Below are 144,179 nucleotides of genomic sequence, written 5' to 3'. Positions count from 1 at the left end.
ATGTGAGGAAAATCTGGAAGTGTGCATTTCATACTCGATGAGGTAACATGCTGAAATGTCTGCGCACTTCTTTAGAACGTCTATGAAGAACATGATGGAATATGATGAACTCATTTCATGTCTGACACGGGGTCAAACTGTGTTAAACACACAGAAAAACGACAGTTTATTTCTAAACTGACGTATTGCATGAAGTGCCCACACGAGTGTACGGTGGGCTAATGGTGAATGACAGCTTTTGACCACTGAAAAATGAAAATGTGTGTGTGTGTGTGTGTGCAACAAAATCTCCATCACAGGGCGGCAGAACACCTCATGTCAGTGTCACTCATTTCTGCAGTTTATTTTTACTCACAGAGATGACATCAGTGAAGCATCAGGTAATTGCACTGTAATTAATTTATAGTCCAAGTGGTTCCTTAAAAAGTGTGTTGTGAAAAGTACAATGTGAAGTGTTGTGATGGCTGTCGTCGTGCAGCAGGCGTACGCGACAGCTCCAAATGATGTGAGCCCCAAGCAGCTGCTGGGAAATGCAAGCAAAGAGTGAGACAGAGTTGTGTATGTCACGGCTTGATGGATAATGTTGGTATTCATTTCTCTTCTAACCTGGACTTTCTCTGGTCTTTTTAAAAAATGCAATAATTTAGACTACCTAAAAAACCACGTAGGTGTCAAACTGGACTTTTAAGGACAAATAGCTGCATTTACTGTACGCCTTTTTTTTCTCCCCCCACAGTTTTATTTGAGCTAATTTAATTTCTTTCTCAAGGGTGGGAAAACTAGCTGCCTCTTCAAACTTTCAGAGTATGTAATTTGGTGTAAAACAGTAGCACTTTAGGCGTTCCCCACCAGTGAAATTAAATGGGACCCTGCGGGGTTGTGTTGTAGGGTATTAAGTAATGTTTATTGATGTTTATTCTCCGAGGGAGCTGCGTGAAAAAAAAAATCACTCTTCAGCTTTGATTAATTTCCCCCCTTGCTCCACGTAAACGATGAAGCTGAAGCAAAATCGCTCTTTAGCCATGACTAAGAGAGACTACAAGTGGAGCATCTCTCTTTAAAAACCCCTCATGCTGTTTTATGTAAAAAATGGACTGTGAAAAATGATGGCTGGAAGCCTGCAGCACGATTCATCACCTATGAATTTGAGCAGCTGGTATGTCTTCTTTTTTAACTGCTCGTGGATGGAGATCACATTTAACAAGACGGCGGCTTCAGTCAGAGCAAACTCAATCTTGTGTTTGTCATTAAAATGGAGAGCAAACATCAAACAAACAAAAAAGTTTGGATCAAAACATAATAATTTAAAGTAGTTTTACATTTCCTGATTTGGTAACTAATGGTGGCACATAATACTATTTTCAGAAACTAGATTCAGATTATGTGACGTAGGCCTGTATGAGCTACTTATCAAATGTCAGTGTATTATTTTCGCCAAGCCACCAGTTTGGGGAAACAGCAATGAACTGCTGTCGAGGGGTCTGAAAAAAAAGGCATTTTAGACACTTAAAGTCTATGTAAAGCAACAATAAATATGTGTTCTGAGTTTGTCACACCGCAGAAAATGAGATGATACTGTTTGTGAGCCAGTCTATTTGTGGCCAATGACTCTCATCACTTGCACTGTTAATGCTTAATTCTATTGTGCTCTAGCTAAGTTAGTGTAGTGTAGTGTGCAGTGTAATGGTCTAAACCCACAATTCAGTACTACATAGGTAGAGCATGCACCCCAAGTACGGAGGCTGTGAGTCCTCTGCAGGGGCCGCGGGTTCGATTCCCACCCATGGCCCTTTGCTGCGTGTCATTCCCCCACTCTCTCTCCCATATATGGCTCTCTCCAAACCAACCAAACTCCACAGGGGAAAGAGAGAGCAATATTTAGCTTATGTGACAATGTGTCCCATCAAAAAAGGCTGCCGGACAGCAAAGTTAAGTGGTGAAAATATATTCAAATAATTTCAAACTATCCCTTTAATTTTGTTTTACATTTCTTGATTTGGTTACTTATGGTAGCACATGAACTATTAAGTATCTAGTTAATCAAACCCATGGATAAGACAGAAGTGCAAGTGAATGCATATCATTTTTATTCTTTTATGGAATAACAAAACTGCTTTTATTCACTTCCTTCAGGTGTCTCAGGGATATCTGAAGTGGAGCTTCTGTTTGTTTCTTCTTTGAATCACCTCTTCCTAAGTGTTCCTGTGTGTTTCTGCTTGGCTGGCTGCAGGACTGACACCTCTCCCCAGATCCGAGCATGTTCAGTCGCCGTCCTGCTTGCCCCCTGTGCCAGCCTGTCATCTTGCCTAACCCATCACTCTCTCACAGCACAACAAGTCCCCACCTGTCACACACGCACACACACACACACACACACACACACACACACACACACACACACAGAGAGAGACAGAGAGAGAGAGAGAAAGTAACTTCTCCACTTCACTCAATGATAAAATAAAATGAAAGGCATAAAGAAAACAATGACAGTGTTGCTATGACAACTTCAGGCTGAAACCACACATTTTCATCTTTTTTCCGGCTCTTTAACACAAATCTGTGTTCTGATAAACCTTTGAACTCGCTCATAATATAAAAAGAATGCACAGATACAAGTTGAGAGCCTCTTGGTCGACAAATATACTGCTAACCTTGATGAAAATATATACCCACCACTCTATATTGCTCCTTGTTTGCTATTTGCGGTAAAAGGTCTTATTTGATGTAAGCTATAAGCGATGAGAGGCAGTGCTTTACAGTGAATTTAGAGCTGCTAAGAGGCGCTGTTAGGCATGATGCGGAGCACAGTTAAAGCCTCTGAGCTGTTCTAAAATCACCGTGAAGCACTGCTTTGAGTGGCTTATTGCTTTTATAAAATGACATTATTCTAATGTTATTCTTCAGTCAGATAGTCCATGACAGGGTTAGCCTGATTCATTAGTATGGCTTTATTGGACCTCTTATTAAAAACCAGGTCTGTGCCTTTTCAGTGGTGTGCACCTCCAATAAGACTGATGTAATGCAGATTCATGACACATTTATTATAACTTAATTCTGCTCAAGAGTAATTATTCTATTATTATTATTATTATTATCACTATTATTATTATTGCAGCATTGTAACAATATCTAAATAATGGGGTGACAGTTTTGATTGATAATTTTTAGTAAATCAAGACTAAAATACTTTTACAATCCGAACTGTGGACTGTGATGTGTTACTATTAAACCAAACAATCAATTTTTAAACAGTTTCTATTAAGATTAATACTGTTAACATTGTACTTTATCTGTGTCTCATTGTTTAATGATGCTCTGCATGGCTAATGTGAGAAAAATGTGGTTTATAATGGTAATGCTCATTTGTGTTCTGCTTCTTTATATTGCTCTGCTTGGCTTCGTGTGCTAAATTGCATGATTTGTGCAATGAACACAAATGTAGATTTTACTGTCATCAGAATGTTATTGTTCTGTGTCTAAGACTGGGTTGCACAAACAAATATTACTTTAATCTAAGATTAGTTCTAATCAGTATTTTTAAAAAAAAAGAGGCATAAAAAGAGTAAACCCAGATATAAAAATAAGCACAGCTCTGTTGCACAACAAAAAATAATCTTGGTTTAGTAAATCCAAGTGTATTTATTCAATTAAATGTGGAGGTGCTTGCTTACCCAAATTACAAAGTTTGCTAGCCACCTAAAAAGTTAGTTAACCAAGTTAGCCCACTCATGATAGCTCAGCAGAGAAGCTCTAACCTCTTCTTTGAGAAAAAAAAAACATGCTGGACAAATTAATTGAGCAAAACTGACAAATAATAGAAAATATGATATGAAAATAGACAAGCTGCCTTGCAGTTGTTCAATCAATCGTGGCCATTTTGATAGTTCCTGAAACTTTAAAAGTTAATACTGGATCACATTTTAAATTGGAGTTAAAAGTTTTGGTACAACAGAAATAAATTGAATCTAGGTTTGGAGTAAAAACTAAACTAAGGTTTAAAAAGAGGTTCTTTATTTTAAGCTAGTTTAATCAGGTTTCAAAATTGCTCCCAGCCTAAATCTAGGTTTGTATTTCTTCACCTGTCACAAGATTGGTTTTAGAATGTCCCTGCTTGAAGACTGCAGCAAAAAAGTACTGACACATTTACTGGTGATTAATGTGTGTTGTCCTTTAAAGGTAGAATCAGTAAGATTTGTTCTAAACGCAGCAGAAATATAGTTGATAGTTGAATTTCATTTCCTGGATGTGAAATACTGACATTCGGGGTGCTAAAGCGTCCCGACAGCAAAATAATGAGAAAATACAGGCAGAGGGTAGGATCTTTACAGATATAACCACCACTAAATACTTGTATTGGGTCATAAGTGATGATCAAAAGGGCTTATGTTCATATGAATCTATACATTTTTTAAGGAAAATGTTGCATATTGTGCCTTTAAAATAAAGAAAAGAAAGACAATGAAAGAAAAAAAAAATCCATATATGTTCTGCCATGAGGCTGCAGCAGATGTTGCCTCCCAAGTCTCAAACACACCCACCCGTACAAACACACACAAACCGGAAGGCCTTACAATAAGAGACAGCTGTGGTTGTGAGAGGCCAAATCTGCTAATGACCCCCTGTCATATTCATTAGGGAGCCTCATCAGTGTCTGCATGACTGCAGTGATTGTCAGGCAGTTTACCGCCTGTCGCCATAACATCTGAAAGCTGCTTACACCTGCGCTGCTGGCTACAGGTGTTTAAAATGCTGGGGTGTATTATTTTCCCTCATCTTGTCTTTACATTCAAACAGGATGGGACTATTCTTCCTCTCTTCAGTGTCTTGTTTTTTTATACACTCAAGTGGACTTGGACAACTTTCACTTCAAAACGGTCGAACTTTAACCAATTCTGTGAAAAAAGTAGAAATGAGATTTTGACAGGGTTTTTTGTTTGTTTGTTTGTTTTGTTTTTCAAATTAACTTCATCCTACTATTCAGGTAGCAAAATAACAGCCTTATATTAATTGGCTACCAATATTATTACTGAAATTGTTCAGGGGCTGTATTACAGAAACTTCCTAACCTGCAGATCTTAAGATCTGAAGTGTTTGGTAACCATGGTAATTAGGGTTGAGATGGCGCAAAGAAAATTCTCCAACTCCAATCTACTCCTCTATGTCCGTTAAAAAGTTTCTTTCTTTTTGTTTTTGTATTTTTGCTGTCCTTCGGTGATATTTCCTTTCCTTTATGTTTCCTTTCTTCTTTAATGTTACCTGTCAAATGTCGGTGGCTTGTTGGTTTGTGGTTTGCACGCTGCCCTTCAGTCTGCTGCCCTTACATGGATTCACTGGGACTATTTCTATAGGCTAATTGTAAACTTCCTGACGAGCGCATCCAACTTAAGATTAAATGCTTTCTTTAAGAATAAATGGAGGAGAAAAATAAAAAAAAACACATTCATGCATGAAGCTCATTGTTCCTATCCTAACCGGAGATATGAATTGTCCTAACATCTTAAATAAACTCCCACCTATAGAATAACCGTCAAGGTGTCTTCACTTTCATTTTCCCACCTTAAGTAGTCATTAACTAGCTAGCTAACAGTAGTGCTCACTAACAGTGGCTAACAGTAGTGTTTTTTTTTTAAATAATAGTGTTCAATAAATAGTAAATTTCTCAAAAGAATCATTGCATTTCCCTATAGATGTTCTCTCAGATCTCTAGCTGTCTTGAAGTTGAGTTCACATCATTTTTTTCTTTTTGCTCAATTTTTTGTCTCAATGTATGTTTCAGTCATAAAAGAGAAGAAAGATTAAAAAGAAGTTGATAAGCGATGTTGGACTGACTATGTAGGATTTCCAAACCTGAGATAAAATAGGATTCCTAAAGTTAGTTAGGATTTGCCTCTATTACCAAACTGGGAAAATCCTATCTTAGACTTAAGATAGGATAGGAAGTTTCTGTAATTCGGCCCCAGAAGCCTAAAAACATTGTTTAACACATTATCACCCCACACCACATGCAATTTGGTGCTAGAGCATAGTAAAAATGCAGCACTAACAAAGCTGACAAAAAGTCTGTCCTTCCATAACCCACATCAGTTTGGTAAGTAACCTGTACTACATTACACAAAGAAACAAAGAATAAAAACAGTAGCCGAGTAACTAAAATACCAGTCAGACACCAAACAAACACAAAACCCGCAGCAAGTCAAACTGCACCACATCACACTAAAAGAGAATTTCAGTTCCAAACTTTATTCATTTTGTACAGGAAGAGAAAAGTGCTGCTTGATGCATTATTTCTAGCAGGAGAGAGTTGCATCAGTCCTCTCAGTTCTGACTGAAGTCAATAAGCGCCATGTTGCCTCATACTGTCCCTTCCCCCTTACCCTCAGCACACTGCATTGTGGGATATCCTGTTGGTTTATCTTCCTCTGCTGCTTGTCTGGTGGCTGTCTGAGCCTTGTCCATGTGATGTTCTGCTCTTTCTCTCTCTGCCCTAAAAGAATGACGGGGCTTTGAAAGGCCTGGCTGTCACGATCCTTCAATAGCAGCCGGCTAATTGCTGACCCTAACAGGCCCAATTAGCACTTACAAGCTTGGCGCAGGGGCCCATGGGAGCCGTCTGCGCAGACATGGGGATGAGACGTGGCCACCGCTACAGCGTCTCCAGCACAAAGAGCAGCCACACGGCCGCTCTTCTCTTCTATCTTCTTCTCTTGGCTTTATTACCCCTGCTGCCTCTCTCTCCATCTTTCTCCATCTCTTTCCATCTTTCACCCATCCTTTAGTCTCTGCCTGCCCAGCCGGGCTCTTTGCTGAGGCCCTCAGAGCCCTCCTCAGAGAGATCTCTTGAAGTGCAGGGAATCAGAAGCAGAGGAGCGCTCTGGGAAAGCTGGCTGAGCGAGAAAAAGGGAGCTCCAGCGTTGAAGCTGGTATCACGACAGCAACAAGCGTGTAATCATCCCTCTTTTAAAGTGGCTTCTCAAAGAGCATGAGGGCTAATGTGCACAACTTAGACTGATATTTTCGATAAAGCCCCACATTTAGTAACTGGCAAATATATCAGGCTGGCTGTTCCCTTTTGAGTGTGAAATGTGATAAAGACATACATCTCCCCACTGATAAGGAAAATGCGGGGAGGAGCTGGAGTGGTTGGCACACAAAAGAGGTCTGTCAAGACATTGGGAGTTTGGTGATTTTACAAGCCATAATTCCTGCTAAAAAAGAAAAAAAGGAAAAAAAAAACTGCAGAGAGGAAGATGATTAACGTGGGCCGGACTGCTCGTCCCTCATCTATTCTGTTATCTTCATTATTTGGAAGGCATTAAAAGAGGCCAGGGATGGCAGCTTGGGGAGAGGGGCTCAGGAGGTGGGGGAAGTTCTATGTGCTGGGATACTAATTACAGTGTCCACTAATAGCGCCTCAAGTAAACCAGGCCAATGCATCTTGCTTGATGAGAACATGCATCAACCAGCTTAATTGAGAGTAAAATGAGGCAGGCGTGCCACAGGACCTATTAATCAACATTGATGAATGAAAGTGTAATTAGATGTGGAAATACAAAAAAAGAGGAAAGGAAAAGCAATCGGTTAACTTAAAGTTAAGGCTACAGTTGTTAACTAACACGTTGCAATATTGTGCACATTAGGCTTTATCTTTCAGACGCTCTGGCTGCCCAACTTTTTTTTTTCATTGTGGAAAATGTATAGGTAAGGGAGTGTTTGCTGAGGCATCATTTTGATTACGTAGATATTGTACTTCCCGCGCATTAATAGTGAGTATTGCTGCACCTGCAATACAGACTGCACCTGCTGCAGAATACACACTACAGCATAATTAGTTTATTCAAAGCACCTCCATCAACTACAGTACTTGATGCATTCATCCCTGCTCTCCTCCAGGCCAGTGGTTCTCAACTTAGGGGTCGGGACCCCAACGGGGTCGTGAGCTAACTTCTGGGGGTCACAATTTTTGAGGGTTGCCAGGTGGTTGTGGAGAACAAAATGAAACAATTGCAACCAGCACAAAATGAGAGCCAGGAAACAGCTCTGACTGATGTCAGGCCCTTGAAGACATTCAATATAGGAGACAAGCCCTCATATATGTAAACTGCAGCTGGCCTCAAGAAATGTAACACCCATCTCACTAATGGTTAGGGCTGTGACTATAACCACATTACCACAATACCACAGTCATATGATGCCAACTATGGGGCTGAGCTCATTATTGTCATCACCGCAAATTTTATTTTGAAGGGTCAATCTCATGTTGAGCTCAGCACATCAATCTATCAATACACTGAAGAATGAGCAATGTTACACACAAGTCAGGAACACAGCCTATGATTGGTCGAAAAACTCAACCCATGGCATCATGGGATTGCTGCAAGACAGCTAACAACATGCCAATAACAACTGTTTTCAAGATGGAAAAATGGATAAATAACTACAAAAGACGTCAGGCGTTTGTTTATCATTATGGATTTATTTTATCACATTTCCAAAAAAGAGAAGTTGCAGTTAAAGGCATTTCAAGGAATTACAAAGCTTCTGAAAGGGATACAATCCCAGTGAAGTTACAATGCTAGCAATAGGATTTGGCTTAGCATTAGCCTCACCTGCTCAGCTTACTTCGAGGCTAACCTTGTCACTTTTCCAGAGCACGATTTTTCTTGGTCCTGAGAAGCTAATGCACTGTCACCTTCACTGTACGTTTACTGCCAGATTGACAACTCACTGTTAAGTTTGAGCTTCTGCTCCGCTATAAGCAGCACTGGCAGTCTGCCACTAGCTCTCCCTCACTTGCATGCTGCACACACCTACATACTGCCTTTCTTATGACAGTATGCTTCAATAATAATTAAACATACTCATTTGGGCAGTTGCAGTAAACCACCATCGTGTGAAAATATGTTGCTTTGTCAATGCGGTGAGAAAAAATCCTTCACTTAAAACTATAAACAGCACAAACATGACAGTTACCAAAACAAATAACCAGACACTAACACTAACACAAAGTAACATTTTCATTTTAGTGTATAAAATGAAAAACTTAACAGACTACTCAGTCAGCATGAGAGATGAGGGCCGTATTTTAGACTGGGGAATGGTTTTTGCATTACATCGTCTGAACCAGTGAAATAATTTGCATCAAAATAGATGTTACTGAGTGTTTTGGAGGGGGAGGGGGTCTCAAACATCAACCTGATTTTTCTGGAGGGACACGACTCAAAAATGTTGAGAACCACCGCTTTAGGCCACGATGATCAGTGCTAATATGGTCCACTCCCTGTTTCACTACCACTGCTACTTCCAGGACTGGATTAAGCAGGTGTGACACCAGACTTTGGCGAACTATCCATATAAATAACGCTTGTCTGTGGCAGTGCACTCGAGGCTAACAACCATCATCGTTTTTAACGTGATCATGTCAACACTTTCAAGGGTTACTTAATGTCATGAGACTTGGGATCTGCGCATGATGTAGCGTGACATATTCAGCCTTAATCTGTGTTTATTGTTCATCATATTTATCTTGTGTTGCAGCATTTTCGCTCCCTGACATTGACATTCATTGCCGGTCCTGCGCAGCCCCATGAGCTATGTGAATAAACACAGCAAACACAACACCCTTGAAACGCCATAATCCCTTTTGTTTTGGTGGAGGCTCTTTTCGCTGTGTATGCAAGTGGGAAAGCCTCTCTGTCTCTCTCTCTGCACACACACACACACACACACACACACACACGTGCATACACATGGAGACATACAAACAAACTCGCAGGCACGAATGCACACACACACACTTTCCTCTCTCTGCTCACTTTCCCTTTCAAAAGCTCTTATCTATTTATAGACTTTGATATGTAAACCTATGAAATCTTACCTCAGGCGAGACAATCAGGCCTGTTCTTCTTCAATCCGCTGGAATCAAAAGACAGAAAGGGGAACAAAAAAACAGATGAGAAAAGCGAAACACAAAAGAGACACAATGTAAGAAGAGAGAGGCAGAGGCCTGCTTATACTATGGGGTTGATAATTACAGCCAAAGACAAGGCAGATTAGGACGACATTTTCACCAAATGTTTCCTGAAGAGGAGACTGACAGAGGGAACGATGTGTTTTATTTTTGAACCAAATGCTCACATTGCCTCCCATCGCTTTGCATTAAAAGAGCAGGGCGGCGCTGCTCTGCTGGTGGAGGAGGAAAGGAGGCCGGCGATCTGTCATGGGACGGTGCACCCGATATGCGAGACGCGCCATAATGAAGTGGACATTCGGGGGAAATAAACGTGGCAGATTTACCAAATTTGGTGAGCGGCAAGTCTAACGCAGCATAGCAGCGCGGGGCATAAGAGGTCAGCTCCATTTTCTCCTGCTCCCACTGACATCATCTAAAATGGCCTGGCTGAAATTAGCCTAACCCCCGGAATGACATATCTCTCCGCATAAGCCATGTGGACGCGACGAGCGGCTGAACGTGAAATCCAAATCAACACATTGTTTTTGCAATGTCAGAAGCAGCCAGGGAATGACCATCACTCTCTGGCTCGGGGATATTTGTTGTCAAAACGGTAGCTCTGCAAACTGTTTGAAATAATCTAATCCAGCGAATCTTGACTCGTTAGGGTCATTATGCAGGCTTGACCTCGTTCTGTAGGGATGGATCTCGGCACAGCGAAGGGGAAGCGCAGGCGGACAGGGGGCTGTCTGCAGGAACACGTGGAACTTCCTCCGTCAATAAGTGTGACGCATGTTGGCTTCAGAGACGGGTGGCTGCCTGGTGGAAGAAGCACGACACCCGTTGACTTTCGAGCCCACAGCGCCCGCGGCACCAAACAAGACAACACAAATACAGTCAATTTGAGCAAAGGGAAAACACACACTGTAGAGCTTAAGAGCACTGAACTATTGTTCTGTGGGAAGAGGGGCCCTGGCTAAGAGCACAGGAAATGTCTTGTTGACCAATTATAGATAATTTAGTTGATTTGTTAATCAACAATATATATAATTAATTTATTAACATATAGATACTGCATGTAGTGTTGTGTATTTATTGATCTGCACCTCTGCTTGCATTGACCTGATGTTCCATGAAAACGTTTGGAATACTCTTAGACGTTGCATTTTTACGAGGCCTTCAAACAAAAATTAGTGTTCAGGAAATTACATTGGTGAAAAGTAACTAAGTACACTCAAGTACTACACCTACATCATTATCAGTGAATTATAATTCTGACCATTTTTTCTTTTTCTTTATTTCTCCTACAGATTTCCATCTAATTGACCTTTGTATATTTATTACATGAATAAAAAGTAATTAAACAAACAGATTTGCCGTTTAGGCTATTTAATTTTATTGACTGCTTCAAAATACAGCGCTAGTTAACTACAGCATTGTCCATAATTTACAGACACTATTAACATATTTCAGTATTGTATGTAAAATATAGCTTTCTGTAATTTCACTGCTACATTTTGTTGGTTGTCATCAGCTCTGACGAGACTTCTTTCTTTTCCGTTATGATTTTAATGTACGCTGTAGCAGAAGCCAGCTGGAATCAAACAGGTTACCACAAGGCAAAGTATTATGAGGGTTCAGTATAAAGTATTACTGTAGTTTAAATTTTTTTTTTTGCATGTATGAAAAGGCCCAAAATGAAAACTATAAGCAGACTACTTCATAACTATAAACATATTATTTAAACCGCTTCTTTATATCCATATAACAGTGTAACCGTGACGACTATAAGCAGTTTTCACTCCACTTATACTTTACTATAGTGTTTCCATTTTATGCTACTTTATACTTTTACTTGTCTACATATATTTCACAGCAGTTTCTTCAGTTCATGCGATCAGTGCATAAAATATCTTGTATTTCATTGATTTAACTACCTACCATATAAAGCAGTTAATATTAGCTCCACTTTGACCAACTGTAACATCAAAGTGCTGCATAAATATTAATGCAAAAATAAAAATCAAGTACTAAAATGGTATCAGATTAAGATGAGATATTCTGTGTTCAGTTTTTAAATTTAATGTAAATGTTTCTAATGCTTCTCTACTTTCATTTTAGTGAATTTTACTTTAGTATGTTTATAGTGTGTTATTGCTATTTTTTTCTCTGTCAGGCACAAACCTTGTTTCTCCGTAATTTGTAATTTTATATTTATTATACCAATGAAAAACTGGCTACGAACTTTGACTAAGCACTATTCACCATACTTTAAAACACGAGGGATTTTTCATCTTCTGAAAAGTAATGGTTTTAAACACGCAAGGTTTCTGCCTGGCAGCTACGTTTTATTTAAGTAAATTATCTAAATAACATAAACACTAAATCTGGATTTGTATGTAAAGTATTACTAGCAGATAATAAAATCATGACTATATGTAATACATTGATTTTGTCTTAAAATTATCCTAAAATTACATTCAAATTGTACAGTAATATGTCATCTGTTCTGATAGCTCATAATACCTGAGAAGATATTCATGTATAACTAATAAAGATGTTACACTATCAAACCTCAAGGTATGAAAATAATGCAACAAAATTGCACAGTGCAATTTTTATTGAGATATTACAGAACAGCGAAAAAGGATAGATTGAAAATGTTGTTTATTAAATAGTAAATCTGATGTGTACAGCTTTTTATGTTCAGACAAAATTTGATTTTCCTTTTAACCTAAAATACTTTTGCTTTACTTCTTAAATAAAATAAACTGAAAGTAGCCAGCTATGACCTTTGGGCATGAATTAGTGATGAATGTTTTAATTACTTATGCTCAACTGCAGAACAAATACAATGCAACAGTCAGTAGCAGTCCTTTTATAAAATACAGTAAAAATAATAAATTTGAATGTAATATCATCACTATTGAGATGTTTTTTTATTGTGATATTGAATATATTGTTATATGCCTCATAACCAAGCATTGTTTTTTTATATATTTTTTTTACATTGACATAATAACTTAATTTTGATGGACATTATTTATGACATATAGCAACATTTACTCCATTATATGCCAGCCATATAACATGTAAATAAACTTTAATCTTCAAATGAAGATGTGAATCAGATTTAGGTAGGCCTCCCTTCTGCTACATCTCCGCCCCAGACTGCTGATAAACTGTTGATTTCCCCGTCATCTCCATCACTGTACCCTTATGTGGCCAATGGAAGAGGCAATCCTCTTTGCTGTCTCCTTGTGTCTCAGAAATAATAAATACACTTTTTTTTAATGGCTGACTTTATGTTGCTTTTGCAGCAGAGCTGTCGCTTGGGTAGTAACACTAAAGATGCAATCACGGCGGTCGGCGGGTGGAAGATGGACGAGTGAGCGGGACAGGTGGACAGGTGAGATAAGGAGGTTTTGTGAGAGGCAGTCAGGCCAGGATTTGTGTGGCTGTCCGCTGCCGGACGCTTAATAGCTGATGGCAAGCTGTGATTGTGATGAACATTTTAAATCTCCGGTCCAGTTTACCTTGACCTTTTTCCTTCTTCTCTTCTGTTGGATCATGTTGCTGGTTCCTCATCTGTTGTGGAATATTAGTGCCTGTGTTTCACTGTGCACGTCACTTGGCTCTTAACTGTGTGATTTATGTAATAGTAGGGCTATTTTTACAGAAATAAAAGTATGACTTATTTTACAATCTGGCCTGTTCCTTTTAGAGGAATTCTTGCAATACTGGAGAATTTTAGCTTTTAGCTGCAGGTTCGGTCTTTCAGAATTACAGAAGAAACACATTTTTCACCTGCCTGTAATGGTATGCAGATAATTTTGGTTAAATTTATCCAAGGTTTAAGATATCTGTCTCTTAGGTCTCTCAACAGAAGAGAGATAAATGGAATCTGGTTGTGGTGTCAAAAGCATTGACGCCACATGTAAAAACAGCCAAATCTCTCACAGGAAGCCTGTAATGCATCACTATTTCTCTGGATCAAACTTTGTTGGCGTGTGTAAAACAAAGCTTTTTCTACTCAACACCCCACGTCACAGATAATCTTTGTGGTGGCCAGTGTTTCTGTTATTGAGTAATAACAGTTTTCTATCAGGAACATCTATTAAGGTCCAAGACATTCAATCTCTCTAGTCATAAAGTGAAAAGAGATGCCATCATGCTCTGCAGTTATGGAAGTTTGAATTTCCCAGGGGCATTTGAAATCCTCATCAGGGATTTCAGTGTCTATTAGGAGTGGGCCAAACTCGTCAAAATCCTCTACAGCACTAAGTCACTCAGCACTAACTATGTCACTGATTTTGTGAATTTCATTTTTGGAGTTGCTTGATGGAAAGAAGGCTTTACTTGTTACTTAGTTGATGTAAAAAAAAAAATACATAACCTGGCCCACAAAATTATTTTGTTTTGTTTAAATATTCATTTAAACTACCCCTGAAATAAAAACGCAATTTGGAGTTTAACACAAAAAAGCACAGTCATTTTCATTTTATTTCCATTCCCCAGCTAGCTAAAAAAAAAAAAAAAAGGTAGAGAAACTACTGTTTCTTCTTAAGTGTGGTGAAAATTATGTTTGTAAAGGAAATTTAAAAAGAAGATTTCCAGAAATATTGCACTTTCTTATAGTTCTTGGACATTGAAATGTCCCTCCTTTGAGATGACAATACTATCAGTGGCCCCACACCAATTTGAGTTTGAGACTCCTGCGCTAACTTAATTGCTGCTAACTGTCTTCAGTTAGTTAGCTCAGCTCAGAGCGCTGGACATCATTGGGTTTGTTATGTCTTGTGGTGTTGCACTTGCTTTAATCATTTAACCAGTATGAAGATGTAAAAACTATCCAGTAAAAATTGGAAAATATCAAAAGAATCATTTTTTATGTAGCAGTAATGTGACTTTCTGATTTCCTAAACTATCAGTTATTTTACGACCATTCAGATTTCTCATGGGACCCATTTAAGGGTCTGGATAATCCACAGAACATGGATTCAATAGTTTGCATAAGGGCTATTTATTGAGAAGAAATCGGTGTCAATGAGTCAGCTATAATCTGTAAACAGCAATAAAATAAATCAGATTTATTACTGTCAATTTATGAATCAATCAATTCACATCCAGCACATGAAAGTTTTTACATTTCCCCTGATAAATGCCTGCTGTCAGTCTTCTCGGAAAACTTCATTGTGCACAGGGGTTCTTCTGTTTTACATTTATGAAAGTATCAACTGTGGTTTGTAATAGAGGAAGATGGAACAGAAACAGAGGAGGAACTGGGTAGAAAGCAGCTACAGCAGCTGTAGCTGATCAGATAATGGAAAGAACTCCACCTACAAAAACACAAACTTCATCCACAGAAAATCCCAGAAAGAAGACATCACAGTGTTGGGCAGGGGCCACGCCGTTTGACTGAAATGATTGCTTTGAAGTGCAGCATAATATATCTTTTTAAATGATGATGGAGACAAACAACTAAAAAACAACACCAATCTTACACAATGGTAAAATGTTTATCCTAATGTGAAACAACTGCCACAAGTGGTGCAAATAAGTGGTTTAAAGCCAATCTAAAATGCATAACAGGTCTGTACATTTCCACTCCATACCACTCAGTCTCTCGCTGTTTAGCCTCTCGGAGAGTGATCGATGCTCTCTGGCCCACTCTGTGATGAAAGAGTCATCCTTTTGTTTTCTATTGCTGGCGGATTTGAGCGAAGTTTGATGGATGTGGGTGGACTTGTCACACGTGGGTGTTATCTCTTTGTTGTGTGAAATGGAGACAAAAGAAGAGGAGTGGATGAGAAGACTGTGATTTTTATCTCTGAAGTGCAAAAATGTTTCTCGGCGCAACACGGGAGGGAGTGGGAGAGAGATTAGAGCTGTTGAGGAACAAAAATAGATTGATCAGATAGCACGATAAGAATAACGGAGGGCTTTGTTTGTTAATTCTCATTGTGTTTTTTTCTCTATGTTGTGTTTAACATTTCCCTGATCCTCCCCTTTTGTTTTACCTTACATCCTGCTATTTCATGAGCGGTAAATATGGAAACGTCTGTATTTACACCTTGTAGTAATTAGGCTCCTTGCCTCCATAGATTAAAAAATAACCTAATTAGGAATATTATTGTTTTGCTTGGCTCCACACCTGTGCTGCAGTCTGCGTGTGTGACTGAGTGGTTAGTGTGCGTGCGTGTGTGTCCTGGCCTCCAGGGTGGTAGTCCGCCTGCCTGGTGTGCGCTCTCGGCTCCAGGGCCTCTGTGAGTCACTAAGGGGAGTCAGACGCGGCCTCCCAGGCTGCCAGCACCGGGCAAGGGAACACGCCCTGCATTTACCTGCACTCAATCCCCACAGAGAGGTCAGGCCTCTGTTCCTGCACAAACTCCTCCCTCATGTGGACGAAAACACCTGCGATCCATTTACTTCTGAGAACCAATGTTCTTAAAGAGGCCCCATGGGAGCTCAAAAACATATGTGCGGGGGAAACTGTTTGTTTGTGTTTGTGTATATTTATAATAAAAGAGCTGGGACATATGTGTGCGTGTACTTGGGTGAAGATCCTGGGTGGGACAGAGGGGATATATCCACCCAAAGCTTTAATAAGTAAGAAGTTGTTCCCTTCAATTAATTATTTTGAATTAAATGATGTAATTGAAAATATATATTCAACAGAAACCAACTTTTGAAAAACTTCACACACAAAGGCTACACTTTTTGAAGATTTTCTTTGTGTACCCTCAGTCTATCCTGCTCAGTGGTCTGACTCGCATACATCTCTCAGGTGAAAACAAGTGCTGTAGTGCTGGGCCAGGCAATGCATGTTGTGCAAAAACAAGCACTGTAGTGCTGGGCCAGTCAGTACATGTAGTGTATCTTCATCACAGGTTAATTAATCGTGTTATTGAGAAAATGACATGTGCTGATTGTGCCTGTAAATCAAAATGAATCAGAAAAGAGTCTGAGTGATGCTGTAACTAAAGGTTTTAATGTGAGAAATGTAGCCTTACCATAAAGCACCTACTTTTAGAATGGCGTTTGGTTTAAGAGTCTGCCCACTTGAGCAGTGGGTATTTAAAAATGAAAAATTAACATAAATTGAGCTGACCTATCTTCTAATAATGAATCTTGTCAACAGCATAAAGTAACATAGGAAGTGGAGCAAAAACCACCCTATTTTCTACTTGTCTCTGCTCATAGTAAAAGGTCACATAATAAGCTCAGACTGCAATCAAAATAGAGAGCGTGGTTATACTTTCTTATGCCACCCACAGATATGTCTGAGGCTGATTTCTGATTTCACCACTGACCCCCCCTACATGCCCCCTAAACGCACCGTTGCATGCACACGCATATTGTGTGAAGACATGACTGTGCATTTCAGCAGGAGAGAAAGCAAGCATTGACGAATCGCTGCAGACAGCTCAAATTACTTTTATGACTTTACTCTATCATCCTGAATTTGCCAGCTCCAGTCTTCTTTTTTCCCCTAACCATGTAACCTTTTACTCAAATCTGACAGATGTGCAAGTAATGATGCCTTCTACCAGCGAGGCCTCGTAGTCTTACAGACCCGCGTCTCTCCAAAGGCGCCAACACTACCTGAGGGCTCTGATAGAGATGATTTCAATTCTTCTCAGCCGTTTAATGATGGATGAACCTGCAGCTGCAGGAACATTTGACAAGCCGCTGTCAGCTGTGACAACCGGGACTGAGTGAATGAAGGAAGGAAGGTAGGAAGGAGCAGATACACACATTGCCATGTGCAGACAGACCGCAGATGATGGCAGATGGAGTGAAGGGGGGATTGTAAAAAAGATCGCCGCTCAATCTGCGGCATTGACAATATGGTGTCAGCCCCTCGCTGGGGAGACGTGACAGGCTGGCAGGTGGGCTGTTGCTGTCTGTGTCACTGACTGGGAGATCAGGGCCGACATGCAGAGATTCCCACAACCCCAGACTCCGGGTTCTGAAGCTTATGATTGCAGCAGAGGCCACAGTGACACATGAACTCACAGTGGCACACACACACGCTCGTGCACATACACACTCGGCGGGTGTAAAGTTACATCGCCTATCGCTAATTACCGCCACAGAGCCAGCATTCGGAGCCGGGGCTCCAAATTACACGGCTCAACCACAACAAGGGCGATGTGCCCAGGAGTCATTTGTCAGACTAATTATTTGTCTTGGGCTTGTAATTGCAGTGAGAACAGGTACTCAGGTAATTGTGTGGTAAGCTGCAATGTTAAGTGATGCTTTCCCTCCATTTTCAGGCGAGATGAAAGGAGTAAAGACTGCAGTGCTGAAATACGTTGCTCAATCCGGCCTCCCAGTCAGACATTGAGTCTAAAAATATGTGCCACAGATGAGTCCCAGCTTTTTGAGAGGAGAAGAGCACCTTGATGTTAGGATCATCAGCATGGGTAATGGTTCTTTCCATTAGACTGGCTACTTCCTGAATATATGTAAATAATCAAGTCCCTAGTGTATGCTGCATAATAAGTTCATTAATCACAATCCACAGTCAATGGAGGTAGAATACCAGAGGTGGCAAAAGTATACACGTTCTTTACTCAAGTAGAAGTAAAGAGATTCGTGTAAAAAACAGAAAATTAAGAGTACTGATTCGCCTTCTTTACTCAAGCAAAAGTGAAAAAGTACAGGCTCTGGAATGTACTCTAAGTATAAAAATAAAAAGTAACCCTCTGAAGGACATTCCTACCAGCTGTTTCTGTGCAAACCTAACTGACCATCACGTTTTCTCCACAGTCGTTTCTCTCTTTCTCTGTCTCTTCTTGTCATGTCTTATGTATCTTGTTACATTTTTTACATTGTTTTCTTCTTGCTATGACTTTTTCATCATTCCGGTCTTTACATTGTTTTTGTCTTGTTACAAATTGTTAAGGTTTTAACATTACGTAATTTTGTCTTTTTATAACATTTTTGTCATTTTATGTATTAGGTCATTTTTTCTTTGTTATGTGGCAGTGGGCAATGGTGCAAAGTAAAAATATCTAATAATTCCCCTGAAAGCCATTCAAACTATAATAACATGCCTGTTTTGAAAAAGTAAGGTCCAGAAATTACAGATATTTGTGCTAAAATGTACAATGTGAGGTAAAAAGTCAGAAAAATAAATACTGAAGTACAGTAACTTATGTAAGGTTAAAAAAGTATTTACACTTAGTTACTTGCCATCTCTCTGGAATACTATGGATGAAAAAAGTAGAATAGTTCAAATCAGTCGAAGTCTCATATCTGTGAGCAATAGCTGTGGTAATTCAAAGGAGCACATTTCCACTTTGTGCAGTATAATGCAGCTGCATACAAATATAAACACACAGGCCACTGTCATTTGCAATGATGTTTGGCTCACTAGCACTGTCACCTATCATCATAATTATGACTGCGCTCTCTGTTATTCTTATTTTTAAATGTGTATCCCATGATTCCTCACAGGGGTTACGCAGGGCCGACTGGACATGATGTCAGGTTGAATATTATAATGAGCAAAAAATAAATAACTCATCGAGAAGTATAAACAGAGGAATTTTTGTATTTGCCCTGAATCCAATAGCGGCCCTCCCGCTGTCTGTGAGACTTGTCTGATCTGGACAATGGTCACCCGAGTCCTCTGTGTCTCCTCCTGACGAGCAAATCAGTCTCACCAAGCGATCGTCTCCGGCCATCTTGCAGTGCTGCTCCCGTGCACAATATCGCCCAGGGGCCTCCTCGTTCTTTTGTGTCAGGGAACACGCAAGCTCTTGAAAAGGATCCATAACTATCAGCGACAGCCGGGGCCAAGCGTGGCCAGGCCCACTGCGGAAAAGGCCACTTCTACATGAAGAGGTAGAGACATAACGGAGTCCTCTACCTTCCCTTACCTTGCTTTAATGCGGTGCGTGGCCTGGTCATGTCTTTTTCATGTTCGCCAGGGCAAGAAATGTCGGCTCTATCATTAATATCAACAGGCACGCTGACAGTCCCCTCCTGATAAACAAAATGTTCCCTCTCATGAACAGAATGTGTTTGGGTGTCCGTCAGTATTCAGACACCACCTTTAGCTTCCACTCCAGGATTAAGTGTTTTGCAGCTCAACACAGTCACCGTCTGTGTAATGTGCATGATCAGTGTGTCTGTGGAGGATGAGAATAAGGAGTAGGCGTGTGTTTTTTTTCTCTTTCTTCCTCCTTTTTCTCCCTTCTCCTTCTCTCTTTCTTTCTCTCCACACGGAGGAGACACCACGGTGCCATCTGCTTTGCATTTGTTTAACAAAGATTTATTGTGCAGCAAGACACTAATCCAAAACACACACACACACACTCGCACAGACACACACACACATCTCGCCTTCTTTCTCGTCACAGGCCGCGAAAGAAAAAAAAAAAGTGAGGGATGTGGGATTGGAAACGCTTGGCGCTCTCTTTGTCAACTCTCACTCTGACGAGAGGAGAGAGAGCCGGCTGGCACACAGAGGTAGGAATGCCAATTATGGCCTCCTCTGCCTCCATGTGGCACACACCAACACGCCGATTTGGAGCTACAATTATAAACTTGTCATACACGTGTTTATGGTGAGGTGGAAGCATAAAAGTGCACGACTTTGAGCAAAAAGAATATAAAAGATGCAATCAAAGCAGGGAGAAATTGCTCATCTGTAGCTCCTGCAATGACAGAATTCATTTGTAATGTGGCGCAGGAGGTGTTACACACTTCAGCATCAAACGTGTTGCAGTAGGCACGGATTATCTTCTCCTCATAAAGGGAAAACAGGTCAAAGTGGCTCTCAGGAACAGCTCTTATCATGTCAGCTTGGGAGGCAGGGCGATGTAGCTTGGCGTGTTACTCCTCTCCGTCCTGTCCAGGTGAACCCTCGCATCCGCTGACTCCTCCTGCCCTCTTTGTCACCCGCATGCCAGGTAGAGAAGCAGGGTTCCAGGGGTTAGAGGCTGTGCGCCCCTTCGACTGGAAAAGGCCACCGCTGAGGGTTGGTAGGGCCCCTCAGAGACGACAGAGAGGTTAGAGGGCCCCCAGGATGAGGCAGTGTAGAGCCTGTCGAGCCTCTTCCGAAACACTCGTCGGCATATTACCCCGCTCCAAGAAAGGGCCGGGGGTCCCCATCTGCCAACTGGTACTACCAGGGTGTTCTTCATTTAGGGGCTAAACACCAAGAGGCACAGCCATACACACAATGTGAGCATGTGTTCTTATGTATATGCACTTGTACAACCAAACAAACACACACACACACACACACACAGGCTCAGTCAGGATGTATCCCAGAACCCCTATCCAGTGCCAGTGTTCAGTGCTGAGCCCTCCAACCTCGGGGTGAAGCCCCTGCCAGTTCACCTGCCAGGGCTGGACAAGCAGAGCACTTAGCGCCCCAGAAAGGCCACCCTCGCCCCCACCCATCCACACCCACTGTGTTACTCAGGGTCAAGGAGGCTTCACCCACGCTCCCGCTCCCTCTCTGCCAAGCATCGCCCGGTGCAGAAGGCTCGACAGCCCACGTTCTTTAAGCTGTAACTGCTACATTTGTAAGAGGTTACTTCATCTCATCTACAGTGGCATGTTAAAGGGCACTTCTTTCACAGTGGATTTTATGTTATACATCAGCACAATAGTTGCATTAACGTCTTTATTATAGTCCTGTCACTCATTTTTTTAACGCAGATTTTCATCACAGCAACATGGTAATTTCATAAAAATTTCAGAGGATGAAGTCTTTGCACAAGGACAACAAAACCACTGAACAAACTGTCAAACGCTTTATGTTTTGGCTACTATGTCTGTGTGTGTGTGTGTGTGTGTGTGTGTTTTACATTACAAAAAAGGGAGGAATACAGTAATCAAATGATTCCATTTGTGTGGTTTTCCGAGCCAGAATTCATTACTTTAACGCTGGTATTTATTGCCTTGAGAAAGAATGCCTCCACTTCTCCCTCTGCGCTAAATTAGCCTGTTGTTGCTGTGCGCTGCATGCTGTGCAGCATTGCATGGCTGAGAAGAAGAAGGCCTGCGACTGAAAAGAAGAGACATGAATGAGGAAGAGGACTGAGATGAAAAGCAAGATATCCACCCTGGGAATGCAAGCAAACAAGAGGATGTGGCCAGTTTTTCTCATGACCCCTTTATTTAAAAAAGAAAAAAAAAAAAGTAAAGAAACACTTTTTTCCCTCTCTTCTCTGTAATAGCTGCAGCTTTGTACATTTCATCCTCCATCAAAACTGCAATCAATCACTCTGAGCGAGCAGGATGGTTCCGTAAGGAATTTGACCTTGTTAATTGGTGCTGTGTATTACAAGACAGTTAACACAAAACTAAGACTGACAAGTCTTGTTGTAATACACTTTGCATGTAATGCAAATGTAGCCTGTATGTTGTGCTAAATAATGAATAATACATGTAAATTTCTATTATATGTTCTCATGTGGTATTTGTGCACTTTGTAAGGGAATGTTGAGTTTTGGCACAGAGTTTGGATTTGTTTTATTTTAAAAAATAACTGTTGTCGTCTTGCTGTATTCCATGTTTTTTCTTAGGAAGTTAACCTCACACTTTTCCTTCTCTCTACTTTCTTTTGGTGATTTTTACAAATTAATGTTAAGTTACTTCAATCAAGTGTAAAATGAATGTCTTGATATTTTTATGCATATTTGCATTTGAGATACTGATAGCGTTCTCATGTCTGTGATAAATAGGAAGTTACATTCTAATAATAATAATAAAATCCAATGTGTATTTATAACATTTTACATTGAGTTTGCAATGCATACGCATTCATATGGACTATAGTGACCATGTTGGCTAGCATGGAGAATACGGTAAGTTTGGTACAGCTACAGAGAGCATTTTTGCAAGAGAGACCTTGTTAATCTTTTGTTTTTTCTGCTGTAGCGGGGATGTTTTGCTGGTGCTTTGCAATAAACGGTTTACAGAGAGTTGTGGAAAATATCTGTGTCCACTATACCAAACAAAATATTTGTAAATCCACTCCAGAAGCAAAATACCATTAGTATTAAAAACCCAAAAAGGCGAGTTTGGTTACATTCTAGACATAGTATCAGATGTGCAAAGCAGAACTGCATTGATAAATGCCAAAATGAGTAAATGCATAAAAAATAAAGCTCAGTTGTTAGAAAAAATGCAAACCTTTCATCTTTTACTTGGGCAAGTCAGCTGGGTCAGTCAGTATTTGTGTACTCGTAGGCTTTGGTGTGGGATGTGGCGGGATCTGCAGACTGAGAAGGGCAGATTGAGGATGGTGATTGCCGTTGGGAAGAAACTGTTGTTGTGGCAGGTGGTGCTGCACTGATGCACCAGAACTGTCTTCCAGAGGATAAGATGTCAAATAGGTGCTTGTCTGGCTGGAAAGGGCCAGCAGCCATCTTTTCTTTGCCCTTTTCTTTGCTCTGCCATGCTACAGGTCTTTGATGGAGGGCGGGCAGCAGCACACTAACCTTTCAACTCCTCAAATGACATCCTGCAGTGTTGAGAAAAGGCAGAGGCATTATAGTTGATGTAGTAAGGCCTTGCTCAGCAGTGACATGTTGACATGTTAGCCCAAGTGAACGTAGGAAGAACATCCTGTGTTGAGTCTTGTTAATTACATTGGAGATGTTTGCATCCTATTTAATGGTGTTGCAGATGGTGGTCCCCTAGGAACTTGAATGACTCCACTGTGTTCACAGTAGCACCATTTGGGCCTGTGGGTTCTTGTGGATGTCAATCCTCACCTCCACCATCTGGACAGTATTAAGCTAAAGATTGCTGATTGCACAACAAGATGGTATTCTGGCCCCCTCCGTGTGTGTTTAGGCCCACTAATGTGAAATCATTATCAAACTTCAGGAGCTTGAACGAGAAGATGAAGGGAATGGCATGGAGCACTTTTGTGCAAGATTAACCTTGACTTAAACAATGTCTTTTTGTTGTTGTTCAAATGAAATTTAGGAATGTGAGGTCCATCTTTTCCATGGATGGCTCACCAGTTGAGCAATTAGCAAGTGACCCTTCCAGATCCCTTCCCCTGTGTTGCTCTGTCCTCCAATTACAGTTGAGCAAGCTTGGTATTTTCCTGTACTTAGATATGTTATGTACTAGGCTTGTCTATGTTGAAAAGAAAAACAAATTTTGAAGACATGTAAAGTGACATATTTATATCTTAAGTTAGCTAATGTTAGCTTGCATTAGCAAACTTGCTAGCTAATGATTGATGTAGATTAACAGCTAGCCAGCTAGTTGGCTAGCATTTGGCCAACATTAGCTGCTAGTTAGCTAGTGTTATTTAGTTTTTTCTTTTAGCTAACTTAAGATGTGACTATATTGTATGTAATCTTAACAAGTCCCCCAACAAGATCTTTCAAACATCTTCAAAAATTTTCAACATAGAAGACTCCATCACATAGCATATATAGGCTGACAGTAAATTGGAAAGGAGAAAGTTGACCAAGGTTTCAAAAGGGATGACCAGGTCTGAAACCCAGGTGCCGGCACAAATCTCTGTGTATCTGGGTGTGACACTTGACTAGCTGTTCTTTGCTGCCAACATTGCTGCACCACATGTTTTTGTAGATTCATGAGCCTCAGCGTCCGAAGGGTACGTCTGTTCCTGGACCAGAAGGCAGCGTAGGTTTGGGTCCATGCTCTCATCACTTTGCCTAGATAACTGCAACTTGCTCCTGGTTGGTGTGCCTGCCTGTACCATTGACCACATTGTGCCATTGTCTTTAATATACCAAAGTTGTCCCACACTCCTCAGCACCCTACAATAGCTAACAGTGGCTGCTCAAATCTGATTTAAGACAGTAGTAGTTTCCTGTAGTTCGGTAAATGACTCAGACCCATCCTACATCCAGGACATGGTCAGGCCATATAACCCAGCCAGTCCCATACACACTGCTACTGCTAAATGGCTTGCTACTCCTTCACTATAAAGATTTAGTTGAGCTACCACTCAACAAAATCAAGACTGTTGTCTGTCCTGACTGCACGATGGTGGAATGGGCACATCCTCCATCTGACACAGTTCAGAATGCACATTGGCCCATGAAGACTAAATAATTTAATGAGCAGGTAACATTATACAAATATCTTGGTCTGTGAGTAGATGCTGAGGAGCTTGTGGAAAAACATGTGTCAAACTTTCTGTAACAGTAAGTCAGTTTACAATCTTTCCTGTCCTGGACGGTGACGATATTATTTATATGCATGCTTCACCAGGCTCCCAAATTCAAAACAGAGTTTGGTTTAAAAAAATGTTTAAATGCTTCACTGGACAGAATAAACTGCAGCGAGAATTAAAGTCAGGACTTCGCAGCTCATAGTCAGCTTCCTAACCCAAAGGTCACGAGGGTGTCCTTTCATGTCCTTCATCCTTTCATTACATATTTTGCAGTTTTTAATGTTTGACTAAATGTTTGATTAAATTGCTTTTGTTTTTATGGTCCTGTGTGAACAAGACGTCTATCTTCAAGACTGTCACTCTCATTTAAAGAAAGTGATGTGCTCTCGTTGGGCCTCCCTATATAAATTATACAACTTACATCAACCAGGAGAAGTTCCTCACTGAGATTAAAAATCTCTTTTACAGGACCGTCCTGACTGGAAGCATACAGAACACACAACGTAGAACCTAAATTCTCAAACTATGGTATGTGTAACACTGGTGGTACGTGAGCTGCCTCTAGTGGAACGCAAGGAGATATTTTTTTTCAATAAATACTAGCAATAATACAATCTAAATACCACAAAATTTCAAATGTAAATGCTTAAAAATAAGTTTTATCTTTCTTCTCTTTTGTTTGTATAAATGCAATCAAAACACAACAGGAACTATTACAAAGTTGCTACTGAAGAAGCACCAGTGAAGTGTCCACAGCACCTGCTAGCTTACGGCACAACAAAGTAAGGTGGTGCTTTGAGAGGTCAGTAATTCTAAAATCTGATAAACATTGCCACAGAGGTAACAAATACATTAGACCACCAAGTAATATTCAAGTTTTCACTGGTGACAGGTGGAAAGGTCAAACTTCTTCTTGGAGTTAGCAAATATTTTGTTTACTTTTTTCAACATTTAGGACCAGTCTGAAATCATTGGGTCTGTGCTGAATAGTGTTAATAGTCAGGTTGAATAAATAAATCTGGTTGCAGCTCACCTGTTTGCAGCAAATGGTATTAAAAGCAGGAAGTTTCCTGTTCCCATTGATTTTGATCTAGCTTTGCCGTAGGAGTCAGTAAATCCACAGGATTGTTGTTTTATTGTCATGAAATATTATTATTTTTACAGGTTTTCTTGTGTACAACTAAATGAAACACCAATTAAAAAGTAATCCACACTGACAAAACAGTGGCATAAAGTCAAAGATATTAAGACAAATTCAGATAGAAGGTGCTATTCTCTTTGGTCCACTGTCACAATAGACCTGCTACTTAACTGCTTTGAATTTGCCTGCGAAAACATTATCCCTCTGTTTTTCTTTTACATGCGGTTTTTCTAACACAATCCGAGCCCCAGGGACAACTGAAATTGCACCAACCTCATTTACATGACACGTATTGGTAAATCCTGAACAAAACGGAACAAAAAAAAATGGCCTGTTTTATTCTTTCAGAAAGTAATCCCTCTCCCGTCTGTGTGGTAACTCCGTTTTGAACACTTAGAGGACATATTGCATTTTGGGGTGAATCAAAATGGTGTTAACTCTCCTCTTTTTACCATATCAGGATATGTGGAAACTGCACGCTAACGTTAGCTTGGTGTTAGACACAAGGGAACTCTCATTACATCGCTCTCCTCATCCATCTCACCTGAAACAATCTTTCATAAACACACACACATCATATACAGTGCATGCACACACAAACACTCCTCACACACCTAATTAAAACAACAGCAATATGGTATAGAGGAGAGAACGGGTCCAAAGGGAGACGGCCTGCAAAACATGCAGTTTCATCCGTGTTGTTGTTTATCATATTCACATCCATTGTTCCCCCAGTTGTTGTCTGTACCCACCAGTTCTCCATCTTCAGCTCGAGATTAACTTTCCAATCCGTTCTGTCTCTCCCTTTGGCTCTCCCCTCTGCTAATTTACCCTCCAACCCGCTGCTTTTGCCATGTACAATTACAAAGGGGAGTGCTAGTTAATGCGCACTAATAATGTTCAAGCTGAGAAGGTTTGTCAGTAATAATTACTTCCTGCAGAATGAGTTATAGTAGTCACAAGATGTGTATAAATACCCACCGTTGCTCTGCCTAATTTTCAATTTCCAATGCAATGTGATTGTCTCCTGGTGCTAAGTAAATCATTTTGTTTTGTGTGTGAAATTTGCCACAGGTGACAATGAGGAGAGAGGAAAAACAAAAACGTCAACGCAGAGATGTGTCATCTTACATTCATGCTGAAAATATTCACTCTGCACTTGTAATGATTTTTATTTCATTACGGTTTTTGGAGTTCGACAACAATTACTGAATCGTTGAGTCTCATCACAGGTACACAAGAAAAAATACCCTTAAAAACCAGGGAACGGAGGGGGGGGAGTAACGGCGCGTCCCTTCAAAGTGGATCAAATTCCAATCTTAGATTGCCTCCTTGGATAATGTGGAAATATTAGAGAAGCCTTGATCTAAAATGGAGCATGGAAATGAAGTGGCAGAGGGAGCCCTGAGGACAGGCAGCAGACACAGCGCTGGGCCAGCCATACATACCTCTGGGAGGCTGCAAGCACAGCCTGCCTCTCCTATGTAAATGTCCCATTCCACACATTAGTCATACTGCCTTCACCGTGCACTAAAGTGTGCCTCGCCCATCAAACCCTGCCTGCCTCCATGAAGATCCCTCGAATGTTCCACAGATAAACCCCAGAGGCCCTTCCTACCCCTCTACCACCCCCACCTTCAGGACCACAGAGCGGCTGATTGGTTAGATACCCCAGGTAAATGGTTGAAACTCTAATGGGACACTTGAATGCTGATGTCAGGAATTTTCTGATGTGGGCAAATTGATAATATACCTTCAGATAAAAATCCTTGTCTTTTGGTTTTCATTTAAATTTACTTCATTTGTTTTCATTATAAATTTCATCATGAAAAGTGACAAATTAATGATAGAATTATTGAAAAATGGGGGATCAGCATTTACCCATGAGTTGCTGTCTATTGATCAGTTCCTCCGGGAAGTTGCAATATTGCGATCGGTCTCTGTGGATTCTGCACAACCTTCATTCACCAGTCACTGCACAAGGTGCACTTCTTTTTTTTTTTTTTTACAAATAAACCGGATTTTGTTAGAATTTTTGTAATCCTGAGCCTTTTTGGTAAGGTTTCTTGGAACACAGAGTTTTATTCTCCCAACAACAAGTTGTCTTTTATTTTTAATGAATACTACTACTATATACTACTATACTACTACTATATACTACTATACTATACTAGTATTTTCATTAGCTGCCACAATAAAATACACACTCAATCACAGTGCCCCAAAGATCCCTCAAATGTTCCACAGATAAACTCTAGAGGCCTTTAATCCCTCTCTACCACCGTTAACTTCAGGAGTGGCTGATTAGATACCCCTGGTAACTGCTGGAAACTCTAATGGGACACCTGAATGCTATTGTCAGGAATTTTCTGATGTGGGCAAATTAATAATATCTGTGAATAAAATACCTCAATATAAAGATCCTTGATCAGAGAATAAGGAAACATGCTAAACTGAAATACTGATTCCCCGACAACAATGTTCTCCGGCATGTTCTCCTTTGAAATTTCCATCCTGGGCCAGAAAAACTATTTTTGTTTGCCTGTTTCATGTTTATTAGAGTTAAAATTGATGCTGAATGTTCACTGAATGATCAACTGTCTGTTTATGAGTTGTAAGAAATTGTGTGTGTGTGCATTTTGTTTTCAGGATAATGGGCTTAGTTTTACATTGACAGACAGCTGACAATTATAAACAGCTGCTCAGCTTATAGTGTGGGACTCGTCTTTGCTTGACATTATCAAAGTGTAATGTTGCACTCGTCTTGCACTCCTGCAGTGCTCCTGCAACCTGCCTGAGCTTCCTTGAGTCTGGGGAAGGGGACAAAGTGGGAAACAACTCACTTCAACCATAAATCATATATTAAATCAGGAGCCTATTTAATATGCTGTCTATGGCTGAAACTCACCATTTTGACTGCAATACTCATTTTGAATGCTAGGGTCTTACAAATTTTTCATTATAGATAGAATGGCAGATTGGAAAATCGGGAATCAACATTTATCTTCACACATTAATCCTTGAGTCAGTCTATAGATTACCATAACTGTTGACTTTCTCATGAATATTGCTTTGTTTCTGGTTGTAATGCACTGCCAGTCATCATGCCTTAAATTACAAGTTATGAACCAAGTGGGCCAGGAACAACCCACCAGTCCCATTACCCTCCTGAAGCCTTATGAGCTCCACCTTATGGCTCTCAGCCCTGCCCTATCCCACACCATCAGTCCCCCCGTCTCCCTGCTCTGTTTCTATTGTTGAGTGGTGAAGTCTGGGCCAAACTGGCTAATTTATTCCACGATTAATTGGTCTCGAGCTGTATGGCTGATTAAAACCTGTAATCGCTTACAGGGGGAAAGAAGGAGACGGGGGGTTGGGGTACCGCTGCTAACCAAATGACTCTATTAGACATCTCACTGTCCAGCCAGATTTATAATCTCTGAGATGATGCTTTTAATCTTTATTGTTTTATCTGCTGATAAACTGTGAATTTTGTAATGTTGTTGGCTGTTCAGTATTTACGCAGTTTAACCAATAGTGCCATTGGGTATTATTTTTGTATCTTCTTGTATTATTGTATTTTGTGTACTTTGTGGGGAATAAATAATCCAAATTACTCTGAAAATAAAATAGAAAAGAATAAAAAGGGCTGCACCCAACTCAGTTATAATAAATAAATAATTGAGTTTCATAATTATTTTCAGTTGAATCTGATTTGGCTGTTCAACATGAATATTCAACTAATGTTGCCACTAATGCCACGTAAAAAAGGCAAGTTAGCCCTCTGAACTAATGTATGCTAACTACAGTAATGGCCAATCCCAAATGTGCAACAACATAAAGAGAAAAACTATATTGTATTATGTTGCTGTAAGCAGCAAATTCACCACTTCTCATCAGAAAGGGGAGGATAACATCTTGAAGCCTAGCAGGCAAGGCCTCTCTTCCTCCAGCCAGCTGCAGTGCCTCTGGCTCAAAACTACTATATGTCCATGGTATCCACAGCTATGCGTGTACCAATCTGTTTGGGAGTATAATCCAGGCTTCACCCAGACTCACCCTGGGTCCTGACAAGGTCCACAACTGCTGTTCCCAAACATCATCACCGAATGGACACTGCACTGTGTTTCAAGCTTGTTGTGCATATCCATGGAAAAAAAGACTATTACCAACAGAGGTAACAGTTATTATCCAATCAGAGGCAGAGTTTCCAGTAATCCAGTAACCAATAATGTGTCAATCAATCAGGGCCTGTGTTGTGTCACACTCACAAAATTTCCCACCATCCAGCAGCTGAGTGGTTCAATTTCACTCTTAAGGATTATTTTTGGGGGAAACAGAATAAATTGAACTGTCTGGGCAATGAGTGTGTACATTAATTAACTTTTTTTATAGTTGTATATTGCAATCATAATGTGTGGTTGTCCCAAAATCCCAAGGCACACCTGAATTTACCTCACGCCAGTGTGCCTTGGCATAGCATTTGGAAACCACTGATGTGGTGGAATGATTTTACCCCAGAGAGCAGCACAAAAGCGAGGAGCGCTCACTCTGCAGCTACTTCTGGGGACCAAAATTTGCACAGTGTCTGACAAAAAAAAAAAAAAAAATGACTGATCAACATGAAGAATCTCAGTGATCACCCAGCGCTGCACTGCAGAGTGCTTTAGCGTCTTCATCCCACAACTTTTTGTTTTGGTTCAGTATCATTGCATTCATCAACTCTAATTCAAGTCACAGCTATAAACCCATCATGCACAAACAGCTGGTGAACATTGTGCAGCATTTAGTAGCTAAAGCGTCAGGTGATTCCTTCAGGATTTGGAGAAAAATAGAGTGAATATTGGACTTGAATTCACCAGTCTGCCAGAAATACCAACTCTAAGGGTCCAGTGTGTTGAGTTTAGTGGCAACTAGCAGTGAGTTTGCAGATTGTGACCAACTAAACACTCCCCTCTCACTCTCCCCCTTCAAGAGTGCAGGAGAGCTTACAGTGGCTGAGCTGTAGAATCATGGTGGACTCTATAGAAGAGGACAAACTCCCTCTGTAAATATAGAGGGCACTAAGGTAGGAAAAACAAGAAAAAACACAACAATTCTTATTTTCAAGTGATTATACACTAATGAAAATATTCTGAATGTTACATTCTATTTCTACCATATTCTTTTAATAAATTCCATACACTGAGCTTTAAAATAATCCTGATGTTGTTCCACATGTGCTGGATGTAGGTAACACTTTCCTAACATGCATATTACCTCCTTGATAATAAGTCAGTGTTGTGTTTACAAATTATTTATGCTGCCCCCAAGTGGCCAAAAATCTGTTAATGCAGCTTTAAGTTAGGAAATTATCAATTTATTTCTATATCTATGTTTTCATGTCTGCGTATACTGAAAGTGAAAGTGTCCAGTAATGATTTAGGATAATACAATTACAATTTGAATGAGATGGTTACTATTATTAAGTAACTCTAGGACCATAAGTAACTTAACCTGAGATGTCAGTCTGGGCCAGTTCACCCTCTGACCACAGCTTGATTTGAGTCTTTCTGTGCTGGGAGAAAGAAGAAAAGTCAAGAGTCAGATATCACAGAGATTAATATGTTAGCAGCATGATAGTGGTATTTTTTTAAATCATTATTAACATGGACACTTTAATCATGCTTTGCTGATAAATACAGCAGGTATTCAAACTTCAGACTGCTCAACAGGATGTGATTGGTCCAGCTCTCTCGGGGTCACTGACAGCAGTTTGCCTTTCTTAGAACTCGGCCAGGTTGCTGGTTGTGTTGAGCAGACAGAGGTAAGGTGATTCAGCCTGATTGCTATTCTAATCAGGCTCTATATATGCTGGACTCTTGGCTCCAAACCTCCCGACCAAGTTAATGTCATTAAATAAATAATGAAAGATATGTATTATCTATCACTCCATCTAACATGGGATCATCTATGTATTATGCATTACCTTCTCTAATTTATTCATTAAGACAAAACGAAAGTCTTGTTAGCCTCATTCCTAAGACATGAGCCCAAGCCATGCTATACTCCACACTGATACACCCCTATTTATACACAGCCACACAGGACTACAAGGCTGTTTGCAGCCTGAGCGACAAGTCCACGGGTGATTAATTGAAATATGCAACCAAAAAAAAGCAATAATTCATTTATTTGGTAATGTTCTTTTCATTTAAAGCATGATTGCATTTTTTTTGCAGTCAGAAAGACAAGAATGAAGAATAACCTGCCTGCAAAAGCTACTTTAACATTAACTTTAAATTGGTTTGAAGAGGGCAGTATTGAATTTGAGTATAAAAGAGATTCTGTTTCTATTAGGCGTATTCAATTTAACTTTGCACAATTTAACTTTGTATTTTCTGTCTTTCCTTTTTTGAAAAAAAATTAGTTAATTAGTTCGTGAGTTATCTATTTATTGTTTATTTTTAAAAATGCCCAAAGCATATAAAACCTATAATGTCAAACACTCATAATTATTATTATTATTATTATTATTGGTCTCAAATTGTGTTTTTTACACTTTTTAAGAAGCAGGATTTAGCTCCACCTTTTTCACCTGAAAGGAAGGCCCCAACTAAGACAGTGGTCCGCTGACAGTGAGAGGCATCCCACCTGGAGGGTGTAGTTCTCTCTCTCTTACTCTCACAGGTCAGGTGAACAAAGGAAAAGTAGCAACCAGTTTCTGCTCTTTTTCCAGTTTCCTCACATTCTCATCCCAACTTGTTACATACCGATTTGTCACTGGCCCTTGTCATCTGATACCCTGTAGCTGCTGCATTCTTTAGTTTTGGGATAAAACCATGTTAAAGGTCGTCATAACTATGTTACGTTACGTTGCTGAAGCAACTAACAACACTAAAGTCACATGACACGTCATCCTTTACTGAAGCAGCTTGTGACATAAAAGTCATGTGACAAAAGTAATCTTATGTGTCTTGCAACTTTTAATGTTTTGGTTTCATGTGGGACACCAACCCCAGTGTCCTGAGTGAAAGTCCTGTGTTAACAGCCTGAGGTGTCTTATGCAGCCACAGGTGGTACCATCCGTGTCTGTACGAGTCGCTGGGGGAGGCGACAACTCATCGCTACCTGCTGAGTTGAGAGTGAGACCAGGCTGTCCCTCATGAGAGCCACTCCCTCCTAGCAAAGCAAGGGAAAGCAGCATTGAGGTCAGCTGGACATCTGGTTACAGCTGGTTAATCGTCAGCTGCCGAGCTGTATGCTCAGTACCTAACAAGCTACTAGCTAATGCTTGGCAATAATGCCACCCAGGCCTCGCAGGGGGCAGGGTGGCGTTATCTTTGAAGCGTGCCACAGATTGGAGTCAAATCAGATTTTATTTGTATAACGTTAGCCCAGAATCACAAAACACAATTTGCTGCAGGGTGCTTTACTGGTTCATGTCAGCTCACTGCCTCCCCGGAGAGCTTGACACATGACTTTAAGCTTCCACTGTAGTGATATGTAATATGTTTCAGCCAGAACTTACTACAGAATTAACTTATTTGTCAATAAATATGTGGCAAACAGTGTGGTTAATCAACATTGTCAGAAAATTATGGAATAAAATATTGGTGCTTTAAAGGAAATCTTTTAATTACAGGACTTCTGTAGGTCTGGTAGACATTGCAGCATTACTTTAGTAAAAGATCTGAGTACTTTATCTACCACTGTTGGATTGCTGATGATGGTATACTATACACTGCCAGAAGAAGAAGAAGGTGCTTGTGCTATTGAGCGAGTGTGCACATGTGTTTCTATACTTTAAGTAGGAGGCAACGTATGTATGTATATAAATATTTTTTTTACATGGGCTGTATTTGTGTGAGAGCCTCCATACCCGACACCCCCACACTCTCTGTTCCCACACTCCTGCTCCACAGTGTGCAAATGTCAATAAAATCCATAGCAGGTTAATCTCCCACCGATGGAAACATGAACACTTTATCCAAAGCTGCATATGTTTCACACCCGGGGTCGATTTACTGTATGTCAGGGGCGATATTAGCATTCATATTAGCCACTCTGCCCATGTATGATATTCGTCATTGCCAGCCCTTTAGCACAGCAACACAGTTCAGGGGATGCTTATCTCATGAGCCATAAATTAGGGGATGAATTCCCTCCGAAACATCGAAGGCGAAGGATGGAGGATGGAGTCATTGTGCTTGTGTGGTGTTTTGACACCGTAATGACACATGTTTTACAATCACCCCCTTCCCCTTTTCATTCGGAGGAGTGGACCTGTCCACTCCTGCTGGAGAGAAATGGGCCTCTCGGACATTACCACCTCCTCCCAGGGGACACATAAATGAGCGAGTGGCAGTAGGGGGAGACTATAGGAGGAAGAAGAAGACGGTAGAACTGGAGTGTGTCCAAACACTGTTTCAGAGGAGGGAACGTAACTAAATACAAATACTCTGTTACTGTACCTTAGTGCATTTTTAAGGTATCTATACTGTACCTGATTCTTTATGTTTCTGAGAACTTTTAACTTTTACTCCTTACATTTTAACACAAACATGTACTTTCTACTTCTTACATTTTCAAAAGAGGCTTGTTACTTTAGTTTCAATGCATTTAAGGGGAATTATTGATTATTTTCATTTGCATCATTGTGTGCTGCCTTCCCAACATCAAGACTAATTTAAGCCAAAATGGGACTGGACAATAAAAAGACAATTTCTTGGTGAGTCCTGTAGTGTATATCCCGCAAAACAGATAACAACTAACAAGACAAAGATGATGTAACTAGATGAAAAACAAAGTAAAAGGTATAACAAGACAAAAAACAACATAAAACCCATAACAACACAAAAAATACATAACTGGACAAGAAACAACGTAAAAGATCTAAAAGGGCAAGAAAGATGTAATGACTAAAAACAACGTAAAACACAAGACAAAAAAGACGTAACAAAATGAGGAACAGAAAAGATGTAACAAAACAAAGAAGACATAACAACATCGAAAACAAGATAAAAGATGTAAAAAGACAAGAAAGACATAACAAGACCATAAGACATAAGACAAAAAAGTTGTAACAAGGCAAAAACCAATGTAAAATATGTAACATGACAGAGCAGACAAAACAACATGAAAAACAACACAAAGAATCAACAAGATGAAAAACTAACGAGACGAGAAAGACGTAACAGCACTAAAAACTACATAAAAGACATAAGATGAAAGCAATGTATCAAGATGAAACAGAGAAAGACTCAACCACTAATAAACAGACAAGTTTATTTATTGTAGCACAGAGACTGTTGGTAGAAATATACTTTGAGTACATTTCAGACCCTGTACTTTTTCACTTTTACTTGAGTACTTCTACTTTTACCAAAGTTCTGTTTACACGAGTACCTGTACTTCTACTTGAGTGCAGAATGTGTGTACTTTAGCCACCTCTGCCAAACACTTGAGGATGAAGGGTGTGTATGTCTGAGTGTGTGTGTGTGTGTCTGTGTGTGTTTGGGTGGGGGGAGTTGATGGGGTGATGCAGAAAAGGAAAAAGAGAGAAAGAGAAAGAGTGTTTGTTTTTAATTGCAGCCGGGGCTGCTGCACAAGCACAAAGGTGCATCATTACTTACCTGACAGAGCGCCACAATCACAGGCCCTCCCTAATAAATACTCGTTACTAAAAACTCGAATATAAATAAAGTGAAGGTCACATCTGAGGGAGGCGTGATCTAGTCCAGAGGTAGGTGTCTTACCCATCAACCCAACCTCCCTCCTTTCCCATACTCTCCTCTTTCTTGCTCTTTCTCTCTCGCGCTCATTACAGGAGAAGCCATGCAGTGCTGGTTAGGAGAACGTGTGATGAGCCTTGGGAGATATATCCACTGGGAGGGGAGAGAGGTAGACTGAAGGGGAAGGGGAATAGATAAAAAAATGCTGACTTGTCTTCAAAGGAGGCAAAAATAATTGAAATGGGGTGTGTGTGTGTATGTGTGTGTGTGAGCAGGAGGGGAGGGGTGGGGGTGAGGTGGCGGCGAGGAGGGGGGGTTGGAGATTGAGTGGCTCCATGTTCGAGTTGGTCATTAATTGAGGAGGAATGTGAAACACTGTGTGGTCCTCCGCCGACACCCTCGCTGACACACAAGGGGAGATTGATAGAGGAAACGGTGTGATAAAGATATGAAAGGGGGAAAGAGGGAAGGAGAGGAAGTGAAAAACATAATAAAGTGGAGGGAACATTGTTGGGCCGGCTGAAACGCGGAGGAGGAGGGAGAAGGAGAGAGCGAGTTCAAAGTGTGCCTAGACTGAGTCCTGTCCTCGCCGTGTCCTTCCTCGAGCCCCGAGTCACGCATCGCTCATCTTGTCACATTGAACTCCAGATGCTCCTACCCTGGAGAACGCTCCGGCCGCGGCCATTTTTCTTCATTCTCGCTAACAATTTGGTAATGAAATATTGATTTTTAGTTAGATTCATATTGATGCCATTAGCTTTGCATTGATAAATCACGTTTGGCTGCTTGTCTAGCGTGGCAGAGCGAGAGCCAGGGCAGAGAGATTACAATCAAAGGCACTGATGTGTTAATTTGATGGATATTTCCCCTCCGCCGCCACCACACACCCCTCCGTCTTTCTTTCTTTATGTTTCACTGCGTTTCATAACATTGTGTTTCTTTTTTTTTTATTACAAAGCACCCCGTGAGGATATTTATGTCCATGTCCATTTCTCCTGAAATAGCCTTTCAGCCGGCCTGCCTGTGGCAACACGGCCACACTCTTAAAGTCATTTCATCTCTTATAGACAAGACAAGGATATGAGCGACTTTTTCACACCCGTTCAGTCAAATGAGGGAAAACAGGAGAGGGCACGACTATTTCGACACTTTGAGACAGGCAAAAAAAACACAGCGATTCACAATTTATGAGAGGCCTTTTTTTTTTACGCGCGATAACGATAATCTACGAGGGGGGAAGAGATACAGATTTTATTCGGTTTTTCAATATTTATTGTCAAAAATATTGGCAATATATGTGAAAGCAGGGGAAGCAGCTCTCAGGGTGCATTTTTTAAGGCAGAGACTCGTTTTAATGCCTCAAAATGTTACAGCTCTCTTAAGCGTTTCACATGCTAGGTTGGGAGGATATAACATTTGAGAAACATTAGAATCATTTTCCAGATTAGGGCGGTTTTTAAATGAGTCTCCTGCCGCAGCTTCGCCTTCCAACTGCAATATGTGTCTGCACACAGTCATCTTAATGAAAGGAAATGATGGCATTCACTTTAATGACGTGGAGTTCAAGGACTGCTTATTGTTCCAGAGAAAAGCCATCTTTTTTCACGGTAATATGAGTCTTTCTTTTCTTTTTTCTTTTTTTTTCTCTAGCAGTGCAATTTCATTTTGAGGAACAGACACCGAAGGTTAAATGTGCTATATAGGTTGTCAAAATATGAGAGAGAATTCTGGATGTGAAACAGATATATTGATAACGTCCCCCTCGTGTAGTTATCATTGTTTTGATAATGCTTCATCTCAACTTTTTTATCTTTCTGGGCGATTATGCAAAACAGAATATAGTCCTAATTATCGCAGACACATGAGCCACTCTGTTTCACTCTAGTTATAAAGCAATCTCACCGCAGATGATCAACACAACTCCTAACTTTAACATCCCAGCACACATTTCTCTACAGCTTTTTAAAGAAATGAACCAATGACAATCCAATTTACAGCATGTTTACTGTGTGTGTCATAAAGCAGCTCCCCCGTTTACATTTGCTCTCTAATTTACTGCTCTGCGTGGAGTGAATCTCCCACATGCTACTTCTCCAAATATTTTGGTCCAAATGTGATTTTGTTTGATAGAATGACAATAACTGGTATTAAAGGGAGGCAGATGATTCCCAGACGTCTGGGGTGCTCTGACATTTACTCGAAACACAATTAAACCCGAGAGTTATGGCTTCTTTAGGGTTCCACGCTTTCCCTTTGATCCCATCGTGGCCTCGTCTCCTGTCGTGGATTATAGGGCCAAACGGGCTATTTGGGGAAAGGCCAGTCAGGTCCAAATGGGGCTGTTGGAGGAACACAGGCTCCACTGGCCTCGGGGAGGGCTCCGATATGACTGCAACAAATCTAACAGTCGGACTGGCTGCCCTCCAGTTTGGCTCCAACCTGGTTGATACTCAGTGTCATTCTCTGAAATAATGTCGAAAATAACACAATGAACCAGCCGCAATAGATGTAATGATCAGTGTTGGGAGGATTGCTTCTGAAACGCATTCCACTACAGATTACTGAATACATGCCCTGAAATGTAATTTGTAACATACTCCTTTAAATTACTCAAGTAAAGTCAAATATTCTAAATACTTTGAATTATTTCTGGACTATTTCAAAATCATCTTGCTGACTCCGTTTGTCTGGGTCACTCTGAGTGTAGTTAACACATACTTCTAGGAATAACCTCACAAGAGCGATCTCTTTAGTCTTCTTACTGGGTCTCATAGAGTGCTAAAGGCAGACCTGTCATCCTTAGGCCACAAACAGTAGAGCAACTTATGCAAACCACACTTATCCAAAGAAAATAATTTGAATAATGTACTGAATAAACATATTGAATTTAAATTGTGGCTGACAGGACAAACATGAGACATAATTTCAGAAAACTGACTGTAGTCAGTTGCAAGAGACAAATAATTGTTTGTTCCTTTTTGAATTGTGCCACCAATTACACAATGTCAAAAAAGTTTTTTGTTGTAAAACTGTTGAAAGCTAACATTAGACGCTGAAGCTACAATACCCAGGATGTAGTCACACAAGCAACACTTCTTGCTTGTTCTTTTCACTTCACGACTGATAAAAGGACCAGGTGTTGCTGGATAAAGCGCTTCAGGTAAGACTAAACTTAACTACGCCAAATTTACAACAAACAGCAACTTTCTTGACTCGCAAAAGTATCTTTTAAACAAACATCATATGTGTAATTCAGTTTTAACAGGAACAAAAAATTATTTGTCTATCGCCATTTACAATTGTTTCATGGTTCAAGGTCCCATGGAGCACACTGGAAGGGGTGTGACTTCACCTCTTTATTAGTGGTATACATCAGGAATTCGGCTAAGGTAAATATCCAGCTAGTTAGCCAAAGAAACAAGCAGTCCAAGTCAAATTTTACTTATATAGGGCCCAAAATCACAAATTACAATTTTCCATTTGTAGAGCGTACAACACCCTCTGCATTTAATGTTAGAACCTCATTAGCATGACAGAGCCAACTAGCTTCATAAAAAGGAACTTAAAGCTACTACAAGGAGCTTTATTAGCTTAGTTAGCCAGTTAAAAAGAAGCAGGACAAGACTTTTATTTAGATGATTTCATTTTTTACAGTGGAGCCCCTTGTGGGAAAATGCTTTTGTCCACAAGTGGCTCCAAAATCAACAAAAAAAGCTCCTTTTAGTAGCTTTAAAATTACCTCAAGGTGCTTCTTCAAATTAGACGTGGAGTCTTTTGATGCCGAGTGCAGCATGGCGAGCAGAGCTTCCACTGCACCGTAATGTTGCGACCCTCTGTGTGTCAGTAAAATATTTTTATATTTCCATGCCAAAAACACAGTCTTGACTGTTGTGGCTGTGCATCTTCTCTCGTGTGGCAGATGTACTGCTCATGCACAAATTGTTGCGCTTTAAGAAGAATTAAAAACGATTTATAGGATATGCGTGCTATGAACCTCAGAGCAAATAAATCCAAAGCAAATAAAGTAATCCCTTCAAAAAATCTATTTTGAAGACAGTAACTGTACCAATTTAAACTACAACTGAATACAGTTACTCAGTTAAATATGCAAAGCTGTTACTTGTATCCTGTCATTCTCCTGCCCTTGTAATGATGACCTGGGAGGGCTAGAGACATTTCTGTTTTTGGAACTCCACCTAAAGTTGGAGCTGTGTTTTGGCGTCGGACAAGTGTCATCCTGTTGGTGATGACAGTTGCTATAATTCGACCCTGGCCTGATTCCCATCACTCCAAACTTCCATCAAGTCCAAGATGCCGTCTGGGCTCCTCATTGATTTGGCTTAGAGTCCCCACCTCTCTGGAGAAATACCCCCAGCTCAGGAGGATTTACTATTGATCCCCACTTCCTGCAGGGTGATATACCTTCATCCACACACACATTTAGTCTCGAGCTCACCGACAAGGTGTGCGGCGCAGATATACAGAGAATATTATGACAGAGCAGATGGACTGTGAGAGAAAAGTTTTTCCCTGAGAGGCTACTCGCAGAGAGCTGACCCCTCATTCAACTAAGAGTGAAACACCTCAATTTAGATTCCGTACGCGCTGATCGATGGGTCTTTATGTTGCACTGCCCTTTACAGTAGTGTACTACCAAGCTCTTTATTACTTTAATGCCTTTCCAGTGATGTCATCCTGAGGTCATGCTCAGACACAGCGGCTGTCAGTGGCGTTTTGATTGGCAGAGGCACCGTTAGAGCCTCGGCCAATGGCGGCCCGGTGTGGCAGCTGGTTGTCATGAGAATGGGTAGGCAGGGGAGGGGCTTCGTTAGCGCCTCAGCCATGCAATGGAATCGATATCTACCCCCCGAGGCATCGCTGTGTTCCCTCGGCCAGCCAGTGGAGAGGGGAAGACAGCAATGCTCACGCTCACTCCACAGCTCCCATACTACAGCTCACAGCCGCTAAATGAGTGGGAGAAAGAGGGAGGAAAGAGGAGGGAAGGGGGCCGCGGTGGTGGAGGAGGGGGGTCTGAGGAGAGAAGACAGAGCAGTCAAACATTTCAGGGCCCGCCATTCCAGAGTAATGAAGCATAGCAAGAGAATATACCTCTGCAACATTTGATAAAGATGGGCTGACACACCAGTCCAAATAGGTTCCTCTGTACGCCGGCACATGTCTATCCATCACCGCTCTGCATTACAGACAGGAAGAAAGGAAAGGAAGGGGGGTAGGGCCGTAAAGGGGAGGGGGTGCAAATAGACAGAAAAAGGAGAGTAAAAATTGACTGACAGCGAGAGAACAGGTGGGGAGGCAAGGGTGGATAGAGAGAGGTAGGGTGAGAGGGAGAGGGAGCTGGCGTATCCTTGGCAGCTGGTGGATCCTATCAAGGCCGATTGGTTGGTGAATGAGGCTCGGGAGGCCCGTGTCCTTGTACCCACCGGTTTGTTTTCCGCTCACTCCCTCACTCCGCTCCTGCAGCGAAAGACAATAAAGAAGCAAATGAGTAAACGTTGCACATTTTACGTCCTCATCATCCCTGCACTCTGTCTCTCCATCTGTTACTCCCTCACCAGCGCCGTAAAAAAGGAGAGAGGACTAGAAAGAAGACAAAAAGAGGGAGAGGAGGAGAAAGGCAGCGGTTATGTTGTGAGCCTGCAGTCAAAGTAAAACTTTTAGTCAGGTTAACCTTTGAACCTTTGAGTCCCTGTTATTAAGTCTCACTGCTGAGAGGGTAAAAATCTTCTGTTTGATCTGTAGCTGATTTCTAAATGACAGGTCCAGCAGAACGCCAAGGACTCTTTGTAAAAATGTTTATGATATAATGCGTCAGCAAGTACATTGTAAGTCTGACCTTGTTCAGACAACAGAAGCTGCAATGATAAGCCAATAACTTAATTGATTAGTTTTTTCAGTCATATTTCAACAAAAATGCAGGGAAAAAAAACCATTTGCTCGTTCCAGCTAATTAAATGTGAGGATTTGCTGCTTTTCTTTGTCATTTATGATTGCAAATAAAGAGTCTTTGGTTCAAGGTTTCTGCACATTTTAGCAAGTTAAATTTTAGTCTCTTTCAGACCTTTTTCAGACCATTATGTGTGCAACTTAAGACCTACAGTATTTCACATCTAGACTGGCAAAAAAGTATGAAAGATATGAAAGAAAATTGGAGTGGTTTTGTGTTGTGGTTGTTACAGCTTGATCAATAGATTTTTTTCCCAGAAACACATTTAAAATCGAGACTGAAGTTAATGCATCTTTTTAAAACTTTTTAAGAACCCACAAAACCCTGTCAGTTTTTGGATTGTTGGTTGGACAAAAGAATATTCATTTACTTTTACAACCTACATTTTAACACAGTATGTATTTTCTTAAATTTTTAAAACATTAATGCATTTCAGGGAATTATTGATTATTTTTATTTTGCATTGATTTCAACCTAAATGGATGATAACACAGAAAAGATGCTTCATTGGTGTACCTATCACTGCATAGCCTGCACAACAGATGTAACAAGACGAAAAACGACATAAGATGAAACAGACGAGAAAGGAGACTCGATTGTGGCAAAAAGATGAGGTTAGTCAGTTGGTAGAAATGTCCGGCTACTTTTTACATTTCAAAGCCTGTACTTCTTCATTTTTACTTGAGGGCCTATTTATTTTTTATTCAAGTGCCTGTACTTCTGCTTGAGTAGAGAACGTGTGTACTTTTGCTACCTCTGCAAAAGAAGCGATATGAAGACGTCACTTTGAGCTCTGGTAAATGGTGATGAGTACTTTTCAAGTTTTTCACATCTTAGAGAGTAAACGACTAGTCGATTATTTATGAAAATAACCAGCAGATAATTAATTAGGAACATAAGTCTCAAGGCAGAGCGCAGTCATTTCCCTTCCTGAATTCTCTTGAAAAACACATATTATTGAACTGTATATTTTTGCTCTCACCATCTCACAGTTTGTTCATTTTTACCGATACCTCTACTTGTGAATTTTTGTAAATGTATTTTTTACTCAACTTTTTTGCAGCTTACCTCCAACCCAGTGCAGGATTCCATACAAGTCAATGGAAAGTTCCATCCAGTCACCTACTTGTAGCGCTGTCTTCCATCACAGCAGCGTTATATTTATAGAGTTCTGAAAGCCTGAAATCTCAACACCTGGCCGAATAATTGTTGACTCAGTTGATATTGATCAACAGCCATAACAAGCCCCTGCTGACATATCATGGTTACTTTGTGCTATTGGACAGTAAAAACTTTACTTTTTGCTCCTTTCAGCGAATTCATTCTTTTTAGAGAAACTGTGTTACTTGGAACCGTAAACAGTGAGACAGAAAGAGAGACGAGAGACAAATACAACAAATAAGCCTTGCCATAACACAACGCAACATGGCTGTGCGTCATCCCCAGGAGGTTGTATACGGAGGCCCGCTGCCTGCTGGCCGGCCAGGTACGCTGCTTTGCTCTCAAGTCTTGGGGTGATTAATGAAATCTTAACGGCAGGCCAGACACAAATATTCATCACCTGGCTGCCCCTATTGTAATGCATGTGGAGAAGCCGGAGCGTGACAGAGGAGAGGGGAGACGAGAGCCGGCCCAGAGACAAAACACAACATGGGGCACAGGGATTATTACCAGGCCCACGGAAACAACGCTTTTTGTTCTCCTCAACAAAATGGAGGCATGTGATTTATGGACAGCCAGCATCTGTTTGGAGCAAGGGGAGACACAGATTCATGTCTGCTATTATGGGCTGTCCATGTTACCGGGGTGAGAATTTGAAAGAGGGGGGTGGTTTGTTGCTGAGGTTGGTAGGGGGGTGGTTGCAGCCGTTAAGAGCAAGACCTTCTGGGAAAGTACGCCGTGTCAATTCCTTGTCGTACCGTGAATCTGTGACATTGTAGCGTGTGGGTGAGGTGTTGTATTACATTGTATATCACAAACAGATGTAGGCCTACGAGCCACCCGGGGGTGGTTTTTTTGGAAAGAGTCAAGTGTTTGGTGGGTGGGACTGAGAGCTAGACACACAGAAAAAAAAAAAAAGTTTGATACACCAACTGATAATGTGTTACCACACAGAGCACGAGGGAGGATGAAATCTATTGTATCATCATTCTTTGCAATAAATACGGCTTTGTGCTCAAGACTGATATGATCATTTTGATTTATGACATGTACGCAAGACTTCCAGGAAGCCCCGAGACTGCATGTGCATGGGATTGTGTGCACTCTTGGAAATAAAGGTTCCAAAAGGCTGCTCCCTGAAGGGCTGAGGTTCTACCCAGACTCTGTTTTCTTCTGAAGAACCCTTTTTTGAAGAAAGGGTTCATCAAGAGTTCTAGTAAGAACATTTCTCATCCAAAGAACGTAAAGACACAGTATAAAAGTTCTTGGCAGAACTCTCTGGGTGGGTTCTATTTTTAATGGGTTTTTGGTAAACCCCCCATCAGTGGTACTAGATAAAACCCTTGGAATATAAAAAGGTTCCTGGTAGAACCTCCTGGGTGGATTCTAGATGAAGCCCCTGGAAAATAAAAAGGGTTTCAGTAGAACCCCATGGGTGGGCTCTAGATAAAACCCTTGAAATATATAAGGGTTTTCAGAAGAACTCCAGAGTAGTTTCTAGATAAAACTCTCTAAATATAAAAGAGTTCTCAGTAGAACAACCTGGATTTGTTTTAGATAAAACTCTTAGAATATAGAAGGGTTTTCTGTAGAGCCCCCTGGGTGCATTCTTGATTAAACTCTTGGAATATAAATTGGTTCTCGGCAGAACCCCCAGAGTGGGTTCTCGTTAGCACCTTTACATGGTAGAAAGATTCTGGATAGAACCTCCAGAGAAGGTTCTGGGTGGAACCATTATATCTTAGAGTGGTTCTCTGTAGAACCTCTTTCTTTATTTTTCTTTCTCCTTCTCTTTTTCATTCTGGATGAAACCTTTCACAAATGGCTCTAGGTTAGGTTCTAGGTAGAACTCTCAAAGACGTTTCCAAGTGGAACCTGAAATATTCAACCAGGAACCAAAAAGCGTTCTTCTATGGTGACAAGCCAAAGAACCATTTAAGGTTCTAGTTTGCACCTTTATTTCAAAGAGTGAGAGTGTGTGTGCGTGTGTGTGTGTTTTTTAGTGTCTTTGAGAGGAGCAGCGGCACAGGGACAAAGAGACATACATAAATACAGAGAGGGGGAATGAAATAGCCAGGCAGCGGAAGTGAGACAGAGTGCAGTAGACAGTGAGGGAGATTGTGTGTCGGTGTGTGCAGTGTAGCATTGACTCCTGCATGCTCCCAGTGATAGATAGTGTCAGGTTAGGCTGCTCAGTGGCAGGTCTCACACTGTCAATGCTATGGCTGTGGGGAGAGCAGGGGCCTGAAATGTTTTAACACCCATCGCTGATCCCTGTCAACATACACACTAACACACATGACATCAGGCGGCGCCGTGTATATGTGCACCTGAGTGTGTGTTTCCATGTGTACGCGACCCCTGCATGCTCGCGTGTGCGCACTTCACGTTCCTTTGTGCATAGCATCGTCTTGTCTCCTCCCTGAAAAAATAAAAAAATACTTAACATCTCCGAATCACAGCCTTAGAAAACAATTATACCAGCCCAGTTTTTTTGTTTTGTAAGGATCTTTTTTTTTTTCCTCTTCCTCCAGGCAGCAACGGAGAGAAAAAAGGCCCTCATTGTTCCATTGTTCACATTGTGTCATTCTTTGCCTTGGAACAGCGATTGTTTGCTGCACAGTTAGGAACACAATGGTGTTCACATAAAAATGAGCCACTTAGCTCTCGCACTAAATTGCAAATTGCATAGCACTGCAGAGGAGAGTCAGGCTTTCCAAATTCGCTTATTCACATTTTCCGCTCCTTACCAGCCCTATAAAACCAGCCGCTTCTGCTGAGGTGGACAGAAACGGTGACAGCCGTAGCATACACTCTATCTGTATCCTGTGTTTTGATAGAGTAAGAAAAGAGATATTCAATTATACGGGGAGGATTGTATTATCATTCGCCATAATCGTTTGGAATCAAAATCAATAGCCTGTTGCAAATAATACCTAACAACAAAATATAAGGATTAAATATAAATGCAGACATGTGCAGCAGAGTTCATGAAGTGTTAGGAGGGAAGGGTGATGAGTTTGACATATACGCCTCCAGAGGGAAATCCCTCCTGTTTCTGTGCTCACTTTTACTGTAAATCTAAGATAGTAGGTGTGTTTTTTCCCCCTGCTTGCATAGCAAAAGGTGGCATGTTGCACTGCTGCAGCTTTAAATCTGAAAAGTGGCCGTGAGGTGCTCCTGCTGACGAGTGACTGGAAAGTATTGTGTCATCTGTAAAGAAGAAAAAAATGGTGCACAGGAGTGGGTGATTTTTCCAGGCGCTGTTAAAAAATAGTTTTGCATGGGTGCCTTTGCTCTCCTGTTAGTAAAACACGTCTCGGAGCCCTCCCGCTGCCGTGACCAAGAATGAAGTACTCTCTTGGGCCAGACAAAATCAATTCCTCACTCGGGCAAATTTCCTCCTTCCCTGCTTTTTTTTTCAGTCCGGCTATTTGTTTTTAATGCTGGCATAGACTTATGGCTCGGGGAAGGCAGTTATGCCAAACAGTATAAACTACACCTCCTGACAAACATTCAGAACGCCATCGGACTTTCATTCATTTTTTTGGTGGTGTCAGCCTCAACTTTCCAAGGCTTTGTTATGAAGAAGTAGTGTTGTGAATTCCACAGATCCTCAAATGCAACACACCTTTTTTCAAGAACGCACATCTGTCTATGTCTTTCCAAAGCCTGCATTTATCATTGAGATCAGTTTATTTGAATGATCCCCTGGATGAATTACCTGAGCCAATACATGCGCAGCATTTACAAGAGATAGAGGTTGTTTTTTTTTTCCTGTGGGAAATCAGAGTCACTGACTCAGTACCCAGCATCCCCATTAAATCAAGTATAATCCCACATTTACTGCCTTACACTCATCCATGAGTACAACCCTTGTGTCATTAATTGGCATTGCTCATTCAATCATGTTGTACATGTTGTAGAATATGTTTTGGGTTTTTTTTATTGATTTTTGATTCAAAAAATCCATGTAGGGGAGACGAGGGAGTACTGTAACACTGGGTTAGTTGGAACACTGTTTGTTCAGTCAGAAAATTTCTATTTCCTTTTTGACCTCACAAAATAAGTGGCATGTCTCTGTGATTTTCTGACAAAAAATTGATTTTCAGGTAAGGATGTAATTTTTTACCAAGATTATTTTAGCCTAGTCTTCACTGTAATGTAGATACCATGGTTTGATTTAAATAACCCAAAGTAATAGGTACTCTTGTTTAATCTGGTGTTTTGCATAAATGCTTGGGGTAGTTGTGAAAGTGATTTAAAATGAAACACTGGGAATCCTGGAATACTTTGCAAACTCAAGGCCATGAAGAAGTGTAGTCATACATTGTCAGTCCTGGGCCCACAAAGCCTGCCACGCATAACACCAACTACAAAGTGTTTCTGTTTTTTTGTCATTTTAAATTGTTTGTATTATTCAAAACTGTTAATTCTTTATTCTACGTTAAAGTTCTTTCATAAACTGGTTAGTGTGGATCTCATTTCAGCAAATTAAATCTCATTGTTAACATCTTTTCCCAGCTAGTGTTACATCTCACCAGTAGTGAGGTAAGTTGTAACAACAGAACAAAAAGTGTTACCACCATCCCTGGTCTCCCCTGTTTCTTTTTTATTGTATGTTGTACATGTATTTGCATGTATAAACTCACGTAATCTGACTTTTATTTGTAATAGACAAATATGGGTACCATGTGTCAAAGTTTGAGAAATCTACCACAAATAGCCACTGAGTTACTAATGCTCAAACAAGGAGTGTTACTACCATCCCGGGTCTCCCCTGCTTCTGCTTTTCTCCTCCCTCTCTGTAATTCTATAGATTGATTCAATGACTGGCACATGATTAGGAAATGATTTAGACGTCTTTTCATCAAGTTGTGTGCAAGACATTCCTATTCTGAACGATCTCAAACGCCAATTTATAAGCTATAGATTTGAAATATGGACTAACTCATTGGCACAAGAGGAGGGCCATTGTACTAAGCACAATCCCCTTTTTGATAACATAAAAATCCCCCTGTGAGCAATCATCTTTGTGTATTTGGCCGGAGTCGGTTTCACACGGTTTTCAGCTCCTCCTCCTCTCTTTCTGCGTCGACCCGGGGTGATTTCCATGAGAATCAACGTGGCGATTAATCACAGTGTTCCTCCACTCCCAGATGTCATTCAGGGCCTTTTAAAGACATCAGCGCTCTGTGATGTTTATGGGAGGAGAGAGATATGAGCTTGGCAGCCCAGCCCAGAGACCCTTGTGCGATCTCCCTCTGGGACGCTCATACAGTCAGCAAGCTCCTACTGTCCTGGATCGTCCTATACACAGTCAAACTTCCTCCTCCAGAAAGAGAGAGAGAGAGAGACAATCAAAGCCAGACCTGACCGACAGCTGTGCCCAATTTCTGATTGATCCTGTTTATGAAAAGTGTACATGACAGACCCACACACACACAATTTATGTTGTGTATTTGTCACTTATTTCTTTCCTCTTGAATTGTGGTTAATATACTGTAAGAACAGTGAAACTACATCTGACTTATTCGTGGGATTTAGATGGTTGCAGAAGTAGATTTTTTGCTTTTTAATTATAGTAACTTTACTAACTAGACTCAATTACGGGGAAAAACAGTAGTGTATGAAGGTTCTACTATATTTAGAACCATTTTCAAAAACTTTTTACACATTTCAGTTCACACACCCACCAATGCCCCCGTCACACCTTTGATTTAACTTAAGTTGGTGCTCATAAGGCATTTAAAAAAATTCTGATCACAAACTCTGCTGCATATCGTAGCCCCAAGGCAACAGAAGGTGCTCTGACTCTCACACCCTCCCATTTATAAATTTTTCATTTTTTATATGTTGTGATAGCTGACTAAGTGTTTGTGATGAATCAAATGATGATCTGCAGTTGATAAATACTTGAGCTCATCATTTGACTCAACAGAAAAAAATATTGGATGACCTCTCATTGATACATGTAGCGCAGAAAAGGGTAGTATTAAATTTGACTTATTAACTTGTTTAAGCCATGATAACATATTAGAGAGGAAATCATGCACATGCATTTCTAAAGAAACATACCTGATGTTTTAAAAACAATTTATTTTCACATATCCTCTTAAACTGTGATTTTACATTTCAATATGGCACCTTGTTGCCCTGCATGAGGCAAAATAAATAAATAAGTATATTATTGATTCATATATTGTCAGAAATCCCCAATCCTCCAAAAGTAGCCAGGTAAACTGTAATCCCATCCAGACATGTACACAGCAACAGTTTGAACCACTAATATGTGTTTGTGTGATATGTGTTTTCTTCCACAAACAAAAACTATAATTCCCACATTAAAATACTTTAAAAAAAAAAGCATATTTTCTTTTTACCACAGTAAGAATACTAGAATCTATGAACTGAATCTGTCCATTCTCAGTGTATGTGCACTGGCAGCTTAAAGTTTCTGCATCATACTTGTATAAATTGCAAATTGGACCAAGATTAGGGATCAATATTCTTCCTGAAAATGAGACATTTTCTATCCCAGGAAGAGAAGTATACCATCCCAGGAATCCTGGGAATTAAACTTGTTTATAAGGTATAACTTAAGCTGCAGTCAAAATACACCAGTCATATTTCAGGTAACACAATGCAGCAAGGAGAAATGTGGTTTCCAGACACAACCACTTTAGTGTGTTATTTGGTGGTATCAGTCCCTTTTGATAAGTATGAATCCAGTCTTCTTTGTGGTGCATTTGATCCTTCATCCACAGAGCACATGAAGAAGTGTTTGAATTCATCACACTTTGTGCTTGTTAATCAATTAATTAATGTGATCAGTGCACACACACAGATGTTCCACCAGCCCAAAAAAGATTCAGAAGTAAACTAGGCCTTCATATCTTCTAAATACAGTACTGTACATTCCCAAAATGTTCTGAAATGGATGAAAATTGGTTTGGATGGGCATTCCCAGAAATCAATTTCCCGGGATTAAACAATTAAACCCTAAAGAGGATTGACTTCCAAACAAGTTGTGATGTCACAAATCATGCTTGTAGGCCTGTCCCTTACAATCAGACTTTCAGTCAGTAAAGATAAAGTTTCCACTTCCAGCAGACTGATGTGAAAACATCCTTCTAGTGTCAAACTGTGCACATTCATTATTCTGCACAATTAAGCTCAAACATCCAATTGTAGGAACAAGAAGAAAAATACATTTTTGAGTGAGGGCGGACTTTAATCTAATAACAATAATTAGAAAGCGATGATATAATATGCTAAAAATATTTTATGTAGTGTCATTCATCGTCACAGTATTTGATTCTTACAGTGTGAGAGAAGTTTCTCTGTGCTCACCCTGCTCTTTTCTCTTTACTTAATACAGTATAGCCATGGCTGCCTCCACTCTCAAGAAGTATAGGCAGAAATGAAGACAACAAAAGCCAGTGAAGGGAAATTCCCCTACATGAACTGAGCTAAAAGGTTAAGAACCCGAGCTCTAACAGGTCCCTGATAATGAAAGGGAAAGCGCAGGCTTCAAGTGACGTCTGAGTGAAGGTGGTGGGTGGAGGGGTGAGCTCAGTTAAAAGAGTCTAGTGAAGTCAAAGACGTGTTAATAAACAGTTATGGAGAGCCCTGGTGGTGGTGGGGGGTGCTTGGGGGTCGTGAGGATGGAAGGAAGCAAGAAGGGTGAATGGGTTGGGGAGGGTGGAGGGGGGGGGAGTGCTGGATGGGGTGGGGGGTCAGGATCATGGTAGTCAAACCGCTGTTTCCTCCTGGGGAGAAGAAAGGAGTTAATGACACCCTAGAGCTTCCCACCCCCACCCGCCGCTCCTCCCTCTCCTTTATGGAGGGTGAGCGACACACACAGCCCTCTCGGAGGTGAGGAGGCCAGGGAGACAGCCATGCCGTCCCACCGCCCCGCTAGCGGGAGGCTCTAACAAAAAGGAAGGAGGAGGAGGAGGAGGCGCGATAACTGTGATTATTATTACTAAATATAATATAAAACAGTCAGTGCGGGGGCACGGGGAAAGGGATCCACCCATCCGCCCACATGCTCACTATTGAAAACTCTGTTGAAGATGCGGGGACAGGTTTAAAGACAGCGCCTTTTCAATGCCAGGGGAGAAGGGAGGGGTTAATGAGGGGCTTGGTGAAGGAGCTTATGGCAGGGTGAGGGGAGAGGGGTAGCGGGGAGGGATGCCTGGCTGCCATGGTGTCAGCGGAGGAGACGGCGGAAACAGACCTGGAGACAAAGCTGAGACAGTGAGCGTGTCTTTTCCACCACAAATGAGGGACAATCAGTAACAAACATGCCACCCTGTTTTGAGCTATAATTGCAGCTTCCTCTCATGGCCAGGAAGTGTAATTTTTTGAAAAGGTGAGATGCATCATTTCTCCAGGTTTTGTCAAAAACGGGACGCAGGGGTGTCGCAGGAATCACACGTGATGGAGAGGGTAACAAAGTGGCTTCGCCTGCCGTGCCATTTTGAAAATACCAGAATGCAGTAGATGTGGGATGATGTTTTCTCTGCTCTCCTGTCTGTGATTTATCATTTCCCCAAGTTTCATGGAAAGTGGAACAGTGGTGACAAACCAGTGAACAAACAAATAAACTGACACAAAGCCTCTCTTTGATACGTGGATGAAAGAATGAGTTAACCTGATTTCCGAGTCTCTCCGTGATGAAATGACAGCTGTGTCCTGACAGCCATAGGAGAGGCATTAACTGAAGATGCACGGTGACCAGAACTGGCCAGTTTACAACTTCACCGGCCATGACTTGTGTCTGGTTGGCAAACGTCAGATAGACAGTGATGTCAAAGCCACACACACACACACACACACACACACGAGTGCACTTACATGACATCAGTGTTAGGAGGACCAATAGACTCCAACTACAGGTTAAAGACTATGGTCAACAGTGAAATGACATTCACAATTAACCACCCTTTTCACTCTGTGCTCCAATAACAGTCGAGCAAGCTTGGTACCTCTGTCAACTTGTTTCCTGTTTCCCGTATTTAGATATGCTGTGCACTAGGCTCATCTATGTTCTAAATTTTGAGGATGGTTAAACGATATCACTGGGGCACCTGTAAAAACAGCATATATGTTCATATTTTAAGGTAGCTGATATTGACAAAAGGCTAACTTATCAGCTAACTAATCTATGTAAGTCATCAACTAACCAGTTAGCTAGCATTTGTTAACATTAGCTAGCTAGTTAGCTGTTTTTCTAAAATGAGAAAACTTAAGTTGTGACCCTATTATGTCAATTTAACAAGAAAAGGATAAAGTTGACCGAAGTACCAACTTTGCTCAACTGTTATTGGAGCAAAACTGGCTGAGTGACTTAGGAAAGGTCAGTTGTTTCAAAACTAAAGGTTTTTTCACCAAATCTTTAGAGACATTGATTGAATGTTCACTTTTACACTTTGTGCAATGGTGATTTTTTTTCATCCTCTACAATGTGCAATATGAATAGCAAATTATCACTTTTGTACACTCACTGAGAAAGTACTTCCACATCTGTCAATGGAAAGCCAGGGGAAAAAAGCCAAAAATGGGATTTGAATCTCATGGTCCTGAAGGAAAGTCAAACACTTTAGTTCATTGTCGCTCTGCATAGTATATCCTGGTGCATATATACTAGAGAAGTCATTTTAGCCTATTTTACTTGTGCATGTGTGTTAGGCTACGTAAGTGAGCACAATTTCTTTATTTTATGTTAAGAACTTAACCCACAACTGAACAAATTATGGGATTTGAGTGCAAAGCATTACTACATCAAACTACATCAGCCTCCCAATGAGATCACATAAGATCACGTTCCCCATGGGACGCATATTAGAATATCCTGTAAGTGGGGGATGTGCCATTGTTTTCAAATCTTGAAAACCAGTTGGGATTTTAAAACTCCTGTAGTATGTGTCCAGCATTAGGAGAAAAAAGAGGGGAAGAAATAGAGGAAAGGACATCAGAAAAGAGTGCAAGAAAATATGAGAGAAGACAGCAGGAGAGAAGAGGTGAGCGGAAAGGTAGGGAAAAGGAAAAGGGGACAAGGCCTGACTGTAACCTGGAGCACACTTGGAGAAAATGTTATACAACAATTAGTGTTTTATTATGGATAGAAAATTGAATTTTCCAGTTTTAAAATTTGAAGGACATTTTCTTCTAAATACATTTTACATGTAAGCAAGTAGTTGCTGAAAACATGTAAAAAAGAGAACTATATTGCATTGAACTGTTGAGTTGAACTGTGAAATTTTCTACCTTCGGACCTGAAATATGGCTTGATGACACACTGCTCTACGTACACTATGAGCTTGAGTGCAATACCATTTAGCATTAGTAGTGCAAGTGATGAGAAGACCCATTTTATTCATCTGCCACATGAGAACCATCTCACAAACCTGGGTGATCCACCCACCCTTCCCCCTTACCAATTTTTCCAGTCCAAATCGGGAATTAGTAGATTCTTGAATGAATTGATAGGTCATTGTGCTCTGGTTGTGCTGGTCCAGTGTTTCAGACCAAAGAAAACTGCTACTTTTTCATGATTTTGAGACCCTATTTTGTCCTGTCAGATTTTTTTAATCATTTAAAAATCATCATAAAATCATAATTTTATCGTTTCTGTGTTGTGACCAACTCAAAACACAGATTTATTATTGCTTTACACAGGCTTTAAAGAGAAGTTACAAAGTGTGTGTGTGCTGTCAATTATACTTTGTTAAGTTGGAATCAGCCAAAATCGGCATTGGCAGGTCAGACTTAAAAATCGTAATCAGCCAAGAAAATTGCAATCGGTCCATCTCTGGTGTTGACCGGTGGAAAGTCAAGTTGAGACAACACCAGTGCGAGTCAAGGTCACGGGAAATCAGGGGAAAGACAGCAGTTAAGTGCTGATGTGCTGTGGCAGCAGCCCCGAGCAAAGGGGGCACTAAGTACGGGACGGTCCAGGCTGGAGTCCCAGGGCTATAAATCCCTCCTCTCCCTGTCCAAAATTCATTAATGGCCACACAAAGTGGCCAGTGAAACCAGATGGAGGGAGAAATGAGAGGGGAATAGGCGGTGGTGTTGGGGGGGGCGGACACGGCAGGTCCTGGGATAGGGGATAACTGGTTCCACTCCAGTGTAGTGTGAAATTATAAAGCGTTACCTGCTTTAATTTTCCAAATACAAATTAAATCCTCAGTAAGCTGACTTTAAATCAATAGTTTCATTTAAGAGGCCGCGTGATTTAACAAAAATGAAAACTAGCTGGTCTGGTCAATGGAGCCAGGTCATAAATCACAGGGCTTTGGGAGGCAAAAAGCCGATTTGACTTGTATATGGTGGCCAGGGGGGAGCGCAGCGGGGAAATGAACTCACGCTTTATTAGGACTCATATTGACCTGCCTCTCCTCCACCAGCGCCACCTCCACTCTCACAGCGTCATGCAGTATACACCCCCTATTGAAAACCAAGAGGTGTTCGAATAAAAAACATTTATTCCTCAAGTCATATGCAACCACACTGTAAAAAAAGAACATTTGTTTTAACTTAAAACAGTTAGTGCCCATGCTGACTTAAAATTTTAAGTTGACTCAATTAGAGAAGAAAAGCTGAAGTGATTTTGTAATGATACAAAACAAATGAACTTTTCTAGTCAAATAAACTTTACATTAATTCAATTGTACTTGAGAAAATATACTCAGTACGTTTAAGATATTAAGTTGAACCAACTCTTCAGACTGAGTGACGAAGATTTCAAAGAAATCTGATTTGCTTTCACATTTTCTCAGTTTGAAGTCAGTTCAATTTCACACAAATTGAACTTAGAGCTGCAGCTGCTCATGTTGGAGCTACTTTGTTTCAGCATTGGCACAAAGAAAATGTGTGAAACTGCTCCCAGTAAATTTATTAAATTTTAACTGTAAGGGGGTCTGAATTTAAAACTAACCCTCATCATGGTTCTTAATGTTTTCATTATGGTGAAAACAAGCAGCCATGTCTTATCTTAAAGTGTATTAGGGACACACAGCAAGTGTCCATCACATATGTTTTCTTCAAACTATAAACAAGAAGGGTCTCAGGAGTTGCAACTCTCACACAATGCATGCTGGGAGGTTTGCTATTATGCTGATCGTGTTTCTTTAGAAACTTAATTTAATTATTTGATTGACGTCTAACTCTTCATCACATTACAACAAGATAAAGAACTCATGTTGTTCCCGATGTTCTGAAAATATCTGAGATATCTGCAATATATTTATTGTAATTTATCACAAAATGATCATGATGTCCCATCAGAGATTAAGGAAACATGCTAAACTGAAATGCTCACTTTTCTGACAAGAGTGCCACAGCCATGGTATTCTCCTTTGAAATTTCTATTCCAGGCCCAAATAACTGTTTTAGTTTGTCTGTTTCACGTTAATTAGAGTTCAAATTAATGCTGCATGAATGTTGCATGAATGCGTAAGTGTCTGTTTATGAGTCGTAAGGAATCATTAATAATCTGTTAGAATGAGAAACTGTTTATAACAGTTAAATTGAATAATATGTCAATGGAGTCTGGTAGGCAGTAAGACAGGCAGTCACTTAACTCAAACTCAAGCACTGGAGTATTTTCAGAGCTGTGGGCTTTTGTTTTTGGGATAATAGGCTTAGTTTTACATTGACAGACAACTGACAGTTATAAACAGCTGATAAACTCACAGTGTAGGACTCGTCCTTTCTTGTTATTGTCATTTTATAACGCTGCGCTTGTCTTGCGCTCCTGCAATGTTCCTGCAGCCTGCCTGAGCTTCCTCGTGTCTGAAGAGAAAGGGGTGGGCTTGAACTATATCTTGTAAATGTAATAGGACTTAAACCTATTTAATATACCATCTTTGCCACCAACTTGCTATCTGGGCTACTTACATATGCAATTGCTACATATTGCTCTTTTAAATTGAATTAACTTGTACAAATAAAACCCGTACATTTATATTAAGGTGTTTGAGATAAGATTACTTAATTCCACTAAATTCCTGTATGCTTTTTTTTTTTACAGTGCAAGACTGAATTTCCTGTTTTTTGCTCCTCAATTCTGGTGACTTTCTGGTTCAAAAGGGAAAAAAAGAAGAGATAAAACAATCCAAAGTTTTAAAAAGGGGAAAAAGGTAAACTTGAATCGAATCTGGAAACAACAGCGACAACAAATGTATTGTCAAAATGCAAGAAGAAAAAAAAAAAAACATGTCTCACCGGTGAGGTTTTTATTTGTACATCAGTTGTGCATGCCAACATCAAACATTTAATGTCAGCATTCTTCAGAGACACAGACGAAAGGAAGAGAGATGCAAGGCTCACATTGTCATCACACAATCAAACAGTCATCCGCTTCTCCAAACAGCTTGCAGCTCAGCTCAGCTGGCACCAGACACTCACATTACAATAAACATTCCCTCCTAATGTTGTGCTTACACCACGCCATGCTTACACAGACACAATGCACACAGACATAAAAAAATAATACTCTGTTTAATAGGTCGGCCTGACAGCTGGAAAATGAAAGTCAGAACAAGAAGCCACACGCGAAACAACACACACGCGACAACATGCAAAGATCAGCACTAGTTGAAGTCGCTCTCGCTCATCAATACTTTGCCAGAGGATTACGGGGGAAGAAGGCCATGAACATTATGCTTGATTGTGAATGAATGGTTCAGAGCGCCACAATAAATCCATTATCAAGTTGTTATGTCATACTTAAATTCTCCCCCAAAGTGTTCCCATATATCTTGTCAGCGGTTCATTAGCCATTTGGACAGGTAAAGCTTTCCGAGTTCGGCCCACAGCTGACCCCACATTCTGCCTCTGTGTTCCACTTAAAAATAATGGACATCCCCTGTCCCGCATCCATCAATCACGCGGCGAGAATCCCCAGGAAAATAGTTTCAAGGGGTTAGGAATTACAGTTACAGCGGCTTTCTGACTGGGGATAGATTAGCCGGGCATTAGCAGTGTTTCATTAACCTTGCGTTAAGTGACATCCTCACATGATTAATGGACATTATTAACAAAAGGGAGATTGTATTTCCGAAAATGAACCTTTTGTGAAATGTCTGCTGCATTGTTAATAGGTTTGTTTATTAATCATTCATAGCAGAGGGCCTTCATTTCTGAGCTAGTGATACATAGAATGGCTGTGAAGGAGACTGACAGCAGCACTGAGTGAAGTCCATGCAGAAGGCGAGTATTTGTCTGCCAACGCACACTGTTTGGATTTGAAGGACTCAACAGTTTCATGCAAGCATATGCGGTGGTGGATAGTACTGTACTTGAGTACAGTTTCAAGTTACTCATATCTTGAGTATTTCTATTTTATCCCACTTACTTCACAATATTTTTTTGAGGAAAATATTGTACTTTTTACTCAAATACATGTATTCATCACCTACAGACTCTACAATCAAAACGCATGATTAGGCAAATAAAATATAACTAAGTATTAAAAATGAAGCCAGTTGTTCACAACATTTTTTGGCTTCTGTTCCCTACAAAAACCCCTTGTTTTTACAGTCATTCATTGAAATTTAGGGCTAATTTGTTTCCAGAACATGCCTTCTTTCAGTGGAAAGAAAACATCCAAAACAAACATTTAGGTGTTTATTTGAATTCAGATTTCTGTTCTCTGTATGTGTGCAAATTATGATTATTTAAATAGATACCACCTTGTTTGCATATTTTAACATAACATTTCAGAAAACAGAAATACAAAAAATAATCATCATAAGTAAGTAAGTAAGTAATCAACTGATGATATTGAATTTAATTAGATATAACATTTTGATTACCAAAAAGTGAAAATCAAAGATTAAAGGATGAGCATCAAAGAGCAGAGATACATCCAAAAAATTAATACAGATTTCATTTGCAAACCCTTTGTTTTAAATATTTTCTTTCATCTTTGCTACTGCATTAATCATCTCACAACCCCTCAGATTTATCTTGTGACCCTTTGGAGGAGGCCCAACACCTACGTTGGGAATCAGTGGACTAAGCTTACTAAATATGTATGTATGTGTTGACACTGGCTACCATTCAACCCACTACAATAGTAAAACACTAAATGTGCATTGATGAAGTCACAATATAATAATGTCATCTATGTTCATCCAGGGGTGGATAAAAAATAAGTAACTATGTATTTTGGGAGGGTTCTTGTTCTTGTCTGCATTTTTAGTCTTAACAAACAATTTGTTCCCTACAATTTAAATTAATATGCAATATTAATAAGCCTATCAGATAGCAAAAATGACAATGAAAACCAGGACATGTGAATGAAAAAAAATGCACAGGTTTGGCGAGCAGAGCAGAGCAGGAGTTGGGAGTAATTTAGACTAAACAAACCCCCCTGAATGCCTGCTATTGATAATGAATTCAACATTTAAGAGTAACATTAAAAATTAACTAATTCATTAGTAGTTTTACTTGTAGATGAATAATATTTTAGAAATGTAACAGTACTTGTTCTGTCATTCTTTCCACTACTGAGCATGGGATACTTTAAATCTTTTTAAATAGTTCACCCAAAAAATGAAAATTCATTCATTATCTACTCATCCTCATACCGCTTGAAGGTTGGGTTTAATTTTTTTAGTCCACAAAACACTGCTGGAGTTTCACAGGAAAACAGCGCTGATGAATCTCCAAAACAATTGAAGTGACTGATGACCAGTTTTCAAATGGAAAAAAACAACCGTCTGGTGTAAGGCAAGTCTCCTAAAGCTCCAACATGCCAAGTTGACTTGAAAGGTGTCATTTACACCATGTTATCTGCCTAAATCTTCACTGTAGATGCTTAGCTTGGAGCCATGTTCCTGTGTGCGTGCACACCATCTGAACTGGGTGTGTGTGGTGTGACGCTGTGCATGTGCAAGTTAATGGCATGTTAAGACATTAGGAGACTTATATCATGCAAGACAAGGAGTATGGAGGCATTTTATGTTTTTCTTTCTTTTTGCTTGGTTATATTCCAGTTGAAAACTGGTCACCATTCACCTAAATTGTTTGAGATTCTGCGATGCTGTTTCCCTGTGAAACTCCAGCAGTGTTCTGTGGGCAAAAAAACTAAACCCGACCTTCAATCAGTATAATGGTGAGTAGATAAATAAATTCCTTTTTTGGGTGAACTATCCCTTTAAGTACAATTTTGCAGATAATAAGAAGGACCTTTACTTGTGATGGAGTATGTTTACATTGTTGTATTTTGCTTATATGTGACATGTATGTGAGGTTAATTTCTCCAAGGACTGAATACTTTCCTTATACTTGGTGTGAGTACTTCTTCCACTACTTAACATATGTCCATTTTACAACTGTCAATCAATAATATCACACAGTAGTGAAGTTTGAGACATGAGGACTTTGGCATTTTCTGTTCTGAAAGCAAACATGGGACACACAGAAAGTGATGCATTCAACATTTCATTTTAAATAAATGGGAGAAAAAAGTGTAAGTATGAGCCCTGAAACCTCTGAGGCTCAGCAGACAAAGAAGAGCACCACCTATAGAAACTTAAACGTCATCAAAAGACCCCACAGACACTCACTGACTGGCACATGAAACCACAAAGCAAAGACATCATGGCAACGTACAGAGACAAAACAGAAGCATTTTGTGGATTACCACTTTAACTCTGTCTCCTTGTCTGTTGCTTTATGTCACAGTGAGCTGTCTGTCCGTGACGTTCGGCCGGAGAGGGCGAGAGTTCACACCAGAGACGGCCTGTCCATCACCTCTCATCCTGCCGGGCTCTTCTGAGGGTTGCTGTCCTGCGCGGTGAGAGGCGGTGGGTGAGGCTGGAGGTGAGGCCGGGGAGGAGGAAGGCGGGCGGGAGGAGGGAGGGGCTGAGCGAGATGAGACGAGGGCATGAGGTGCTGCTGTCCAGGCCTCCTGTCCTGCTGTCTGGAAACTCTCCAGGCCACATGGGAGCTCACGGCGCTGTCTGCGCTGTCGAACGACCTGACAAACCGGTGCTGCCGTCACATCTTCTGTGTGTGTGTGTGTGTATAAGTGAAGTATGAAGTGCAGGTTTGTTTGAGCGTACACCTGTGTTTGTGTGTCCTTGACTGTCATGAGTGTTTGGAGCGGGCTGTTATCTGTGCTCCTTCTGGGGTGACATATTGCACCCTCCCGCAGCTTAGCCTAAAAAATATATAAAGCAGCATAAAAATGAAATAAAAATGCAAGTCTAGCCGTCAGGTCTGACAGGATAAGCAGCTCAATCACCAACTTGCCAGCTGTCAAATCCCAGAGCCAGACACACACTCACACACATCCACACATGAGCATAATGCAAGAGGTTAGAGAGCCACTGGAGGAGCTTTGGACCAGCTGAAAAAATAAGTATCACCCTCCTTTTCTTAGCTAGTGTGACTGTGTGAATGTGAAGCATGGTGCCGCTGAAAAGAAAAGGAGCTCTATCACCTTCTTCTGTATCTAAATGTTACAAAACCAAGTGCAGGACACCAGAGACGAGCACAAACATTTTGGGGGTCATGCAGTGGTGGTTCTAGACCAGTTTTAGTGGGAGGGGGGCAGGGTGGGGCCAGTTGTTTTGTCAGAGGGGAACATTCAGCATACATAACGTAATATTGCACAAAAAACACAACATTAAATAGAGCTCATTAAACATTTGATTCAGAACAAAAACAAAGATTGGAAAACAGAAAAAAGGCTGTGTACGTAATTATTTTAAGCGCATGAACCTCTGTGAATGATACCTCTTCCTCTTTTGTCATTAATATAGTGCTTATACTGTTAATAACAGTGTTGAAATATGGTGTAGTTTGTGTTTTGTTTGTGTAGGATTTTTATTCAATGTTGCATAACATTATCATTATGATACTCATGTTAGCTACCTGACTAAGCGGAAATATTCATTTGCAGGGTCAGTAAAGACTTCCATGGTAAAAGTGAGTTCCACCAATCAGAGACATCGCTGTTACACTTTAGGATAGTAGGTATGATAGTCCTTCTGCATGACATTTGTTTTAAACAAGGTTAATGTCCAGCAGACTTGTGGCTTCTGCAGGAGTGTATCCCACCATTTCACAATCTCATAACTCAACCCACTGTTGAGCTCTACACTACTGTATGTCTGGTATTTGTTTCAGTAACCTACAGTTTCAGTTTGTTTCAGTATTTTACAGTTGCAGTTTAAGTAACATGGTGTCAGTGTCATATCAGTGCAAGAAAGTGATCCATATATATATACATATGAAAAAAGCAATGACAAAATAAGAAACATAGTACAGTCTTAAGGCACTTTTATTTTACTTTAAGTATTTCCATAGTATGCAACTTTCTACTTCCACTCGACTATATTGCATAGTGAAATGTTGTACATTTAACGTCACAACGTTAATCCGACAGCTTCAGGTACATGCACAGATAGACCCCAGGTGACGCTCAAGCACCTGCCCTTCTGGCCTCTGACTACGAAGTGCCCTTTTTGCAAGACATTTTCCCCTATTTCTTTTTCTAATTTTATATTTTAGTCTTTAAATTTGTCCCAAGGCATCACATCTGCAAGAAAATGTGTTGTAATGTCCCCAGCTGCATTAGAGTTCCAATTCTGTAATTAATTTTCTGTCAATCGACTAATTCATTAATAAACAAATCATTTCAGTTGTACTTGTATAAACTGTTAAGTAGTTTAATTTATAACAAACCATTATATCCTAGAAATGCTTCATATGTCTTCTATGTAAAAATCCTAATCAAATATAAAAATAACCAGTAACTAAAGCTGACAGATAAATGTCATTAAGTTACAAGTACAGTATTTCTCTCTGAAATGAAGTGGAGTAGAAGTACAAAGTAGCATAAATGTAATTACTCAAGTAAAGTTCAAGTGCCAAAGTACTTGTGTAAATGTACTTAATTACATTCCACCACTGGAAATAAATATCAAAGTAAGAGAACAAAGTGCTACTACATATAACCACATTTTTTTATGTATAATTATGAGAGGGGTGCCATTTTTTCACTTGAACACTTGCCCCCCAAAATGTCTGTGCACATCTCTGTGCTGCGCAGCTTTAGTTACAAGTTACTTAATAAATTAGGATTTTTACACACAGGAAATAGAAAGAAAATGAACGGCAGCATTAGAACTCAGATGCAGGATTGGGCATTGCAGCACACATTTTATTGAGAATTATTGCTATGGCTCAAATTTAGGAAAAGATATGGGGGAAAAAAAATGTCATGCAAAATGGACACTTAGTAGTGTAGAGGCCAAAAGGGCATGTTCTTGAGCACCACCTGGGGTCTGTCTGTGCATGTGCCTGCAGGATGCATGATGTGTCTACATCTGAAAGCAGAGATTCCCGTTTCATTTTCCAGGACTCTGCTCCTCTTTCTCATCACCTCCTATTCAGCCTGTGGTGGAGGTCTTGCTCCCCTCCACCCCCTACCCCTCTCCTCCTCCTCCTCCTCCTCTTCTTCCTCCTCTCCATCCCACAGCCTGCTGCTGGGCTGCAGGATGACTGACGCTGTCATAACGTCTGGCAGTCAAACAGACCCGCTCCTGACGGGTGGCGGCAAACGCAATGTGACACAGCCAGCAGTATCTGGTTTCTCCTGCACCGACTACATTTCATATGGCTCAGAGGGGCTTAGAGCGGCCACGGGGAGGGCGTCTCTGTGTGTGAGTGTGTGTGTGTGTGTGTATGTGTGTGTGTGTGTGTGTGTGTGTGTGTGTGTGTGTGCGTGTGGCTGTAGGAGGTAATCGAGCAGATGTCAGGAGAGAGCCTGAGAGGGGATGTGTACACTGAGGGACGACTGAAACCTGTCACATTGATTTTCAGTGGTCTCGTAGCATGGGCGTGTGTGTGTGTGTGTGTATCAGTGTGTGTGTGTCTTTGCGGAGTGTTTAGAGTGTAGGAGCATGTCCATGTTCAAAGCTGGATGTTAAGTGTTTGTGTGGCGACAGAGCAAATGTAACCAAGCTGTAGAAACACACTCTTAATATCAAGTGCATGTAGAAAGAACAATAAAAAGAAGTAGGGGAGACTGGGGATGGTTATAACACTTTTTGCTTTTTGTTTAAACAACAGTAATTCAGTGGTTGTTTTATGTAACATTTCTGCACTAACACGTCAAAAACGTTAGACCTATGTTACATATTTTGTTGAGTTGTGTACATTTTTCTAGAATGTTTCCAACGATCTTTAAATAAAGGATTCTGCAATTTATTCAACGTAACTGTGTGCTAGTTGCTATAATTTCAAGGAAAACACAGGAAATGGTGGATACATCAAAGAGTGAAGAAGAAAGTCAGCAAATGTGAGTAAATATGATAAATAAAACTTAAAGATTACCTTACCCATGATCATGATGAGTGTTGTCACATATTTTTAATTAGCAATGGAAGCTGTTTAACAATAAACACAATAAAGACAACAGCTCCCATGATCCCATGCCACTTCACAGCATCACCAAACTACATTTTATGTTGCTGTTTTACAAGTGATCCTTAGCGGAAGAACTTATATTTTGTGTATTTAATGTCTTATACAAAGAATTCCATTGTTACAACTTACCCCACTGCTTGGGTGAATTGTAACATCAGCTGGGGATAGATCTGACAATGAGAGCTGATTTAAGATCCACACTCTCCCATTATGAAAGAACTTCATTGAAGAACCAGTTTAAAGTGAACCATTTAAAGTGACGAAATTATGCACTTGATGCACATTTCTTTTTGCCTTGAATTTACGAAGTCTTCCATGCACACATTGCAGGAGTTCTTATCATTTTAATGAGCTGTTACAATTGTCCCCCCCTCCAAGCAGCCATTACATAGCTAACTGTTTTAGCACAAGGGCTTGGAGGTAGCATGAATGCAAAGCATTAAACTGAACAAGAGAAACTGCTATTTTAGGTTAGGTAAGTCAAATAATTAAAATAAAATAAAATAAATAACCTTGATTTAAAAAAAAAAAACTTTCTTACATTGCTTTTGTTTTTATTGTTTTGGTTTTTTGGGGGGCGTAAAATCCACAAAATTGCCCAAAGACATCCACAGCACTTTTCAGATTTATCAACAACAGTGTTACAATTAACCCAGTGTTACAACACTCCCTGGCCTCCCCTATTTATATAAAACCATGAAGAAATAGATAAATTAATACTAGTATTTGATATTTAAAAGCATCCATATCAGTTTGTGTTCATAACATGTGTAAGCATAAATTCTAACAGAGACAGTTCATGAATCATAATCCATTCTGAGTGAGCAAATTTCACATTTCCACATGTTGTGTTTTTGCGATAATGACAATGTGATGATTCCCAATTAACCCACCAAAAAAAAGGGACATTCCAATCATTCATGGCTGGCAAAAAGAAATTGTTCTGCTCAGATTTAAAACTGCCTCTGCAAGCACCGGCGTGAGGAAAGAATGATTAAAAGAAATCAGCAACACCCATAAAAAGACAATTTTGGCGGGATTAATGAGCACGCTTCATGAGAAATTTGTTTAAAAAGTGATGTATGAACGGATCTTTTTCATTCCCCTCTCATTTGTTTTAGGAACCAAAAATATTAACCTGCACGATACGTCCTACCTGGTTAGTTAGTGCATTTATTTTCTCTGTGAGACGTTTAAGAACACAAATCATCAGAATAACCATTATTTTTAGCCGTCTTCTCAGATTGCACTGTAACTCCACATATTCTTGCAGACAAAATGAACTGGTGGGCTCTCACATGAAATGTCACAGCTATATATCCTCAGGCTCATTTTAGTGTAAAAAGCAGCCACAGTAGGGCTTGTTGAGCAACATGAGCAGAAGCATGACATCCGTTCACCTACCTAGCTCCTTCTTCTCCCTCCTCCTCCTCCTGTATGAATCCTAGAAGCAGAAGATTCCCAGCAGAGGAAACACAGACGCTCTCCAGGTTCTAGGTTAAATACAGACACCACAGCCAGCCACAAACGCTCATCACAACCGTCCTCCAGCCATACATAGTGTGCCATCTTTTGGCCACTCGCAGAACTGCTCCCCCTCTGCCTCCTCTCTTCTCCCTTTTTTTCTTTGCAGGGAAAAAGATCATAAAATCAGTGAAATAAAGTGAAATGGTTGTCTGGGGATGGATATGTCCCTTGCAACGTGAAGTGGAACTTGAGGAAATCGACGGATCTCCTGCAGCTTTGCGGAGGACTATTGCTGCAGGGCTCTTTTTTTTCAAAACCCTTACAATTTATGCAGGCTCTCCAGCCGTAAAAACACACATTTCTGCCTTCTGATGTCTCACACGCTCGCTCCTGATGAGAGGATTGGATGAATGAACGAGCCGAGAGCTGAAAGTAATTATGGCGGTTAAAAACAATTAGACATAAATATTACAACTTGGTATAAAATCACGAGGACTTGTGTGCGCACACGTGTGTGTGAGTGGCATGGATGCATACACACAGCAAAATACAGAGAGAGAGATAGAGATATTCACCTTCGAAGGGTCACTCTCCTCTTCCTGGCTCATTAAAAACAGCCCCATTAGCAGTGTTCCTTCAGAGCCTGACTGCCGACAGATATGTGAGTGTGTGTGCATGCGTATGTGTGTGTGTGTGTGTGAGTACACTGGATGGTAAAGACATGCAGCGTTTTGGAGGCCTCTGGGCTGCTGAAGAATACATTAAACAGCAAAGAGCCCCTCTCCTCTTCCTGACTGACTCCTGCTGGGACTACTTAGCATTTCTGGGGTGAAAACTTCTCCAGCAAGGTTGTCAAACACTATATACAAATTACAGCAGAGCTAAATTGCTCCTGTATATAGTTATTTAACTTTTGTGGTGGCTCATGTGTGTTTTCTCAGCGCGTGTTTGTCTTGGCCTGATGAAGGCTGTATTCCCTCGGCACACTGTACGGGCAATGTCGCTGGGAGGGAGTGAGCAGATTTGTAAAATTGCAAAAGAGACGTTCAAAGCTGCAAATCCCACAAGAGTCCAAAACAACTCCACAATCGTTTGCTCATGAAAATTCGAGCGGTTTTAATGTGTTTTTGGGTCACAGATGGTAAGAGACAGTAAAAATATCTCATTTCTTTGCACTCATTGTATCGCGATCCAGTGAGGATTAAGATGAAAAATTAAAAATTTAATTAAATGCTAATCACAGTCAGTTCAAATGCAAGTTTGTCCTTGTTGACCCATAAAGCTAATGGGTGAGGGTTGATTGCCAAAGGCCTCATCTCCTACCTGCAATGGAAGTCGCAAAAATGTCTCCAAACTATTCTTCTTCATTGATCTGTCCTGGTGGTGCAATGAGAGCTGTTAACGTGTCTGTACTCTACTTTGTACTTTATCGCTCTATTTGTGAGAACTACTGTGTGTTTTAGACCTGGAACTTTGGAAAATTCGGTGTTGGAAAAAGTGCTTCAATCTTTTCATCAACTACAACACAGATATCCTGTCCTAATTAATCGATCAACATGTACAATTTAATCAATCTATCACAAAGAGTTGAAATATAGATTATGGAGATTATTTTATGAACACGGTCTGCATGTTATTTAATATTGACTTATACGTTTTTAATATAAGAGCATTTATATGTTTCATAGCTTATGTTGTCAGAGAACATGTAATATGTTGATGTGGAATTAAAGTTTTGATTGAGGGGGAAAATGCACTTGGTACTGTCTGGTAGATGCAATTAATTGATGATTTATTTTGCCAATTATCAATTAATGAAAGAGCTTGTAATTTGCATTTATTGTTTTTATTTGGCCATGTTGGTCCATTAATTCAGCCAGCAAGTTTTTCTCAAAGGAAGAGAAATGTGAGCTCCTTTGCCAAGTCATCATGAGTAGGCTAAGTTAGTCTGCATCTGAAATTCAATAATAACATGATACTTAGTAAACTAAAACACTATGTGAGATTTTTTAGTCCATCCAAAATGTGCATATTTCTAGGGAAGTACAATATTGAAGCACTGGGCAGTACACCAGCATAAATACCCCACAATGCAATGCAGTAGTGACAACAACAAGATAACAGACGAAGGCGGACAGCAACTGAGGCAGCTCTGATGTAATGTCAATAATGCTTCAATTTAAATTTAAATAAAACTTCACTTTTCTAGACATAGCATATTTTTTTAATTAGCTCATCATTATGTATTACCATGGTTACAAGTCTCTAACCAGGAAGGAAGTGACATGATACATGCTGAGCAGTGTGTCCAAAAAGATATGTTCTTTTATTCACACAAAAGTATGTCAAACAATTGTACATATGTTGGGTATGTGGTGTATAGTATGTGATTTCAGATGCGGAACAGGATAACTAACTTTTAACAAGACAGCAAACAATGAAATATTTTGTTAACTTTTAGCTAGTTAGCAAACAGTGTAATGTTTGTTAATGTGTTAGCTAACTTGCAAACAGTTGAACGTCTTGTTAGCATTTTAGTTAGCTAGCAAACAATGTAGTATTGTGTTAAAGAATACAGAGCAGCAATGGTTATCACCCCTCTTTTATACTGACAATGTCCCGTCAGTACTCAAATTTAATTTATCTATTTTAATTTGGGTTAGTAAGCATCAAATGATTAAACTCTAGTTAATTCTTAATTGCTGTTAATTACATTAATACCCTTGGATTTACGAAACAGAGATTAACATTGATTAGTGCACTAAATTCTGCTTAAATTTAAATCGTTAAGATTTACTTATTTTAAACCTTGTTTTCCTGAACTCTGATCAGAATTTATTTCGAATCTTTGTTGATGCAACCCTGTCTAAAAGACTGACAGCTGATTGTTAATACTGATGCATCAGTGTGTGAGTATAATTTTACAGCCGGTGGAGCTGATGGAGACGGAGCTACTTTTCACTATTTTAGTTTGTAGTTTAGTCTACTGTTTGCACTGGGGGTTTGGCCGCCCTCTGGAGGGTCACATGATGAATCTGAGATAATTAATAAGTGGGAAGGAAGAAAAAGGAAGCACTGCTACACATGATTTGTATTAATTTTTGGACTTTATTCTCATTTTCTGTTCACTTTTTTGTGAAATGTTGGATACTTTTACTCGTAGGGCCTGAAGCCGTTATTTAAATGAAACTATCTGAGCTGTTTATAGGAGAAATCACTTTTTGGTGGAATCGGTGACAACTTTTTTATAAGGTGTCGCAAGTGTCTTAACAATGTGATACTGCAATCTTTAACAATCTGTTTCCACCACAGGGAGATTATTATCACTTTGGTTTTTACTTTTTACCTATGTGTTAATTTAGCTTGAGAACTGAATGGCCCCTTTTGTAAGAATTTAAAAGATGTCCTCTAGCTACATATAAATTTCTTGATCTTATACTGTACATTAATTTAATTCATGATTGAAAGCTTTTTTTGCTGGTTAGAAAAGGGTTAGCCTGGGACAAACCACAGCAGTGAGGATGAGGCAATAGGGAATGAATTGTGTCTGGTGTCCTTAGAAGGACAGGAACACCAACCTCTGTGTGTGTAAGTGTGTGTGCGTGCATGCGGACGTGTCTTGTAAGAGTGATAACAAATCGCCCGGCCGCTCACCACCACCAGTCATCCATTAAAGCTGAACCAGGATTCAAATACTCGACCCATCAGAGGTGCCAATAACGAGGAGCGCCATAGAAAATTACAGGGGAATTTAAGTATGCTGCCTAATGGCATTGGCACCGACACTTTGCCAATACACATTTAGCGGTGTGGTGGTGCGGCTGGCCCGGGGTGCCGGTGGAGACTGACACATCTCTCTTGAGTCTGTCCAGGCAGGAGATTGGCCTGTCTGTCAGCGGCCAGGTCCCTGCCATTACCCATGATCACCCCCAGCTCTTCTTACCCTTTTAACCCCCCACCCCTGCACTAAAATACCCTCTCTCTCCTCCCTCTGTCCACGACAGTGCTCTGTGTTTTCCTCTTTTACTGCCACCTCTGTCCTCCTTCCTTGTATTACAACGGTGCTGTAGTGGTAAACAAAAAAAGGTGTTTAAACTCTGCCCTCCGGTCGATGATCTTAATGAGACAAAACAACCAACTTAATAAAAATCAGATAAAACTGCAGAAAAGCATTAATTAATGTGTGTTTGCCTGAAATGTATGAAACTTAAATTGCTCAAACACCCTGTAACACTTTCTTTTAGTTTACATGCGACATTTAAATTACTCTATACTTGTACAGTTATGTCAGTAATGTAAAATACTGGCAAGATATACTGCTACTGCAGTTGCTCTGAAGTACATCATGGAAAGTTTACATGCTGAAAAATCATCGGTATCAGCTGATAAAACATCTGTATGAACTCGAAATGAACATTTTTGCCGATATGACAAGCTGTATGCAACACGAGTATCGTCTGCGGTGTGGAGGTTCTTTTAAGTGTCTGAAACGGAAAGCAAAGCTGCTATTTGCAGTGATTGCTCAGCACTGGTTATGTGAGGAAGAGCTAAACCACAGACTTCATTCCTTTTTGCCCAGTGAATGCGTACATTTTCAAAAGCATTGTACTTTATGTCTGCATCTGCCAGTGGGCCATCACAAGAATGACATAGGCGGTGGATTCTCCAAATCCATTATTTGATGTGACTTTTGCTCACGATTCAACTATGGAGTCTTGATTTGTAAAGATCGACAAATTCTTCTTTAGAAAGATAAATATATACATATATATCAATATATTATCAAGTGATATGACAGATGATAAGCTATGATGTGTTTGATGTCTTTGAAGTGCTGTTTTTTTTCTGACATCTGCTGGATGCTGCACGTAGGTGAGAGAGGAGAGAAAAAATACTGGGAATCGCTGATGTTGCCTTTGATTTTGACTGTTGAAATTGAAGGGTCATTTCAAGAAATTTTCAATGTAATTTTGAAATTGTGACAGCCCAAATAATTATATATTAATTCCACTACAAGAGAGACTTGCATGTTGGATGTCACAAAAATCCAGTATTGAAAAAAATAACTCTTTTCTCTGTACCAGCCCTAGCTAATTAATTTAATCGGATGAAATGTATTAAATTGGTATCAGTTTCATCTTCTTTCAGTTTCCTCCTCATCTTCATCACCATCCCGTTTTAGCATGAGGTCAAACACTTATTATGTATTATTATGTTTGCCTGACTCAAAAATATGCAGAAGACCTCTTAAAAAAAGTGTTGGAAAATGTTGCCTCATTTTTTCAAAATTATATCAAATCATCTTTTACAGCGAATATATTATGAATCTACTAATTTATTCATTCAGTCTCAGCCTTTCAATGTTAAGTTGATATTAAAAGAATTTGTGGTGGCTTGTGTTCTCAAAAATATGCAGAAGTTCACTCAGCTCTTTAAGAATTGTTGGAAAGTTATGCCCCATTTTTTATAGTTCTATCAAATTAACCATTTTTAAAAGTGTATATATTATGAATCTACAAATTAATTCATTCAATCTTTGCAGAGGTTCACTCAACTCAAAAAATGGTTGGAAAATGTTGCCTTGATTTTTTAAAGTTTTGTCAAATTAACAGTTTTTACAGTGTACATAATATGAATGTACAAATTCAATATCTAACACTGGACTTACATGAGTCTGTGATGGTTTACACCCATTACATCCCTCCTTTTGCTCCATTTCACCCTCAAACGTAGTATTTTCCATTAAATTATCATCATTGGAAGTGTATTTGTACCTGGTGAGGCTGATGTTGAACCACCTTCATCACATGCTCGCTCTAAGATCGGGTGACCTCCCCATAGAAACACATGGGAAAAGCTTACTGCCCTTGAACAAGGTTGGGGACCGTCACTAATTACCAGACAGGAGGGTGGAGAGCTGCTGGTAGAGACTGTCGTTTGATAGAAACACAATGCTCATTTTTCATGCAATAATCTCCTCCATGTACAGATCTAAGCAAAGAGATGATAATAAAACGCCAACATCTCTTCAGGCCCTGTTATCCTCTGTGATTTGGCTTTGCTGGAGAGAAAACTACAGAGACTCAAGCCGCTGAAGGAGAAGAAGAAGCAGAAGAAGAAGAGATGAAGGGTATCGGACAGCATTTGTTTCAACAAGAGGGGCTGAGGGTGATAGAGCAGGCGTTGAGCCAGAAAAGAGATGACCCCCCCTTTTTCTTAATCTGCTGCAATGCTCGTGTCAATTGGTAAAGAGGGTGTGACCGATAGAATAGATTCCCAACTTAAAGGCTTTATACCCCCTTCCTCCCTCCCTCCCTCCCTCCCTCCCTCCCTCGATCCCCTCCTTTAATTCTCCTTCCTTGTTGTCTTCTTGCAAAGGAGCAGAAAAAAGTAAAGTGTAAAGAAGGGCGACTGAAAGATTTCTGCCAAAAGTGTAACGTGAAATTTAAGCTGCAGCCACCAGCAGCATTAGCTGGTTAAGCATCAGCAGCTGAGAAGAGGTAATGAATGTAGAAGGGGAGACATATGAAATGTCATTAATGTTAATTCTAATCACTTTTTGGCTATTAAGCACAAATTAGTGAAGGCGATGTTAAATGTCATGGTCTGTCCTGGGATTCATATAAGAGAGGGTGGGGGCCATGGAATAGGTTCTCATTTACATACTTAAGATCCAACTTAATTCTCACAAGGGGTGATGGAAAATGAAGCCGAGCCGTAAACCGATGACGATGACACGCGGCGGGCTCGGGAAAGAAAAAAAACACAACGTTTTCTGGCGGCTGATTCTTCATTGTTCGCGCTCAAGGTTATTTTCTTGAGCTTGTCGTCGAACGTCATTCCCTTGAATAATTCCGCTCAGGCTTTTCCTCCCTCTGGCTTTAAAGGTTTGCGCTATTTAAGACCAATCATGTCAATGTGGAAAAGAATTAATCCTGCTTAAAAATATATTACATGACTAGAATGTATGTTAACATCCCCCCTGATTCTGTCTCTGGATATAGACTTTAGTTTGGTGGAGCAGGAGATAGTTGAAGTAAATAATCATGCGGGCTAGATATCAAGAGGAGTTCATTGTCAAGTTCACTTATATCCTTACTGGGGCTTGTTTTCATGTAGGTACTCTGTATCTGTCAAGCGCTCCGATCCTGGAGAAAAATCAAGGCGGCGAACAATGCAGCATTTTAAAGGCAAGTCAAGCCAAAGCCCCACAAAAACCATGTCATGTAATTCATTGCGATAGATAGATTAACCTCAGTGCACCACAGAGGCCTCTGCATTCTTGTCCACATTGTTCTAATGGCAGCCCACGGTCTTTGGGAATATCCTGTTTTTTTCACTGCTCTCTCTTCCTTTCCTCTGTGGCTACAGTTGACTGTGGGAGAGTAAATAACATTTGATATGCATAAACAGCCCCTTCCTATTCATTACTGTCAGAGCGTTGGAGTGCAGGAGGCGGAGGTCAGCATGTGAAGGTCCTCCTCAGGCAGGAGAAACGCCTGTGGTAGCTGTCACTCCTCTACCACCCCCCTCTACCACCACAAGCCCTCCCTCCTCCATCACCTCCTCTTCCTCCTCCTCCTACCCCCCTCCCTCACTCCCCTATTAGCACAGGCTCCGGGTCATAACCTTTCCGTGGCATTTTGCGATTCCACAACCCTTTGATTAGTGCAATATTTACATATTTCACAGTGGAGAGGGCGTTCTTGTGTCGCAGACACTTGAAGTGTTGTAAATGCATTTGGCCTTTTGCCTGGGAAATGCGGAGGAGTCGGACTCTCTGGTGGTAACTGTAGTCAAGGCTGCCGCGCTGATATGCGCCATAGTGTGTTTTAAGTATATTTACCCCCTCCACCGCCCACGCCGCTGCAGCCGTCACACATGTACAAGTGCCATTTGGTCCGTGATGTGGCCCTTGTCCTCCTGAGGAAGGCCGTTTAGCAGCCATTAGAGAGGGATAGTGCTCCCTGGTGGCAGATATAGATCATGCCCTCTGACTCGGGCCGTACACAGCAGAGCCTGCGGAGGGTTACATGCAACGGAGGAAGCTACTCCACAGGGATGAGTGCAGTTCATTCTTATATGCAGGAACAGCACAGGAGATACTCACAGAAAGATGAATGAAATGCAAGATTCAGAGACACGGAACGCTCAAGGTGAGCAACACTAGTGTACTGTGACAGGAAAGACATCACAGTTATTACAGATAGACTTTTTCTTTCAACTTCATTTGATGGCTGAAATTTTTGTTTCTAGGTTCAAGTGGGTTAAACCAACCTATTTAAAATCGTCTCTCTTTTTTCTTGTAAAATAACCTGATGGCAGTCTGTGTAACAAGTGTTATTAAATATCTCTGAATGCAAGTAAAGACAGTGGTCTGCAGGTGTCCTGTATTGTCGACCCATGGTGTTCTCTTACACACCTGTTGATCTACAGGCATGCAAAAGTTCTGCTCTTTGCAGAACTTGTGCCGTGTCTCAGGGTCGGGTCCTTACAGCCTTGTGCACTCCTGGCTGTCATTGCAAGAACTATCACAGGATAGCACCAAAGTAAGAAATTTTCAAATCAACAATTGCAGACAGCTTTAAAAAGCTGGATGTCAACCAAACAGTTAAGTTTAAGAAGAGTAACCCATTGTAATATGGACTGAGTTTTAGTCTTGCTAGCACTGAACCGTCAAGAGTGGCAATGAACGTTGGCCCGCCATTTTGCACCACTTGGACTGAAATATCTCTTTAACTATGAGATGAATTGCCATGGACTTTAGTAAACACGTTCTATTCAGGATGACTTTGATAATCCCTTCTCTTTTCAGTCAATGCCATCATCAGGTCTCAATTTATCCATTACTGTGAAGTTGTAGGATACAGCTTTATACCTGAGGGGCAATTTGGATTGCAGATGGCAGGCAATAGTAAATACAACAATTAATAGAAGAGGAAGAATGTCCCTTTATTAGTTCCCCTTGGGGGAAATTCATTTTTTTTCACTCCATTGTTAATTATTTTACACACACATAGGTTTGTATACACACATGCACATCCAATTTTTGTGGGAGAGGTGGTGGAGCGATGGATGCTGCCCAGAAACAGCAGCCCTGAGCAGTTGGGGGTTCAGTAACTTGCTCATGGGCACCTTGGTAGTGCCAAGGAGGTGAATTGGGACCTTTCCAGCTACCAATACATTCACTACTTTTTGGTCCAAGCTGGACTTGAACCGGCTACCCTCCGGTCCCCAAGCCAGTATCCATACGATAGGGCCTGTGTTTTATGCAGTATGATCATTTTAGCATGCTGATGTTAGCCTTTGGCCCTTAACCACTGTGGTGCCACTTCACAGACCTCCTAGCAGTGATGTAGACTAATCTTGTTCTAAACCTCACTCTGTCTGAAAGAGCTTCTGACCCACCAGGAAAAAATCCGATCATGTTTTACACTGAAGTGTCATATAGGACCAGTGTATAGAATTTAGTGGCATCTAGTGGGGAGGTTGTAAATTGCAATAACACAGCAATTCTTATTTTCAGGTGACTATACATGAAAGAAAAACATACTTGTGAATATTATATTCACAAGCTTCTTTTGTGATTATTACATTCTGCCAACTCCTTCTAAATCTTAGAAACTGGACCTTTAAGGCCTGAGTATGGTTGAATTAAAATACTTAATACAAAACAACAACAACAATGACAATAGTCATTCAAATGAGGATAACAGTGCATATTTTTGTACAGTCTCTAATTGAGATACTCTTGTGTGTTGCACTCATTTACACAACATGAAAAGTGATCAAAGTATTTGTGTAAAGAATGAAAGGAGAGAGCTAGAGAGTTTAAATCCTGCTTACTTTCTTACCTCAGTGCTGCATGAAATGCGCTTGCTTGTCAGAACTGGTTTCATAAAGTTACCAAAATTGTCAGACATAGCCCCCTCAGCTCTATTGTCAAAAAGCTGTTCAACAATTGAAAAAAAAAAGAATTTCTTTTGAAGCATACTGATGCCTTTATTGTTCTGTGGATGTCTAAATGTTGTTTTAGGCTTTCTGACCTTGTTGAGAATATTATTCTGCAAGAAACACCTTATCAAAATCATTAAAATGGTCACCACAATGAGTGTCAATCCAAAAGACCCAAGTTGCAACCACAGATAAATACGCTCTAGACATGTATTTAAAAAGGTAACCTTATACATTTTCTGTGCAATGGGGAAAAAGTAATGTGTAGATACCCCTGTGGGTACACCTCTGTCGAAGTAAAGAGAACAACAACAGCTTTCTTTGGCGACATAAAGATGTGAAATAAAAAAGCACATTATACTGTGTTCTCCACCTCACCTATCCATCAAATCTGAGTCAGCCTGACATTTGGCGTATTTTCCACCTCAGTCAGTCATTCAGTCAGTCAGTCAGCTTCTCCGCTGTGTGACAGAAAGAAGAGATGTCAGCGAACAGGTTTTTCAGGGAGCTCAGGGCCGTCACGTCTGCCTTCGCAGTGACTGATGAGGTTGGGAAGAGTGACGGGCAGCTGCAGTCTTTTCTCAGCCCGCGGGCCTGCCTGGCATTAACGTTATGTGCCATGTTCTCAGAGGGAACCTGTCATTCAGCCGTCGCTCAAACCGACAGACAGATGGTGCACATAGACACCGAACATGAAAGAGACTGGCAAAGTAGCAACGAATCCCTAGGTGGTCCCGCGTAGTTGAAGGGTGAGGGTTTCTCATCACCGTTGCTTGGCAGCTCGACTTCAACCGCACGGCCACACATGGACATCAAGGTGCCAGCGGGCCCGGACGAACATCAAAGTCACTATCCATCAAACATGTCACATGCTATGAAAGAGAACAGCTTGCAGTATGGCTTAGGTCTGATCTGTTTTCACCTCGTCTTCATAAATCATGACCACTTTCACTTTCTTCTGCAATGTAATGGAGATTGTGTGTGGAGCCAAATCAGAGGCACAAGGTTTTAGAAAATTAGTCCATTAGAAACAGCAGAACGTATTGAAGAGGCAGGGTTTTATCAAGTAAGTGCATGTGAGGGTCAGATCATTTACAGTAAATTTGACTGTGATAGATGGTAACTAAATAAGCAACATTCAACTACTTGTGTTTTGGAGTGTAGTTGCAGGTCAGATCTCGTTTGTGGCCTAAAACAGCAAGAGAAAAGCAGTTCTTCTAATTCTGAAGAAGCATGTACACCATAATGAGACACTAAAACATCAAATAAGGGAAGAGTAAGCAGCACCCAGAGACAGAGTATTTCACCAACAACTCTGATGTATGTGTCACCATGGTGGTTAGGCAGATAGCCAGTCCACAGCCAGTGATAAGCCAGTCCTTCCCATTAACTTCTGAGAAGAGCTGATGAATAGTCAGATGACCTTTGTTGTCATCAAGTGGTCTTTGACGTCATGGTAACTAAAACAAAGATGTGATTAATGTGTGAAACAATCACAGTTTGGTTAGATTTACTTGGACTAAAATAATTGTGTGACTTTACTTATGTCACTCATTTCACCTCCTGGGTCACCCGACCAGGCATCCATCCGTTCATACTTTCTTGGTGTTTTTACTGTATAACATGATTTTTCATGCATGGCATTTGAACGTTCTTCACAGAAGTTAATGGGAAGGTTTTGCGTATCGAACACTGGGTGTGTGAACTGCACGCGATTTCAAAGTAAGGTTGTGTTACAGTCAGATAAACCACAAGTGTAAATGTTCTTGATTTAAGTAATTTATGTTGTACTACATTACTACCAGGTGCCATTCTTTCATCGTGATTGTACTCTAGATTTTGTTTGTACTCGTGCTTGTAGGTTTTACAGGGTTTTTGTGTACTGTAGCTGTGGTCAGGGAGGACATGTGGACATGACAGACTGGCCCTATTCATTATTTAGGAGTGATATACCAGTACAGCTTGTGTGCACAGAGCTGACAGTAACATCTGATGACAGTGAGTGACCATGGCAAGAAGAAGTCGTGTGAGAGACACAAAAGAATACAAAATATGCTCAGTTTTTAATCCTGTCAATATTCAGAGACAGTGCACTGCGTGCTTCTTTGTAAAATTTCACACCGACAGTGTGAGTGTGAGTAAAAAGAGAAAAAAGAAAAATTTGCAAACTGTGAATCTGTGAAGCTTTTTCATCTAAACTTGGACACATTCAGTTGCGGTGGCTGAGGTAAATTTAAAACAAACAAGCGAAACCAGATGAAACAGCGCCAACAGGTGCCATTTTGTGTGTCTTTATTGTGGACATGACATTACATCTTTTTGAAATGATGTACAAAAGTGTAACAGAACTGAGAATGGCTCAGACGAGGTAGAGCTTTCACATCGGCTTGCTGGCATGAAAACTACACAGTATAAAAACAAAAACAACCCAGAAAAATCAAATTAAACAAACCCTCCTGTCTGCCTCGGTCCTCTCATCCTTTTTGAAGTGATAATAAATACAGATATCAACCAAATACATTTGGAATAATAATGTCTTCTAAGGTAAATTAATCATGAAGTTCATAACAAATAAAAAAAGCAATACGGACACAAATAATACAACTTAAGAGGCATGATAAAAACCCAACCAAAGAGAAAAGAACAACACCTGCCAGCCCCTCTGGGAGGGCAGCCATGACTAGCTACTGAACAAATCCTACAGTTTAGCAAAGAGAAAGACTAAAAACACACTCTTACATCTTTATGAAAAAATAAGCACTGCTGCTGCACCTAGCATTATCAAACTTTCCATGAGGAAACATAGCTAAAAAGCTGTGCCACACAGTCATCACAGAACAAATCATTTTGTCATTAAAATCTATGGAATTACCCTAACGAAAAGCCTCTAAACCAGAAATGACACTGAAGTGTGTTAGCCGGCACCATTAAAAAGACATTCTCAAAGAAACCTTAGCTAGAATCGGACAAAATGAGAACGGTTAAAGCAGTAACCTAGTCTAAGTGCACTAGTAATGCCATTTGGTTTCTACCGCTGTATATAAGGGTTTGGTAAGAGTGGATTACAGATATACAGTTTATATTACATACACTCACTCCTGCTTCATAGTTTTTCTAAGTCACACTTCGGAGTACAAATTCATAACTGAGGAGTTAATCTTAAAGGGAATTCTGTACAACATTGGTATTAGTACTACACTACCTCGAAGGCTAGAGTAACCATTTCAAGTATTTTCACTACCCACACCTTCAATATACACGTCTGTGTATTATTAGGCATATTCAAGCACACAATCTTGTATGCATAACTCAACAACCCACTGGTATAGCAACCATTTCATCATCATGTAAAAACAACTGAGGTCTCAAAATAGATGGGAAGTACAGTACTCTGTCTGCTCCGTAATCTTTAACTGGTTTGAATTATGATTTTATGCGTACAAAAGTGTCTCCGCAAATCCATGCTCTTGCTCTGTAACTTGGAGATGCTTTGAACTACCTCAACGCGGCTTTATTCAATCACAGAGGAGAGAAAACCAAGCCCAGGACAAAAGGAAAACATCTCCCAGCAAAGAAGAGTCCCCGCTTCATACCAGCCAATAAACTTCAAATAGGCTTTCATTGCAGAGGAGGTAGGCTAGTATACAAAGCATCTAGAGGGAGGCTGGAGTACACAGGAGTTATTCAACCTCTTATACAGTATGGGGAGGCTTGAAAAGAATGCACACACACACACACACACGCATAAATGCACACTCTCTCACACACACCTGTGTTAAGGCCGTGACGGCTCTACGATTCAATAGACTTCAAAACGTCTCTGTCTCGTGTATTCAGACCTGAACTCTCGGGAAGCCTGACCTCCTCACCTCTGGCTGCTCCCTCTTTCTCTGTCTGACCTCCTCACTCTTTCCTCCCAGAATGCAAATCTGCACATCACCATTCAAGAAATTAGACTGACGGCATGGGAGTCTGGCTCATTAGTCTGCTTAGATGTTTTGGTAACAGAATCAGCCGTGCGTCTCTGGTTGTTTGTTCTGTTGTCTGTGTGCTAAATGTACTGTGCACATATTGAACAGTATATTTGTTTATTTGGCAAAACCACCAGTTTTTAATGAGAAGATTGATACCACTTTCATGTCTGTCCATTAATTATGAGGCTATAGCTAGCAGCTGGTTAGCTTAGCTTAGCACAAAGACTGGGGAGATGGCTAGTCTGACTCTGAAGCCTCTCAAATGGTTTTGGTTTTGAGCACTTTTAGAGGCCTGAACAGGTAAAACATTTGATTAGAAGAAAAGTCAGGAAAAACAAGCCCAATTTTCTGTAGATGAAATACGATTCTCTCCAATCTGACATAGCAATTTGGCTCATTAGTCTGCTTAGATGTTTTGCTCTGTTGGATGCGCAGCTAATATAACACAGACATGTTGAATTATATGTTTTATCTGTTTAACAAAACTGCCAGAGCTGCCTGTAGCAGCTGGTTATCTTAGCTTAGCACTGACTGTAAACAAGGGAAATAATTCAAGCTAGTTAGATAGCTGCTAACTCAACTGCACAGGCTCTGAATTTCTCTTCTTATATGCTTTAATTACACCTTTTTAATGGAAGCCATATTGATATGAAATAGGGTTAACACAGGTGTTACCAATGAGAGACTGGAAACACTGGAAACATGGGTAAACAATTCAAGCTAGCTAGCTAGCAATTCAGCATGCTTGGCTCTGAATCTCCCTTCTCAAATGGTTTGATAGTTTAAGCGTAATAATTTGATAGGTAATAGCAGTGTAAACACAGGTATTACCAGTGATACTAATTATGGTCTGAATGGAGCAAAAAAGGCAAAAAAAGTCTATTTGAGTATTTTTTTTAGAGGCCTTATTGGGTAAAACTTTTTTTCCCCAAGAAAATCTAAACTAAAAAGAAAACTAATTTTGAGAAGATGCACAATTCTTTCCTATCTAATTAATTATCTTGTGACCCCTCGCATTATACTGGTTTGGAAGCATTGTGCACAGGTGTTCTGTGTGGCTGACAGGCTTTCTGTCAGCGTGACTGGTTTTGTTAAGACCTCATAAGCTCGTATTGGGTTAAGGAACCCAACAGGCCAAAAAGTCAGTGTTGCCCTTTGGCAATATGAAATTGAGATGCATCGTTGCTGGCTAACACAAGCAGTACCATATTCTCTTTTGCAAGTACACAAGTTTGAGTTTCATCTGTGCAATCCACAGCCGAGCTGGCGTGTGTTTTTGAGTCAGTCTAATTCAAAGTCAGAAGTGTCGGAAACACTCCCTAATATGAAGGAGTTATGGAGGAAAACTGCCTCCACTCAGTCCCGTCCTCTTAAATGGACAATAATTGAATGGCCATAAAAATGGTACGCTCGTTTATATTGGCTATTAAAAACGTGCACTCTTTTTAATGAGCACTAAAGCAGACACCCCCATTAGCGTTCTCTCTCTCTCCTTTTTAATCCTACCTCTCTCTCTCTTTCTCTCCTTCTAATCATCGGCTACACAGCCTCCAAGTGGTCACTGCACTCCTAACATTACACTCTAGAGTGGAGGGAAGTGAGTTTAACACACTTGTGCACACAGACACACACACACACACACACACACACACACACACACACACACACACAGACAGATGCAAGTCTTCATCTTCACGACTTAGAACCCAGAGGAAACAAACTTGCACTGTGTCAGCTGACTGATGATGAATTGCAGAGCATCTTCTCTCTCATCTCATCTCTGATGATTGGTGTCCTGAGGAATGCACAAACTCTTATACAATAAAGCTAAAAAATAAAAAAAAAAAAAAGGAAGGGGGGGCAACTACAGCAGCCATGCAATGCCACAGTCCTTGATTAAAATGCTAGCAGTTGCATTCAAGTTCAGTTTATCGGCTTCTTTTCATAAAAAACTTTGCTCCTCCTGTAAAGCTAGGCAACTTCACTTGTCGGTACCTCCAAAATGGCAGCAAGAGGTAACTCTTTGAATTTTGAGGGCTTCTTTTTTCTGAAATCCGTTAAGGTGATGTAAACGACACACAATCTGCTCATTTGTTGCCAGCCTTCATGCTCAAGAAGGCCAAGACAAGCAAAAGATCGATCACTGGTTACTCCAGCTTTCCTGCTGAGGAGACAATTTATATTTCACTCTCAATTTCTTCTGCGAAGGGAAAATGTGGGCCTGTGTGCACACCTGACATGTAAAATTGAACCTTCAAGTCCCGCCCCTTTTGGAACCTCAGCCAACATTTTCCTTTCCTGTTTCCTGTACTTATACATACTCTGGGCTAGGCTCTGGGCTGGGTTAGCTGGCATTTTGCCAACTAAATATGTGGCTACATGTCACATTTACAGGTGCTCCATTAACATCTAATAACTGTCTTCGAAATGTTTTCTTCTCAATATAGACGAGCCTAGCATATAGCATTTACAAACACAAGAAACAGGAAAGGTGAAAGTTGACCAAGCTGACTGTTATCAAGCTTGCTCAACTTTTATTGGAGCACGGAGCTAAAACGGGCGGGACTTAGGAAGGCTCCATTTCAAATTGCAGAATTTCACCAGAAACTCTTTCTCTTAGTAGATAAGACACTCATCTCTGCTGCAGCCCCCACTTTATGATTTTAAATTGCCTAGCACAGCTTTAACTAGCTTCATATTTTGAAAAAAAAAAAAAACTTCCAAAAACTACAAGAGCCTTCATTGTAGAAAATTCTTCTAAAGACAATGGGTGGAGAGGAGAGGCTCAGAAAGTCTTCCAGTCCTCTTATTTTTAGGAATGGTGAAGGTGTGTTCTGGGTTATATGATTCCCTGACTAGTCCGGTCCCAAGTCCAGATCCTGGTCTATCAGATGGTCTACTGTTGCTGTTGTGGCGTCGGCGGGTGTTTGGCAGCCAGTGCTCCTCGCTCCTCCTGGCTCAGTAACAAGCTCCTTGCGTCGGGGTACTGGCTGTTGTCAAAAGGCATATGGTGGACACTCTGGACGTGCGTCTTTAGGTTCCCTTTCTGAGAGGCTCGGTAGGGGCAGAGCTGGCAGCAGAATGGCCTCTCCCCTGAGGAACAGAATCACAAGACACACACTTTAAGTTGAAAGGTCAGGTGGAGGCCAGGGAGGACGTCATGCACAGGATTCAGAGAAGACAAGATGTAGTAGAAAATTATGGGTAACACTTTGCATTAAGGTGCCTATAACAAGCATTAGTTAATAGGTTATGTAGGCCTTATAAAACATTCTTATTAACATTAATATGTGTTAATTAGACAAAAAATAAATGTTAACAATAGTTAGAGACAGAAAGACATATATTGGTCACCACTATATAGGTCTGTAAACTCTAAAGCATTCTGCCCCTATTACACCGCCATTTAACGGTTAATAAGTGCATAATAAAGTATTTATTAACCTTAATAATAACTGTTCACACTTTGGTTTCAGTAGCCACAAAATGGCTAGTTAACTGTTTATAAGTGTTTAGTTAACTGTTAATAAATGCAGAATAAAGTATGTAGAACTCGTAATGAAGCAATAACAAAAGCTTGGTAAATGTTTAACAATAATATAACAAGTAATTTAGTTAAACAAAAAAGTGTTTGTCACACTGTTATAAACAATTACGAGAAACTCATAAGGCTTATTAACACTCTAGCAATCTATAAACCTTTAACAAGTGCTTATAAATGTTTTAGAATCTGACAATATACATTTATTAAACTAGAATTAAAACTTGTTACAAAAACATTTAATGACTTTAATTAACTAATGTGAGTCACTGTTAAACCTTTTCAAAGCTTTTGTTGTTACTTTATTAGAATTTCTACAGATTTTATTACGCATTTATTAGCAGTTAACTATGTATTTAACAGTTAAGGTTAATAAATCCTTTAATATGTACTTTATATCAGTTAATCATGATTGATTTATTTATTTTGCTTTTTGTCTTTATGACAGTGACATGTTTCTCACAAATGTCTTATAATTTAACAATTAACATGTTTATTATACTATAATTACAATAGTCTTATTACCAGTCAACTAACATTTATTACAGGCTTATTAATATCAAGTGTTACATCATTTTGAATATACAGGAGATTTAACAAGACACAATGATGTAGACCAAGGACGAGACTCGCTGTAATGGAAACAAAAAAAGGGGGAGAAACAAGCAAACGCACAGACAAACACAAACCAAGACACATGATGGCATTCAACTAGAAACGGGGAAACATTATGCAGGTCAAGAGCGGCATTCACATTTAATTTTTTACACCTAATTTCACTTAAAAAGTTAACTTTGCTTCTCCATCCTGACCCAGATGGACCAACTCTTGCTTCCTCTTTCCTGCCATCTGGAGAAGAGCGCCACACATCCGCTGTCTGAACAGTCCTACTTTTGTCTCGGTGTATTTCTCTCAATCACCCGGGCCACCCTATGCCCCCAAACACACACACACACTCAAACACACTCCACACACACACATACCCTATACTCTCTCTTCTAATTAGACTGACCTACAATGGCACAGACACCTCGGCAAAAATATAAAGAAATAATAAAAGAATAAGCAACACACACCTGAACAAAACAAATGAGATTGCCATTTAATTGCACCTAATTATCATTTTGATAAATGGAAGAGTATCAAAGCGGGAAAACAAATGACTCCCCGTGCCCCTCCCGCACCCTTCTCCCTAAAGAAGAAACAAGGAAATATAGCTGTTATCATACATCATCAGAAACACAACGGAGAGAAAGAAAGGGGGTGGGGGTGTGAGGAAGAGAAGGAGAGAAAGATAAAAACAAAAAAAGGTATAATTAATCACATAAAAAACTAAAAAAAAAAAAGAAAAAAAAAACAGCTGGAGAGACGGCGAGGCTGAGACGTGAGAGGAAAGCGAGAACCTCCACGACATCGTCCTGCGAGGAAACATCGCTGACGGAACCGGTGCACTACATTATACTAAAGGTTATCGTCACCGTAAAGCAGCGTCAACACTACATCTAATTGGACCCCTCCGCTGCGCCTGCTCCCATCATTCATAGTGTGCGGTAAATCTGAGTCCATGTGGGTGTGTGAGTGTGTGATTAATTAAGATGGAGGTGCAGCGTGTAGAAGCCAGCTCTCTCCGAATGTCAGAGCAGAACAGATTTACTCCTCTGTTCCCTCTGCCTCGACGCTCTATGACTATGATAACTTTGAAAACTCTGAAAAGACATTAAACAAACTATGAGGGATCATATTTGCAATTCTTTAAGTTGTTACGTGTTTGTGTGAAAACCCATTTACACCTGCCACCAAAGTGCCGCACCTCAGCATTCCTTCTTCTTGTTTTTGAGACAAGCAATTATCGTTTAATCTGCCATTTAATTTCCTATTTAACTGGTTAATTGATAGTCAATAAAATGACAGAAATTAACATCACTGTTTCCTAAATGACAGGAATATGTCAGCAAATGTCTTATTCAGTCTGATCACCAGTCCAAAACAATTTACTCTCATATAAGACAAAGATGAGCAGAAAATTCTCACATCTGAGAAGCTTTCTTTGCTTTTCTGCTAGAAAAGTAACCTGAATGATTAGCAGATTGTAAAATAGTTGACAGTAATATCATCGAAATTGTATGTATGTGTATGTAAAGTCATGCATCTTTACCCTACATGCAGCTGTAACACATTGCAGACTGCGCGTCATTTGAAATTTAAAAATCAAACACGCTTATTGTTAGAGAGCAGAGCAGTTAAGTTCCTGTTCCTGAAACAAAAATAATTGTAGATAGACAGGTGGATGCTCTGACTGAACTTTGGAGTGCACTGCAGCTGGAAACGTCTGCATGTAGAATCCCTCCCTGTTGGGATATTTTTGGGATATTTGTGTTTATATATTTGATGAGAATGTGGCCATGTGATTCCATGCAGTGATGCTGATGGAACTGTGCTGTTACAGACTGTACCAAATTACACCGGTAAACTGCTTTTATCAAGTTTTTTATGAACTGGATATAGGCTGAATTGCTGTTGTCTTATATGAATTTGTAACAGAAACAATGAAATATAATGGAAATTTTATCAAAATGTGCTGAAAAGGCAGTTTGGGGTACCTTTGACCATGGTGACAACTTAATTCCATATATTTAATATATTTACATTTAAAATATGTAAGATAAAATAGATGTTTTGGAGTTTTTGAAGTGGGGTTGTATAAGGCACTTATCTTTGGTCAGTGTATTACCTACAGGAGAGATCACCTACAGGTCAGCACACCCCCCGGCTTGTAGAAGCAGCAGAAGTACGAGTGCAGGAAGCTATGTGATGCACTGCTGTGGACGGGTCAGCAGCAAAACATATGTTTTAATCAATGATCAATAATCAATATCAGCTGAAGTCTTTGCTAAATTTAGAACATTTTTACCACTTTACCTTGCCACCAGAAAGCCTTTACTAGTGCAAAACCACTGTTATATACACCATATATCACTCTCTCCAAACCAATCAGACTCTGACAAAATCGTGGATTTTGTCAGATGGATTGCTGATCTACTGCTGCCTTGATCTGTTGTTTTGATTGTATTATTGTGTGTTTTAAAGTGTTAGTTCCAATTCACCAAAGTAACACAATAACACACTCAAACTAACCTGAATGAGGCGGCGGCAGGTCAGCAACTCCCATGTTCTTAAAATGGTTTTGTCAGTGTGTTTTGGTGGCTTTGCAGAGAGTGATATTTGGCTTATATAATGGAAAAGGCTGTCTGACGGCAAGATAAAGGAATGAAAATATTCTAAATATAGCGCACAGTTAAGCTGATACTGATTTTTTCAGGTGGGCCTCTTTTAGGTGGCCAAAGTTCGTTTGCTGCTGACCCCGTCCACAACAGTTCATTGCTTAGCTTCTGTGCTGGTACTCCTGTTGCTTCTCCAGACTTGGGGCATGCAAACCACTGGGTATTCTAAGTAATACACTGACCATGGATGCATAGTATATAATATAACATCACTTCAAAAAAATCCAAACTATCCCTTTAAATTCAGCGTGGATGAGGACAAAACCACAATTGTATGCAGTCTTGTATTGAAATAATTTGAAATCTGGTGAGACAAAGGGAAATCTGACTTTGAATTAGGTGAAAAATTAACAGCTAACTACAGTATGTGCTTCTGACTTCATCAAGTAAGGTGTTAAGGGAAATTTACAAGCGTCAGGTTGCTTTTCCTCAATTAATAAAAGAACCACTAACCCTTCAGGTGTAATTAAAACACAGAAATCACCAAAACTGAAGCTTTTCAATGAGACAACTGTGATATGTACACTGGATACACACGCTGGTGTCAGGTGTGATCCAGCAGCGTGTGAGAATGCCAGGTGTTAATGCCAGGTGCAGAGGGTGCCACATGTGACTGTCACACATGAAAAAAATAAAAAAGAAAACACTCACAAAAGGACGGGGGGGCGTGGGATTTACACAGACACACACACATGCGGAGGTGAGACAATAATAATCAGAAACATGCAGAAGCGATGAGGGAGCCCAGTGGTTAGCCATCGTGCCACATACTTGTTTGGGAGCTTCAGAAGCGGTGGTGTGAGCGTCAGTACCTCTGTGGAGTCCGTTAAAATCAAACCCAACTGTGGGGGGAGAAGGAGGATGGGGAGGGGTGGGTGGAAAAGGAGGAGGAGGAGGAGGAGGAGGAGGAGGAGGAGGAGGAGGAGGAGGAGGAGGAGGAGGAGGAGGAGGAGGAAGGGGGGAGGAGGGCATTCGGTTAAAAGCTCTACCAGATCCACACAAGCAATTTTTTTTTTCCCACCACCACCCGCACACAGTAGCGTTTGCCACCAGCACCCTTGCTAATAGAGGGGAGCTGGCAGTGATGATGATGGTGATGATCGTGGTGATGATGGTGATGGAACCTGGTGGAGGCAAGTCAGTGATTTAATATGACGCATGTTAATAGAGGCCTCAGGGTGGCTGGCCTTTTCTGCGTGTGCACGTCCATGCTGAAGACAACCGTCGGTGACAACATTAATTACAGCCTCTGCAAGTGTTTACAGACCCAAAGAGTGTGTGTCTGTTAATACAGCGTGTACATGTGTGTGTGCGTGTGTGTGTGTGTTTGCAATACGGCTTGGGGGGAAGCTGAGCACTGCATCACTTACCATTTGGCCTCTGTCACTTAGAATCACTGGCTGTGCCACATATCATTCACACTCTCTATAAAGAAGCTACTTATCTCACTGTCTACTGTGATCACTGCCGGCCGGGTGATGGACATGACAGGACAGGAGAGAAGTGGAGAGGGAAGAGGAGGAGGAGGAGGAGGAGGAGAAGGAAGGCAGGCAAAAGAGAAGAGGAAAGGAAAGAGATAAAGGTGAGATGAGAGGAAACAACAGGAAAGGAAATAAAAAGAAGTGAGGAAAGAAGAGGAGGGGAGGAGAGGAGAGGAAAGAAAAGATGAGAGAAAGCAAGAGAGGAAATGGAAGTGGAAAATGGAGAGGAGAAAAGACGATGATGGGGGAGAAAGGAAAGGAAAGGAAAGGACAGGAAAGGAAAGGAAAGGAAAAGAAAGGAAAGGAAAGGAAAGGCAGAGGAAAAGGCAGTATGTCTAAATCAAGCTGTTTAGTGAATGGCATTGGGACGCATGCAAATGGATTCATAAGGTTGCCGTGGACAAATGCTGATCTGCCTTATTAAAATGCACAATTCCATCTCTCTAATTGACATGTGATTAATAATGTATACAATTTGTCACAGGTCAGTATCCGGAGCAAATCATGTTTCAGTTTAAAAAATAGAGACAGCTGCCCAGCCCAGGGCGGGGAAGGACTCACAGACTTGCTGTCACACTCAACTGAACAAAAAGATCTGTTTTGATTTATTTTGGAGAAGGCAGGAACGTGGCGGATGTATGGAGAGTCAGACGATGAAATATTGTCGTGAATGTGAATCCCCATGCATATATTCTCTATATCTCATGTGAGTCTTTCTGGGTGAATAAATAGCTGCCAGGGTGATGATGTGTGTGTGCACAGGTGGCACAGGAATGAGTGACGGCTGAAGGAGTGGCCAAAAAACTGGGAACATCTTGTAATACATGAATAACAAGTAGACAATAATAAGGCTACTCTACAGGTTATTGCTGATTGCTGAGAGTGTTTGTCTACGTCTGTCATAAGTTTAACTTTCAAATAATTCTACAGTTTTTATGATGCTCTCGCAACTTGATTAACCTTTTTTTTTTTTACCAAAAACCTCTTTTAATTTCTCCATGTGACATCAACTCTTACACTGTACTGTACTTCAGTTGCACAAAAAACATACCTAACATTGTTAACACCGATTTGAAAAGACTTGATAGAAAATATGATTTTCATAAGTCTCCTGTTTAGAAAATGAAAATGACTTCTGTTGCTGTGCAGGATAGCATATGCCTGCTGTACATAACAGCCAAATCAAATCACAAAAATGTGCAAGGTCAGTTTGCGGTAAATGGAAAGTTACCCCTTAAAATAATGTCTATATGTTGGGCAAGGTCAGGTAAATAGAAAAGAATATTTAAAAGGAAAATGATCAATTTAACATTTATTTTTGTGCCTTTTGCACATTCAACAGTAGGACTCCAACAATAAGAAAGTAAAGCCAATTTCTACAAAACTCAGGGGTTAAAAGACAACACACACAAATATTATTAAAATGTATAAAAGCCATATTTCACTGCATCCATATTGATATGAAATAGTAGGTAAACACAGAGGTAACTAATGACACTAATTAAGTTCCTGTTCCATTTAGTGTAACAGAGCCTTTACAGTGAGCCAACATGCACGATAGCAGCACCCTGACCCCTGAATGGAACAGAGCCTTGATTAGTATCATGGTACCACCTGTGTTTACACCACTATTTCATGTCAAAATGGCTGCTCTGACACAGGTCTTTTAGGATTTAGTTGATTTTAAAACGTGTGTTTCCATTATTTTGTTGATCCACTGAGAGCACACGTTTGTATGCAGTCTGTGTTCCTTTGAGTGTGTTTGTGTGTCACTGTGTCATGGCTGTGTTTACCTGTATGGGATCTCATATGAGTGCGCAGGTGGCTGGGCTGACTGAAACTCTTCCCGCACTCGTGGCAGAAATACTGTCCCTGCCGCATGAGAGACCTCAGCATCCCTGATCACATACAGGAGAAAGAAATACACAATTCAGAGTCACAAAGAGCAAATCAACAAAATACTGCAGGTTCAATCACACATTACAGTGGTCAAAACAGGGGTACAATATCAAAGTCATGGGATTTACTGTGAACAGAAACAGCTGTGTTTATTTAAAGGAGGCACCAAAATTGTGTGCACAAAATTTAATAATGACTATTTCAGAAATCCCCATAATGCATCAAATAAAATTACTATTGTGCAATTGTCATGATTCGTAATTGTCACAAATTTGGATTTAGCCCTATAGAGTAAAGTACTGAGTGTTTATTAGAGCTACATTTCCACTGCAGGAACTTTCCCCGGGGACTAGGAACCTTTGGAGGAACTTCCACTGCAGGGACAAGGGTACTAATTAAGTTCCAGGGACATTGTATTGCCCCCCAAAAAGTCCACCTGCTTGGCTGTAGTATTTCCCAAAAGTACAAGAACTTTGGGGGTGGGGGTTGTAGCACTGAATATTTGACTGGTGATTGGTTGAGTCATTTTTAAAAATCTTCTGCCACAAAACCTGTTTGTTTTCTGTTCATTGCGCTTTGACACATCAACATGGAGTCCTGTAGCGTATTGTTTTCTGCACTTCAACCAAGGATTAGGATTAGGCATGTAAGTCTGCTGACAAAAGAGCAAGAGCAGTCTTTATACTCCATTGTATTTTTATACAATACAACAGTAATGTGACTGTTTCCAATTCCTGCTGGATTTTGTCCTGATCATAAATGCTCACTGGGGCCTGGACTTTGTTGCCAGTCAATCTGTTGCATGCTTTCTTCTGAAACTCCATGTGGATGTGTCAAAGCACAACGAACAAAAAACTAAGTGGCTGTAGAGTTTTTAAAATGGTGATTACCATAAAATTCTGTGAACACACCACCAATCAGACATGTTCAGCCCTGCAAGCCCCACCCCCAAACTTCCTGTACTTTTAGCATTAGCCCCCGAGCAGGGACTTTTGGGGGCAAAATAAAGTCCCCAGAATTTAATTTAGACCCTGGTTACTGCGACAGAAACACTGTGAGTTCCTCCAAAGGTTCCTAGTCCTGAAGGAATGTTTCTGCAGTGAAAACATGTCATATGCAGAGGAGAAATACGGTGGGAATTGGAAACCCACAATGAAAAGATTTACACATCATCATTATTGTATAGTTCCACGAAAAAAAGAATTTGCCTAATAATCTTTGCCTAATAAGTCTTTAAACTGTGGTGAAAACAACAACTTTAGTCTATTGAAAACGTAGTTCCTGGTCTTTTAGGTTCCAGGTATTTTTGGTGGCGACAAGGCCTAGATAAGTTGAAGCAACTTTTGAATATTACTTCATATTACAAAATTTGCATAAATGTGTAAATTAGTAGGAAACATGACTTTCTTGACTATTTATCAGAGTTTTGATGTTTGAACAACGCCACTCTCTTGAAGAAAGCTGAATCTAAAAAAAAATGTGTCCTGTTTGGCATTTCACATAGAAAAAAGACAAGTCACATTTATTTCACCACATGTTCATATACAAAGGCCAATGTGCCCTAAAACCACATATGCTTTGAATTCCCATGTGAGATTTCACATGTGACTTTTTCTGGGGAGAGTGGTTGAAAAGGTGGACATCAGCATCAGTTTATTCAAAGGCAGGAGACATTTCCACGTGAGAGTGTTTGCGGAGATTGAATGAAGACGTAAAGGTCAGTAATGGGCAGAAAGTGAGTGGGAGTACATAAGCACAGAGCCTGGCTGGAGTGGTGGAGGTAGGTAGCGTCAGTAGTGGACTCGCGCAGGCATCATTAGTATGTCTAATGTGTCATTATGAGCGGCTAGCTCCAGGGGCTGGACTGCAGCTGTCACACAGCATCATCTCAGAGGCTGACAGCCAGACACACACAGCACACACACACACCGCATAAATTACAGGCAATTAAAACGCCCCGGCTGTGATGTGCCCGCTCCGCTGCCCGTGTGTCACATGTCAGGTGTGTGTGTCTGCATGTGTATGCGTTTCAAGAGTTGTATATATGTGTGTTTGGTCCAAGGGAGGAAAGTGAGGCATGGTCTGTGGTGCACACTGGCCACGTTTGCACACACACACACACATACACACACACGTATAACATGACAACACTTCCATAACATGCACAAGACATGTTAATGGCTTTTCAAGGCAAAAATTAGAAACTTGTTGAATTTTGATGACTTTAAAACTCATAAATCCTGCCATGTGACATGAAATAACCACATGAAAAATCAGGAATGTTTTTTCTTAGTTGTTTTTTTTTATTTTAGTAGAGGAAGTGAAAATATTAAACTACTGCTGATAAGTTAATTATCTTTCCCTGTCAGCCTTTACACAAAGCTTGCTCTCAAGTGTTTATGTCTGATACAACTGGATTTAGTAAAGCTACATAAGCTTAATGTACAGTATTATTGCAACATTTCACTGAAATGCCTGAGAAAAACTGGTTTGAACTTTACATAAAACTCATATATTTTAAAACCTCCTCATATTTACTGAGCAAAACATATTTTTCTTGTTCCATTGCTATAATACATATCTTAGCAAAAGCATAATTGCATTTGCAAGTAAACAAAATTAAATTTGAAACTTTTTCTGTTTTTTAGCAAGCTAAACCAATTAATTGGTCAGGGCCATATTTACACATGTACATCAGCCAATAAGAATTAAGAAACTGCAGTACAGAAATGCTGAACTAGGTCTGAGTTCCTTTTTAAACAAACATGCTTTTATATCGTTTGTCCAGAGAAGTTGATTTTTGAACTGCAGAATGTCACACTCAATTTATATGTTGGCCAGAATAAAAGTTAATTAAGTAATTGATTAATCAAATGGACAAATATCAACATTTTTTATTTATAACATTCTTGTGACTCCCAAATATAAATACCAGTATCAGCCTCAAAAATCAATTTTGGGTTGGACTTTACATTTTAAAGCTAAATGAATTTTATTTTAAAGGACTAGTGTGTAGGATTAGTGGCATCTAGCTGTGAGGTGGTAGATTACAATCAACTGAACGCTACCCGCCTTTACCAAACTATGGTGGCGGCAAAACTCACAAACAAATGCAAAAGGCCATCTCTAGAGCCTGTGTTTGGTTTGTCCATTCTGGACTACTGTAGAAAGATGTTCCTTCAACATGACGGCCTTTGTACATATAATCTGCTCATTCTAAGAGAATGAAAATGCAGCTATTCTTATTTCCAGGTGATTATACACTAATAAAAACATACTTATAAATAGCATATTCAATCTCTGCCATATTCTGCAAATGGAGCCCTCTAAATCTTACACAGTAGACCTTTAAGCCCAATTTAAAGACAAAAAGAAACCAACCAAAATCAGGCAATTTAACACAGTTAATGAGAGTTCTGAGACTATAGCTAGGCAGTATAAGAAAAATGCCACCAGGAAATTAATTGTTAAGGGACATGAAGCCCAACTGTGTTTGGCAAAGCAGACTGAATGCATACTGAGTGGCTAAAAGAGCAGCCATTCAGCATAAAGAAACCTGCTGTTTCATACTGAGGAAAAGTGGAATGACTGGACTTAAGATAATACGTTTTTAAAACAATTTAAATGCAAAGCGCATAAGTTATACCACTAGTGGTCTCTCTTTCATTAAAACAGTAAGAAAAGACGTAGTTTGGTGAAATAGCGTGGAATCATGGGAGTTGTTTTCACTGTTAAACAACCACCAATGTATTAAGTTTTATTCTAGTTGTGTTTAGTCACGTTTACTGATTTCCTTCTTCATGTTCTTCTGTTACTGCAACTGGTGGGAAGTAGGAAACAACACACTGTTACTTTGAATTGCTCCCAGATGTCTCTGCATTTGACCATTGTTGAAAACATTTGAGTTAATGTAAGTACACAACTCAACAATATAGAAATTTTAAACACTTCAATGCAGAATTATTACATATTATATGACAAATTATATCATTAATAAGGACCTATCAGTCACATTACACTCATGGATTTTTTTTTGTTTTGGTGTGCATGTTAATGTGGTCAGAGCAGTTGGGGCCATAGGGACAGCAGCATTTAAAGGTGGTTCGATCCATTTAATGACACTGTGACCACTACACACACACACACATATGTAAACACACACACATGCACTCCTGTGACCTCTCTTGCTGACAGATAACAGGCCCGGGGGTTTGGGGGTACTTTTGGCGAGGGGAACACTTGCTGCGCAAACCCCCAGTAGACACATCAACCCCCCGAGGGCTGAGCCTGGAATATACCTGGGCAGTGCCCAGTAGTTGTGTGTATGTTTGTGTGTATGTGTGCGTGTGCGTGTGTGCGTGTGGCAAATGAGGGGGACAAGGAGGACAGGGAGGCGGAGGAGGTGACAGAGAGTGTCTCTGGCAGCCCGACTGCTGGCCTCTGGATACTCTACTTCTACTCTGGGCCGCCAGCCCTTCTCACTGATGCACTAATGAAAGACAAGACAGAGCTGGACGCAAAACACAAGCAGAGACACACACACACTTGTACACAGATTACACAGGGAAACGGGAAAAGACTCAGTTGCTCAAAAAAGGTCACTTTATAGCATGTGACTCAAAGGGCTAAGGCAGATCGTGACGATATGCGCCTGGACGGGTGACAGCGATGTCATGCGTCTGCTCTGGGGCTGTTGTCTTTGACCCCTGGCTTCGCACAGCCCCACTTGACCTTAGAGACACAACTGAAAATGGGCAAATAATGCGAATGTTCGGTAATGACCATTTCCAAAGCAGCTGGTGGGGTAATTATTCTGTCTCATCTCTCTCTTTGCCTCTTATGTTCCCTCTCCCTCTGTTTTGCCTCCCTCCATTCGCATCTGTGCGAGTCTCTCGTCAGGCAGAGCGGTGACCTAAACAGTTTGTGACAGCTTTCTGGGAGAGTGGAGCTAGAGACTAGGCATGCCTCGCAGACCTGAGAGTAGCAAAGGTTCTCTCACGTCTTTCATGGTAAAAAAAATAAATAAATAAAATACATACGCACACACACACACTCCTTTTGAATCTAAAAACCCGAGCACATATGGACACACATGCACGGACACACACGCTGCCCCAGATACAGCCTTTTATCATATTTCCCAAACATGCGACCGCACATGTGTGTGTCCAGTTAATGGATCTCCTCTTCATTATTCAAACCCCTGTCAGAATGGTGCAGTATGTGCGTCTGTCAATCACTTTCTGCCAGATGGTGAGTTAGTGTGAGGGTTAGAGCTGGTGCGTGTTAGAGAGGGTAAATATACATGATTGAATATGGTGCACATGTGAAGTGTGGGTCTGTGTGACTGCAAATGTGTCTTCCTAGTTTAGCCTGTCAACTTTGGTCAGTTCTACTCGTAACTGCTCCAAACATGCTGCTCAGTCACTGAAAAACATTTCCCTTCAACTCCTGACATTTGGCATTTTCTCCAAAGCGAAGATCCTCTGGGCATTTTGTATGTGAGCTGATGAGGGATTTCACGAGAATTTCTCCAAGAAAGTCTCCACTAAACGATATTATTACACAGACTTAAAGGGATAGTTTGGGTTATTTAATGTGAGGAGGTGTGAGGTACCGACCGATAGTCACTGTATTGGCTATAGTTGATGTCAGGTGGCATGTTAGAGAGAGGCACCAGCACAAAAGCTTAGCAAAGTGCTGCTGTGTACACTATGTTTAGAATAATTTCACAGCTTTACTTTGCTGTCAAAGAGTCTTTTCTGACAGGAAACCTCTGTTAAATAAGCCAAATATCACTCTCTCCAAATATTGAGGCAAAATCAATAATTTTACCTTGCAGAATGCAATATGGATATTTCAGTTAAGGGTGTATTGTCCCTTTAAAATAACAAAAATATAAAGTACATATGTCCATCTTTTGAAGAAAAAAAAGTATTAAAAGAATTTTTCCCTACCTGTTGGATCCAGCAGTGCGTTGGCTGCACCCCAGCGGTGGTAGAGGGCAGCCAGTTCGTGAGGGCTGTAGTTTTTGAGGAAGCTGAGGATGTCAGTTGGCATCTCAGTTGGCGTCTCTGCAATTGGCTCCTGCTTCACATCACCACGAGCCTCTGAAGGCAAAGAAGAAGAAGAGGAGGAAGTGGAGGAATTCAGCAGAGTACCTCCATGTACCTGGGAGGCTCCGTAGTTGTGTCCTACTGCAGAGCTGTGGATGATGGTGCTGGGCCTCGTAGAGTTAGCCCGGGCCTGACTGGGAACTGAATTGGGAAGCGGCTGATGAGGGGAACCCCTTGCTCGGCTGTACTCTGCTAGGCTGTGTTTGCTGGACAGCATGAAGCCCAGGCCCTCCTGAGGCATCAAGTAGCGGTCAGTAATCCGGGATGCTGGAGCAGAGCTGGAGCTCGTGGCAGAGGAACGTGAAAGGGCACCGGTGCTCTTCTCCAAGGAGCTGCTGGAGGAAGACACTGAGCCTCCCCGAGGGTAGATATCCACTTTGGGTCTGAAGCGAGACTGATGACCCTTGTCCTCCACGTGTCTGACACTGCTGCTGATGGTGCTGCTGCTGCTGCTCGGCCGGATGGTGGGGACTCTCCCAGCCTGGGCACCTGAGGTGGATGAGGAGCCCCTGGAGAATGAAGGGGAGGGAGTAGAGGAGGATGATGATGGCATGGCTGCATGACTGGCTGGTTTGGTCTTCTTTAGAACCTCACTGGAGTAGGTTGGAGGCCGGGTACGTTGAGTACGCATCAGTGGAGGCAGCGGTGGACACTCCTTTCCCTCCAGGACTGGAGGGGGGCCAGTGCGTCTCCTGGATGATAATAAGTCCCTGGAGCCCTTGGAACTGTTTTTCAGGGCCCATTTAGGAGCAAGATTGGAGCTACTGCCATTGATGCGATGAGCCACAGTCTGGTGCATCCACAGCACCTCAGGGTAGCGGGTGGAGTGGGAGCAGAAGGAGCACTTGTGGCTGGGGAGGCTCTTCCTGTCCAGGTTTAGGGAGGTTACATCCCTGCAGCCCTCAGCCCTCACACATAAATCCACAGGGGTCATGCCTGGATCGAGAGGGGAGGATCGAGCTGAGAGGTAAGCAGCAGGAGGGGAGGCGGAGTTGCTCAAACCCTGAAGAAGAGCTTTCTTCAGCTTGGGGTAACTGCTGGGGGTGCCTCTGTCTGAGCTGGAGCTGGGGCTGGGAATGGGGCTGGGGCTGGGTCTATCTTCAGGGACAGCCGGGTGTTGGACACGAACATGAGTGGAATAAGTCTTCAAGTCTGTGGTGACAAAGTCACAAAGGCTGCAGATGTAGGGCTTCTCATCTGTAGAATAAAGAAATGACAACATAAAGGTAAATGACTGCAAAGAAACCATCTAGATTATACTGTTCTCTACTACCAGCTCTAAATCAGAGCCCATTACATCTGTGCCAGATTCATATTATTCCATCCAGATGTAGTTTTGGTGAATGGCCACCAGGCTGCAGTATTGGCCAGTATTTCCATCTAATGGATTGTATCCTGAACCTCTGCACATTGTCCTTTACTGGCAATAATTAAATTAATTAAACATTTATCAATTTAAGCAAAGAAACAAAGAACATTGCACAAATACATTATAAAAATAATAGCATATTTTTTAAGATAATTTGGGGGGCTTTTTGGCCTTTATTGAATAGAGACAGTTGAAGAGCAAACATGAAAGGGGGTACAGAGAGAACAAAGGGCCACAGGCGGGAATTGAACCGACAGCCACTGCAGAGAATGTACATGTGGCACCTGCTCCACCAACTGAGCTTCAGAGGGACCCCATAATAAAAACAATTTAAATTTCATAGAAACTCGGGAAAAATAGAAACATATGTTTAAATCTCAGATTTTTTTTCAAAGTTTCTGTGTATTTTTCTATTTTTTTCATTGAGTGATTGAATGTGGCTCTTGGTTTTGTACTTTAGTAATTTACAGCCTATTCAGAGGACAATTCAATGGTTAACCATTAACAATGTTATTCTGAGATCTTCTATTTAGCCAGTATATTATTATCATCATAATGGTGTTGTAGAAATCTTTATCTTATTTATATCAATATTTGCATTTGCTGTTTATCACAGACTGTGAATGTACTACTTTACTTTCTTGAGGGTAGGATGTGTCTTCTAATAGGCTTCATACACACAACCTGTTTGACTGACTGCCTGATCTGCCTGATAACTCAGCTCATCACAGGTCTCTGACTGGCATCATCCAGGTAAGGTGTTGGTTTTATCCATCTGTGTGTTTCTCTGCTTTACCTGCTGGTTTTAATTTTGTGAACATATCCTTCTACTATTATGAGAATAATAAACTTTCAGTATCAACACAAAATAAACAATGAATAATTATATCATATCATTGTCTGATAATGTTTCAAGGATTTGCAGTTTCTCCAAGAGTACACAGTGCCCTGGCAATAGATAGAATTACTGTGAAGGTGAAGATGTTCAGATGTTAAAATTGTGTCAAGACAGGTGTCATCTCTATGATAATGTTAGGGAGATGATGGGATGTATTATGGCCCATATGATGTGAAACAATTACACCGTCTTATAACATTACCATTGAGCTGAATAAAGATAGTTTTGGTACATAAAACAAATGAGATATTATGAAACTTATAATGCTTAAAGTTTATTTTTTGTAAGGCTCTTGATATGTGATTGCGTTAGATTGCACTAGTGTTTACTGTACTGAGTCAACAATGCTGATTCCTGGAGTGCAGTTCTGTGTGTTCCCCACAAGAGGGCGGTAGTGACCTGTCTTTCCTTTGAATTGAGTTTTACTGTTTGCACGGAAAACTCCCAGACAGTTCAATTCCAGGAAAAGGGAGAATGAGAATAGAAATAAAAATAAGAATGGTAGTTGAAGTAGCTGTATTCACAGTGAAAGTAAAAGTTCATTTAAAGTAATCTTAAACATCTTTAAAATTCCTCAAGTTGGCATTCAGAGGTTTTGAACATTAAACTATATAATTAGACAGCTGCCAGGTCATAGAGAATTATATCATCTTACACATACACACATACTGTAATGTCTCCTATGATCCAACATATCAGATTCTGTGAGTAGCACATTATGGCCCTCTCCACTCCTCTTTTTCACAATAATACCAGCAACCTGCCGTCTGTTTTTCATTTGGCTTCCTGTTGGCAACACTGGCCAACACACACAGCTCAGACTCAGCCCCAGGGCTGTGCAGTTTAGCAGGAAAGGTGGTTAGACTGGTGTGTCCTGTTTATTGCTCTTTTATTAATTAATTAATTATTGACGTGGTGGAGTGTAACTAAGTAAATTTACTCAAACACTGCAGTTAAATTGACATATTTTATTTTATTAAAATTTAGCATTAGTTAATAGTTCCTTTACAAATTAAGATTTTACATATAAAACACAACATGAGATCTAAAATATGATTCATTATTATAGAAAACTACCAAACGGTGTAAAAAGTTGTTAAAACTATCTTCACCTTGACAACATTGAAATGCTGATGTTAATTCATCTCTAATAGTATCCCAATAATACACAAATAATAAATAAATAAAACACTGAATTTTGCGTGAGTACTTTTCATACTTCAAGCTTGATTTTGCTGTTAAAACTTATACTTTTACTTTACCTGTTTGAAATATTTTCATTGTATATCACTACTTTTACTCATGTTTTACTTTTACTCATGCCACTGATAATTGATCAATAATAGGAATTTAAGTAAGTAATTGAATATTGTGACTGTTTGTAACATTCATTGCAAAATATCCTTCCAAAGTATCTGTCCAATCCTCAATCAGAATTGCACTTGTCAGGTTTGCACATTCACACATGCACGCAAACATAAAACCACACACTAACTAGCATCAACCCTGCGCAGCAGGAGTGAAAATGTAAGGCAATTAAGACAAAGTATGTCAACATGTTGACAGTCTGTCACTGCAGTAACGCTTGTCTTGTAAATGATGAAGTAAACAAGATACAGTATGTATCCTCGAACAAACACAACTCCTATCTAAATCATCCGTGACGCCATGTCACTGAAACATACAAACGTAACCCCAATTTCACACTTGCACAGAGCTGTTCAAAAGAACACAGATGTCAGCTCTCACCAGCAGTGAAACTGAACTGGAAAATGCATACCGTTGTAGTATAGTAAAACGCTTCAATAACCACAGCTGTGTGAGTGCGCAATAATTATCACGAAGAAAAATCTTATCATAATCCTAATGCTTATAATATTATCAATCTGTAACTAATTCGAAGTGATTTGTCTAAAAGCCTATCATGTTGAGTTGTGCATGTACTCTGTCACCTCTCATTTGTGGCCCCAAAAAGTAGCTAAATGACTGTAAGGAACATCAGAGTGTTTGCGACTAGAGTGTCCTCTGAGTGTCTCTTTCCCCCATTGCCTGCATCCCTCTCCATCGGGAGGTGACTCTATAAATAACCAATCCCTCAGACATCGGGCAGCCTGGCTGGCTCAATGGTAAGAAGAGTGGATGAGAGACAGTTGAGTGTCACAGAAAGTAACCTTAGAGATTAGGAAGGAGTCAGAGGGGACAGGTGTGGAGTAAAAGGGTAGATGGATGGACGGACAGAAGCCTTTACATCTTGGCAATATTCTTTTGGTAATTCTTATAATTCTTTACATAAGTTAGCTTAGTCAAAGAGATTAATAAAGTCCATCTAATATCAACATACAATCATCATATTCTGTCAGATTTTTCCATGTCTCCTGATGTTACAGGTTTTGTATCTGAAATATTATATACATTTGCATTCAGCATATATGTTGAGCTAAAAAGATCTCATCTCCCAAGTGTAATTCCTGAAATAAGACACCAGGATGCAAATGGTTTGGAAGACAGTGAATACTGTATAGTACATTTATTCCGATAAAGGAAGTTAACCACACCTTTAACTGCCAGAGTATAGGGGTGTTATGATCCGTCAAGGCTAATAATTGGCTGTTATACAACAAACAACATGTGTGAAGAGTAAAAGGAAACATGCAGACAGATTTCCATGGCACAGACATAAAGAGAGCAAAAAACATATTCACACACAGATAAGGGGGGTGAGGGGGGTTTCCTGAGACAGGAAGACCTGAAATAGCACACAGCTCGATCAGGCCTGAAGAAATGTTGCTGCTATTTTTGAATGTCTGTACTCACAGGGAGAAATGGAAGCAATCACTGCAATTCTTTCACTGTCCTAACCTGTACAAGTAGTGTTTTCAGTGAGGTTGAAAGTTAAAAAACAAAGGCCAGAGAGCTCTGAAGTGCTGCACACACAGGAATCCTTCCTTTACCATATTTAAGTCGTGATTATGGGTGTTTTGCCCTTGCATGGGTAGATTGTCTTTTTTTGCTCTGCAGTGTTTATTGGTTGTGGAGGTGAAAAAATGATAGGCATTCCAAAAATGCCCTCTCCTCTGCTGACATGCTACTGAAAGGAACAAAGTTTCACTTAACTGTTAGTTTTATTGCTCTGTGATACAAAATAATTGTACTGTTGTAAACAGAATTTTCAGTGGCACTTAAAGTTTATGGACCATGATAGTATTTTTGTGCAACACTCTATAAAAGAGCTAACGTTGAATGTAATTCTGACATTTGGCCACATGGTGGCTCCAGCTCCCACTCCATAGAGACTGATGAGCTGAGGAGCTGCACCTACACACAGCACATTTCATCAACAGATGTTTACTACAGAGTGACAGAGTCAGAGGCTGCGGGTGGGAGGTTTGAAAAGGGCTACAGTCATTTCTGCCACTAAAAATCCTTCAAAGTGTTTTTCTATTGGTAGGCTAGAAAGTTGAGGCAGTATCTTAAAAGACAAATGGAAAACTGACTTGCTAATGGTGGGCATGTGGAAGGACTGAAACCGCAACTGGGGTATCTCCTTTTTTTTGTTGTTTAACTGCAAAAGGAAAAATTTAGTACTTTTTATGTGGATATCCAGTCATTTTTGAATACTAGTCAACAGAGGCAAAAAAAAAAAATCCTCAGTGTGTGTTATATTTAAAAAAAAAAAAAAAAAAAAAGCTGAGTTGCTGCTGCAAAATCTGCTGTATTTCGTGCTTCAAGTGATGTAGTTGATGTTAAGGAGGAACTACAGACTATTTCAACTTGGATTTCTAGTCTCTGCCTCTGGGTAGCTAGATGAGCATTTTTGTCACATAACAATATATGTTTTGGCCAACAAAGTAATAGCGATATGCTGGTAACAGCAACATGGGAGTGGGCATCAAAAGCTTGTGAGCAATGTATCCTGGTACATGTAGGCACTGCTGCATAGCTCCAAGCAGGAAAACTCAGTTCATTATTTCTTCAACTGACTACTTTCACCATCAACACTGACTGGACATCCGCATAAAAAGTTTGTAATGTTCTCTTTTACTGTTATAAAGCCATAATAAGCTTTCAGCATAATGCGATTCTGGGAAAGAGGAAATTTGACTTCTGCGCCTCCTCTTAGCTCTGTTTTCAGGCTTTAGAAAATCTAATATTCAAAGGGAGACTTTGGCCAAACATAGGTTAGTTGTTGTCAAATACCAATGCTTTTGTTTGGCGGCTACCAACAGCAAGAGAGTAAATTAAGCTGCCATTCCAAAATCACTACTATGTACCACCAATCAAATTGCAAGTTTCTATGCATTATTTCTGTGATTATAGATTATCATTTCAAATCAAACTACAAGGAAGCAAAGATAAAACCTAAGAAAAAGACTTAAGTTTCTGACTGACCTGCAATGTCTCCAGAGTTCGCAGTACCCATCTCTGAGGCCTGGTCTCCAATGGCAGAGGCTGGTGGAGAGTCTCCATACCCCGGGGTGCTGGGCCTGCTAGGGGAGCCAGACTCCGGATCGCTGGTGGAGCCCCATCGCTCATCTCTTGCAGTCCTTTCTTTGTCTCCAACAGATGCCCTACCTCCATCCTTTCTGTGGACCCGCTGGTGGACGATCATCTGGTGACGACTGCGGAACACCTTCCCACACTCGAAGCACTCGTTGGACTTGGCGGAAGCTTGCGACTGTGATGATCGCCGCCGGTCCTGGCGAGGTGAAGGCCTGTACTCGGAGTCGCTGAGACTCTCTGGTGTCCTGTCCCCTGAAGAAGCATGGCTTCCTAAACCAGAGCTGCTGCGTCGCCCTGAGGTGCGTTTCTCTTGACCTTGCAGGACATAACTGCTGCTCTCTTTCTCAAAGACCACAGCAGCTCCAGCAAGGGCCTCCTCCCCCATACTTCCTCCTCCACAGGAGGCCTTGTAACTCGGCTCCACTGGCTCCACAACCTTTCCTTTAGTGGCTAATTGCCAAGCCTGATAGCTGCAAACTGGATCTAGCTCTGGGATTCTTTGACCTAGCATCTTCTTCTCAGTCTCCTCCTTTTCGTCTAGGGTCTTTTCCTCAACAGGCTGGAGGTTTAAGTAGCCAAGGTAACGTCTCTTAGCAGCTGGTGAGTCGTCATCATCACTGAGTCTGCATTGGCTCTGGGATTTCCTGCCATAGCTGATGCTGTGGACTTTTTCATGGGCCCTCAGGCTCTCTCTATTGTGGAAAAGGTTGCCACATTTGGAGCACATTTGATAGGTAGACATAACAGAGCTAGTGACAATATCAGGATCCTGGGCTACGTCGTTGATGGTGGCTGGATGCTCAGTTGAATCTCCTTTTGACCGTGACCTGGATTTGGTGTTGTGTGTTTTCATGTGCGATTTGAGAAACCAAGCTTCGCGGAACCGTCGTCCACAAATACGACAGCAGTGGTCCAAGATCCCTGCGTGTTTCTTCATGTGTGACTTAAGGAACCAGGCCTGGGAAAAGACCTGGCCACAGGTCTCACAGGGGAAGGTCCCATCACCCTGGGGCTGGAGGGCATCAGTGTCCGCCACAGTGTCTTCCTTAACAGTGGTCTCCTCCTCTGTGTCGGCTGTTATGTGGACCTTCTCAATATGGCTGAGGAGCTGGTCCTCTCGCAGGGCCTCGAAGCCACACAGACGGCAACAGTATGGCCTTTGGTCAGTGACAGACTTCTCTCTTTTCATGCTTCTCCCAGGCAATTTCCTCCGACTCTCCTCACTGCCATCCCCATTGATCACCCGGTTACAGGCTGAGCTGCTCTTAGTTGGACTCGTACCTCCATCAAGACCCTCTGAGACACTCATCTCCTCCTCCTCAGCCCCACCCTCTTCATCGTCATTGGAGTGGTGGCTGGAGAGCGTGCCCAGTTTGTGGCTGCGAATGTGAACTTTGAGGTTGCCCTTCTGAGAAGCCCTGTGATCACAGTAGGGGCATTTGTACGGGCGTGCACCTGTGTGACGCCTCATATGCTGCGACAAAGAGCTGAGGAAAGGGAAGCTGCGTCCACAGATGTTGCAGTCGTAAGCCCCGGGGGTTTTGTCATCCTCGCCCTCAACCTCGTTTCCAGGGTTGACCTTGTCTCCAACCAGCTTCTCATTCTGACCTCCCGCCTGGGTCTCCATCATCTCCATCATTGTACAAATTCAACTACCCTGTTGATCTGGCCTTTCACAAGCTCAATAAAACTTGAAACTACTGCTATCTGCAGCTGCACATCTAGGGATGTCTAGTTTGCCTTTGCTGGTCAGTTAAAATGCTATCTGCCTTCAATCATCCAGAGATCCAGCTGCTTACACAGCAGCTCATTTAGCACCCTCCAGTTACTGGGTGCAACACCATCTATCCATCTTCATCTAGCACTGTCAATGAACCAGTGGCTTAAACTATCTGCATGCCACTGGTACCACAGAAAGCAATGTATGTAGCTCTATCATTTATTTAGACACAGATAAGGCTCTTTCAGGCTGAATAAGTCCCCGCATATAAATCATAACTGAGATTCAACAGTCACATTAAGGTTTTCACTCAGTTCCAGGCCATCTTTGTGTCAGTGAAGAGAAGTTTTCAGAAGTCTTTTCATCTGCGTAGTTAATCCACCACACGTCTTTTCTTCATTTTATTGGCTTCTCTTTATTATCTTCACCTTTTAAGCACACAGCCTGCACGTGCTGTATATCATTCACCTGAAAATGAAACAGAAGGAGAGTTTGAGGGAGGCAGTGGGGAGGAGGGTGAGAAGAGAGACAAAGAACACACAGGTTAAGCAAAAGTATTTTGAAGGTACTTTCAGTTTTCAGACACATTTAGTTATGATTACACAGTTAAGCTAGCTACAGTATGTAGGTGGACTACATGTTATTAATTCAATTTATGATTATAAGTTTTCAACCAACCCAGCTTGAGTTACATTAACCTTTTTTTGGCAGATTGTTAACCCTTTAAGGGCCAGTTAACCCCAAAATCAAAGTAGTTCCGACATGAAACTGCTCACAACAAGGCCTGTGGATTATCTCAAGTACCATTTAGTTCAATTATACTGGCTAGAAGGCAGACTCTAAAATCTCTATGGCTGATATCCCCAAAATGTTGTAATTCACAACAAAAAAATGAATATAAATAAATAGCACTACAGGCCAGGGGGAAATATGTATTTTTGATTCGGAGGTCAACTGTCCTAAAGTGAAAATGAGTTTGATCATCAAAATCAAGTATGATACCAGTGTCTAGTCATATTTGCACCATTTTATTAAAAGATTATTTACCCTTTCTTAAATGCCCCAATCCATTGTAGCTTATATGACTCTGATTGACCTAATAAAAATTTATATCAATATAAATCAAGTGTAGGTAGATTATCATCAAGCACATATATAGTCCATTATGTATCTGTGGCACCACAATGCACGTGCATGAATGTGTGTTGTGATTGTGCGTGAGTCGTGCAGGGCTCGGGGGCTCTGACGCCACACCGGCTGAGTCGACACTTTACACAATCAGGACGGGGGAGTTGTGGTGGTGGTGGTGGTGGGGGGGGGCTGTGTTCACATCAGCAAGATCAGCAGTGCCACCATATTCCCTCCCTCCCCAAACTGGCCTCACGCACCCGCCTCAACTGACACTATCACATGACAGGGATCTTAAGTACACAACAGGAAGTGGCTCTTCAGACAGTTTGCTTTGCTCTGTTTCTCAAACTGGAGTTGAACGGGGTCAGGGAGAGAGTCAAACAGAAAGAGAAAGAGAGAGGGTGATGAGATGAGAAAGACAAAGACATGTCTGCTTCACTTTTTGCTTCAATGGGTGGATTATTTCCATAATTTGCATGTAACAGTTTTTGTGTTACTTTGCTTGAATACTGTTGTTAGAAACCCTAAAATCCTCTTGTAATTCATATGCATATATTCAATTATTGTTATATATATGCAAAACTTATATTCAAACCTATTATTATTTCTTGCTGTAAAGTCTCATCTCACAATACTCAAACAAGGCTAATCACATCTATATTCTTTTCTTTGTGAGCTCATTGATAAAATCATTAAACGAGAGCCCTTTCTGCTCTAACTTTGTTGATAAAGCTGACACATCTTTTACAATTAATTTCAGCAGATGCTAGAGCCTGAGAGCATGGACTATATGAAATGTGACTGACAGCATTATTACAGGCTATTATATAAAGTGCCAGAGCCCATAAGCTGAGTTACTGCCAGGCTGTAATTATAAGTGGATAATTGATCATAATCATAAGAGGATAAGGTGGTGGAGGAGGAAAGTTAGCACAAGAACAATCATATGTCTTAAACTCTTGCGCTGAAAATGACTACCCTGCGCCAGAGCCACCTATCTATCTGGAATGATTTATGCTATTGAAATCAGCGCGGCCTCAACGGTTCGCCGTGCCTCCTCCTGGAGTGCTTAGTAAGCTGAGGCTTCCAGCTAACAAGCACAGTACTGTTCCAGCCAGAAGTGCAGCTGTGGCTGACATTTTGAAACAAAATGTATTTTCAGATCAGGACCTTTCACAGTCTATGATGTACAAGGCTTTATCAATGTTAATCTAAAAAGAGATAGAGGCTGAGTATTTCTGCTTGCATGTGGAAACTCTAATCCTTTTGCATTTTCAGCCATGCTAACAGCGTGACATTCTGTGGGTCGGACTGAAATATCTTTACAGCCGTACATACAGTCACATGCCCCAGGGGTTGAATTCTGATGACTTTGGTGACTCCCTGACTTTTATTCTACTGTCTCCCCTGGGACGTTGCTGGGTCCCACAGGATGAATCCTAATGACTTTGGTGACGCCTGACTAATATTCCAAATGTCCAAATGTTCCCAAACTTTTTCAGCTCAAGACCCAAAAGAACAATTTGGTGTCTCTCTGGAACCCAAACTTCCTTACCGAATTTCCATAAAATGTACATTTTTTAAGTGGCAACTAACCCTAACCAAAACACATCAAATCATGAATTTATGTATTTGTGTAAGTTTAAGTTTAATGTGAAGTTTCTCACCACCTCATCACAAACTTGCACTGGCCCCTGAAATACTGGAGGGCTTTTACTTTGAAATAGATACAGGAAGTGTTGAGATTTTTACAGCCAATGGCCATAGTCACATATATGCAGTCCAAGGGGAGTGGTCACAAAGTTCAACTTTGGTGAACTGTGAAAAGGCAGATTCACAGCCTCAAATAAATCTACATCTGCAAAATAAATCAAATCGAGATCAAAAACTTTTACAGGACGAACGGGAGCAGATCAGAGCCAGAGATGGTCCTCATTTCCCATCACCACTTCCCAATGTTACGTTTTGTTCGTGTTTGCACCATGTTCTGGTCAGAACCAGGTGGCTTAATTTTAATTTTTGTCCTGGTTTAGAGTTTTTTTTTCCATTAGTGAGGTGGCTCTTATATTTCTTGATCCCAGCTGTATTTTACTGCTGTGTTTGAAGCTATTGTTCCCTGTTTTGAATGTCACTGAAAACAGCTTTGTCATTTTTCTGTTATTCACTGCCTGCCACCATTTAAGGAAATGATAGTGATATGCATCTTACGCTGTCCACTGGCAACCCAATAATCTGTGACCCATTTTGGCTCTTGACCTTTAGTTTGGGAAACTTAACTCTTAGTGCCACTACGAAGTTCACATTTGCGGGTTTGAGTGAAATGTCTCAGCAACTAGATTTCCCTGAAATTTGGTAAAGGAATTAAATTGCCCTAATCCAAGATGAACTGCAGTCACTTTGTTCATCTCCAGATTTTTCATTGTCAAGTCAATATTTCAGTTTGGAAGATGAAGGAAAATCTTAAGGGAATTAGATCCAACACAAGAGACACAAGAGACAATCAGGTGATGATCGACACAAACCAGCAAAACAAGGAAAACAAAGCCGTCAAACCCCATCTATCCATCCGCGCTGGTTTTTCCCTCCATCTGTTCCATCTGCTCTCTTGTCTCCACTAATGTTACTCATTAATACTTAGTAGTTTCTTCCAGTTCTGGCACTAAAAACAGAGGATAATAATCTTATTTCCTATTAAATGGCCTTGCTGATTGGGGGGTCAGGGGGGCCAGGGGGGTTGAGACTATTCAACAGTAAGCCTGTCATCCACCAGACAGTCGCATGTGCAAATTGAAATGTAATGAGATTAGCCCCCAGAAGGGAAACAATGCAGGCTCCTCGCCCATACAGCAGGCAAAGCAAAAAAAAAAAAAATGGCTCAAGGAGGGAGAAACTGTCCAGGAGAAATGGACAAGATTACAGATCATCGAAGTCATCAAAAAAGAGAAGAGACATCAAAGCTCTGTTAAAGGCCACCATGGTATGATAAAAGGAGACAGTATCTTCCTGAGGCTGGCAAGAACAGTCCACTTTGTAAACCTTGACTGTCATTGACATCCTCCAGCTAATTAACCTCTCTCTCTCTCTCTCTCTCACACACACACACACACATACAAGGATTAATAAGACTGCAGATAGTGTGTGGCTGAAATTGTACCTAAAATGGGTGGGTTTTTTTCTTAGTTTAGTGACTGTATTCTGATGTCTTTTTTTCCTGCAAGAACATCATCACCTTAAAATACTTGTGATGACCAACCCTGTCAAGATGTCTAACCCTAGTTGAACGTCATTGGTCTGATATTAGACATGCCGTTAGTGGACACTTTAGCTTCCCTATTGTGAGTCATTGGGAGTGAGTGGAGAACTATACTCAGCTGATAATGACAGTGGTGTCAAACGACAACAACAAACTGTTCTTTTTTTCCCCTGAACCATAGCAGCTGAGGTCCAGCAAGACAAGAGAAATCTACTCTTTTCTTCCCAGCCTTTTCAGAACAGCCTGGCTATTTCTGTTCCAGAGACTCCTGAGGTTCACATCTGGAGTGAATCTGGAAACAAACAGTGTCAAACTGTGCGCACAGACCAGCAGAGAACCTGCTCACAGCTGTGAGGTTGCCTGCTTTGTATTTGTTTTCACACATTAGTGCTGTCACAAAACCAGGCATTTGACTTAAAAACTAAATGTAATATCAAGCAATAAAACTATCAAGCAGTACAATAACTTGACCAGTTCTATGATTAATACAGGTTTCTCTGACTCTTAGTGAAATGGCTCAACACCTCTCAACAAAATAAAGAGGAAAAGTGTTCAGTTCTGAACTAACTTCCAGCTGCTCTGTATTCCTGTTTGCTAACTGGCTGAAAAAATTAACAATATGTTATAATGTTTGCTTGCTACCTAAAAAGTTAAAAGAAAATGTTACATTATTTTATACCTACCTAACAAAGGCTAAGAAACAATGGCTAAGAAATTAACAAAACATTACACTGTGCTAGCTTGCTAAAAAGTTAAAAATGTTACACTGACAGCTAACAAAACGTTACATTGATTGATAGCTAAATAAAAAGTTGACAAAAGATTATATTGTTTGATAGCTAACTAAAAAGTTACTAAAACATTACATTGGTTGATAGCAAAAAAAGACTTGTTAGCAAAAATAAATGGAGCAACATAAGTCTGTCCCTTAACTTTCTTTGGGGAACTTGATTATTTTGCTCAATCCATCTGAAACTGGCAACCATTTTAAAAGTCAAGCCACCTTAAGCTTAAGTTTAAAGTTAATACTGGACCGCATTTAAAATCAGAGTTTTGTGCAGCAGAATTCATTTTAATCTAGGTTTAGTGTAAAAAACTAAACTGAGATTTACAGAGAGGTTCAAATTTAAGCTTGTGTAATTTTGTCACGGTTTAAAAGTTTGGTGCAACACAATTTAAAGTTAAACCATGACTTTCTTTGTTGGTGCAATCCAGCCTATGTGGCATGTCTATGTGCAATCTGCTCTGGTGCTCCCTCTTGAGGCCACAAGTTCAGCTTGCAGAGCACATTTGGTGAAATAAAATGAAAAAAAGTATTCAAATGTGTTTAAAAAAATAGAGCTACTGCAGCCTGCTACTTAAAGAGCATTGTATTTTAACAAGGAGTAATACACAGTTTTAGCAGAAGGTGCTAAACCTCACTGCTTTGCTTCTCTGTGATAGAAAACACTGTCATCCAGCCAGGAAGCACCTTCATCATAGCAATCATCGCAGAGGCAGCCATGACACAAATCTCCTGCACCCAAGGGTGCGGAGATTGGCTTTCATAACACACTGACTCACTCACACTGTCACCTTATCACTGATAATGACTGCAGGTCGTCCTCGTGCGGGACATCCTTCAGCCGCGATGGGATCCGTTTCCCTCCCACACAGCAGCATAGCACAGAGACGAGCATTGGAGGTTAAGAAAAAATACACAGCAGGGGAAAAATAAAGAGTGGACCTCTTGTTTAAATGCACGCACACTCTCACACATACAGGCAGGGGAACTGAGGAATCAAGAAGCAAAACAGAGGGGGCTTTTAATGTTGTCCACACACATCTTTTCAAAGTCTATATGTGCACACTGTGGGCTTTTAACACTGTTTCATACAGGCAGCATTGAGAGCTTAACGACCCATACAGAGCTGCTCACACACACACACACACTAACACACACACTAACACATACACTGCTTCGCGGAGCATAACATACAGAGAGCACTTTACAAAAAACCTTGCTATCCTCTGTACAGTTGCTCATAAAGTGGAGACATTCAGTGCTCAGAGTGGGACAGAGGGGATGGTATGGAGTCTTAAACACACACACAAACACACACACACACACACACACACACAGTGCAGAGCCAGTGTATTCTCAGACCAATCAATAATCCATTATGAACAAACTGCTCTTCACCTCACACCCCGCTCTAAACCGGCAGACAAAGAGGTCTGCTGCAAGCTCCACGATGAAGAGAGGGGAGAGGACGGGGGTAAAGCACAGCTGGATGCACACCCACACACACCTACAGGCTGTTTGCAAAACACACACGCTGGAGCTTTAGGACTTTTTCTTTTTTTTTCAGGGTGACAAACGTGTCAGCTGTGGAACAAAAAAAGGGGGTTTGTGAACTTTGTGGTTGAAAGACAAGGTTCTGCTTCAACTGCTGTTAAGTACTGTAGATTCACTTACATCCCATATGTTGTATATATCAATTTGGTCTGCAGCTGAATGTGGAAAACACATAAAAGTTCTTCTCTATTTCTTTTCAATACATATGTATATGAAAACTATAAACAAACACCACAATAAGGACATTTTACTGTATGTGTAGATATGTTCACCTTTAGAGGGATCTTTTAGATGTTTGTAACAGTTAAATTGAGCAATATGTTAATAGAATTTGGCTCACTGAACTCCAAAGGGTGTATTTTCAGGGCTTTTGTTTTCAGGATAACAGGCTTAGCTTTACATTGACAGACAGCTGACAGCTGACAGGGGGAAAAACTCACTTACAAAAATCCACAAGTCATGTATTAAAAAGAAATTCAACCTTAATATCCCGTTCACGGCTCCAATTCCCTATTTGGACCACAGTACTCATTTTTGAACACCAGGGACTTACTTGTTTCTCCTTTAAACATATTTGAACCTAGAATGTATAAAACAATTTTGCTGTGCACATCATTCCTGCATTTTTATTACCATATTGTGAAAGTGTAAGTGCTCGTTCCAGCATTTACTTACAGTACATTACTCACATACTTGCACGTAAGCACATCTGGCCATATATCCGTGTGTGTGTGTGTGTATTCAAGCTAGATGGGACAATCCTTTAGAGACTAAATGCAGATGGATGTGGTGCAGCTGAGCGTTTAAGTCAGTTTTGGTCTAGTTTTGTACTGGACGCTCTCTGATTTATGTCTATTCTGACGGTAGATCACAGACTGTATATTCCTGCGCTCTAGAACGTGTCCAAAAGTGTCTTCAGTTTGAGTCGACTGACAGCTCATTATGTTAGAATCAACTTGGGCCCTTATTTTAACTATTTTAACTCCAGTTTGGGCTGTAGTTTTGGTCTAGATATGATTAATTTTGGTTTAGTTTGGCTCATCAGTGCCTATTTGAGTCATTTTTGTTGAAATCTGAGTAGAAAGAAAACCCAAGTACACACATGGTAAACACATCATCGGATCAAATCATGTCTGTTTTCCCAAACAGCACAATGCAGGTATCCTGATCATGAGGAAATTCGCTGTCATTTGACTGAAGTTTGGCAGCTTGTCTTGAATTTGATTAGGTACATTTCCAACCCAAAACAAGTGGAACTTTTAGTCCCAGGAACTACTTTTCAAGGAACTAAGAGGTTCCTTCAGCCAGTTGTCTGTGTTTCTACAGTGGTCTTAAGACCTGCAAAAATCGGGCAAATTTGTCCACTAATAAATTAAAAAACGCTGGTTGTTTTTTCACGGCCGTTTTTGCATCCCACCATACAAAAACGACGGCATCATACAAAATGATGGACGGGCATTTCCATTTCCAAAGTGGTTTGCGGCTGCAGATTTTTAGAAATGGTGGCTGAAATAAAATGCTGCAAGTACTTAACCAATCAGAAATGTTCAGCACAACAAGTCCCACCCCCAAAGTTACTGTATCTTTGAAAGTCCTACTCTCTAAGCAGGGACATTTTGTGGGTCAGAATTATGTCTCTAGAACTTAATTTAGACCCTGATCCATGGAGTGGAAACACACTCCAAAGGTTCCTAACTCCTGGGGAGGGTTCCTCTGATTGAAACGCAAACTCCTGTCTGGCTTGATTCAAAACTGACTTCAACTTGGAACTAATCTAGGTCCAGTTTAGGTTTCATCTACAACCAGACTGGGTGCACATTGGGTTGAGTTGTGTTATAGTTTTGGTCTAGTTTCTCTCTTGTCAGACTCTATCTCTGGTCTGTCAGAGCAGGTCATGCTCATAAGCAGGAAGAGCAGTGGGGGGCTTTGTGGCATTGTTAGGGTCTCCAATTCCCATCCTATCCCTAGTTCCATCCCTGCCCCCCCATCTCTTAAACCCAGCCAGAACAATGGCGGGGGTCCACGCTGCCTGTCCCTTCTCAAACCCCCCCTCTCTGATAAATAGGCTGAGAGGGGATCCTGCCTGCCTGCTCTATTTGCGTGAGAAGGGCTTTCGGATAGAAAAGAGTCCACTGGGTGTGTGTGTATGAGTGTGTGAGTGCGTGTGTGTGTGTGTGTATGTGTGTGTGTAGGAAGTGGCAGGTGTTTGGGTCAATACTGTCATGTCACATTTTGGTTACCGGTCCATGCTAGTGGGATTACTGGACTGGTCGGGAGGACAAGGGGACTGTTCTCAGCCCTATAGAGTACACTACAGAGTACAACGTACATTACACACCAACAAAACACTTTGGAGTTCATGAAGGAAATATGACAGAAACAACAACCTGTTTAGACTTGTTAGTATGCACCTGTAATGGTGTTCTCTGGCACTAACACTGTAAAAATAAAGTACTTCTTTTAACTCATAAAAGTTAGTGCACAGGCTACCTTAAAATTTTATGTTGATTGAATTTGAAAAGACAAATTGAGGCAATTTTGTAAGGTTTCAAAACAAATTAACCTTTTTAGTCAAATCAACTTGATTTATTCGATTTGATTTATTCAGTTGTACTTGAGAAAACGTGTTCAGTAAGCTCAAGATATTAAGTTGAATCAACAACTCTTCGTTCACATCGATGAACATTACAAACAAATTCAACTCATCATTTCAAGTCAAAAGACTTCAAGTTAGAGGAACTTGTGGTTTTTAGCTCTGAAGTGTTCTTAAAATAAATGCTATTAAGTTTAACTTTGATAAATAAAACTCCTTTATGTTATATTTAAATTAATGAGAAAATATTCGTTGAATCCACTAAATTCCTGTGTATTTTCTTGATATTTTATTTGATTTTTAACCATTAATCCTAAATTAGTTAAACATTGAAATCTGTCACCATTTCCACATCTAAGCTGTACATTTTTCTGTTGGTAACCAAAAAGGATCTTAGACAACTGCATGAATTTCCTTATTCACATTCTTTGGCCTTCACAACAGTATTAAAGTGAACAACAGTGAGTGATACCTGCTGCTATAATTTATCTCTGTTTAAAGCCAACAAGAGCTGCTTACTCTCATGGGTCTGACCATCCTCTCCAGTCTCCTCTGGGACTCGGTGTGTGTAAGTGTGTGTGTGTGTGTGTATGTGTGTGTGTGTGTGTGCGTACATGCTTCCCTCCCCCCTCCTTCTCAAGCTCTGTTTTTCTCACACCGCTCGTTAACCCCTGGGTGCTCCTGCCCATAGAGCCCCCCTGCACCACAGCAGCATTCCTCACACACACACACACACACACACACACACAGTGTCACTGTGCAGCGCAGACTAAACTATCATTACATGATCTAAACTCCCTCAGAATTCACAAACAATAGATATGCTTACTGCATAAACTCTTCTTGAGCAGTTATAATCATTCATCCCCGAGCCTCTGCAAACCCTGAACTAACCCTTAATCTAACTATAAAGGTAAATCCAAACCTTAATCCTGAACTACTATGTAAGGCTGATCAAAATGTTCTTATGTAACAGGATCTTGCTCATTTTCCTTACAGACATTTTAGGACACTCATTCACACACAAGTCGTTTAGAAAATTGCGATCGTGCTTTATCAAGGACGAGATGTTTTATTACTTTCTTTTCAGGCCCATGCAAATGACCATTTCGATCTACGCCATCAATCATGCCGACATTAAAGGGATAATTCAGTTTATTTTATGTAGGGTTGTACGGGCAATGTCCTGCTATGGCTAGAATTTGGTAGGTTTAGAGAGAGCGATATTTGGCTTTTATAAAGGCGGTTTCCCGTGGGAAAAGTCTATCTGATGGCATGGTCAAGTGTTCAAAATATTCTAAATACAGGGTACACTTAAACTGATGTTGTTTTTTTTAGTCAGACCTTAGGTGGTTAAAATGTTGCATGTCATTGCTGACCCTGTCCACAGCAGTACATTGCTTAGCTTCCATGGTTGGTTCCTCTCCTCATGGTATTCCTCTCTATACACAAACAAGTCATTTCAAAAGTTATGACATTATCAAGATTGGATTGTTTCATATTTTCTGTTCAGATCCTTGCTAATGGCTGTTGCTGTCTATGCCTTCCCTAAAACTGACGTTAAAGGCATGTGGAGAGGCAGTATGGGCTGCAGCAGGATGGGAGCAGAAACCGACCAGGAGGAGCAGAGGTAAAACGACCTCTACACCAACCTGTTGGTGTAATAGTGGCGAAAGCAGAAGAGGCACTCGTGGTAATAGTGTTCGATTTAAATCTAAATTGAAACTCCTCCATCCCTTCTTGGTCCATGCCCAGCTGTCCACACCTCTCACACCTCTCCCAGCCTTCTCCGTCCTCTTCCTCTGCGCTCCTCCATCCGTCTGCTGCTCCGAACAACCTCTGCCACTGAACCTAAATCAGTCTCTCTGAAGTGTAATTAGACCGGCGCTGACCTCAAAGCCGGCCACCAGTCTTTCACACTGTCACACATTCTGATATAACTGTTTTATTTTGCCACTCGCTGCAGCAGGATGGCCTGGCGGTTAGCAAGTTTATACACACTAACACACATCAATCACACATGCACGCAAACAACGTGATGGAATGAATCCAGTGTTGCCGTATCACCTGCCAAAGTGTTCTAAGCAAGACAGACCGTACACCTCTAACTAATCATACTGTTTTATAAATGCTCGAGACAGCCGCACTAAGAGAGCACATTAATAAAACAACAGCCAAGACTTTGATTTTGTAATTTGGCTGTCTGACTCATGAAATGAACATTAATAAACTCAAGCTGATAAAAATCTACCGCAGACAGTTGTCATTTCACACGCTGATCTGAGAAGCATGCATCCTTTTCTCTGTCCACCAGCTGTCTACCAGAAGGGAAAAAAAGGCTATTTCAAAATTTGCAGCTTATTAAAGGAGAAATCTGAAATTTATTTGCTGTGATAAATCGGAAAATGAGATTCAGGAAACATGTTAAGTTAAAACAGTTGCTTCTCTGAGGTGTCCTTTAAAATTTCTTGTGTTACTGTGCCCATTTAATGGTCATTAGAGTTCAAATTAATGCTGAATGTTTTGTATGACTAAGTGTCTGTTTATGAGTTTTACAAATTATTAATAATCTTTTAGATAGAGTAGATGTTTATAACAGTTAAATTGAGCAATATGTTAATGGAGTCTGGCAGACAGTAAGGCAGACAGTCACTGAACTTCAACTCCAGAATGCGTCTTTTCAGAGCAGTGGGTTTTTGTTTTTGGGGATACCGACTGTAGCTTTACACTGACAGACAACTGACAGCTATTAACAGCTGATCAACTTGCAGTGTAGGACTTCTTGTCATTTGTTGTCATCAGTTTACAATTTTGCCTCGTCTCGTGCTCCTGCAGTGTCCTTGCAGCCTGCCTGAGCTTCCTCCAGTACTCATTTTTGGATGCTGGAAGCCCCAAAGAGCACTGATACCAAAATCACCTACACTGCATTTTAATACCTGAAATTCAGCATCAAACTTGTTCCACTAGCATTACCACAAATGCAAGTTTCATGCATGCACAACTGGAGAACCAAAAAGGGATTCTGATGTCTGTCATCTTATTCCTAAATAGCTACCTTGACCATCAATGCCTGCTTTCAGGAACAAAAGTGCATGCTGAGGCGTTGCACTGGCACTGTATTGGCTTCTTTCTTTACATGAACACACACAGTATGTCTCTTTGAATTTGCTTTGACTGCTCATTTACTTGGTTACTTGTTTTTGTTACTTGCTGTGCGCCTTGTTTTCAAACCTGTCTTTACCTTGAGGCAAAATCTGAAGAGCACATCCTGTAAGAGTCGTCAAGAGGAGATATAAGAACCTAACAGGGCAACAGATCTGCTTTTGACTCTTCCTTACCGCCTGCACACACACACACTCACTCACACGCACGCGCACACACATACACACACACTGGCAGGCAGGATGGGAGGGTTTCCACAGAAATCTCCTGATGGCTCTACTACAGAGAGAATGTGTGGGCTCCAACAGGCAGTTGTTGTTGTTGCGAGGTGGTTCACACACTGCTCTAAAGTACAAACACACACGCCAACCAAAAAAAAAAAGGAAAAAGAAAGAAAGAAAAACACACACACATTATAAAGAAGCACAACTCCAAACAAAGTAACCTGTGGGTAAAATCAAATTCCATCCCCTCGAAAAAAAAAAAAGTGTTGTTGTGAACAGCACACTGTACTGAATACTGGACCCTCTGTGTGTGTGTGTGTGTGTGTGTGTGTGTGTGTGTGTGTGTGTGTGTGTGTGTGTGTGTGTGTGTGTGTGTGTGTGTGTTCAGATGATAGCACAGAAAACAAAAATCAGTGCCATATACACTAAATCTAAATTACTTCTGGGAACCACATAGACACTGTAATTCCTTATAGGATTATCATAGAAAACATTGTGGAGAAAAATTATGATGACTATGGAACATTATAAGGTTACAAACACAACTAAACTAAGAAAATCACCACTGACACACCATTAAGTCTTGACAATAATTCTACTAATATGATAACAGTGCTGGGCAATATGGTGGAAATCAATTTCACAATAATTAATGGGACTTTCCCCTCCTCAATATTGATATTTAGGCTATTCTGATATGGTGTCAATATACACTGTATCAGAAAATTGTATCTATCCATGTAAAGCAAGAACCTCAACCCTGCTTTTGTAAGTGTTTCATTATAATTTGTTTTGATTTAGTACATTTATAGACCCCCCTAACCTCACTGCTGAGCACCAAGACAAGACGAAAACTCTGTGCGTTCAGCATGCAAATTTTAAAGACAAAGGCATGAATTAGTCCGTTGTGGTGCAACCTGAAAGTGATACGAGTTGAGCAAAACACTTGCACGTACACCAGGGCTTTATGAATCTGCTATAAACGTGCAGAGAAGAGAGGAAACAGAGAGAAATATGAGGAAAAACCCGTAGTTTCTGGTGAGTTCTGAGTTCATTCAGTCTGAGCTGAACACAAACACACACAGGCACACTCCCACACACACGGTCACTGAGTCCATTGCTAGCTGACATACAGCTAACATACAGTTAGCAAATTGGCTGTTTGGAGCAAATAAACACTTTTTTGTGTGAGTGATGTATATATATTCACTTTGGTATATTAGGGTACATATGTTATAGAAAAGCTTGTTTTACATTGTTTATAATATGCTTAATCACATTCCTGTCAAGAGTTGGATGAGAAGATTGCTACCACTCTTATATCTGTATGCTAAATATGAAGTTACATAGCTTAGCATAAAGACTGTTAATAGGGGCTAACAGCTAGCCTGGCTCTGTCCAAAGATAAGATAACTAACTAAAACATTATCTTGTTTGTTTAGTCTGTACAAAAGTGTATCGACAACATAAGCCAGCCAAGAAATAGTCTGCTACATAATCTCATATAAAACCATAACATGTTATTTTAATATTTTGGGTTTTATTTAAGAAGCAAATAAGATGTAATGTGTTATCATGCCTGAATCTACCCATAACCTATCCAACCCAAATGACGCAAGAAGTACTAGCCAATCAGAGCCAGAGCAGGACAGGTCATGACTTTGCCATATTGAGTGTAAAAAAAAAATTGGTTATCTAACAGATATGACAGTGATATCAATCTTTTGATGTAACTCTCAGCAAGCAAGCTAAGCGTATTTTCCAAAATGTCTAACTATTCCATTAAAAAAGATGCAACAAAATGTACTGTAATGAGGAGCCTTTAAATTTACTGTTATGTCCTACAGACATACTTTGAGTCCCTGTGGGATTGTCATCGGCATATTAAAGGGGGAAAACTGGAAATAAAATATACCACAAAGTTCAGTACGGTCACCATAAAGTCATTATTGACCATCATAAGTCCCTAAAGGCATATTCAAGGAGTGTTTTTGTTTGTGTGTGTGTGTGTGAGCCAGTATGTGCAAGTGTGTGGATTCTAAAACATCTGCCCAGGATTTCATAGCCAAAAATAATAAAAAAGAAGCACCACACAGGAACTGGGGCCGCTAGATGAGAATAACAAACGTTGTTAGTCTTTTATGCAGGACGCAGAGTTATTCTAGAGAGAGCGCACTGAAGCTGCGTATGACACATTTCTCTCATACGCAGGCTGACAGGCATTACCGTGAGTGAGAGCTTATGCGGCTATGTGCTCATGATGGATGGCTGTATAAAAGGGGCTGGAGATCCCATCTGGGTCACGTCTTATCAGGCTGACTGATTCACATTGATGAAATCATGTCGGCTTGTTAACCCACCCAGTGGAAAAACTCTAAACTAATACTGAGGAAAACAAGGCAGCGTCTTTGGAGAGAGGGAGAGAGATGCATGTCAAGGAGAGTAGAAAAGGCAGAGCAAATAATGAGAGGGAGGGCAGCAGAGGGAAGATAAGTGGTAAATAGTGATGTAAAGTCACGGCAGGAGATAGATTGGGATAATAAGAGCTGACTGAGAGGGAGAGAGAGGCAGACAGGGAGCACGAAAGAGAGAGAAATGCAGGCCGTGGGCTGCACGCTGCAGAAAATGTCCATCATGCAGGAGCACTTTTTAGGAATTTGGCTCACCACTGTCTGATGTAGAGATGAAACTATGTGAAAATGTCATACTATGATTAAATTGACCAAAATTGTCACAGTATTGTTTATGTATTGTTAAAATGTGCTGAAAATGTGCAGACGTGTTGATGCACACACTGAAATCATTTCACCAAGCTTTATATTGACAACCTTTAAACGATTTATAAAATGTTTAAACCATAATTCTTATTTAGCTTTGATTTAGAGGAGCTATGGAGTTGACATGTTGTGGTTGAGACAGACAGGAATGTTATTTAGTGAATTTATCAAAACTTTAAATTTTACCAGTGCTTGAGGAGTATTCCCGTCTTTTCTGAAACCAGGAAGTGAGACAGGGATCCTCGGGGTATACCTTATCCTTTTTATGCCTGATTTAATCTAATCTAATCTCTTTTTTCCAGAAATCTGTTGGAGTTGACGGAAATCTGGGATACAACTTTAAAGGGCACAGTGAAATGATGGCGATTTCATACGTTTATGCGACATACAGCCTGCAACACAGCAGTCTTTAGATCTTTTTGATATCTGAATTTGAGTTTCCCATCCTGAGTAATACATCAGAGGAATATGGTCTCGGAGGCTGTTGTTCACTTTGGTTGATGCTGGACGGCATTTAACATGAGTTTTTCAAGGTGCGGAAATCAAACACAGTCATCGTGGTAATTAAAATTTGAAATGGTAATACTAATTGTCGAGGTTTACCGTCTTTTTACTGTGAAACCAGTTTTTGTTTCATCCCTGTAGTCTGTTGAGAGGACAGGTATGAGAAACAAACATGTCTTTCTGGTTATTAGCTCTGTCTGGTGTTTTCCCAGTTGAACGTCCTTTAAAGAAGAATAATTAAAGCACTCAATACCAGACGCTACACAGCTTGTTATGACAGATATTCTTTGCAGTGTAACCACAGCACAGGAAATTGGCCAGAATCCACTCTCTCAACATTCATCCAATAGTCCTACAGAGACAATCTGCTATTACAGTTACACTCTAACCCCCTCATCCCCCAATCAACCTACAGTGTACAGTGCAAATGTAGGTGTGTGTGCAACAGTATGTACAGCATGTGTATGTGTGTGTATTCATCAGGTTTGTGGGTGGCTGTGTGTGGGAAAACAGTGGGTTCTCAAGAAAATTTGAGTTACTTTTTCCTCTGTTTTGACAGATGTTTCGGTTTAAAGACATTAAAAGAAAGTCAAAGACGTCTACCACTAAAAAGTTGGCAGTTCCAGTCTCTGTGCTCGAGTACCAGTAATAAAGTCACCCTAATTCCACCAGTGTCTATTATGGCTGAAAATGTGTGTCTCCAGAGGTTTGACTGGAATAGCCAATGTCATGAAAACAGCTACTAGAAATGACATCAGCTGCGGTGTGAAATGTTTCCCTGCAAAATATGACAAAGAACGAAGACACCTACATAGATGTCATGCATCAAGTTCAAAATAGGAAAATATTAGTTGAATGGCAAAGTGAGTTATATCCAAGTCATATGATTGAAAATCATGAGCTGAAGGATTTTAAATGCAGTAAAATAAAGGGGAAAACTCTTAATGTTGCCATTCCTCTGGTTCATTTTCCCTACTGGTGCAGGTGGGCTTAAGAAAACCAAATCACAGCATCCTGTCGGTAAACAAGCAGGATTCCTCAAACCGTCTGTTTGCAATAAACTCACTGCTGCCACAGCCCGATCTGCACCAGTCGCTGTGTTTGGACAGTAGTGGATTTACCAGATCGACATCTGGAAGCATGCAGCACCTACAGTGGCATGGACGTCAGGCTGACAACCTGCCCACTAATGGGCTACATGATGTCAGGGGGATATTAATGGTGACAAATTGCTGTCAAGTGCAAACTTTCAAGTTTTCAAACTGTCCAAGATTTTATTTTAAATGAAGGAAACTGTCTTCTGCTTGGAAACGGTGTATAGTCAGTGTTTGTGATACAGGTATGACAAACTACTTTTACTTCCTGAAAACACAGGGAGAAATTAGAAGAAGAATTCAGCCTTTCATCCAGCACATCAGTTACAGAGTAATATTGTGTAATCAGGTTTAGCTTAGTATAATATAATCAAAGAATATGACCCTGTGACAGTCTATAATGCGTGGTCTTAGGCATGTTGCACAAGTGCATTTAGGGCATGTCCAGCTCCACTCTTGCTATTCAAACGGCGCATAATCAAAGTAAGGCGCAAAGCACAAAGGGATTGTATTTAGTCTTGTAATTAATCATAGGTGTGTTTTGGGTGTTACATCATTTAAACCAATAAGAATGTCCCCTCCCATTCCCTTTAAAAGTCAGGTGCGCCAGCCAAATGCAACTGCTACTCAAGAAGTGAACAACAAACATGTAGCGATGCACAGTACAATCGCTTTTTGCTACCTCAAGACACTGATGCACCAACAATGCACCTGACATTAAGATGACATCAGTTTTGGTGTGAAATGTTAATATTGAGATCAAATCCCATGGATGCACAGATGGGCACTGGGTGTTTTTCATGTTTATCTTTTTCATTTTTTCGAAATGCTTTGGTATTAATTGCATATTTTAATAAAAGTTGGAGCTCTTATTTTGAAGGTGCACTGTCACAAGGAAGTGCAAATGCAGAGTCATTTGACATTTGTGGTTTTGGGTGAAAACTTCAAGCACTATTGAATGAATTACCATGAAATTTGGCACACACATTGATATCACTAAATCTAAGATGGGAGGCATGATAGAGATGCCTGCTAAATGTCAGCATGTCATCAATGTCATTGTGAGCGGGCATGCTTACATTAGCATTTAGCTCCAAGCAATGCTGTGCCTAATTGCAGCTGCATAGAGCATTAGCATATAGCATGGCTGTAAACTCATGTTTTTTTTCGATTCCTTTAGCTTTTACAGTGTGTTTATGGAACTGCAGAACATATTATGACATGTATAATATAGTACTAAGCCTCTGTGGTTTCACCATGTTAGCTATTATTTGAAACCAATAATCAATTGCTAATGGTCATTCTGAGGCTGACCCTGATATTAAGGACTAACTACAGTATAACATGCTGGCTGGCATCTGTGAGGAATGCCTCACTGTTCAGCGACAACAACTGGCAGGACACGTGCGTGCATTTGAATGTAGTTTGCATCCTATGACGTAACATATATACTATTATAGGCTACTCAAAAATGTACTCAATACTCTACAATATACTTATAATATTAAATAAAGTACTACTTGCTGTTCCATTTATGAGAGGCTTTTGCAGAGTGTGAGGTGCAGTCTAATTCATTGTAAACTTGAAATATTTGTGGTAAGAGGATCATTCATTATCAAAATTATGCAAAACATCATAGAGTATCAGTTCCACTTAATGCTGAACTATTAATTCCGAGGAGCAACCGAGGGTAATACAGGAGAAAGCAAATGTTGCATCAAGCAGTTGTGTTTGCGCGGCTCTCCCTGGAGAGATCAGACGTCTCCAACGGGAGTTACCTGCATCAGCCAGGCAGCAAAACAGTCATTAAGCCAGCCAACCAGCCAATCGGCCACTGCTAAAAACCGACAGGCCTGTTACACAAGAAATAAGCGACAGAGGATTACGCACACTGTCACTCTCTCCACATCGCACCAGTGGACAGCTTTACACAACACACCGTGCCGAGCCCAGACTCAAAGACTGCAGGATGGGATACTAAAAATGGAGACAACTCACTCCTAAAGACACACACACAAAGACAGAGAGTCTTGTGGTTATAAGCAAATCAAATAGTGGATATAAAGTGAGGATAACTCAAAGCTTAAAAAAGACAGAACAGACAGACGGTGACTGTAATCAATATTGTGATGAAACAAATGTGGTTTGTACAGAAAATGTTGTGAAAGAACAAGGAGGCGTTCCATTGTAAACACTAGCAATTATGAGCTGAATATGTGTCATACAGTATACACAAGAGATTGATTATTATAACAAGATAATAATTCAGATCAGACAGGGCCCACTTAATGTATCTGTTATTACTGATTTATTTATATTTATTGTGAAATAATTAATCAATACCACACTTGTTAAACTGATTAATACAATAATGAGGTGTTTCGAACTAATGCAACACAATTTGTTGAGGAGCTTGTTTCAACAGTCTTGTAACCGCAAACTGTAGGCTATTTGGAATTCCTCAAAGGGTTTTAAGATGAAAAATGGCTGTTTAAAAAAATAATAAAACAGAAATCTGGCACAGAAATCCTCTGCTGCTTCAACTAAAGAGTTGGCAGTACCGGTGTTCAAAAATCCTCACACATACAAGTATGTATCAGATCTATCTGGGACAATGATGCCTGTGGAGCCAGCTGTCCAGGTATTTAAACCTCAGCATACCAACTGCTTGTGGGACTCCTGGCTCAGACCTAGTTGTGAAAATCAATATGCATTTACAAGGAGTCATATCAGAATATGTACGGCAGCCAGCTACAACCTTAAAGAGATACTTCAGATTATTTGAGGTGGGGTTTATGAGGCATTGATCGATGTATCGATGTCAGCGTATTACCTACAGTAGATGTTGGTCTGCACGCCCAGTTTGGAGAAGCAGAGAGGAGTACCAGCATGGAAGCTAAGCAACGTACTGCTGTGGACAGGCTCAGCAACAAAAGCTATTTAAACCACTTGAATAAAGAGGCCCACTAAAAACCCACAGAATAAACATCAATTTAAGTGTCCGCTATATTTTCAACACTTTATTTTGCCATCAGACAAAGAGAAATTGCTGTCATAAAAGCTAAACATGATTTTTTTTTTTAAACCAGCCAAACTCAATAGGTGAAATCAGTACTTTTTCCTTGCATTGTGTGACTTCAGTGAATCTAAACTAACCTTTTAAAACACAGAAGCCCACAATAACACAGACAAACTAACTGTTAGAGGCGGTAGTAGACCAGCAATTCTGCAAGGTAAAATGAAAGATTTCGCCAATAGAGTTTGGTTGATTTGGAGAGAGTGATATCTGACTATTGGAAAAGGCTGTCTGACAGCAAGGTGAAGTGGTTGCAATATTCTAAACATAGCATACAGTTAAACTGATATTGCTTTTATAGGTAGGCTGTTAAGGTGAATAAAATATGTTTTGCTGCTGCAGTACGTTATTTAGCTTCCTAAACTGGTACTCGTACTGCTTCCCCAAACTGGGAGCATGTTGACCCCATCTACTGTAGGTAGTACACTAGGTATCAATAGCCAATGTAGTATGGTAGTTGTGTACAGTGACAATGTAGGTATAGCTTGGACAGTTTGGATTATTTGAAGTGGGGTACTTATCAATATCAATAAGTTCCCCACTTCAAATAATCCAGACTATCCCTTTAAATAGCCGCATTCAAAAACCCATAGCACTTGTAGTTCAGATGTAAAGTACATCTCAGACAAACATGATCTCAATATGGTGGGAAAAAACACACATTTACTGGAATAATAATGCAAATATGTTGTTTTTTGAAGTTACGATGGGCAGGCTATGCCCCGCCCAACTCTCTGTTTGAGACCAAGTATTAGATTAAGACATCATAAACGGGTCTGACTTTTCAATGTGATCTACTGGGCTTTATTTTTTAGGGAAGACAGGCTTTTGTGGCCATTCTTAAGACTATTAATTTGGTGATTTTGTGGAGTTGGTCAGGTATAATCTGATGGGATTAGCGGCTATGCTCTTTAAATAGAGTTCTGTGGTCAGGGATTAGATGATCACGGCCAGTCGGCCTCAAGAGCAGCAGATTTTCATCTCTGCGGTTTTATTTTAAGGGAAAAACATAGAAGCAGTCGCTAGGATGGTAGAGTAGGCCATGATGCTGTGTTAAGATGTTTTTGCCTGTGTTCACATTTTATTTTTTTCATTGAAATAAAAGTATGAAGACAGCGAATGAAATCAAACTGTGCAGGCCTCACTTATTTGTTTCTGAGCTGATAATACTGGAAAAAAAAATCCAGTCTTGGGATGTGTTTAGCTGGGATGGTGCATTTGAGGCTGGGGGTGGAGGAGGGCACCACCAGGGGCCCCTACCTTCCTCCCCTCGACTATCCTCCTCACATCTGGATACAATGTGGGAACAGGGCACTGAGGCCAGGGGGATAGCTGAAGGGAGGGTGTGAGTGAGTGTGCTGGGGGATTCTTTACACAACATCAAGAGCCAATGGAAAAAGGTGGTGGTGGTGCTGCTGGTGGTGGTGGATGTGGGGTGGTGGGGTTGTGTGTGTGTGTGTTGTGGTGGTGGAGGGATGGTGGGGAGGAGGGGGTACTAAAAAGCTCCCTGTCTTTGGTCTCTTCTTCCCTGTGTAGTTGACTGCAAGGCCCCGAGCAACAGACAGACAGAGAGGCAGCTGGGAACTGAGGTAGCAAACAGCAGCCAATGTGGGAGCACAAACCCAGACAAGGTAAAAAATCTGCTGTTTCTGCTCTTAACAGGCTAAATACACTGGATATAATAAGCCATTAGTCTGCCTTTAGACTGCCATATACACTTTTAAATACAGCTTGGCCTTTGATGTGAAACACAGGAGGAGAAAGGAACCTGAATACATATTGTCAAACCAATTAATTGCACTTCTATAACATAGTTGGACACAATGGACAGTTTTTCAAACACCAGTGTAGCAGAACTAGAGATATTGTCTTTTTTCCCTATACATTGTTCTTCCTTGTCAAGCCCTGGTACCCATATATTACCCCCTATAGAGGTCAACAACTTTAAGATTTTTTAAGGCCTTTTAAATACCAAATAAAATCCAATTAAATACCTGTTTCACCATCATACCGGCTAAAGTATGAAACTATGATGTAAAATAATTAGGGATGATATGGCCAAGAATTACTTAAGATTTATGGGGATTTATTGGCAGAATTGGAAAATAATTTCATTAATAGGTTTTCATTAGTTTATAATCACCTGGTTTTGTTATCATAGTCATTAATATCTAGAGTGAATGTGGGTCCTCTTCCACAGAGGTTGCCATGTTGTTCTGCCATGTTTCTATAGTAACCCAGAACAAACACACTATAGACTGGCCCCATATTCAGCCCCACATGTTTGATGCAAGTTTCTCAGCTACTGCAAGTTCTCCTGCACACATGCAGACAAAGTTTTTGCGTTTTGTAATCTCGCCACTAGACACCACTTGATCCTACACACTGGCCCTTTAAATACCATAACAAAACCAATTTAATGCCAGTTTCATCATAATACTGCGCCCAAGTATGAAAGTATGATGGGAAATAAAGTAGGAATGATATGGCAAAGAAATATTATATCACACAGTTTTTCAGCACTTCCCTGCAGCATATAGCAATAATTCTTAGTGATATATTAATTAAATCAATGTTCCCTGGACCTGGTTAAGCAGCATAAAATGAAGGGATAGATTAAACAATGACCAATTAATTTAATTCAGACAGAGCAACTTGACTGTAGACATGGGAAATTTATATTATTCATTATTCCAATAATGAAATTAAGCCAATAAATATCATTGCTAATAATATGTTATCAAATCATTTAATTTTATTTCTTTGGCAAATGCTCTATAAAATCAAAAGTATATTTGAAAAGTGATGAAAAGAAGTTTGATGAAATTACCATAAAAGCTAAATGAATAGTCAGAGCTGTTCTTTGTTTTTGTTGTAACAGTGATGTCAGTTCAGTCAGAGCTGTAGAATATTAAATCATCCATCTTTGCTCACTGCATCTTAGCTTCTTTTATCCTCAGGTGTGTATTCACTACAGGTTATATGAACTTCTTTTTAAAATACAAAAATTTGAAATTTTTGGCCATGAGAAAGGTAATTATTGATCATCACTATCAGCTGAAAAAAAATCCATGTTGTACATCCCTTGTCATGCTCGAGGTGTCTAAATGTAACCTTGAGCCACCAGTCAAGCAGAGGTGAGGAGTGAACTCCACACCTGATTTTCAAACTTCAACTTCAACCCGAACTAATGTCAACTTACATCACTTGAGTCATTTTGCCATACTTTGTACACCTCACCTCTGTCTGGGGCCACCGAAAGCTTTGAACAACTTTTTTTTCCACATATGCAGCAGCACTCCTCGAGACCTATAAACAGACTTTGACGCGTAACTCTTTGTCTTTAATATTATGTAATGCATCCATCTTGTGAAACTGAAAGCCACTTAGGTGAAAAGCAGAAATAATCTCTACGATCTCATTTTCCAATACGGACAATGCCCAGGCTACAACAGTGTCTCTCTTGAGAAAGCATAATGTCATGTTTATCACTCAGTCACAACAACACTTAAATGATCAAGAGGTGAGTATTTACACTATTTCTGTCTATAACAGGCCATTTTTTGCATGCATATGTGATAAAAAAAGACATAAGAATGAAAAACAAAGACAGGTGGGCTTTTATGTATTTCCTTCTTAGCTGAATAGAAATGCCTGCCTGAAAAGATGATGCCTGCAACCTGCGCTCGCATCCAGCTTGCATTCATCTTACGCTCATCTTGCATGCATGCTTGGAGTTGAACTCATCGTCTGATCCACATGTGGATTTGGGGTGAGCTCATTAGCCCCTGGGCGACCCTCCCTCCCCCTCACCTCTGTCCTCAGTGACCCTAGAGCCTGCTTGACCCTGCCAGAGCTCCTCTACTACTCCCTCTACTCTGTTTACTAATGACTATTCAATCACGTTACTACATTAAGTATAAAAATGAAGGGAGTAAAACAGTCATGGTATCATTATCTCAAGTATTGCCCAAATTTGGGCTCTCCAGCTCTTCCATTCTGCTGATAATAAAGCTTTTACATTGCACAAATATGGTCACTGGTTAGCATTATTCATTCTTTTGACTCTTTTTGAGACAGCCAACAGTTTCTGGCAGCAAAGGAGAAGTCAAACTACCCTCTATATTTCCATATGAGTGGGTCTGCCTGGCCGTACCAGAGCAGGATTTCTTCTCCTTTCCCACAGCAAGAAGACAAAACAATAGTGACATGCAGGCACGTCAATAGCAGAGCTGTACAGAAGCGCTGCTCATTTAAAAAGCAATTCAATCGCTTTTATTTAATGTTCTTTTGGGAGTATGAACATGTTATAATCACTATTCTGTTCTAATCCCATAACTGAGAGAAGGGATCATGTATTTCTCCTCCATAATGATCAGCAAAGAAAACATCTCTGACAGGATGAAGTCCAAACTTCCGTCCGTCTGCACCCCTCCTCTCCCATTTGCACACGTGCATGCCCACACACACACACTCACTAACACACATCCCGACAAGGTTAGGCTGACATCAGCGGCTAACGATCAGTTCCTCTGTGGGCTGAATGATTAGCTGCAGTAGCCTGGAGACATTTCCAGCTTGTTTCCCTGAGTTGGTCAGACATGCAACATCACTGGCCTTCAATATGCACTAACTACATCCATTCTCCTCCATTCTCTCATCGTCTGAATAAAAAAAAGAGTAAAAAGTTTTACAGAATAATAGATGATGCTAACAAAGGGGTGAATGTGAGGCAGCTGAAATGGATACAGTCGAGTGGGAAAACAGAGAGCAGGCACAGAAGTTTGTTGTATTTAAAGTTGTTTTCATACTGAAATAGAGTAACAACGGTGGTTGCTCGAGGGAGGTTAGACACTGTGTGTGTGTGTGTGTGTGTGTGTGTGTGTGTGTGTGTGTGTGTGTGTGTGTGTGTAAAGGGGTGGAGTAGGTAACAGCTACATATTTGCATCAAAGTGCAACTACAGTGAGAAAGAAAGGCTGCACTGTAAAACTGATGGCTCAGTTTAATTAATTGTAATAAGTAGTTTGAAGTTCTACTAACTTAAAATTTTGATTGCCAGTAGAATTTCCTTCCTTTTATGTTAGTTAAACTCATACTTTTTGATTAATAACCAGCTTTACTGAACATGAAACAATGTGGTTTTATACTTACAATTCTTAAGTTCTGTTAACTTGTTGCAATGAGGGGGACAGATGAAAAAACAAATGAAAGTTGCACACACTGAAAATATTTGAGTTGGCTTAATCAATCACTTTAATACTTTAATTTAACTGGAATCAAAGAGTAAATGTTTCTCTAAGTCCTGCACTAAAACCAAATGCTGAAATTAATTAATTGCAGTAAGTGGCAAAAACTTAAAACTTGTTTAGTTTGCCAAACTTAAAAATGTTGTATGCCAGTGGAATTTTTAATCAGTCACTGTAATTTAAAACTACTATATGCAAGTTCAGCTGCTGTGGGCTCTCTCACATTAAAACAGTGACAAAATACATGATGACATGAAAAAGAGTGGGATAAGTTGTTAAACAACCTCCATTATTGATGAAAATCACAGAAGTTTTCCTAAAAGTTACAGCAACTAGCGACTGCCTACCTTTAATTAATTATAGATTTCTGAGCTTGAACGTTGTTGGAAACATTTGGGATAATGAGTACACAACTCAACACATCTTAATGTAGAAATGCAACATATCATAGCTTTGACTGTAGTGAGTACATGTAACACTAACTACAAATGTTTAAGCACTGATAACCTCCAACTTTTGAGTTTATGCACTCTAAAAAGTTGTTGCAACTGACTGTCGGATTTTTTTGAGTCCTGGTATGTTATTTGGTTTTTAGTGTTCAAATATTTGCAAATACTTTTCATGTCGCTCTCCAAGTCAACCTATTTTGCCTTTATTTAGTTTCCAACTGAAGTCCTTCACTGCTGTCATATTTCTGCTTCACAGAAATCACTCAGCAAACAAATCTTAGATTATTTTATTTGGGAAGTATGATCCCTTCACTAACTACTTCTTCTCTTTATTCTAAACAAGCTGCAAACAAAGCGTGACTTCCTGCTTATCAGAATGCTTTTCTTAGGAAACAGCTGCAAAAATTGTGTGTATAATCTGAGACTTCTTTCCCATTTAGAGTGTGTTTATTAACTGGAACAGAATGGTGAATGCTAAAAAGGAGCCTCTCTGCTTAGGAAACGGTTCACCCAACCCCCACCCACCCTTAATGCCCTCTGGGCTGCTGTGAGTTTGGATTAAGTTTGGGTGCCATGTTCCCTCCCTGCCGAGCGCAGCCGTCACCCCTGCACAAAACACACATACGGAGCCTGTGTGTCCCATCAAATATGAAGGAGGCCACGAGGAAGGACACAGAGAGACAAACAGACAAGGTAGAACGAATACACAGGCAAGAAGAGCTGCTGATGTGATGCATTATGAATTGAACTGATCTATATTACCTGCATGCTTCAGTTCTTTATTAGAGACACTACAATGTAGCATGTTTCCCATCAATCAGTGCTTTGTATGGCCTTAGTTAAAAGACATAAAGGTGAATCAATGCAAAAAGGTGTTTATGTAACAGAATTGACTGCATCCTTTTAAAATTCCCATTTTAATGCCATCTAATTAAGGTGTGTGTGCGTGTGTGTGTGTGTGTGTGTGTGTGTGTGTGTGTGTGTGTGTGTGTGTGTGTGTGTGTGTGTGTGAAGCAGTGGATCAATAATGGTAGTCTACTACAGTGACATCTGGGCTGGACAAAGAGTGCTGTTCCTTCCCCTGGCAGCTCTCCCCTTCTCTCAATCCCTGATCGCAGCCACGTGGTTCTCTGGGCTATTTCTCCCAGCTAAGCTTATTTCTCTTCTTTAATCCCGCAGCAATCACGGCAACAATGCCAAGCGTGGGTTCGTGGACGCAGGCAGAAATCTATTAACTATGATCACTATGTCAGCTAAACCTGATAAGCGCTGCTAATGAATCCAGCACATTCAGCTGCTCGGCGCTTGTGTGCTCATGAGTGTTATTTCATCGGATCATCAATAATGTGTAAGATGGAAAATCAACATGAGTGACGGTGATGGATAACACGGCTTGTAATGTAGTAAACGGGGCTTCCATTCGAGCTGAAGTGAGATTCTGAGTTTTGTAAAACCACCAAAACATCCAGTTCAAGTCAACTGGTGAACTGATGCACTGACAAGGAGCTCTTACATCAGTGCAGGGCCGGGCTGCTGTGAGTTAATACAAACAGAGCTGCACTGATAAATCGGGTCGATACCCAACCCTGATTATCAGATTACCAGCCACTCAGTGTGGTCCACCTCTGATTTAAGTGATGGCTTCAGCCTCTGCACAGCTGATGACATTATTATTTATTAGTCCAGCTTCTGGTAGTTGTAGTCTAAGCCAAGGGTTCCCAAACTTTTTCATGTCAACAGCAGATGCATCCATGGGCTCCCAATTAAGACAATAAAGTCTTCATAGTTGACTGGTGATCAAACTAACATTATTATAAATTATAAGCAATCAAAACAGCCAACACTTTTTCTTTCCTTGTTCTGACTTCCACAAAATTCTGTTACAACTTTTTCTAGGGGACTCCCGAATACCCACTCAAAGACTCAAAGAAAGCCACAAGTCTTCATGTTTATGTATTTCATATGTAGGCTTTAATAGGCTTATGATGTAATGCTGTTAGAGAATAAGCAAAATGTTGCTGTGGAAAAAAAAAAAAGCTTTGATTGAGAGAGAAATTGCACATTTTCTCAAATGACGATTATCAGTTACTTGATAGTTAATGATCAATAAAAGAAAATGCTTACAATTTGCAACCCTAGTTATAGCTACATGTAGCATTTTTACTAAAGTTACGTTACAGTTGAGAAAGTAAAGTGTTATGTTATACTACTGGCCCTAGGCTACATTTAACACAGCATCAAAATAACACCATCCCAGTTTGATCTCTCTTAGCTGCACATTTCAGCAACTACAAACATGCTTTCATGAAAGGGTCGACCGATCAGCCTGGACGATTTTTGGATCTGATATTCGGCATTTTTAGGATTACTAGAAACATTTTTTTTAAAATCAGATAAAATGAATTAATTTAAAAATGTGACACTTTGGCTCTGATGCAGACACCTCTCTCTGTCAGTAGCCACCATTCTTTGCTTTATAAAACTTTGGGGAACTATTTTGTTTCTTTAAGATGATGTTGAAAAGCTCTACTAACTTATCTTTTAATTAAACACATGCTTAAAGGTATTTCAAATTAAGGTTTGTGCTGGAGTTTGTGTTATTCTAAATTCTGACACCATTTTTTGACTCATTTTTACTGCAAATGTATATTGGTTCCACATATCAGTTTCCTTGAATAGTAACCATCTTTATCAGAATCGGCCCTGGGACTGATTTCAACACCAAATGACTTGCAGTGTTCATTTAGTTTTCGTTCTATTTACACTGACTTTTAATAATGTTACTCCCAATTTTAATTTGAAATTTAACTGACTGCATTAAACTGTTTAACAACTATAGTAATAATACTTATATTGCCTTTTGTAGCCTTTTGTAATATATATTCAGCTGTTGTTACTTTGGGTAATGAAAAACACTGCCATCTTTTTATTACTAACCCTGATAAAGGCAATGCACTGAAACATCAGTTTAAGACTGTATTAAATGATTACAGTAAAGAAAATACATGAACTTTTCTTTTTCACTTTGTTTCCACAATGTCCCTCATTTACCATGAGACACTGACCCTTTGACTCTAACTCATGGTCACTGTCTTGTATTGTTACATATGTTCGTTCTTACTATATCTAACTCACAAATTAATAAAGTTTTTTAAATTTAATTGAAGTTGAGTCGACTTTACTCTCCTTATTTATGTTAAAACATGAATTGTTTTGAAGTTCATCTTTTAGAGGATTTTACGATAAAAGCATTTTTTATTTTTAAATGGGCAGTTCACCCCAAAATCAAAAATACATATTTGTCCTGTAGTGCTGCTTATCCATCTTGATTATTTCAATGTGAGTTGCAGAGTTTTGGAGATATCAGCAGTAAAGATGTTTGTCTTCTCTCCAACATAATGGGACTAAATGGCATGAAAAAATTACATCTGAAAAATTCAAAACCAGTGTCTCTTCAAAAATCATGACCTGGTTAATCAGAATCCACAGACCTCATTGTGAGTAGTTTCATGTAGGTAGATTCTAGTGCAGAAAGAAAGCAGCTCCTACATGAAACTGCCCACAACAAGTTCTCTAGATTGTAGATTAACTGGGTCTTAATTTGTGGGAAGCGAAATTGCTGTTGAGCTTTTCAAATCACTACAGGCCAGAGCAAAAATATGTATTTTTGATTAGTGGGGTGAAATGTCCCAACACAGCCTATGCTGTCACGCTAATATTGTCATATGGTTTTTACTGGGGAGTTCTGGAGTCCCATAAGGCTGTGCTGTCTCAGAGGGGTTTTCCACCAGCAACAATCCACTTCTGGTGAATTTTTGTCATGATGGTAAAATGTGATCATAACAATCTCAGCTCAATACATCAAGTATCAGCAGCTTGAATGAAAAAAAAAAAAACATCAGCATGCGCAACAGTTGAGCCCTACGCAACACCTCCACCATGTCCCCCACATCCCCCCTCCCTCCCTGCCAGCATGGGCGAGGGCTAAAATGGCCCTGTGCCTAAATCCTCCCCGCCAGCACCTCCCCTACCCCCCACCAACTCTAACCCCTCTCCTATCTTAATCCTCCGATTACTACATCATTTTCTTTGGCTCTAATTTAAACAGCTATCAGGCTTCACACTTTACTACCTGGACGGTACTGCTTGGCTTGGCAGAGACTCTATTGATCCATCTGGGTAGGGGGGGGGTGGGTGGTGATGCAGGTGCGACCTAAATAAAGGGATTAAATACCCACCTGTTACCTCAAAAGTTTCAAGAAAAAGGGGCAACCAAGAATGTTTTTGGACATCATATCCATACACAGGAAGTGTGTACAGTCGCAGGAAATGTAAATTCCTTCTGAGTAAGCAGAGTGTTTCCCATGGAGGGCTCATTTATAATTTAATCCTGGAGCTTGGTGTTTCTAGGCTAACACAGAGAGATTGCCCTTTCAGAGTGGAAACCCCCACTATGCAGCAGGGAATCAATGCCGTCACCACAGAACAGACACTAGACTTCATATTAAAATGATGTGAGTGTCTGGACCACCAGCAAACAGAGGAGCACTTCTTACTTTTTCTTTTTTTTTTTTTCATTTTCATTTTGTTTAATTTCCATACAGCACCAAAAAAGGAACAGCTGCTAAAATAGGTTTTGCACTTGTTGTTTGCTCTCGATAATCCAACCTCAATATGCCACACAAAGTTATTTAAGCCCGTGAAGGCAGATACATCTTTGCTTTCATGTGATACAATCTAAAGCATAACAAGAAAGAGTCGAGAGAAAGAACAGGATGTATAAGACTTCAGCCCTACTGACTCTGTGGGAAAACATGGCTGTCCCGTGACTTAATGTCTTTACTCTTTTTTTTTAATTTTCATTCTAGTTCAAAGCCACGCAACGTGAACATGAACAGTTTGGACAGCAGAGATGAAGAAGTGGACTCAAAGCAATGTGGCGATTACACTGTAAAGAGGGCTGAATGTGTTCAATCTATGACATAAGTGTGCACACATACAACCCAACTGGAACTCCTCCAGACGTGAATTCCACCAGGTGCAGGAAACCACCCACAGAGGCCGTGGCCTATGCAAACACTCGTCAGTATTACATTTAAAAAAAAAGGCTTCTCATCACTCCAAAGCCCAAAGGTCCCTGCTAGCAGATCTAGACACTGAACAAGGAAACGCACCTGATAACAAGGGAACAAACCTGGTTGTAAAAAAAAATGAATGCACTGAGGCAAGCAGAAAGATGATTTGGCCAACTGCCACAACACTGACATATCACCACCTTTTAAACTAATACGGCAACTGTGTTAGCAAACTGTAGCTCATTTCCATATCCATCAGTTACAGAGTAACATTAGCATTCATTTGGGGTCGTGTTTCTTGACACCTGATGAATCTAAGTCCAATATTTACTCTGCTCTAAGCTCTGGTGGCATCTACAACAACTCCTGATGAAATATCTGAGTCTTAAGCTGCCTGTGTTAGCTAACTGTTCAGGACAATGAGAACTTTGAGAGTAAATAAAAACAGTATAGTTGTGGGATGGAAAACTAAAACAATGAGCTAAAAATCCCGCCCCTTTTTGCTCTGTGCTCCAATAACAGCTGAGCAAGCTTTGTACCCAGTGTAACATGGGTCAATTTTCTCTTTTCCTGTTCCCTCCTCTTAGATATGCTATGTGCTAAGGGTGTCTATGTTGAAAATAAAACCAAATTTTGAAGATGGTTAAAAATAGTTGCTTGATTGCTGTTGCTGTAAAAGCGACATAGACTAAGATTAGCTATCAGATGTAACTAGCTGGCTTACAATTGATGTAGACGAGCTGGTTAGTTAGTTTTTTGGGGGGTAAAATTTAAGGCTACAACTAAAGATAATTTTCATTAAAGATTAATCTGTTGATTATTTTTGTGATTAATCGATTGTTAATTGAATAGTAATATAGTCCGTAAAATGTCAGCATAGTGAAAAGTGTTGATCCAAAGATCAAGGTGACATCCTCAAATTTCTTGTAATGTCCAAAACACAAAGATACTCAGTTCACTGTCATTTAAAGGACTACAGATAATATTCACATTTGAGAAGAATATTGGGATGTTTTTATTAAAAAAATACTCAAAATGATTCCAAAAGCAAACCAAGGAAGGGTCAGTTGTTCACATACTTGCTAGTGTATGTGGTTTGCATCTTGCAAACACAGAGTGTTAATTTCTGCAGACGTGCACAAGCAACGCTCCAAACAGACACAGGACACCATGCTGTGCACACGAACACATAGTTAAAATCAAGTATATAATAATGTTGGGTGATAATTCACAGCGGGTTAAGCACTTTAAGCAACAACTTTCACATTTGATCCATTGTTAATATTTGTGTTTTGATTATAGCAGCTTTAATATGAATTGCCGAGTAAGACAAAATCAGCAGAGGCAGTAACTTAAGTCAGTGAAGAAAGAAAGAAGAAACAAAGGTGTGCCCCGTATCAACTGAGCCATATTTCCAAAAAACCTTTCCTATGACAGAGTCTTTCTAGTGTTGAACCCCCCTCTCACTTGGTGAAGGTAAATGACTGTGTCCGTGGTGAAAAGGCACAAGGCAGTAATGAGTAATGAAAACAGCCGAGTTAGTGCTGCCATTCAGTAAAGGGCCTGCTGCTGTGGAATGTGAGGCGCCATTCATTCACATGGGTTAAAAATGCATTTCTGCCACCACAAAGCCCTGCCTTGTCCTCATTGTTTTTCGCCACACCAATAAAACACTTCCACATTCTGAACGGAGACAACAAAAAAAAAATGAAATTGCTAATTTTACTCCCACAGATACAGGAGGCAAAAATGTCATGGGAGGAGGGAAGGGAGGGGGTGAACTTCGTGAAAACAGTCAAGTCTTTGGAAGAGATAAAGAGTCATGGTAGAGTTGAAAGTTTGATCATGATAAGCCCGGGGATGGAAAAGTAAGCACACAAGCTGCTTACAAAAGACAAACAGTCCTATTGACAAAAGCTGAATGTACGACGCGTTTATTCAGTGTATGAAAAGAGGCACAATGGTGGAAGGCAATCAGATACAAAAAGCTTCACTCGAGTCATGTGTGAGCTCTCGAGGGATCACTTTGTGAATACGAGGCATCTCCAAAAAAAATCTAATTTTCCTGTTCAGACTGTCATTTTGCAGCTGCGGTAAAAAAAAAAACTTGATCCAACATGAATCGCGTTCGTAATATTCGACTGATAGCCACGATGTGTCACATTTAAACATAGCTCATATTCCTCTTTTGCCTCAGTGCTCAACAAGTGACCTCAGACGTGACAGTGTTTAGACACTCGCATGACATAACCATCTAAGAAAAACACTCCCACACTGAAATCTTCAGGTAGATTTAAGCTTGTGGCTTTCCATTGAACAGTCACCTGAAAAACAAGTGTGACCTAAAGTCTGACAGTACTGTCATTACACAGAAATCAAGCATTTTCTTTACATTTTCCCTCAAGACTCGCTGACTAAACGTGTTTACCTTCAAATCTATTCCTGGTACTATTCATGGGAGAACAGGTGGCGCTCTTAAGGACTATTTATTGTCTCACAGTCAAATTGGGGAAGTTAGATCATTTATTGTTGTTGTGCTGTGTTGTATTTACTGGTATAACCACAGAGTGAGAGCACAGACTGGAGGAAAAATGTTTAACATAATGTCTGAAATCTGACATGAGGGAGACAATGTAATCCTGTCTGCAAAACAACGCTCCGTCTCTCTTCCTCCCTCCCTCCCTCCTCTCTCTCCTCCCTCTATCTCCTTCTGTGTGTGTGTGTGTGTGTGTGTGTGTGTGTGTGTGTGTGTGTGTGTGTGACCTGACACAGGGGAAAATACTGTATCTTTAAACAACCAGGGAAAAAAGCAGCAGAGTACACCACAGAAAGTCAATATCAAATGAGAGGGGAAAATGCTGTCAAGTACAGAAAACTCACAGTTGATGATCACATGCACATGGTGAGTTTATAACAGACTATTACTGGAATACTGGAGGAAAACCATACAGAAAACAATGCTCATATCACCAAAAACAGATATTCATAGAAGTTGAAAAGCACCATACACTTAAGTAGGGGATACCCAGGACTGTCGCAACACTGGGTTAGTTGTAACACTGTCAGTTTGACCAATCAGAAAAGGGTTTTTATCAAGATTATTTTTTGCCTAGCATTCATTGTATTGCAGATAACATGGTTTTACTTACAAAGCTAAAAGTAGCAGTTTGTGTAGTTTAATTAGTGTGGATGCTACCTTCAAGCCCAGCTGGCAAGCATGGCTGCTTGGGGTGGGGACAGCTGAAAAAAATGTAATTAAAATTCTTCATTGAGTGAATGGAACCGTTTGCAAACTCAGGTCAGACAGAAGTGTGGGTTAAATGTATTCGGTGTCAGCTCTGGAGCTATGAAGCCTGCACCCCAGGGGCCACCATCTACATTTGCCACAACTTTTTTGGTAACTTTAAATTGTTCAATTTAAAAAGTATTTATTCTTTATCCTTTGACATTTTTTAATAAATTGGATAGTGTGGTTCTTAATTCTGTAACTTACCTCTCACTGTTCTATCTATCACAAGTAAGTGTTACACCTTACCCAAGTGGCGGGGTAAGTTGTTAAAAGGTAACTTTTCATACTCCTTGAATATGACATTAACTTATATAATGTGTTATAGTTAAGTAGGCATTCAAGTGAGTTTTGTTTGTAGTAGACAAATATGTGCAAACAAAAAGTGTTACTACCATCCCCAGCCTCCCCTACTACAGTAACATAATAGTAGAGTGTGTGTGTCTGTGTTTGTGTGTGCACCCCACCAGCACACAGGCAACTATTCAGTCAGAATTCCACCAACACCAGATAAGACAACGCCTACCTTTTTTGTCCCCCTTCTTTATCATTTGTATTCCTTCAACTATAAACAAGGGGGAAGTGAGCCTGTTTTGACACACGCGGACAGCACATGCATGCACGCGCGCTGTCTTTCTCTCTCTCCTGCAAACAATGTGTTTTTACATAACTCCTGTGATAACTACTCCAGCCTGGCCCTGAGGGGAGGATCACTATGACAATCCCATAATAATATTCCTATAATGCACCTATAATAACGACCTTTAATGTTTAATAGCTTTTATTGTGACCTTCTCTTTACCTTTATGGATTTTTTCCTCCTATTATCACCTATGGTATAGCTATAATTTTCTGTAAGTTATAGCTGTCTCAAGCAACTTTTAAACACTGTTTTATTGCTATACAATCAATTTAATAAGTTTAATTTCCCTATTATTTACATAGCACCCTTCCTATATGTATTTGTGACTCTTTTTCGCAAGGTTCCACACTCCTATCAGGCAGGCATTCCTCAAAATGACCCTTATCTCCGCCGCAGCACATGTAGGCTACTTTTGCTGCCTGTTTCTTAATCAGTCCTCTCTACCCTCTTAAAGGAAATGACTAAAGGTTCAAACCAAAGAGTCTCTAATAGCCAAAGATTGAAGTGCTTGCAGCAGCAGCAGAGGCAGCAGCGACAAGCCGACGAACGCACCCACCAAATAACCAACAATAATAATGACAGACAGTCACTTCCTTACCAGTTAAAACACCGCTGAGCTCTCACAAAAAAAGGAGAGAAGAAGAAGAAGACCGGTGCGGCTCTCTCCAAAAAGCAAATGTTAAAAGAGTCCAGATCCAGCAGAGATAAAGAGGAGACACTCTGTATGTTCCAGTGCAGCGACTGACAAGCGCGACCTGAGCTTCAACTCTGCAATAACCGTCAACTATTATTATTATTATCTGTGGCAAATTCCTCCTGTCTCTCCTGGTGTAGTAGAACAGTACAGGTTCCTCTCTCTCTCCCCTCGCTGTTCCTCTGGGTGTCTCTCTCTCTCTCCCTCTCTCGTCTCTTGTCGTTTCACTGGTGCTGCCTTCAGGTGTTGTCGGAAATGTCCCAACCCGAGAGACAAAACAGGAAAACGTTGGGATTCCGTGGTAAATTTTAGTTAAATGGTTACCAGTAAGCTCACCGATGCAGTTTCTATTGAAAATAAGATATTAGGTAGTGTTAATATTAAGCTACTATAAAGAACTACTTCATGTACAGTGTTGAAATGATTAATCAATTGATTGTCCATCAAATGATAATTGGATTAATCAGCTTTTGTTTTGATGAGCAGCTAACTATTAGCTACTATGAGAACATTAATGTGAGAACTCTTCGTTTTGTAATGGATAGTGTTTAGTGTCACTATAGCAAAATAAACAAGGTGATGCGAATCACGATCGAATCACCCTGAAGTGGTTTATTTTTCTATAATGACTCACTCAGTATACATTATTAAGAACTGCATTCATAGTAACTGCTGCTTTATTCAATAATTAAGCTTACAGGTAAATAAATATACATGATGATATTTACGATATTCAGCATGTTTTATTAGTGAAATAAGACTTTTTCCTTAATGGCACTGATTGGGACCAATGTTTCCCATTTCCCATAATTGCCTCATTTATACGGAAGTACACTAGGTGAGCTTATATAGAAGGTCTTGTGATGAAATACATGCGATCATCCGACATTCCCTGTGTCATAGCAGAGAGTACATCTGTGTTTCCCCAGTCTAAAATAATTAGGGTATTTCAGATCAAACTCGCGTGAGTTAATCATGGTAATGTCAGAGCTTGTGCGAGCACTTGAACGCACCGTGAATGGAAAGAAGCCCTGTGTGTGTGTGTGTTTGTGTGAAACGCCGAGGACAAGATCGAGGGCGAAAAAAAAAAGGAGAAGCAGAAAAGTTTGTCCCCGCGGTGTAGCCTCGTCCCTGTCACTAAACCTCAATCCAAACACACACACACACACACTGACGCACACATGTCAGCGTGTCTTTGTTTCATTTATGTCTCCATCGCTTCCTATCTGCAGGATCAGCTGTTCATGTGTGTGTTTAGTCTAAAGTGTCCAGAGAAGAGCGGAGTCGACAGTGAACAATCGTCCCCAGCCTGCAGCGGTCCCTCCACCTCCACCATACATGCGCAATCGCTTTCATGCGTAAAAAGACACGTTGGTGCCATGGGCAGATAGCGCTATCTGCGATCGGGCTGCATACTTTTACTTTTGCCCACATATACAGCCCACATGTTAGTCACAATCACCTGTACGTACACGTCAAGAGAAGCCACAAAACGTCATTTAGGGTATAATTCAGCTTGACTTGCGCTGAGCCCCCCAACCCCACCGCCTCCTCCCCCCGGAGCCGCAGCTTATGGTCCCATTGTGTCCCTTTACCATAACAGCAGGCTCACATCCTGTAGGTGCAGCATCATCATCATCATCATGAGAGAGGGGGGGAAAAAAAGTTACATGCACAGACCCCCGTCACTCCACCCCCCCTTCTCCTCCCCCTCCTCACTCCCTCCACTCCTCCTCCCTCGCCACATGTTTCCGCACCCCCCCAAACACACGCACACGCGCGCGCGCGCGCGCACACACACACGCACACACTTACACACACACCCCGCATGCAGATGAGTTGTGCTTGAAGAGCGCAGAGATTAAAAGAAAGAAGAAATGCGACACAGCAGAGATGTTCCAGCGGTTTCACATCCTCATATTAATAACAAGAATGAGCTCTTAATGGCCGCTGGCACCTGTGCCTTGCTCAGTGGCAGTTGTCTATTATGTAGGACACGACTTCCTAATATGGATACACCCCCCCCCCCCCCCCATTTACCCCTCCCTAACGTCCACCTCCACCCTGTGTGTCTGTCTCCGTCCCTGTGAATAAAACAATCTTTCAACAAAAAGAGCAGAGGCTGTTCCTCAATCCGCAGTTTCTTTTTGTGTACTCTACTTTGTTGTCACAAATGTGTGTGTTTGATGCTGCGGCGATAGAGTGTGGCCAAAAAAAAATTACTCAAGGAAGAGATGAGTGAGCACACTGAGCTGGTGGAAAGTTCAGGGATGTTGGTGGAGGATATGAGCCCGGCCCATGTTTTTTTTTTTTTATAACTTACTTTAAGCAGCATTTTAAATAAACCCTGGTATTACAGCTTCTAAAATGAACATTCATATTTTGTTGATTTTACCAGCACCAAAGCAGTAGCATTCCCATTGTAACAACACAAAATGTAACATAAAAATAAAATGTATAACTGAAAAGTCCCCCTTCTGCTTCTTTAGGTAACTTTGGCTGGGAAAATGTAAACACAGTCATTTCATCTGATTTCAAGGAGAATCCGACCTGGTTGACAGGCATTAAGAACAACTGTGCATAAATGGCCAGTTTTCTCGCGGATGTTCTCGTCCACTCATGTAGGTCATGTAGAGGCATCAGTAATAAATTGAAACTCTTTCATGACCAGTTAAAAACTCCTTGTAGTGGCTTTAACTACGATGACTCGAATAGATCACAAGTATTACCAAACTAATATCCACCTTTCATAGTAACTATGAAAAGTGGATATTAAAAATCATTTTTACACTCTTGAACTGGCTCTGTCGCCTTGACATGATCACAGACAGGATTTTTTTTTCTTTCTAAATCAACCACTACACCCTTGCCTGTAACCTATTTATAAATCAAGATCAGACAATCGCCTTCCACCTACAGCCCATTGAAAACACGTGAGGCGCTCCAGTTTACTCTACGTGCGCGTAAAAGACAGTAAATCAGATATCGTACCTGCTTTATCCAAAAGAATAATCCAGGGTGACTTCAAGAAGCATAGACAATCCTAAAGGTGAAAGCATGCTCTTTGCAGTGTATGCTGAAGTGCATGATTGAGTAGGGCGAGTCCATTCTGTCCCATGGGGGTGCACAGGGATTCCTCTCTGGGAATAATTCCGTATCGCCGACGCGTGTCGTTTTAGAATTAAAGACAAAAAGTAGGATTATTTATTTTGGCCACAGCTACAGCTGTCGTGGAAATGTTACATTTGTGACTTCGTTCATGTTTTGATAATTTCTCGACACCCCTCTCCCGCGGCCGAATAGTTCCTCCCGCATTAAATGGAACTATCTGCTATTGTCTCATCAGCGAAAAGTTGTTGGTGCCGCTAAGGACTCACGAAAAGTGCGTCAAAGAGTGTGAGAGTGTCAGTCTCGCAGAATTATTCAGACTCATGTTTAGGATTTAAATGATGTCATGGCAAAGCAAAGGGACACAATGACAGACGGTGATGTAATTTAACTCTTTGCCAATCGAAGTGTCATCATACTTGATGGCCGGATCAAATCATCCTGCTTGATCCACCCTGTTGCAACACCCAGACAGCTGTTTGAAAGAAGACACAAAAAACAGCAACACATTTGGGAATGCAGGCAGAGTGTATCTCGTTGCAACCAGCAGAACTCCCAAGAAAAATATGTCTTGAGAAACTTGGAACATCACAACAATAAACTTTGCTTGTTATAACAATACACTGTTATAACTGAAACGTTTCATGTTATAACATTATTATAACTTTAAGCTTTTCACATTATAATGTTATAAAGCAATACTATATATTTACTACATCAAGTTGTAACACTTCAAGTTTATTCCATTATAATATGAAACGTTTTATGTAGTTACAAAAAGTTTTCATATAAGAAGATTTAATGTTATAATGTGCTAAATTTGTATTTTGCAATATGTTAAAAAATGGCAAAGACATGGAAATATCTTGTCATAACTTGAAAAATCTTGGCAAAAATAAACCTTTCATGTTAAAACATGATACTGATCCGTTTATTCTTCAGGTGAAGGGCTCATTGCACGAGTCAAACAGTCTCAGTAAAAAATCAAAAATGCAAGGATCCTTCAAAAACACACCAAGGCACACAGTAAGCTTTGTATAAAATTAGGATGCCTTTATTTTACATGGCAAAAAGAGTTCAAGAATGTAACTTCCACACCTATGCTGTGTTACACACGCATTAGTGTAACAGCATAGGTGTGACAAGAAGAATAAGTGCAAAATACCAGAAGTATCCAAAGAGCACCTGTATTGTGACCAACAGAAAGACCCAGCAGCGCTTCCACTCTATTGTCTTCGGGATACTGATTCGTTTTTCCTTTTTTGTTTTTGTTTTTTTGTTTTTTTGGCATGGCAGCAATAAGCTTCCATAGCATTAAACCACAACATACATTTGTTTTACTTTTACTGGCAGAGTTTTCCCTGTGTGTTTTTTAAAGATACTAAATGAATATAAAACAATAAATAATAAATTAATATTAATAGACTTTATTCACTACAAGGAAACATACCACACAGGACAGGGAACATATATATAAAATGAAGGACATAATTCAATCAACAATGGTTGATTTCATTTGCTTTTGTTTCATTTTGGTGCTGTCACAACACGTGACTATAGCCTAATCACTTTGTTTTCAGTCAAGCTGGTTTTCAGTCCTGTTCCACACGCACTCTTGACAATGACAAACAAAATAACCCAGCAACAGTCTAAGGTCAATCTCTGCTCAAAAATCCATTGCATAATAACTATGTAAACAAAAAAAGATACACAATTCACTCCCTTGCAGAGCTGGAAAATCCAGAAAAGCATGGAAAATAAAAGCGATAACCCAATTGTCTGGAAATGTCTGGACAAGTGTGGTAA

At 40.4% G+C, this 144,179-nt stretch overlaps 1 protein-coding gene across 3 annotated transcripts; it reads right to left on the bottom strand.

Annotated features, from left to right (window-relative positions):
• Window positions 1-79,870: 79,870 nt before the first annotated feature.
• Window positions 79,871-142,333, bottom strand: znf516 (zinc finger protein 516). 3 transcript variants are annotated; one of them, XM_084726170.1, is made up of 6 exons: window positions 139,170-139,196; window positions 101,889-104,187; window positions 95,074-96,429; window positions 89,011-89,115; window positions 86,508-86,578; window positions 81,814-82,007 (listed from the first exon to the last, which is right to left on the bottom strand). In XM_084726170.1, the coding sequence occupies exons 2-6, from the start codon at window positions 103,636-103,638 to the stop codon at window positions 81,948-81,950; spliced, it is 3,342 nt and encodes a 1,113-aa protein (XP_084582296.1). In that variant the 5' UTR covers window positions 103,639-104,187; window positions 139,170-139,196; the 3' UTR covers window positions 81,814-81,947. The 3 variants fall into 3 exon arrangements, with proteins under 3 accessions (XP_084582295.1, XP_084582294.1, XP_084582296.1); XM_084726169.1 differs by lacking the exons at window positions 86,508-86,578; window positions 139,170-139,196 and adding an exon at window positions 142,257-142,333 and having other exon boundaries at window positions 79,871-82,007; XM_084726168.1 differs by lacking the exon at window positions 86,508-86,578 and having other exon boundaries at window positions 79,871-82,007.
• Between the last annotated feature and the right edge of the window lie 1,846 nt (window positions 142,334-144,179).

Source organism: Lutjanus erythropterus, chromosome 9, assembly GCF_056507025.1.
Source record: "Lutjanus erythropterus isolate fLutEry1 chromosome 9, fLutEry1.hap2, whole genome shotgun sequence".
Taxonomy (NCBI): Eukaryota; Metazoa; Chordata; class Actinopteri; order Lutjaniformes; family Lutjanidae; genus Lutjanus; species Lutjanus erythropterus.
Note: the sequence above shows the minus strand (reverse complement) of the source record. Positions and strands in the feature narration are given on the sequence as shown.

Bases quoted from the DNA above. Each gene is read 5' to 3' on its own strand.
- znf516 (XM_084726169.1), bottom strand. From the start codon at position 103,638: ATGATGGAGATGATGGAGACCCAGGCGGGAGGTCAGAATGAGAAGCTG. The intron at 96,430-101,888 runs GTCAGTCAGAAA...TTTATTCTACAG, and splicing joins GAACTCTGGAGACATTGCAG to ATGAGAAGCCCTACATCTGC. The intron at 82,008-89,010 runs GTAAACACAGCC...TCTGTTCCTCAG, and splicing joins TCATATGAGATCCCATACAG to GGGAGAGGCCATTCTGCTGC.